The following is a 113,018-nucleotide window of genomic DNA, read 5'->3' as shown; positions in this document are numbered from 1 at the left end:
AGTTAAGCAGATCGGTTAGGGCTAGAAATGATTACCAGGAAACGAAAAAAGTGAAACTAGAAATACTATATACCGTATATAAATTATACTATATAAATATATATAATATATATATTTATACAATACGTCTAATGATTGGTAATAGCGACAATGAATAATCAGTAGAGGTGAAGGGCGTTAGTCAAATATATATATGTGTATATGTACATACACACATACATACATACATATATTTATATTGTAGTAATTATAGGAATAATAAAGATAATAAAAGTATATTAATAATATTAATAATAATTATATAATGATAATCGACAATCTTAGCAGATAAGACATGAGAGATTTTGCGTTCGACTTTCGCTTCCGTTATTTTTCTTCCGCTTAGTTTAGCTTAATTTTTGCAATTTAACGGGTGATTGATGGATTCTATTACAAATGAGGCGTTACTTCGTTTTTTAATTTACAGATGACGAGCGCGCGATTTACAAGGATGAAGGAACTATCGTCATTCCTTAAATATTACATGTTCACGACGTATTTATATAATTCGCGTTTACGGTGAAAAAGTGTTTCGTGTTGATCTATATCATGAGAAGGCGGTTGGAATGTCTGTCTGTTCGGCTAACATGTGCGGCTTGCTTTTTCGTAACTTTTATCATCTCTCTCTATTATTGATGATTTTTACATAGTTCACTTTAAAAGCTTCTTTTACTACTTGTTTTTGTTCTCTGTCCATGATGGAACTTGGACGGGCACATACCTCTCAGCAATTTTCGAAAGAATCGATGACTATGAACTACTTGAATATTAAAAAGACTTTAATATCACAACACGTCATCAAATCCATACAAAGGCCTAATATTTAAATCAATCGAACCAAGACAATAATATAATAAAATTAACCAATTACCAAAGTTTTGTTTGAGTATGCCGTATAACGCAAATTATTGAAAATCGCGTAAGTACTATGTTAAACAATTTTCCGCTACTCCTCGTTCGTATTACGAGCACGCCACTACAGATAGTATAAAAAGAAATAGAAAAGAAAGATTGACACAGAGCAAAAAAGATACTTAGGTAAAATGAATGTATGTTGTGTGTGTGTGTGTATGTGAAAGAGATAGGTAGATAGAAAGATAGAGAAAGAGTGAGAAGAGAAAGAGAGACGGTACTTAGGAATTTGTCAATTTTTGTTAATTAAACGTTATTTACAATATCTTACAAAGAAAGATGCAATTTTCATTCTCACCTTTCTTTTTATACAATATTGCGTAAGACCTTTCGAGTTGCTTGCTGTTCTTTTTTTTTTAGAAATCTACATATTTAATAACTACAATATAACAGAATATTATACATTTTACATAGACAAGATACAACTCGATTTATACATTTATAATACTGCTTCCCGATGATAAGCTGCAGTAAGTAAAAAATTGGTTTAGTCTGGCAATGTTACAGATATAAACGTAGGAACAACTTCCTTTGAAAAAGATGAATTTTATACATTTGGGTATAAATTTACAGTGAGATTGAGTAAAAGAAAACCCTGAGAAGAAATAAAAAATTTACAAGTGACCTCTCAATAGATTTGTTCTAAAGAAATTGAAGATTTAGCCAATGTTTATTCTGTACAGTGAAATATAAATCATTTTATTAATTTTTCAAATATTTAAGAATGGCTGTACCTTGTTCTTTAGTAATTTAATCTAAAATGATAAAAAAAAAAAGAAATAAAATAAAAGAAGAAAATGGTAAAGTATAAATTTTAGCGAGGAAGTACGAAAGATGAAAGTTGCACTAAGAGTCGCATAAAAATCATTTGCAAAAATTCCAATCCTCTTGAAAATAGCTGAGAGTTTATCTTTCCAACCGTCAAATGGTCGGTATTTTATAATACAATTGAAATGCTTCAGTTTTTTTTTTAGTATGCAAGTTGATGATGAATAGGAATGGCGCGACAAAATATAGATACATACGCGCATTGCGTAAGCTGATTTCCTGATTTTTAAAGAATATGTCGTCATTTATACAATGTACAATGGGTTTCAATTACGTTCCAGGAGTACCGCGAACGATGCTGCGTTTATATTTAAAAGGAGAGAGAAGGTCGTAGGAAAAAAATAAGACTTTTTGGGGATATAAACGATTTCTCTGCATTAGTGTTTTCTCCTTTGTGAAAATATCGATATCTTACAATTAGGAGTGGGACTTTAGAAGATTGATAGGATTAATGAGAGAGGAGTGTTCAAAAATTATACAGGGGATGAGGGGGAACAGTAACTTATCGTTTCGGGCAGCAGCGTTAGAACGTAAATCATATTTAAATTTAATATAATTAGTAATTAGTATAATACACAATATTCACAGAGTCCATTAAAAAGAAGGAAATTCCCGTAAGAAATAAAATATTCATTGAATTTATAGTTCCTCGCGATGGGGGTCACGTCGTACCTATACACATTTGTTATTTATATCACAATTTACAAAATTCGAGGTTCTCAGGGAAAGGGAGGATAGGGATGACATAGGGAGAGAAGGGAAGGAGATGAGTAGAAAAAATGCTCCTTGCTCGAAGGTGGCAAAACGTAAACGAACAATGGAGAACGGTGTCGGAAATTTTAATGTCTCCTTAGATTTCTTATTTCCTTTGTTTATATCGTTGATAAACAATTAATTCAAGCTACGAGAAAAGAATGTTTTCTCGTACATTATCCTTCGAAATAATTTTTCTGATAAAACGATTGACAAAATGGGTCTACCTTTCTTTCTTATGTTTGAAGCAGTCAAAGAGTAAATCAGCGGTCAGGTCAGGTTTGGGTGTTTCTCATTCCCATGTCAAACGCTCTATTCTAAGTTTTTTTGAAACAACATATCTCTGTAGATCCTAACCTATACCGTAACTGTTTTAATCGTTTGCATGTGTTTGTTTCGCAATTGTATCCTTACTCGTACCGCACTCAAACGTAATAATACTAAATTTAGCGTGCAAAAGCAGTACGGCACGAGTTATTATCAACGCGTCATTTTCTTTATGTTAGACTAAGCATCTTTCACATTGCATTCCTCTTATAATCCAGATATATCAATGCATGCATCTCTAAAAGATCTATCCTAGCCAGCTAAACTTGATTTCTCTTTCCATTTTTTTTTGTTATTCATTGAACTTGCGTTAATCTTGAAGAGTAGCCGCTGGGCTCTATCTACTATTATACTGATCGTTCTAATAAAATCATTTTGTATTCCTTTTTAAGTTTTCACCATTAAAGTCGAGAATTTACCGTGAGAGCCTCTATTCGACTCTATTTCAAAATCAATCACCACAATAAAAATTGTATGTTGAGTTTACACTATTTAACACGCTTCGCGATAATAAAAGCTGTTTTTTTTTGTTTTTTTTTTGTTTTTTTTTAAAGAAATTTTGGTTACCAAGAATGCTAGTGGTACTTTCAAGATCGCATAAAAGTATTCCTTGCACATACGATGTTACCGACACTATATATATATATATATATATATATATATATATATATAGTCAGTGGTATGCACAAGTGTGCATACCACATATGCTGTACACACTAGTAAATCTAGTAAACGATATCATGCCATGGTGTCCGAATTGCCGATATTTGAAATTCTGTGCAAACGTTTACTTTGATTATTGTAAAAATAACAAAAAGCATTCTATATTGTTCAACTCGTATTAAATTGAGGTTAAAAATGTACATCCTTGATTCATTGAATTCAAAAATCGGCAAAATGGAAGGGCCCTTAATATTTAATTCTGCTCTTGGTTAATAAACTGTTTATCAATTTGAAAGAATTTCCTGTTGTCAATGAATCGTGTGTCTCAGGTGTGCGAAGGCTTTTAAGTCATTCTACTTTTCGGTTTCGTGCGTTTAAAGAACCTGCGTTGACTGTTGGGTAGGCGTTGATACTGTTCCAGCAGTGGAAGAGGCAGGTGGGCCAATAGGTCCAAGATCACTAGAGCCAGTAGTTGCTCCAGAAGGTGTGGAGACTCCTATTGCTGATACAGTTTTTATGACAAATTTCTCAAGTTTAGCGATGATGTGCTTGCCATAGGTATATTTGCGCAAGCTGCCTAAGTGCGGACGTATCTTGTGCATCAATACTTTGCGCTGTGCAGGCTCTGCGACATCGATCATCTTCTGGACGACGTAATTGGCATACTGATCTTTCATCATTACGTTTAATGCGCTAATTGTAGAAAACAAATGGAAGTTAAAATTATTTACAGCAAACAATGTTAGGTTAGACAGTCACTAAAAAAGTTTGATCATCCCTTTGTTGCTTTTCACTCGTAACATCAAAGATCATGATATAAAAAGTAAAACTTACTTGTCGTTAAAGCCGCAGACCTCTTCGATGAGTACTGCACGCTCTTGCCTAGTAGCATGAGTGACGCATTTTTCAACTACGTTGCTTGCAAATTTATGTTGAGAAAGAGCAAGAACTTTTCCTCTGACGCTATTAATCAGCTGTGCTTTATCCTCCAATTTTCCATGTTCTGTGGAAAACACAATGAAGAAAATTATTGACAACAGTTTTGCACCCTGAGGAAAATACTATTTTGAATTAGCATGTAATGATAGCTAACCAAGTACGTGTTGGATGACGTAGTTTCCATATTGATCTTGAATAAGTTGGTCAGTGGTAGCATGCAACTCTTGTAAGATTCCATGAGTTTGCTCGGCTGTACAATGCTCCAGAATACGCTGAATTACTCTGCATCCATAAGGATGAGTACTCAAGTTATAAACTTGGCCAGCAAAAGCTCCAATAACAAATTGTAATGCTCGCGGCTCCACGCATTCAATACATTTTTGTACAACATGATTTCCATTTTGATCTTTCACGCACTTCAAAACATGCCCATCGAGTTCCCGAACGATTTCCTGCTGCTGTTCAGGTCCAATGGATTCTAATGCTTTTTGAATGACTCTGCAGCCGTACATCTGCAGTGCTAAAGGTAGCACGTGACCACGAACCTAATGAATCAACAATGACCATGTAATAGATCCAAGCACGCTTCGAAACAAATTGAAAACGTTTGACTTTTTTTGTTAGATATTCTATCAGATATAATACTTGTAATAATCAAACCCAAGAGTCAGCTGACACGCAATTTCAATCATCATTTTGAATATAAAAATATTTTAAATACGGTACAAACTTTACGTACTTTCTGGGCAAGTGTCGATTTCTGTTCTGGAGTTCCAAATTCGAAGAATTTCTGTATAACATAATTCCCAAAAACATCAGTCATAAGAGAGTATGCCGAAGCAAGAATTTCCTGGAAAACAATTTGTTTTTCAACGGCTGACGCGCGTTCCAGTTTTTGTTGGATGAAACGGGAACCATGTTGATCTTGACTGAATTCAACTATATGATTTGTCAAGTCCCGCAACTGAAGACTCGGGAATCTACAATAAAATCGACAATATTAAGTAGAGACGTGGACAATGGATAAATTATGTATCCTTGCGTGTAGAGACTGTTTTGGGTAACTGACCGATTATTTCTAAAATCCTCAAGAAGGCGAGATCTTCCTCCTGCATTTTTGTCCCCGATGCTGGTGGTGCCACCGCGGCCAGGTTTTCCAACTAGATTAGGGAACAGAGAGCTACTGGAACCAAAGCCTCCGTTGGCTGTCAAAGCTGGGACAGCACTCGCGCGGAACTTTGCCTCGGCGCCTGGAGCTGCGGATACGCGATTCGCTCCACCGACGAGCCCACCCAAAGATCCTCCTAATGTCGGGGGTGGCGTTAAAGATAATCCCAACGGACTAGGAGAAGCAGTCACTGTACCTACAAAATTATTTCTTTTTAATACAATGATGATAAATCAACATATCGTAGCTACTTAAACCCCGATGTTTCTTTTAGCATATGCGAAAAGTATGAAAGTACAAGCAAACTAGAAAGTGCAGGCTTGGTGCGTGTGTTTAACATTTAGATGTAGTGAACCTTTCTTAAACTAGTCGTCCTTACGTAAGCTTACTCATATATCAATTCAAGGACCTTGGAGCATCGAAAGAAGTATTCAAAGTATGTAGCGTATGTCCTAAATACTCAAAGATATCGAAGCAATTACTTTTCTGTCGCGCTAACTAATCTCTTTGATAAGCCTTTGTAATACTAATTTTACAAATGTATAAATTGTGTTACCTAGAGCACCATAGCTCTGTGGCCATTTAGCTCGACTATATTCTAAGCTTGGACTGAACGCAGATGTATTTCTATCAAACGAGTCCCTCCTTCCAGTTGAAGAAGCTCCTAGTCCAAGACCTAAAAACATAAAATGCATCTCTTTTGGAATCTTTTCTTTTTTTCACATCTTAACATTATAAATTCTACGCAATTTACGATAAGATTTATAAATCGATGACGGCAACGAAGGAAAGATACGTTGATGCGAATATAAAATAAAAGTATGAAGGGAGAAAGAAAGTAAGATAGTTAAAAAAACAAAAGAAAATATTGTATGTGTTCGTGTGTGTGTGTGTAAAAGAGAAAAAAAGAAACAGAGGGAGTGGGATGGATAAGGTCGAGTAAATTACGTTTAATACATGACCGAGATTAAAATTAAGTAGCTGAGAACATGCAAACACGTTTGACACTTATATGTACAATAAAATCAAACAGAGATTAACATGAGTTTAGTCAGTAGGGTCTCCCCCTGTCAGTAATATACAATCGTGGCAACAAGATTGTACCTGTGCTCTGCAGCTGGGCTGGTGAGCCCAGGGCTCCCAGTGGAGAACCTCCATATCCCAAAGCTGCCAAGCCCGCGGCTAGTCCTGATCCTTGTTGCTGCGCCTGCTGCACGGCAACCGCTTGAGCTTGTGCAACCACTGCAGCAGCACTGCACGCCGCCAGACCTGCACCAAAAGCCCGCAACCCACACGCGTTCTCTTAGTTATCAATTAATTAGTCAATCTTACCAACCTCACACCGATTTACAAGCCTAACACGCTATGCAACAGCGTTTCGCGTCTTTACTGACTCGACGACGACGACGACGCTTCTGTGCAATTCTTGCAGACCCCCTCCCCCCCCCCCCAACAACACGCACACAAACACATATCCACATATATACGCACGCACGAGGAATGTCCGAGGCACAAAAACGAATGTCCTGGAATACGAGAATGGTCGAGAGAACTATTCCAGCGCTTCTTTCGTCGACTCGGCGATTGCTCGTGCTCTACAGGCTATAGTGGTAAACTCGGCGCTAAAGCTTAATGTTTTTAGTCACAAGGTTAATATTCGGACTCGTCATACATTTATGTACAGAACAAGATGGATGAGATCCAACTATAGGCATATCGAATTGCATCCCGAAGAGGTTCTATCTCGCCGGTGAGGAATACACCCGCCATGCTGATTTACAAAATCTCAAGCATTTACAGACACACACACACACACACACACACACACACACACACACACACACACACAGACGTACACAGACAAGAAACGGACAGAGTTTTCTAGCGCTTCTAGTAGGCACAGCGATTAGCTTTCACAATCTGAAATGTATTAAGGGTAACCTGGATGGGAGAAGGGGGTGGTGAGCAGAGGCGTAATGGTCCTAGATGATTAATTCGATCGAAAGTGGATTCGCTTACCGAGACATTCGCCAGGCGTAGCGTTGCTGTGCGATGTCGGTGTTGCCTGGGAGTACAAACTTGGCGGGGGTGGAGCCTGTGGTCCTGGCGGCGGCTGAGACGGGGCTCTGTTGACGAGGACAGGTGCAGGACTTACTAGTCTCATGGGAGTAGCGGCTGAGCTTAATCCACGCACGCCTCCCATTACTATGGAGCCATTTTGGTCATAGTAAGCCGGTATCACTTGATACTGCCCTTGTACCTGGAAAATATTCCTAGTTAATTTATGAACGAACGAAGGATCGCAAGGCTCCTAGTCGAAGAGACGTTAAATACAACGCGTTACGGGCTTGCGTTATAAATTTAGTCGAGACAGCTAGCAGAAGAATTTGCAGTGAGTCAGCAGCCGCGCGGTACCGATCATCACATGGCCTCCTCCAAGGTATCTCAATATTCGGTGGCCACTCATTTAACTGTTCCCTCTACGCGTTGCCAGATGTTCCTATATCGGTGCAGCGGCCAAGAGTGTAGGTACCGTAAAAGTTCCTTTTAAAAGCATATAGAGCAAAGGGGTCGATCAAGAGTTTTCCTTCTTTAAAGCATAAATTCCACTTTGATCGAATTATTGCGTAGAAATAACTGAAAGGTAGGGCCGACCGGTGGTAAATTATTGCAACTTGTCGGCTGTACTTTATTGAGCGACTATTTACGGATGGTTTAACATGACGAAGTGATATAAAGCTGAGGTAGGATGAATTGCTTACGGTTTGTGCCAAATTTTGCGCAGTATCTTGGGCTGCAGCAGCTGCGGCTGCCGCTGACGAAGGGGTCAGCGGTCGTCTCGGAGGTGGGGGTGCAGCCGTTTGCGGGGGTGCTTGGGGCAATAGACCGGCAGGATAGACCCACGGACCGACTCCATAATACTGAGGTACTACTGGAGGTGCACCAGCGATCAAAGCTCCAACGTATGGTTCCTGTCCACTGATCACTGTGTAAGGTGCCGTCGGGAAATTCTGTTGTTGTTGTTGCTGTTGCTGCTGCTGTGCCTGCGATGCAGCCAGATACTGTTGTTGCTGTTGCTGCTGTTGTTGCTGCAAAAGTTGAAGCTGCTGAGGCGTAGCACCTTGAGGCTGACTGCGGAATAATTGCTGAAAGCACAATAGCACAGATTAACGTTACTAAATCGCATCCTTTGTACTTGCGCGGACGATCGAATGAAATTTTTCAACTTTCCCGAAGGAAGATTTATCGGCATTGAGACACCCGTTAAAGAAACTACTTGACCTTATCGGACGACTGTTAAAAAGTACGGATAATGGTAAAAGGGGGGAAGAAAGTGAACAAGCCGGTAAGAATGGTTGGAATATAGCAGAAGGAGCTATCGCGAAGGATCGAGCGTGAAAGTATTGTATAGGACTGTGTGGAGGAGAGAAAAGGATGGAGCGATGTGTGGCGGTGAGGTGCGGTGTACGGTGCGCGGCAGGCATCCCATCGGCGATCCCTCGGCTCACGTTCGCGTATCAAGGTCATCGTCGGAAGAGTCGAGGGAAGACAAAGTTGAGGTAGCGAGTGGCGGTACATAGTCTTGGCAAAACCGGCAACGCGACGGTTCGAATAGCCGTTGTTGGCCGGGGTCAACGACCCCCCGCGGACGTTCACCGGGAAACGTTTGCTGGCTATACGAGTTGTTGCTGTTGCTGATGTTGCCGATGCCGCAGCCTGGTCGCACCGGATTTTAATTGACCGACAAACGTACCACCATGCCACGCCACACCACACCGTCCGTCCGTTCCGTCTACCTTAACTCGTTCCCAAACTGGTTTTCCCCTACTTATCCTTTATTTTCGTTATATGCCGTAATGCGAAATTCATTCAATCGCGTCTTACAAAATTTCATGCGCAACACGCTTGTCACGCGAGTTTCTCGAGAGCTCGACGATCGACGTATTGACCTTTCGATCGTACGCCGCTACTACACACCTTCTTCTTCTTTCGCGGGACGACATTGTCCAAAGTCGAATGCCGAGCAGACGGTTACGCTTTGCAGGAATTTGTCAAGAGCGTCGTCTCGCGATTGGAAGGAGAGGAAGGAAAATCTCCCTCCTCCGTACAATGCTGGACAAGTCCTTGCTCGTTTTTTCTATGGGAAGTAGTTCAAACGTCTTCTGTGGGGAGAGAGGCCGGTTAATGACTCGTTACGCGCCCTCCGCCGCGAACAGCCTGTTTGAAAAAATCAAGCGAGCCATGCCGAGTGATTTTTTGTCATACTTTTTACAGCAGCTTCCGAAGAAATTAGAGGTCGGATAAAGACGGAGCAGTGCGAAGAGTGCGAGACGCGTGCAGTGAAGAGTAATACGATAAGAATCGTAGAGTGTGACAAATGACAGAGAGGATACTCGTTAAACAAGCTTTGACTCATTTATCAGCTCGATCTTGCTCCGCATTGGGTAGAATTTTTCCCCGTGCGAAGCACGCGGCTAGAGTACCTGTACGCATCTATAAAAACCTCTCGTTAGTGACAGAATCATGTGCGGCCTACATTTACTTTCCCACTTGAACATGGAAAATTCAAGCAGAAGGATTTTCTTCTTCTCCCTACTTGGACAACACGTGCGAGATAACAGCAACGAAAATCCTCCCCCCCCCCCCCTCTCTCTCACTCTCTTTCTAATGGTAAATTCTCCTATCAGCCGAATCGTCAGCTCCTCTAATTCATTCATAACCAAGTTGGTCGCACGATTCTGCAATATTCTTCATTCGCTTTTTCCTTCTTCAAGGATAGCGAGAGATTTACTTTCGACGAGAATTTCGTAAGAAAAGACCATTAACGTTGCTTTAAAGATCCTTTGGGAGCGTTATTTTCTCCTGTTACCAGTGAGAAGACAGTGAGAAACGATGAAATATGGAGAATGAGATTTCGCAACGTGGTCTTTTATACTCGGGAAGGTTTTAAGAAAGGACGTCTGTGTCTACGTGTGTGTGAATATTTCGACATTGCTAGACGCAGCGCGGCGGGGCGGGGCGGGACTAGGCAGTGACCTTGGCTGAGATCGAGAGGCGTAAAATAAATAGAATCGCGCGGCGCGCGTATGGAGTGGCTGCATGGTTTCTCGTGTGCGAAGCATGTAACGAGGACACGTAAGGGAACTTGAACGATTCGCGACACGCCAGCCAGAGCCCTCTCAAACGCAGCGATGCGTTTCGGGTATTAACCTCTTCCGGAAGCGGCTCGAGCTTCAGTCAAGGCCATGGCTACACTCGATGAATATTCAACTGAATCCAACAAATCTTTCCACCATCACTGGCATAGTAACAAATCATTTCTTCCCCTTTATTTCTCAATGCCGCTTCCTCCTCCTGCTACAACCTCTCTCTTCTAAACACCTGCGAAACCATTCTCGCCTAGTTTCCCCCCTGCAACAGCAACAACCCGCAGTAGCCACGTTCCCCCATCATTCCCTCCACCAGTAAATTTTAAGATACGCGCTTGCGAGTAATTTGATTTGCGAGTCCGCAATGGTGTAAGAGATAGGTTTAAAGTTTCTTTGGGGCCGGAAGCCTTTAAAGGGCTCGGAGTTGCAGTGGCGAGTAGCAGTGATATATACATCCGATTGTTTGTTTTGACTAGCGAGAGTTTTCTCTTATCGCACGAGAGGCCCTGCAAGTCAGTCGATTTCTTCGACGCTGATTCCTCCGCAGCGTTGGTCTCACCGATGACGGATGACATTATGGCCGACGTAATTCGATAGCGCTACATCCTGTCGAGTGGCTCTCGCAGCTAATACGAGGCAGTCAAAGCTAAATCAATTTTATGTCATCGCCTTTCTGCGAACCTACGTGACCTGTGTTTGTACACGCTACAGCGCCGCCAACTAAACTCGGCCGGATAAATAATTTTTTCAGCAACGACGTGGCACTCGGGTCGAATCGCCGTTGCTCCCACTTATCCGTAGTATACCCACGATCGTCTTGGCTTGCGTATACGAATCGCAATCTCCGCAGGTGAGCGTTCAACGTTGCAATAATAATCATAATAGGATAACACGACGTTTCCATGAAGAAGGCGCGATATCTCGTGGGATTCGTTGGCTAATTCAGCACTTTTATTAGGACGATTGGATTTGGTCGAACGATCGTTGCGCGAGAATTGACCAAGGGACGGAATAAATGCTCGCTCTCTCTCTCTCTCTCTCTCTCTCTCCCCCCAGTTGATTTCCTCCGACGAACGACGCGAGGCAATGTCATGATGAAACGTTATAGCGGCGCGTTTAGTATATAGCCAAGCGCGGGGGGGGGGGGGGAGGGGAGGGGCTACGGTTCCTCAAAGTGTGAGTGACTGCTCGAGTGCCTAAGGTTTCCGCTGGCGGCTTTACAAATCCAGTCGACACAATACGCCGGACTATTGATTCTCCTATTCTTCCGTCCGGAGTCTGTCAGAAATCAAGCGAGCTTGGCACACTGTACAAGCTTTCCCGGGGAGAGCTCCGGGCGAGATATCCCGGTTTTGAGAATCGAGATCTCCTTTTGTTCGATGCACTTGCCGAGGAATGCCGCGGTGGCGGCGGCGGCACACTATTGAGAATCACAAGATGAAGGGGGGGGGGGGAGGCTAGGAGAGAGAGAGAGAGAAAAAGAAAAACTCTCTGAATGGTTTCTTGGAAAATAGAGAAACCGGAATTAGCTGATTGCGGAGAAGAAGAGAGGAACGGGAGTTTAATGGATTCCGATGAAAAATCGATAAAATCATAGGGTTTCCTATTAGCGGAGGAGACTAAAATCGATTTAATCCTTGTTACGCGAAAATATAAGGTTAAAACTGAAAAGTAGAACGAGAGCTAGCGTTTGCGGGCAGCAGATGAGTATCGATTAGCGAAAATCGCGTTAAGGTTAATAGGATGCTAGGCATACCGCTCTGCTGCTGTCTACTGGCTATTTGGCTTTCAGATTTTTTTCCTCTCACCCTCTCTTTCACTTTTATCAGTCATGTAGAAAGACTTTCACCGATCAATGATAGCCTACTCTGCGCCGCGACGGCACATCGCTATTTCGTGCTCCCTTTCATGGTAACAATGAATGACGCGTCGCTATCGTCGCTAAATCCAGACAAATTGACCATCCGTAGAATAATCGTGTCGTGTAGCTCGCGCTCTACGCTTCCTATATATAGGTATATAATAGTATAGCGCCGAAATAGCGTTACACGTTCCGTTGCAGTGGACAAACAGTTATCGTCGTCGTTGGACCATCCTTGTGTACAGACACGCGCGCACACACACCAGCACGGAGTGCACCTGTGCGCGTGTCTTCTTGAAAGCAGATACGTGATCCGGGTAAGTGCCAGAGAATTACGTAGAGTCTTCCGATTGGCAAAAAGCCTTGCTGCTCTCTCTCTCTCTCTCTCTCACACTCGATTGGCTAGGACCAACAAAAATCTTAATGTAATCGATGATATAAAAGAGACTATTGGGTAACACAGTTATTTGTTACTAAATCCGACAAAGCCGCTGTTGTGAAAACGGGTTTCGTCTCTCGGAGGTTCAACGAACCTTCGATGCCACGGCTGTTGACTTTCCAAATGAGAGATCCAAGAAGACCATCGCCATCACCGGAGTCTTTTTAGCATTTCGTGTCCAGATTTTTGATGCTCGCTTGCGGCGAAAGGAGGGGGGGAGAGGGGGAACTAGCCTTGATCCTGCGTTACCTTCCTGTAGGATCCGCACAGTCGAGAGAGAGAGAGAGAGAGAGAGAGATATTCTAAAATTAATTTCAATCGACTCGTTACTTTACTGGAACAAACAAAGCGACGGAAAAAAAGGACTGCTCGTGATTAGAGATGAGCGTAAAGCGTGGTTTTACGACTCCTCTAACTCAATTAGAGCCATTAGATTTCTTGCCGAGATTTCCATTGTTTCGTCGTTGACGGCGCGCCGTCGGTGGAAAATGAAAAAAGAGCTTATGTAGCTTTCGCTTTTTATCACCCCGAGCAGTTAATGATTTCGCAGATGTGTACCGATTTTCTCGAAAATATCGTTTCGCGGAAAAAGATTTGCCAGTGCGGTTTGTAATCTTTTAGAAGCAGCAGGTTTCTTTGGGTAGGTAATTAGCACGGATGTCGAGCGACGACCATTTGCAGTCATTGCCAGGTGCAGGTGGTTTGTCAGCTCGACACGACGATTCTCAAAGAGGAAGAGAAAATAGCGAGGAAACGAGATAACTCGAGTAGAATAGACCGTGGACGAGATATCCCTGCAGCTGATCGGCTGTCAGCAGCGACACACAAACGTCATTATTTTTATAGTTCCGTGCTATAAAACTCTTGCGTGACTTTTGCCATAATCTTCTGCACCGCTAACAATGGAGCAGCAACAGCACTCTTTATATATATATATATATAACAACAGCACAATTGGAAGCTTTTTCCTCTCTCTCTCTCTCTCTCTCTCTCTCTCGGCAGAAGCACATTCTTACATTAGGTCGACGACTAATTTCAAAAGAGACAAAAAATAGCTCGTTTCTCGAGAGCGAAGCGTGAAATAAAATTACTCGATAATTTCAATAGAAACGCGCGCGCGTGAATCGAGACGCGATATAAAAGTTTGGTATGGAAACAGCATCGAGGTGGAAATGGGCCTGGCCCGTTGGATGATATTTTGAATTATTAAAGCAATAAGAGGAGTGCGCGAGATAAATTTGGATAAAATTGCACGGAGGGGGGGGGGGGGGGGGGGTGATCGTGGGTTTGGAGCAGTTGGCGTTGTTTCATTGAACGCGCGCACCGCCCGCCGTAATACGATTCCTTGCACATGCATGAAAGTTTTCAATACGATTACCGTGGAAATGTTCATGCATCCGTGAGTGGCAATGAGCAGCGAACCGGCAGCGGAAACTTTTTGGCGGATTCCAAATCGAAGGCGATTCTCTAATAGAATTGAAGGAGAAGCTTGCAGAGAAACAATTACCACGAATAGTGGGAACGAAGGCTAGGCCAGACCAGACCACGCTTGGCTCTCTTCAAGGTATAGTCCCTATCGCTTCGAAAGTTGGAATAACTTGCTCTACCTGTGGCGGGTTATTCACCAGCTTTATCACTCGATGACAACATCGTTGCTCGCTTCGCAGACGTTTCGCAGCCGCGTAATCGCCTTCGACTTGTTGCAAACCGACGCGACGCGAGTGAAAAAGTAAATGATAAAAAAGGTGAGAAATGAGGGAGCATTTTTAATGCAGCGCTTGGAGGGGGGGGGGGGTGGAAGAGGCGAACGTGCGCTTGCAATGTCGTCCGATCATGCACGAGAGATATTCATGGAAGCTGGTCTCGCGTGAAATAAAAGTACGACAAATCGTAGAGAAGCCCGTTACTTAACCGCTCCCGAGCACCGTTAGCTCACCTGGCTGCGCGTACGGAATATACAGGGTGTTCGTAAAGTAGCAACGCGCGAACCGCTCGCTCTTACGTATTATAACCGAGATTCTGCCAGTCTTTGCCACATTCAATCGCGCGCGCGCGTGTATTTCCACTCGAGAAACCATAAACCAATTAGAAAATTATTATTCGGACAAGCAAGGATCCGGTGGATAATAAACGAGCAACGATCGATGGAAAAAATGGAATATTCACTGAACAATGCGATGATCGATCGATGCTTTTGTCTGCTTAGCTGTTGAAACAAACGATGGTGGAATTTGGCGAGACTGTGTGTTGGTCAATTCTATCCCTTTCTCGCGTGTCCAGAACACCGTATAATACCTCTTATAAGTATCATCGATACCGTCCATCTCTGTCCAAATTGACTTTCGCTGATATTTAGGGATGGAAAGGGTTCCACGTAGCTCGACCCAATTCGGTAATAATTTATTTTAAAGATTAAGACTCGTTACGAGTGATACTTTAATTGTTATACGAAATTTCTACATTTTTAGTCACCGAACTCTCGCGTATATTCCTCGTGAGTTCCTTTTACCAGACAATAATTTTATTTTAGTCGCTGCTGCTTCGAGGAAACACACGAGTATCGATACACCCATATAGATTCTGTGTACACGTGTCTCGTTCTTAGGGGGCTAAGGCACCGTGCGAATGGAACGATTGATTTTGACTCGAGTTACAGGAAGGAATAATCGTGTGGCATCTTTTTAATTTAGGGGGCTATTGTTAGCGCCCGTAAGAAAGGAGAAGAGTGAATAATTGAGACAGTTTGGGGATTCGACGTGTTCGGTTCGATCAGTGATTTCCATCGGTTGGTTAATTAGCGAACGATTCTCTTGTAGGAACGCGAATAGGTTGTGGATTGAAATATCCGTGAGAAGGCGAGAACCCTGGACGTTGGTTCGAGTCACCAAGAACAACACGTCAGCTTCGTCAACGCGTAAACTCATCGATCGTCATTTACATTCGATCGACTTAGCCCTTATTTCGATTCTCCATTTATACCAATTCACCCGATTTTTCCTACACTCGTCGAGCGCGAGATATAAATAATGCATTTTTGTGCGAGCAGTAGCGGAGAGAAATGGAATTTTTTAGAGGAATATCGTGGTAGACTTATCATTACTTAGAGATCGAGCGTCATTATTGCTAAACGGGAGTTCCGACTCTTATATGTGAATTTTCTTGATACCGGGGAAGGACAGGTGGGAGGAAAACGCGATCGCTCGATTATATATATTGGACTAATGAGAATACGTTGTTCCTGTGTTGGTGCACGGTCCCCACGAACTTCCTCCGCCAAGATAACATCTGTTCAGGCCATAGAAGAATAATAGAGTTGCGCGTGGAAAATTAAACATCAAGCGTGGAGATCCTGCAGAAGCTCGTAAAACATTCTCCCCGACTTTTAAAATCGACTCAGGTAGATTTTAGATCTCTCACCAATAATAACAAGAATGTTCAACGTTTCACAGAATTTCCCTCGCTCCAATTTATTCCTCCGACACTTTGGATCTAGAAAATTATTAAAACTGCCGTATTTTTAATAGCTTGTGAGAAAGAAAAAAAATCGTTTATTTCGCTGGCGAGTGAATTGATAAAAAAAAAAAAAAAAAAAACGCTAGGTTTCCTATACGAGGAGATTTTTGAGAGAAATTGCGGTATTTTTAAAATGTATCGGCTGTTGGGAAGGTGCTATAAATCTTTTATGGATGAAAGGCTGGTGCAGTGGATAGATTCTCTGTCATTGAGATCAGAGCGGCGTGTTCGAGTTAAGTTTATGAAATAAGCAGAAGAGGGAATTGAGAGCGGAATAGCAGTTAGGATCGCGGAGGAGGGAGGGGGGGGGGGGGTTGCAGTAGCCAACGATTCACTCTGTAAATCACGCAATTGTCTGTTGTGTGGAGAATCATAGGCTCTTCCATCCATCGGCCCGTTAGATTCGCCAGACGGTTTATCTTTGCTCCGCGATGAACAATAAAGCCCTTTTTTCTCACGTTTATTCTCTCTCTCTCACACACACACAGATGCACACGTTTGCTCGCTCATTCACTCTAATACACATATATCCAACAATGTCTCGACCCTATCGAGAGTTTCAAAGTCTGAAGCAGAGGTGACTTAAGAGTTTCAACACACGTGCTATACGCAACGAACAACTTGTTTCTCGATTCTCTCTCGGTTGATCCCTCAACGAGAACTTTCAACCCTAGATTATCATGTTCCTAGCTTGATACTTTATGAAAGAGGAGAACTAGTTTTTCCGTCCTGCGTAATAGTGCATTTTTCTTGATCTTATCGCAAGAGAGGTGAATACGTAAGAGTGACGCGTAGTGTCGTCGTCGCGAGGAGGAAACCAACAAATTTCCTGGATACCTTGGTGGTGTCGTTAGAGGAGGAGGAGGAGGAGGGGGAGAAAGAAGGCGATCGATTTCAAGTTCTCTCCGTTCCTGCGGCTAATTTTCTATTGGCCTATCTTACAGAATTGTGCAGCGGGTGACTGGAAGAGCCTCCTGCCTCCTAGCTCCTCTCTCAGAGGGCACTGTCGATCTCGTTAACTCGTGGGAAGCTATGATAACTTGCTGTAATTTGCTCTCGGTCTCGTTATAATGTCGGTGAATGGTGAATTTTACGAGTAAACCGAGTTTGGAGAAATTACCTTGGTCGCGTGATATCCACTCATAAACGGACGACAAAGAGCGAGTGAAATTCTTTAAATTAGATTAGATATTAAAACGAAGCGAGCGATGTATTACTGTACTGCTATATATACATATATAAGGAGGGTGGATTTGTATGGCGGATGAATGGTTTGATTATTTAGACGAAATCGAATGTTGCGACGTGTGATACGGTACGCGTGGTTGTCGGCTCGACGCCGCCAAGGGAGGGTTCCATTGACATTGCGAGTTGGCAATGTATAATGGCAAGTAGGGGGGGGGGGGGGGAGGGCGAAGGGGGCACACGCACACCTCGCTGCAATAAAAAACCGACTGCGTAGAGATAATGGAGGCAGAATTGTCTAGGCAGTGTATGGATGCGCAGCGCGATTTCGAACAATGGCCCATTGTAAGTGGTTGGCATGGCTGATGCGTTTGTAGTGGTAGTGTTGCTGCTGAATATGTTTCGACCTGCGTCTCGCACGCAGCTTTTCCCGTTAGACACGTTAGCCTAGTTGGAAAATTCAATTAAAATAAACGTTGAGGTATGAGAGAGAGAGAGAGAGAGAATTAGGAGGTAGGGAGGGAGGGGGAGGGGGGAGAGACAGCACAACAGTTCGTCTCGGTTTTCACCATAGGTAAAAGGCCAGAAGAGGATAGAAAAAGGAGCCGTGTGCTGCGTGCTCTCTCGCGCAATCGACCAACTTCCCGAGAGGTATATAGATATAGGGGTTGATGGGTAGGGCAAAAAAAAGGTAAAAAAAGGAAAAAAAAGGAGGAGGTCGCGTGATAAGAACACTGGCGCACCTTGATACCAGATACCCTTCGTAGGCTGGGCAGCTTTTAGCCAAATGACGCGGATTTTATTATTGGATGGCCTTAGAGAGGGTGCGGTCCTCTTCTAATGGGACGCGTTAACCAACTCCTCCCCTTCTCTCTCTATCCACCCTTTCCCACCCACCTTGACACCACCCCAGCGTAGATCGCTAAATCCCACCTATTCACTCTCGACACGCCAACCTAGCTCCTATCACCTTTACGACCCTGTACGCACTTTCCTCCTTGGAAATTTTTTCTTTCAGCCATTCTCACCATTTCTTCGTTCGATTATAAACGTATACTATATAGTTATATTTACTTATCAATACTCTGTTTTCCCCTTTTTATTCCCCGACAAAAGTTTAATCGATAGGAATACAGCTCGTCCTTTAAAAATTTTCAATCAACGCTTTCTTCCCTTTATACCACTACAAACTCATTGGTAATGTTTCTATATCCGGATAACTATTGACGTGTATATGACAGAGCTATTGAGAATTTGAGGTAAAAGAAAGAGGGAGGAGAGACGGGGTTTGGGGAGTGATTGGTATATCGCGCACACACGCAAACAAAAGTTTAGAAAGAGACGTGGTAGAAAGCTTGGGAAAAGTGATAATGGGAATAAAAATCGATGACGGTCGAGGGAATGAAGAATCACTCGGTTTTTGTTCCTTCGCACAGGTCGATGAATCCTTCGAGTTGAGCTCGAGCACGCGAATCACTCGTGAAAAAATAGCGGGCTCTTAAATAAGGTGGAAGGCTAAGACGAAGGAAGAAAAAGGATCGAGGCAATGAACACGCACGCGCCTAGCGTTATTGTCTCCAGAATAGACCTCAACGAGTGCCCTGGAAAGGAGTAAAAAAGCCTTTTTTGACCTTTAGCTAGCCGAATGATCGGCAAGAACTGTGCGAGGTCACACACACACACCGCACCGGGAGGAAAGACAACGGCCTCCGATCGTTGAATGGAAGGCTGGGCACGACGGACGCAAACACTAGGGGAAAGTGAGCAATTATTGCGTAAATGAATCGAGCCCGAGTAGCCTTTGTGTCGTTCCTCCATTTCCATTTTCAGACGCTACGCGGTAATCGCGAAACGGCGAGACGACGACGATGACGGGGATCGGGAAAGCGTGTCCAGGAAAGCGAAGAAGGTGATTTTTCGCGACCGAGGAGTCCGTGGAAGAAATTGGAAAGTTCAATGGGATTGGTACGCGGGCCAGAACGAGTATCTACGCGGCCGAATATAAAGTCGCTAAGTAAATGCCGGGAGGAAAATCTTTCGAGAAGACGACGTAGTCTCGAGAAAGCGTGTCGCTGCCTTCCGGAACAAGCAAACAGCCACCCCCCGCCCCCCAACCATTGGCAAACCAACGAAATATTTGCAACTACTCGAGCAACGAACATCGTGCACCACGCGATAAATCGTAAAAATGAAGAGAGCGCGGCAGGTGTAGATCCGGTCCCGTCCAAACACAATGATTTCGATCATTAGCGTCTAATTGCACGCGAGCTCTTTCGAATTATAGCTCGGCCTTAGTCGTAATGCGCTTTTAACACTTTCGGCTTCTGGTCCGAACATGATAATTATTCGGCAATTAAACGCGAGGCTCGAGTCGTAGGGCGGGACGAAGGGTTGAGAGGAAGAAGCTACGCGTTGTGCATAAGTGTGTATAAGATCTGTGTGAAAAGATGAGGAATAAGGATCCGTATGGTGGTAGTGGGATGTATAATTGCGTTGAGAATATAAGAAGGAGCAGCAGACAGCACACAGGCATCAGGATAAGCAGAGTTCAATCTTATTCATTCGAGTAAGTCGACGTGGCTGACGAAAGCAGCGCGCAGCAGCAAAGTCTCGGCAAAAATTGTCCATCCGTCGTGTTAGGTGGCGTGGCGCGGGAGAAAAGGGGATGATGGGACACGGTGTCAATTAATTTTATTAGATATCAGGCGTTCACGCGTGACCGTACTGTAAGCTTATATTCAACGAACGCTTCGCTTTAGTAATGACAAAGGCGATTTTATTAAGGCTCTATCGCATACCGGACGGAATGTTTGTCTTCGCTTTTGCCGTTCTTCGTCATCGTAAACGTGACCTCGTCTGTTTAACCTCCGCTCACACGTGTCTAATGTTACTACGTGAAAAATCACAAACACCGATCTACCCTAGCTGCTGGTATGTACTCTGGTATACCATAGTGGTGCGATCTAATAATACGCGTTAATTCTAATTTATTTTACAGCGTATCGCTATCTCTTCTAAATTTCGTCCCCCTAATTGACTCGCGAGGGACGATACAGTTCTCTGTTATGTTAGTTTTAAAATAAAACAGGATATATCTTTCGATAAGAGATGGGCTGAAAAAATTCAATGCTATAGGTATATATATATATATAAACGTTTCGTGATTATTATCGCATAAAACTTTTAGTTTATATCAGGCGCGATAATATCGGTTTTATCGAGTGACAGGCAAGACTCGATAGCAAACGTTGCTTCTACGTAAGTAGATAAGGCCACAATGCGAATATAGATTCGCTATCGGCCAGGATACAGGACACTGTGGCTTTGGACGGTTGAACGTTAAACTTGTATACCGCGAGCTAGAGCGGTTTATTCTTCTCCTAATAAACATTCCTAACATGTGCTTGTGTGTACTCCACTTTACCTTTGGTCGATGCTTCTGGGGGGAGTTATTCGAACAATTGGAAAAATTGTGGTTTCCAAGGAGATAAAGAAAACGTAAATACGCAAGGTTAAAAGCTGGTGCTCCGATAAAGAGGGCAAATATGAGAGATTGGTATTTTATCGAGCAAATGCATGGATTCCATGAGCAATTTTCCAGCGAAATCATTGCGACCCGTAGAGGTCAGAGTGAATTTATTCAAGAAACTATCCTTTATTCCCTAAGACGAGATTTATCGTTCCCTAACGATTCTCGACCAAGTAGCCATAACCCCAGTAATCGTACACGTAATATACCAGGCTTTTTCTGCATAATTTACGTAATTAACTAGATTTACGCCAAGCACGTTAAGGCCATATATCTTAATGAAGAGAGTAAGCCTCGCTGCTGGTCGACTGCTAAGTTTTATGCGTTAACAAGTTTCTCGCAAAGCGCGTGTAGTTAATAACGAAGAAGAGAGGACGACGAGACGTATGGGTTGGAAAGTGTGATTTTCATCAGTGCTAACGACGAAGGAAGAGCGAACTGGAATTGAAAGAAAGAAGATATCGAGTCTGTCTGTGTAGTGTCGTTGGGGAAGAAATAGGAGAGGGGGGGGGGGAGGGGGGTGGTAGTACTCGTCTAGAGTGGATATATGCATCACTCGACGAGGGGAGGGGGTTGATTTTAATACGCCCGAGGGAGAAGAAAGAAATGTGACCTTTATGAAATGGTAGAACCTTTGCAGGCCTTGATTGCGTCCCTTCAGCAACGCCAGCGAGTGGGCAAGGTGCGCGCGGCGTGCATTTCGTCGAAAAGACGCGTGTGAGCCAGTATTTACGTCACACCATCCATTCCGGCAGCCAAACGGACGACAGCTTTGGCAGTCGTCTTAAGAGCATCTCCACGATATATGGGACAATCTTTCTGAAAATCCATAACGTCCTGACAGTTCTCGGAGGCATTCGCGAGCTTTCGCGATGGCTCGACGACGTGTTCGAGACCTCGCGAGCATGTATGAATTGTTTGGGGAAAGGCGTGTATAACAATAAGGCGCCCGAGAAGAAAAAGCTCGCTACCGAATCGTGCGCAAACTCGATAGATCTTGCGTCGTTAAATGGAAACGCGCCGCAGCAAACATCGATTGACGCGTAAACAGCATTTTCCCTCCGAACGTCGTCCTATATATATATATATATATATATATATATCGTTTATAATATTTTCGAAAGCTCCACACGGGAGAACTTTGCAGCTACGTATATAACGCAGCCACATCGGACCTTTTCCTATCCCATTTATTTTCCATTCGCAATTCTCTGGCCGTTGCAAAGCTCTCCTCCTTACCCACCGACCAAACTACGGAATCCGTTTAAAATCCATTCCGCGAAAGCTTCGAGCTTTATGCAAATCAAACCAATTCGCAACGACCAATTATCTGGCACGTTTCATTACCATGCTAATTCGTTCATTGAATTTGCTACGATTCTTCGCTGCTTGATTCCGCCAGACGTTCAGCGATCATATACAATCGTGCCGTGCGAATTTATTATATATACACACACACACACGCATGTACAGTTTCTAATCGATCCTTGGATGGTTCGGTGGCATCGATGAGTCGGCTCACCGAGTGTCATTTGTATTCTGCCGCACGTAAATATGGTACCGCGATAAAACTCTGTTTTCCTATCTGCTGGAACATTAACCCCCTCCCGTGCACAGCTCTATACTATCGAAGAAACTCCTAGCGTTACATAAGTGTATTACGCTGTGGAGAATTTCTAAGGAGGCCACGGGGTGCTTATATCAGCCAGTGGTCGAGAGAGATTTACACCTATTGGCACACATTGTCCGTTTAATTGATTCCGAATACTAATCACTGCTATTCCAAAGCTATCTTTCTTGATGAAATATTCAACAAGGGCACGCAGCACACTGTTCCCACTTACGATCCTCCGTTCAATCGTAAATATACGAGGGAGAGAGATAGGTGAACGCGAAACAACGATATATAAATGAAAGAGAAAAAAATAGTTTTGATGAAAAAATTGAATGGACATTTGAATAGTGGAGCGATGTGAAAAAAAATGGTCGGATCGATTGGATAAGCAAGATGAGCAGCATGAGAGCAACGGTACCACGTTGCTCGTAAACGTAGACTGACCGTTACATTCGAGTCTTTTCATTCCTCTCTATCCTACACTTTGCTTCCAGCTTGCTTCTTCCCACCTCCTCTCTCCCTCGACTCTACGCTCCTGCTCTTATTGCTGCCTCGACAAGATTGACTGGTCTTCCCCCCCCCCCCACCCCCTACCCTCTCACGCCACGACCATGCTGTACTCGTAACGAAAACTTCCACTTGCATGTTACTCTCCTCCATTTTTATTCCTCATTTTTCCCGGCAGAACGACTTTCCTGCTCCCTTCGACAATCCTTACAAGGGAAACTTTGCCTCCCCCCCCCCCCCTTCCATGTTTGCCATTATTATTTTTTTTCCTTTCGTATTTTTGCTGCTTCCCTCCATCAAAGATTAGCCGATATCTCACCGGGTCTCATTCTTATCGGAGATGCACCTTATTCTTCTCGTTGGTTCTCCCGATCCTCCTGGCTTAATCTCTTTCTTACTCGGACGCTACAAACCCGGATTCCTCATAATATAGTTTGGCCAGTTTTTCCCTCCAGACCCTCGATTATTTTCTTGCAACGAAAACTACGGGGCAGACGAGGTTCGTAGGGGGAAAAAAGAAAAGGAGGGGGGAGACGAGGAATACTGTGGCACGACGAACGGTAATTGATTCTGGGAGGCCAGGGCAGATTGGAATTCGTGGTTTATTTACCGATGTGCTCTTAGGGCCGATTACACAACGGAGCTGCGGGGCCACGGTGGAGCCTCTCATAAATATTCCAGGTGCATCAAATCGAATTTCAGCCCGATATCCTGTACACACCACCCTCGCTTACCCCCCCCCCCCCCACCTCCCCCTAACCATGCGTTTCCTTCACTTCGTACTTCACCCACTTCTCGACCAAAATTCGACCGAAAACGGCAACTTCAATTGGCCGCTGGGACCAACGATACGTTCCTCTCTCCCTTTAAAAAACAATTCAACGAAATTGTCGAATCCAATGAAACGACTGTTTTAAAGGTCAATCGCACAGTTGGGAATAACCGAGCAGAGTGGCAAGATTTTGATTTGGCTGTTAAATTAGCAGATATTTAGGGGTAGAGGAGGATTATTTCGTTGCCACGAGCGTCGTTGGGGCTGATCGACGCATACGAGGCGTGTTCTCGGTCGGTCGAATGTTATATGTATTAGTTGTCAAAACCATTAGTCCGGTAGAAACGCAAGGTATGGTATCTTTCCTTTGGAATTTATAGGCAACGGCGCTCGCAGGCGTGCTGGCTCAACGCGAACGCTGGTAGTGGTAAGTCGTAATATGCATAATGATGATCGTGCGAACGTCAGAGACCGGGAAAGACCGCAAGAACGATCGAATTTCACGTGCAAGCTGCCGTTCATGCAATTATAGCCTTCAAATCGCGGCTAACAATCGACGATGTAAACCTTCATGCGATTTCTCGTTAGCTCTGTCGAAACAGGGTCGCTCATTATATTCGGCCCGTTTAGCCGAATCCAAAGTAGATTCAGCCTGGAATCAAGAAATTCTCTTCTCCAATCCCTCGCCTCTCATAAATCACTATATATATATATATATATATTCGTTAGAATAATTTTACATGCACGCGAATAAAATATGCCAAAGACACGTACGTTGTAAAATGTCAGCGAATACATCGAGCTCTCGAGTAATTTGGCAATAATTAGTGTCAACCTTGCCAATATGGTAAGAAGCGAAGATAATTATGGTAATTTCGCGAATGGATGGAAGAACTCTGGAAAGCCAGATAAGCGGCAATTTATCCTTTCGGCAAGAAGCGAAAGTATAAAAGGTTTTTCAATCGAGCGTAACGGAAGCGTCAGTTTCCGGAGCAAAAACCGCAAGCGGATATTCGTCATGATAAGGACAACCGTGCAAAAGAGAGAGAGAGAGAGAGAGAGCGAGAGAGAGGCAGATTCGCGTCGGCCGAGCAAAAGCTACTCTCGAGCGCTCTGGTCACTTCGACACAATATACATATATATATATATATATATATATATATATATATTTGGCAGATTCCCTTTGATTCATCCAGAAATTGTCCCGCATGCTTCCATTATCATTATTGCGAAGGATCCAGCGGAAAAGGTTCATCTCCCCTTTCTCGCGCGAAATGATTGCAGTAAAAATCGGTTAATCGCTCTTGAAAGCTTTCGTGAATAAAATAGCAGGTCCATTAACAGAGGTCGATCGAGGCCCCTCGGGTAATCACGCAAAATAGCCGAAAATTCGTTTCATTCGCTCACCGGCAGTATTTGCAGGGGTGTTAATTAAGGCCCTATTGAGAAAAATGACAAAGCACGCGATGGTGGGGGGGCGCAGGAAGAGATCTTCAAAGTTGGACGGCCGTTGAAAGCGAGCGATAATAATTATGCCAGTCGACCGAAACTCGACACTTGCAAGCCGTGCGTAATTTTCATTCTTACAAATGCGCGCGATAAGCACTCGAATAAAACTCTGCCGCTGGCTCGGCCGAGCCAAGAAACGAGCTGCGTCAACCTCGGCGTTTTCTGAAGGTTCGATAAACTTTTGTATATTTAGCGAATTTTCAGTCTGGACGCTACAAAAGAATTTCTCGTGAAAATTTCAGTTTGCTAAATTGCGGAGTGGTCGATGTAGCGTAGCTTGGGGAGGGGGAGGGGGGGGGGGGTGGCAGTAGCGGCTTGTTTCTAGCAGCTCCGACGAATGATGATTAATAGCGTTGGCAATATCGGCGCAGGATGATCTTGCTGTTGCTGGAACGCGACTATTTGCTAATATAAACGAACGAGCGTTGTGTGGCGACTCGAGCGCGCGCGCGCGCGCGCTCTATGGAAGGAAGTCGAGAGAGGCGACAAAGAAACCAGCAACACGCTATCTCTCGACGCTGCTAGCCTCTGTTCAGCGGTAATGCGAGAGCTTCGGGTAATCAGACACCTTCTGGCAATTATTACACTCTTGCAGAAGCTATCAAATAGACCCCAAGTAGTTCTACCTTGAAATTTTGCACCAATAACTTCTTATTCGTTCCAATGAATATCCATCGTTTAAATTCCTTCAATGTCATATTCCAGTAAATGTTCCATCCTCTACACGTGCCGCACACACACACATATATATAGCATAAGGAGAGTAAAAGGTAAAAGTACCGAATAATAAAAAATAATCTGGATATGGAAGAGGAGAGCGCTCCATTCATCCGGAGATTCTGTCAAAGTTATTATTCAGCGAAGAATTCGTTAGTCTTTGACTCTTTGGCGATGCAGCCTCGGTCGTTCTATGCGTGGAACTATCTCGATATCCGTGTATCGCGCCATGACAGTTTCCTCCCTGAAAATCAAAGGACTCTCGGCGTTCAACAGGATTTATATAACGGCTGACTTTATATTTCATTCTCCGGATCTATATATATAAACTCGGTGCAATATTCCTTCTCCAAGCTCTCGCATGATCGCTTCAACTGTCAAGCGCACAGATCGAGATACGATGGACTCGAGTTTTCTACTTGGTTTTGCGGCTAATTTCAATAATCCGTATATAGAGATTGCGGTGGAGCGGTGTAAAAAGTCCGAGGCTCGCAAGGCACTTGAAATACGTCGAAATATCTAGGGATGAAATGACGTAATTTGCAAGTTTGCTCTTGCGGGTATCGGTGATATCGCTGATCGGCAAGTGTGGCGCAAGAAGTGGATGGTTCATATCTGCTTCTCGAGGCTCGAGGGAGAATTCCATTGTAGAATTTAGGACAATGACGCGATCAAAGCCATCAAGGTGGCATTGTACGGGCCAAGTAACGCGTGTTCCGTTGCATCATAGTAAAACAGAGGTGATCAAGCGCAAAAGGAGCCTAATTGTCGAGAACGGGGCAGAGCCTTCGTGCCTATATATATATATATATTTATATGCCTGTGCTGGGCCATTCCGTTGCGGCCATAACGCATGCATAACACCAATGGTGCATCTTCCCCGTGCATTCCATTATTATTTATCACGCTCGCCATAAACGAGTTATTATTCGTTCACGTGGAGCGTCGATCGTGCGCCCGGACGAATCAGCTTTTCTCTTGTTTCAAGGGGACCAAAAATATGTTTGCGAGGCGCCGCGCGGCGCGTGCGAGCTTTCGTCACTTTAGCGTAAAAAGGAGGAGGAGGAGGAGATTTTATACCGTGCGGCCTGAAAACTGGGTTGATTCCTATAGTCGGACTGATAATCGTAACTGTGTTATTCTCTCGCGCGAGCAAACTCGTGGAGAAGCGCTGCGCCGTGTTTTGTTCTATTTCCGAGATTTCGAGGCAACGCGTCGATACGGAGCGAAACAAAGAAGGAGCAGTAACGCAAATATTCCGAGTATATAAACGCCGCAGCATTTTCTCATTCTTTCGTCTTGCAAATTTAATGCAAATCCAATCGTTTTGTAAATTCTATGTTAAACCGAAGTTCGAATTGCAGATAGATTCACTTGGATCCACCGTGCACCCGGGAGAGCATAAAACCTACCACCGCGAATTTTGATATTTTCCATAAACTGTTTTCTTTGCCGTTCGATGCATTATGGAGAGAGAGAGAGAGAGAGAGAGAGAGAGAGAATCGGGATTTTATTTCGCGCTCGTCAATTACGTCGGGAGAGGAGAATCCCTCCAACGATGGAAAGCGGGAACACGGAGCTTACGTAAAAGTATGAAAAATGCGTTCGCGGTTACGAATGAATTAAAGTTGCTTAATTAGAATTTATCAATGGGGGGGGGGGGGGAGAGGTAGGAAAGCAAGGAAAATTTTATCGAGGATCGATGGTACCAATCGTGTCTCGTGCTTGCTGCTGCTGCTGATTTAATGGACTTTAAAGGAAGACCTTGCAGCAGCAGGTTTCTCCTGCCGCTGCGCACTGCGGATACCGAAAATTTAACGGACCATTTCACGAGAAACCTCGGCGTGTACGTTGTGTCGTCCCATGTATGCATAATGAAGCCGTGACCGCCCAGAAGCTTGTGTATTCTTTTTCCTCCACCCCCCTCTAGAGCTCCAACACCCGGCAAAGGCTGAAAAACGATCGCTCAACCGCTGTCTTGAGTTGTACTCGGCGCGCGTGGTGGTTTCGCTAGGTTTGCGACTCTCGAGAAATTCAATAGCTCACTTCGTGCGTAAAACCACTTTTTTCGCACGACTTTCATTTTAGTCAACAGCTCGAAATAAATTAGGCGATCGATCGCTGCCGCCTAATACTGCTTCCAGTTGTAATGGAGCTTGGTAGACTCGCGGATAGATACCGAAGTATATAGTTGGACATAGCGAAACGTTCGTTGGTTGGGACGCGACGTTACGTGCGTGTTCTCTCATTGGCACCATTCATACTTCTATATATATATATATATATAGATTACGTGGAGCAAGCGTTAAGAGTGTAGAGCGGTAATGGGGGCGAGAGATCTAGGCGAGACTTTATTTCACCCCTTAGCGTTTTATTTTCGCGTTCTCTGAAAATATACAGAGCGAGCTGCGACGTGTATTTCTGAGGAATAAAAACCGACCTAATGCACCGTTATTGATCGCTTGTGCTTGATTAAGAATCAGCGACTACGCGACAAAGCGGCAACCTTTTTGCCTCCCCCCCCCCCCTTTCCACTCATCTCGTCGCTCCACCGATATGACGAGAGTCTATCGACTTTCCCACATCTTTCCCGAGATAAAAAATCTCTGCGGCTCCTTATCAATCGCTCATTAGACATCTAACAAAAGTTTATCTTCGTCGCTGGAGAGTGAAGAGCTTGTGTGGGATATTTTATAAAAAAAAGTTGTTAGAGTAGTATTTATTGTTAATGGGTCAGGTTCTTTTGAAATATATCTCCATTTCGCGCTATATTACTCATTGGCAGCCAGCAGTGCTTAGCGAGGAAGCGCGGGATTCAATTATTTTCAGCAGTGGAAAATTCTTCCGGGTTTACGACTTGAAAAATTATCGAAGCGTCTTGAAGAAAATGACTTTTGAAATAGGCTTCTTTCTTTCAGTAGCGGTCGATGAACTTTAGAAATCTGGCGGCTGCAGTGTCCCGTGAGAGAGAGAGAGATGCAAATTGTAATATCGCAGGCTCGAGATCATTGGACGCGAGGCTCGAAATAATGCTGGAAAAATGGGGTAACGAGGCAATGGTGTGTATTATTGATCGGGCGTTGATTAGGAATCAGCGATGACGTGACGTCACGGGAAAAGGGTGGGGGGTGTCAACAGGCGCTCCGTCGGAAAATCAATTCCGTCCATGGATACTCGCGCGCTGCGTAACCTTAACTTAACCTTTTTTTCTTCTCTTTCATTAAAAGCCGCTAGATTGCAATCGCCGATGGCTACTCATTTAGTTAAATCAATATAATTACACGTACTTTCCTCGCACAAATAGCTTCGGCGCTTGGCGCAATATTAAAACTGTCGCTCCACACTCTTTTCAACGAGATCCTTGAAAATAATAATTTGCTCGCGGTATACAACTTACCCCTCTTCTCCGCGTGACTCTTCTCCTTTCATCCGGTTCTTCTCGACAATTACGAGGGGAAAGAGCAATGCCTAAAATTCTGAGCTATTGCAAACTTGAAAATTACGAGTTGCGTAAGGTTTGGCAAGCGCACGTATACATTCTTCTCCCTTTTTCGGGCTTAAATTCAATCTGGCGTCACGCGTACGAATTTATATATATGTTCAAAGCCACTCCCCCCCCCCCCGAAGAATAAGCTGGCAGTTTTAATGTTTAAATACATTTATTACTGCAGCAGGCACATGGAGAGAGTACAAGCGGAAGTTTTCGATTAAAATTCTGGCCAAAGAGCGGACGAGATCTGCAGGAAAGTGCGAAGAGAAAAAGGAAGTAATAATTCAAAACGTTTCAGTAGAATTTTTCCTTTCAATAGGAGAGCTAGTACAGGCAAATCTCCGAGTAGATTCTATAGACTTTTATGTATACAAAGTGGAAACTTTTGATAAAGTTATAGCGATACGAGTTATTTTTGCGTCTATATATCCGGCCGGCGATGAATGATGAATGGATGTTTCCGCATAATCTAGAAATCATAGAGAGATGAACTTGCAGAGGTGTTTCGCGTTGTTGTCCGAGAATAGAATGGGAGAGCGTTTTAGGGAAACAAGTGGGAGGTGCGCGCTCGATCGCGCGAGGATAGAACTGGCAAATCAGCAGGAAGAAAGGAAGGAGAGAGAGAGAGAGAGAGAGAGAGAGAGAGAGAGAGAGAGATAAGGAGAGAGAAACATGGCGCGCGGGTGCTCGTCAAAAGGAGACGCGCTGCCCGTTGTCGGCGGCCGACAACTAGTTTTCTGCCCGATCAATGATGCTACCAGACAATGCACTATAGAAATCAGTAGATACACGCGAACCGAGCGTGCGAGGCAAGGGGGGAGAGAGAAAGAGAGAGAGAGAGAGAGAGAGGTGACATTCTGAAGTAAAATGCGCTGGCATTGAAATGTGTCGGATGCAGCGCGTTTAAGTGACGCTGCAGACTAGAAGGACACCGGGACGCCACCGCAACCCCCCCCCCCCTCCATCTCTATCCTCATTTCTCCACCGTCGATAAATTTCTAAATGCCCCTCTCTCTCTCTGTCTCTCTCTCTCTCTCTCTACCACAGCAACAAACGAATTTTCAAAAGACCGCGCGCGTCCATACATAATAAACTCGCGGCAGCTCTCCCACAACCTTACCTGTATCGTTACGTACCTATACACGCTCGTGACTGACGTGACGCTCGGAAAATCCATTTACATCCAGCTGATCGAGACTAAAAGTGCCTCGCTTCCGCTACGAAGAAACGCGCGGGAAAATTTGATAAGAAAATCAGCGGGGACCAATTAAAATGTAATTTGGCCTTGGAAGGGGAAAAGAGGGGGGGGGGGGGGGTGCGATGGTTTAGCATCGTTCCGTTCATTCGTTATATATAGACACGCGAGTGAGGGATTTTCGGCCGAGGGTTATCGCGCGCATCGTTCCCGACGATAAATTCCAAAAAATGCTTCCTCTTCCACGGAGAATTTCTTTTATTTTCCAAACCAGAGCCGCATTGACGATGCGTACGCCGCTGCTGCGGCTCCGGCCACTTTTGCCGCTGAATAGACGCGGAGAGAGCGAAGCGTGGAAATTCAGATATTAACCCTGCGCAGAGGGATGGAAGGAGAGAATGGGAGAGAAGAGAGACTGTGCGGTACGCGACGAGTCCTTTTATATGCAAAGTGGAGTAATTAGTTATACACCGCTTAAAACCAACCGGTCTTGGAAGCTTTTGACGGAATCGCGGTAAAACCATACTTACGCCTATCGTCAAGTATTTCGTGCAGTTGTATCGCTACAATGAAATCGGATCTGCCTTGCATGCGAGATATCCCGTCCCGCGAACCAACCGACTCTCTCGAGAACCCGGCAGAAAGCTACTTGTTCGCCGACTAATGAGAAAAACAGATTATTATACTTCCTCTCTCTCTCTCTCTCTCTGTTTGTCGAGACCGAATATTCAGGAGCGCGCGCGTCGAATTATTTCACTGCAAGCCTCGACGATCTTACTTTTCATACACGCACGCGCACGCACGGGAAATTAGAAGCGCGTGCGACGATGAATTTTCCTCGTGCAAGACGCGAGAGGTCGAGAGCGCTGCATCTCGAGGACACCGCGCGAAGAAGATGAAAAATTTAGTGGCGTTGAAAGCAAGAATTACCGACTATATCTTATAAAGTTTCTTTTTTCTTTCAGTAAGCCGTTAGACGGAAGCGCCAATTAGTGGAATAATTGAAGCATTGTCGCTATATATATAGCGTATAGAGATGGTATGGGGGTAAGGTTTTCGGAATGGACAGTGCGTGTCGTTATCGAGTGGCGTGACGAGTATATGGTATATATATAACGGTAGGTGGTAGAGGAAGAAATTGCACGAGTCAGTCGGTCGCCACGAGAGGCGGCGGCGAGCTAACGTACATACGGGTTTACCGGTATATATATATATATATATAGGGGGGGGGGGGAGAGTTCGGTGGTGATTCTCACGCGTTCGACAAAAAAGACGCGATCGAGGAGAGAGAATGACGAACAATCGAACGCGTTGACATTGGCAAACGCGCTAGAGAAATAATGTCCGCCAATATGTTGCACGATAGGTGCATAAATAGAGGCACGCTGGTGCATTGTATAATGTATGTAGGACGAGGAGGAGTCGTGAGGTTGGTATAGGTGCGGAGAGGTGGGGAGGAGGTTCGTGCATGGAATTGCAGGAGCCGAGCTTCGGTCGGATCTCCTCGAGACTCGCGCGGCACCTTTGCGTATGCGTATACGTATATATATGTATGTATGTGCCGTGACGGCGGTAGCCACGGTAGGATCAATGGCACGCGTGCTATTTCATCGAAGATGAAATTGCCAGCCAGGAAAGAGAACGGTGATGATGATGATGATGATGATGATGAAGAAGAAGCTCGCGCGCGCTACTTTTCCTCCTTCAACGCCAAACTTTTCCACTCACTCGCACAGACCTAACTTTTTCTCCCCCCCCCCCCCCCTCCTGTCTATTCCCTCTTTACTCGCTACACAAACACACGGCTCTAAACTTAAACATTATAACAGTACATTGGACAAACATGAGAGTCCTCGTTGCTAAAACAAGAAAGAAGACCCTCTGACAAGCTTTTCCGGTTTTCACTTAAGAACCTTGAGAAATCATCTTATTACCCTCTTTAAATATTAAACGCTGGATCCTGCAAATATTAGTCTGCAGCGTGCTCCGTTCGTAAGGATCGATTTGGAATTGGCGTGGTAGTGTACAGTGTAGATCCAAGTGGATCTTGTTTCGTCGGCGAGTAAATATTGTACGAGGAAGCAGCGAGGTGAGCTAGAGAGAGAGAGAGAGAGAGAGAGAGAGAGGGACTGATTTAGGGGGGAACTCGCGCGAGATGTGACGAGTATTTTCCTTTATTCGAAAGATAGCTGTTAATTATTCTCCTGGGATTTCCAAGAGCAACAGTTTGCGCAAACTTTGTGTACTTTGAAATTTTCGCCTTGGAATATTCTTAGTGGATAAAATATCGCGCTAACGCGCGATAAAATGCATCAAGTTTTTCGGGGAAGCGCTTGTTTTCGTTACGTCACGGAGGCTTTTCGGTCCGTCAAAACAGATGTCTGCCGTGCGTGTGTGCGTGCGTTCGACGAGGTGGTCCGAGAGATGCTGCAACACAGCAAGGGAAAGAATTTTAACGATGAATTTCAGAGTCGTGGTTAGCAGCCCCAGCCCCACTTTCGTCCCGAAGGCGATCGCTCCTCGTTCTTCCTTCCGCGCAGACCAACTCTCTTGGCATTCTCCCTCGGCCATAGTATCTCTCGCCGTTCTTTAAAGCCCTCTAAACAAGTAGGTACTACCTCGTAATCGATCGATTAGTTTCCTCCGCGTTGAGCTTTTCGTAAAAACCGGCTGGTTTCCAAGAAACGATGCGAATCGTCGGGGAAAATTCGATCGATAATTGGAGTTTTTGTAAGATTGGTAAAAAGTACGGGTAGTCGTGGTTAATTTGGTGTATTGACAAGAAATAGGAGAGCAGCGGTGGTTCACGAACGGATGGTAAGGAGGTTTGCGGTTGTCGCGTGATTGTCCGTGTTCCTCGGGAGAGGGGTATCATCCTTGGAGAGTTCCGGGTATACGCGGAGAAGGTAGGTAGTGCAAGAGCATCGGTAAAGGAGGAAAAGGGATAAAGACAATCAAGACGACTACGACTACGAAGACGACGACGATGATGAGATGAAGAAGAGGGAGAGGGAAGAGTATACGAAGAAGGAGGAGGTCTTTGCGCAATAGATGATGGTACAACGGTACCCAAGTCCGTAAGCGAGGGTGGGGGAAGCCTTCCGGGCGCGTTGTATTCTTAGCATTCCATCGAGGATCATGACTCGCGCTTGGACTTACTGTGTCCAGTCCAAGCAAATGCAATGCTGGGATAAATACGACACAAGTAATTAGTACTTTCGTAAAGAAATGGTTCGTACTTCGATGATCAAAGCTCCTTGCTCCTGCGAAACATTTTTAAGGTTTATAATTAGCCGAGTTATGCTCTTAAGACGACCATGATTAGAACGCGAAAGGTTTATTCTCATTTGTCTCATAGCACCTCTCTTAATGCAAATTCAAACGAGTTTTCAAAATGCTCTATAAAAAAGTTTATATCTGTTATACACGGTTGTCCCAGAATTGATAGGCAAATCGCAAAAATCTATATACATATAGATAGAAGGTTGATTCTGAGAAAATAACTTTCATACAATTTTTTAATATTCTTCATATTTTTCGAAATGCACGATATTATGTTTAGGTCACGTGTCGACATAAACTGTTACGCAGCTTGTGATAATTATTAGTAACATTGAAAAGATTATAAGAGCTTTTTTTATAGATATTATAGTAAAGAGAATAAAAGTGTAGAATAATTTTTGCTAATATAATAAGCAATAAAAAACCAATTCATTTTTTCCGTATTAATAATATTTATCAAGCCGCCACACATAACAATTGTATAGGTTCTTCGCGCCCAACTTTAACACTAACTGTATGACTTTTCTTCTCCGAATCGGCCCTTCTTCCAGGCTCTCTGCGGTTTGACCGTCAATCCTGTGAGATACTGTAGTTGCGGAAGAGGCATCTAAACGTTTCCTTACGTACACATGCTCTGGGCTGTCCTAAATGCTTCGCAAGGTACATGTACAATATTTTATCTCTCGACCAATTTAGTGGACAGTGCAAATAATTTCACTGCGAACAAATCGCGCTATTGTGTTAATTAAAAAATTTGCCGCAGCTTGCAGAGAGATTCTTGTCTATCGGAAAGAACAGCAAGTTTACACTGTTGCATCGTGCAGAGCTAATGAGCTGGCAGCTCCTCGAGAACGAGCTTTTTTAAACAAATAATTGAGTCTTACAATGGCACAAAACTTGCAACGTCTGTTTTGAAAAGTGCATTAATATAAAAAAATAAACAGCGCGGTGCTCGTTAATTGCGTTTGAAGAAAAACCGAGACGGAGCAACGAGTTATATCGCAAAGTTTCCCACCAACATTTACCAAGTAAACTGTGAACAGTGTCGTCTATAATCCAACTAAAACGCAAAGCATTGTTTTAAAGGAATATTGTTCGGAATGCAACAAGTTTTGCAAATGCACACTTTAGCGAATTGCTGCGTGGAAGAAGCTAAGGTTCCATCGATTTTTTATTATGTATGAAATTACAGCTGAGTGCTTTGAGGAAATAGTCGTTGTTCTTTGAAAATAAATGGAAGGAGGAATATTTATGGAGAGAGGATCTTGATGGTGTCGGTTGTTAAATCACCCGGATGACCAATCAGACGAGACTTTTGACTTTTATTTGTAATTGGAAGGTTCATTGTGTTATGAAAAAGCTATTTGCAGAGCCGGCTCGTCGAGCATTATTATTATTATTATTTTCATGGTAGAGCTTCGATCCGTCCGATAGCTCGGTGTACAGTGCGACACATTTGCAAAACGGGACGGAGTACAGAGGGCTGCGTGTAATAATGGCAAAGAGCGCTCTACTGGAATTAAGCGAGTTCTTACAGCGTGAAAAAAAATGTCGCTAAAATTATTCCTTCGTTGTCGGTATCTTCCTTGCACACGAGACACACATCAGGCCTGTCAACGTGTTTGTACAGTCGCGTTGTTATTATCGCTACTCCCGCGGACATTACGTTAATGGACACACACCGAAACTATAATTTTAATTCAATTAGTTCGGCCTACTAATTATTATTAATTCATTATTAAACGCTGTGTGTTACGAATGTCGCGTTATTATAATAGACTTTATTTACATCTAATTAACTCTCTGGCCATCGCACAGCGTTGCGTTTTATCCCCAAGCGCCCCAGCGTTTTGCTTATTAACACTTTGATAAGAACTTATTTATAATAAGAGAGAGAGAGAGACTCTCTATATATATATTTCACGAGGGCTCTCTAATGGATCGATATAGCGTTTTTCGCGACGATTCCGACGGCAGGAATTATAGGGGGTTTTGGAAATGGAGCAGAGTGGAGTCATTGGCAGAAAGAATGGGAGTAGCGCAGAATTTCGGCACACGTGTTCCAACGTGTAGCTATTCAATTAAGCTCGTCGCCAATGTTGCCAAGGGTAGAGCAGGAGAAGCAGAAGCAGAAGAAGAAGAAGAGGCAATGCAGTGCGACGTATTGCATTCTATTACACATCGGTTCGTGATGTATAGCGACACGATGTTCGACGAAATTATTGCGAACCAACTTGGATGGCGTATCTGGTACCTGGCAGTGGAATTAGAAAAAAGAGAGGAAGGGGAAGAAGAAGAACAGGTAAACTAGAGACTGTCTCAGGAGGGGGAGGTAGAGCGTGTGGAAGGAAGCGAGAAAGCGAGCAGTCAGAGGTAACGCGATAATTAAATTTTCAGTGGCAAAGAAAGGTGAAAAGAGGAGGAGGAGGAGGAGGAGGAGGAGCGAAAGGCTGGCAATTCCGGGCAGAGCAGACTGAGTGGTTCCGGGTGACGATCAAATTAGACGGAATTATACGTGTGCCGGTGGTGGTTCTGGCGCGAGCGCGCGCGTATGCTGCTCTCTCGCTCGACACAAAGAGAAATAAATTTAACCCTCTCGGCATAAATAATCGCGCGCGCGCACGCGCGCTTGGTGCGCCGCGCCGTTGAGACGGAATAAATTATGATCGTCGGAGAATCGCGCGATACACCGATTAAAAGACGAATCGCTCGACGCGGTAGCGAGCAGCAGCGGGATTAGCGCGATTCAGCGCGCTACTCGACCGAGCAGTACGTTTCCTTTCCACGGATTAAGAGCCGCGAGAAATGTGCTGCTGCTTGCGCCGTATTATTTTGCCCTTTATTCCACGGTAATATATCTGCGAGCGGTTAAGCGCGATCCGAGCAACGATCCAGCGCGTGGAGAACCTATATATGCACTTGGCGCGACCAACATCTTCGCCAATGATGACTCTCTCTTGGAATTCTCATGAATAATTGCCGCGGAGTTCTCCCTTGGTGCTGAGAAGAAGGAAACGATGGTGCTCGGGACGCGGCAAACCTGAGGAACGATCGGGGACTCTATTTGCGACAAGTTCTCCGAGGCAATATACCGAAGCAATATTTGTCAATGCTGTCGCGAGCCGACTCGAAATACGATCGGCAAATATTTCTTTCTTCGAGATTGGACGGAGGTTACCGGGGGACACGCCTCCAATGTTAAATCCGATGATGCGGCGCGCGGTGCTCTTGACGATTATTCTTATTATACGTGGATTGATGAAGAGAGAGAGAGAGAGAGAGAGAGGGTGAGACATAGCATTTAAGAAAGTACCGCGAGTGTCGTGCGGTCTAATGGAAAATATGGCAATTCGTGGAGCGTTTTCAGGGATAAATTCCTCGAGGAAAATATTTCGAAGAAAGGACGCGACGCTGAATTATCTTGGAGAACGTCTCGGACGAGGAAGCGAACTGGCGGGATAATTAAATTTTGCAGATAAAAAAAGCGGTAATGGAAATAGTGGCGAGAAATTGTTGGAGATGAAAGAGAGAAAATTGCAGCGGAATTACAACAAATCATCTTCCCGTCGACTTTCCTCCTCTCTCTCTCTCTCTCTCTCTCTCTCTCTCTCTCTCTCTCTCTCCCGAGAGAGAGAGAGAGATTAACATGGAGCGCGCCATCGCTTACTACCATCTTGCTTTTTCGGCATTAATCCATTTAGGATGCCAGCTAGCGGAGTCTCCGTTTCACCCTTGAGTCGGGGTCTCAAAGAAATTACAGCTCGATGCTCTCCGACCTTTCGGAAAGCCTTCGACGGAAAGAAATAACGACGGGTGTAACCGGGAGGAGGTTGCTTTTATTGTCGCGCGAAGCTTGTGATACGCGTATGACACGGCCCGGAGTTTATGATTGCAGATACAAGAGGAGGGGGGGGGAGTTGAAGGAAACGACCACGCTGATGATAAATTTCCGGTAGATTTGGCGTGGCTGTATCTGATCGAATAACGAGAATCTTTTGGTCTCTGTCATTTTTATTGGAGAAAAGGACCGCGTGTCGAAGAACGGATGGGAAATGGAATAATTATATAGATATAAGAGGCTGTGTCCACACGAGTTGATATATAATGTTTCGGGATGGTTGTGCGAGAAGCCTCCGGAGCATCGTCAAGCTGCACCAGCCAGTATTATTATACCGCGAGGAAGCAGCCGCGGTACCGCGTGGCGGAACGTGTACTCGCCAGTGCGGCGATCCCGATAGATCCCATGCTAGCGCCGCAGCCCTCCCCCCCCCCCCTTCCTACTCTCCCACCGTTCGTAAAATGCTAATGCGCCACGATTCGCTTCCACCAAAGTACCCAGTAAAAAATCTTGTGCCGGCTATATTAATCGAATGGCTCGGAAAATAGGTAGATTTTAAGCAGCTTGCAATTTTGCACAAACTACGAGAAAATTATTGGAGCGTGAGGAAAGAATCTACGTTTGAGGAGAGAACGGGTAGTCGGAATAGTGTAGAGATTTCGCGCGTAAAGTTGAAAAAAATAATGTCGAGCGCATCTCCTAGAGAAAGATAATAATTGCTGTGCGAGAGTTGAGAAGGGAGGGATGGGGGGGGGGGTAGTAAGGATGGTTGCGGTTTTCTGCGATTAATTATCCTTAATTGGACTATTAGTTGCGCCAACTAGGTAACTCTGTTCTAGGCAACAAGAAGCATTTTTTTCACCAAGGGTCAGGGTTGTGTTTGTCCTATGTACACATGTATATATATATATATATATACGCGTGCGATTTGAAGGTTTATTACAGTCTTAGCGCGTGTTTCGCAGCAGCGTTTTGCATACGAGTATTCGGCGAGGTGTCATGTCCAGACTGATTTCAATCTCTTTGTAGAGAGTGCGCCGAATGAAAAAAGGTCTGGTAAAATCGAGTGTCTGAAACGCGTTTTAAAGAGGAGAGTAGTATTTTCCATCTCCCCCCCCCCCCCTCCCTGGTTTCGACTATACACAAAACAGGCCGCTGCTTGACAACCGCCACGAGTATTATTCCGCCACTCGGTACATTTGATCGCATCCGTATGCTGAATATTGGAAATATTAGCATATCGCGTGTGTTTTCAGCGAGGCTATCATAGGGCTTTCGGGACACGCTCATCTAGAGAAAAACTCGGTCGATTTGAGATTGCTCGTGACACGACGATAAAGCGAATCTGCCAGGGAAAACAGGATGTCAAATCAGGAATGAGACAGACTTGGCGCGCGCCTAGATGCAATTTCTTTTCCCGCGTAGAAGAGTCCGTTGGTCTTATCAAGAAACGCCTTCTATTGATTTCTAACGGTGAGCGAGTGGTGGGGGGAGTAAATAAATTTCAGTGCTTTAATAGAGGGCAGAGGCGTTATCTTCGAAGAAAGGGAGAGAGTGAGAAAAAAAGTGGAGTAGTGCATGGGAAATCCGGGCAGTTGCCAACAGAGAGATTAGGAAGGAGCGCGTTCTCTCGCTTAGAAATTAGTGGAGAAAACTCTCCAACTCTGTCCTCTCTGTATCGTAAATAGGGATTCGTGCTCTTTTTCTCTTGTACACCTACATTCTTTTTTTTTAATAATCAACGGAGGTCCTTGTAGGATCCTTCTTGGCATACACCATTATACCTCGGTAGGTTTTTTCGCGCAGCGATTTAAGAAGCACGAGTTATTCTAAAAATAGCAGAATCACGCAATTCCATTAAGGTGAAATGTTTAAGAGAATTAGCAGGAGTCATACGGAGGCTCGTGATTTGCGCAAAAAGAAAATCAAACGGCGTCTCTCCGTACGATACTGATAGTTTGCGAGTATTTTCATATAGGGTAGGATTGATTATTGATTGAAAGCTTTGGCCGGATGGTATTCGGAGTATCGTCGAGCGAAACTGCGGTTTATTAACGATATAAAAGGACGGTGGCAGGTTGGTTGAGAGGAGTTTTATCGGGGGGAAGGAAAAATTGTCCTATTGGATATGCGAGCAGAGGTTGGATGCATCGTGGAGGATATAACCGAGTCATCCAGAGAGGCGGCTAGTTTATCATGTGAGGGAGGAAAAAGTTTGGGGGGAGTATATAATGACGGTAGCAGTTAATTTCCTTGCAACCTGCTAGCCAGAAATACCACGGCTAAATCAGGCCACGTGTTGAGGGTAAAGCAGGTTACTCGATTATATCAGCGAAATCCAGGAGCGGGTGGTTGGTCGGATCGGAGAGGAGGGTTGCGTATATGCCCTCTCTCCCCCCTCCCCATCCAACCCACAACGCAGCCAGTAAATGCGGTAATTTGAAGAGAAACCAACAAAGCGCAAAGCTTATGTTCCAATAAGCGACACGGTTATTCGCTAAAAACTTGTTGTTTTTGCGAATGCCGTAAATATCAGCGTGGCGTAGTATTGCGCCACGAAGCGCGCAATGAGCTGCATTCGAATGTATAACTGTACAATAACCACAAACATGAATTAGGGGAAAATTTGTTAGCAAGTTCGTTTGCCAATAACCTATAGACTCGCGTGGACTTGGAACGCTAAATGATCGATGCATCAACATTTTGTTGGCAAATTACCGAGCTATTCATCCAACGAACCATTTTGATTAAATCGACGTGTGCCACTGCTTTTTGGCAATGACCACTCTGCACGCTCCTCCCGATAATACGACTCGCGAGATCCCTGCGCGATACGTTTTAATTGTCCGACGAAAAGTGTACCGCGCAATTCTTTCGAAAGGTACGAAATTGTAAAATTAGTTTTTAGCGTCGGTATACATATACGCACTATTTTCAGAAGACTTCGGGCGCTGTTGCACAAGTAACCTGACCGTTCTGCATACATTACGGGGTTTTCATAAAAATTAAATTAGCGATCTCATTAATGCGGTATCTCTGGGATATATTCCACGCGAAACACGGACCACCGATCAAACGCGTGCTACTATAATTCGACAATATTATACGTCCGTTATTTTATTTACCGGGGTCGCTGTTAATTATTAACGTTACATATCTCTCCGTGGAAATAACGCCATATAAGTTTATATATAATAGATGTAGCAATAGAATAGTGGGGGGGTGATCGCGCGAGGCCTTTCGCCAATAAACGATGCGTGTATAACGGTCCGAATCCGCAGGGTTCGCCAACGGTGAAAAACATTTGATTTTGATCGCGCAACTTTGGAGCCGGTGTTTTTTCATCGTAGGAGAGAAGGAGGAAGCGGAGCGTGTGGACTCGGAGAGAGAGAGAGAGAGAGAGAGGGAGGATAGTGGATAAGGTCCGTACCTTGTCAGCCGCGAGCCTCGCCACGAGGGCTTCCTTGAGCGGCCCTAGCCAATGATGGGCCCCGACGAAACGCTTGTTCAGCAATTTCGTGTGCGGGGCAGCCTGTGCATAGACAGCCTCCAGCTCGAGTACCACCATATTTTCTCTTGCACCGACCGTTAACTCTTCCTCTTTGGCGCGAGACGACACATCCACGGACACATGTACACACGCATACAGAGCCTCTCTCTGGCACTTTTATCTCTGTCAATTAGTCGACGTACGACACTGGCATTTGTTGCACTGGATTTTCTCGAAGAGGGTCAAGCACGAACACACTTGCACACCACGCGAGCTTGCACACCTGACCGGCGGCGGAGAATTCGCTGGAAAAAGGGGAGGGGGGGGTGGGAGGGGAGGGGGGAGGTAAGCGTAAAAGGACACAACAAGGCGAAGGGAATAAATCCTCCAGGCACCTTGTCTCGTGTCGGCCGGGCACTGCTTTACAAGGAACGAGGCCCGGCAATCACTAAATTGGTCCCATCGTGTTTGCGAGGTAATGCGCGCGCGATATAATCCTCTCTCGACTATATATCTTCTCTCTACAATACCTACTAGATAGAAATATATGAATTATATACGAGAACACACTCACTCGCACATATACACGCGCGAGCGTACGCACAGTCCAGAGTTTATTATAATATATATATATATATATATATCACTGGAGTGAGAGAAAGCGGTTTTGCCGGATCAGTGGAAAAAGAGGAGCATCGCGTAAAATCCAAGAAAAAGAGATTCGAGGTGAGTCGAGGCGTCTCTGTCCGGTACTCGCGTGAAGCGCTTCCGACGAGCGCACGAATCGTACTATCCAGCACACGTGGTGTGCTGGCTCGGAGAACGGCGACTGCCGATGTAGGAGGTGGTAGTGGTGGTGGTGGTGGTGGTGGTGGTGGTCGTCGTGGCGGTGGTGGTGGCGGTTGCTCCCCCCGCGCGCGTTACACACACGTACGGACGAATTTGCATAGGTCGCGCACACACTCTTAATTCTTCTCTCCTCTCGTCCAGGTCCTCGGGCACTCGGAGGACATGGCGGCGATTTTTACAAAAGATTTCAAAGCGAGAGAGCGCACCATGCGAGATACTCGGAAGGCACAAACGGAGTAAATGCGGAAGACGCGAATAATTTCCACTCGAAGGAAGGCAAGCACGCGCGAAATTTCTCTCCCTCTTCCTTCTCGATCAAAGATTCTTCGGCTTTCCTTGCTTACGGGGAGCGAAAGCTACGCTCGTTCGATTGATCGATGGCTGGGAAGGAGCACGTATATGCATGTATAATCCTAGGAATAAAGAGGAGGATTCGAGAGGGGGGAGGGAGAGATGGAGGAAGAAGTACAAGTAGAAGATGAAGAAGATGAGGCGAGGATGTAATAATAGAGTGGTGCTTCGAGTACGTGTACGACTATGAGGAAGGAGCGAATAATCGAGTGGATAGTGGAGAGATCGACGGCCTTCCTCGATCGGTTGGCGGGTGTTCTTCAGAGAGAGAGAGATAGAGAGAGAATTCGATCCGATCCGATGTGGGAGAAGGTGGAAAAGGCCGGTTCTCCGGAGCGAGCGTTAAGTCCAGCGTGATCCGGGCTTAAGCCGCGCTCGCATCGGTTGCCGCATAGAAAGCCAGTTGAGAACTGACTGCCGCTGCCGTCACTGTCGTCGTCGTCGTCGTCTCTCTCTCGAGCCCGAGCTTTGAGTGACGCGACGCGACGCAACGCGCCCGGTGTGACGCGTACACTCCCCCCCCCCCCCTCTCTCTCGCTCCGATGCCTATCCATCCTCCTACCACTCTGTACCCTTACCTCCTCCTTCTCCTTCCTACCCCCACCACCCCACTCGTTTCTCTCTCTCTCTCTCTGCGCCTCCCTCGTCACCCTCTTGTACTACTCCAACGCGCGCCTCCCCTCTCGCTCGTTCCAATCTTCTTTTAATTCCACCTTTCTCTCCACCGCATGCACCATCGTATTTCCCGTCCCACCTTTTTCATCCCCCCCCCCCCCCCACCACCCGTCACTCTCCGTCTCTATCCTTCCACTCGAGACACACAAGCCCTTACGCGTACACGGTTTCCTCACACGTACTCGCCAATAGCAATAGAACTCGAGCCGAGTGCGTCCCTGTCGCCCTTAGAGACTTCTTCACCTTCTCATCCAACGCGCTCTTCACGCACACACATATATATATATATAGGATCCCCAAAGCAAAAGGGCTTCAACGATCAATCTCTCTCTCTTTCTCGGTCTATACCCTCGGCTACGTCTCTACCATTCTCACCTCATAATTTCCCAAAGCTTTTCATATTTCGCGTATTACCGCTCTCTAAATGTCTGAGAATTAATTACGGGCTTCGGGGACGTGGCATTTTTTCCTCCACGCTTTTGATTGTTGCCATGCATTTTCAATCAGCCACTAATTACGCGATTTCTGCGCCAATGTCGAGTCGAGCTATAAAAGGGCTAAACGTATCTCGTGCGGTGCGATATTTTTTTTTTTTACAAAAGCAAACGTGAATTTTTTCACAATTTGGGAAACTGATTGCTCTTAACGCTAAAGAGTTCGGGTTTATTATTTCAAGATAAAAATTAAATTTGACCGACTATTTTCGGAGCGGAGAGGATAGAAATATCGACGATTTTCGGCAAATAAGAATGCTTGCCAAGCCATTATCTGTACTCTGCAATTTTGCAACATCCCCGAATAACTGTACACGCTGGCAGTGTGTGTTGCTAGGTGAAGTCTAACCTTATGTGGAAAAAAAACTCCTACCTCTGTGCTACTATTTAACTTTTAATTGGTAGCCGTACAAAGAACTTTAACAAAGTTTTTGTCAATTATCAAAGAGCAAAATTCAGCACTGATAATTTGTTACATTTAAACCTCTTGGTCGGTATTGCGATCTGTACTTACCTTACACACTGGTTATAGAAAAGTTGATGAAAAAAATCTAAATAACTTTTCCATCGTACGGAATTTTTCAATAATTTTAATCCACCCTGCTGAATGTTTAATTTTGCGATATAATGGGAACGAAAGTAATTAGCGGATGAGCGTTTAAAAGTTTAATAAAGATACTCTCGATGCGGAGTATTCGGAAGAAATTATTGGAAGATTTCGCGTCGAATAATTTCGTGGAACAAGTGTAAATGGTAAATGGTAAGAGGAAAGGCTAATGTAATTTCCAATATTGACACAAGTTCCAGTTAGTCGCGTTCTGCTTCTTTCACGACTGGGGTCCTTCTCTCTCTCTCTCTCTCTCTCTCTCTCTCTCTCTCTCTCTCTCTCTCTCTCTCGAGTAGTATAAGTACCTCGAAGAGAGACGGCCCTGTAGCCCCAACCACCTGCACCTCGAGCCCGAGAATGAGACAAAGGAGCGCGAGTTTCGTGAGACTCAAAAGAGGTTGACTACCCCTTCTGGCGAAAGCACCACTCTCCTATACGGCCCTGGTTCCCTTCCTACTTCTTTTCTCCATACTGTACTCTTGCTCCCCCCCCCCCCCTCTCCCTGCCTTTCTCACTGTTTCTGCCCGCTGCTCCCCCCCCCCCCTCTCCCTCCTGCCCAACACGAACGCCACTCCACTGCAGAGTCCACCACGTATCGCGAGACCGCACACTATACACGCTATTTCACAGACGCATTTCTATGCAAAATCTGGTTCCTTCGTGCGAAACCCCAGCATCCGTGTCACTGATACCCCACTAAACCCTACTCTACGGAATCTATTTCCCATTTAAAGCGTTTCTTATCGAGCACGAATTCGGTTCACCCTTCCTTTTATTTTATTTAAAGGGTCCTTCTCTCCCCCTCCCCCCCCCCCCCTCTCTCCTCTTATCAAGGATACAATGGACTTGGAATAACAATATCATTGCGTACAAAGGTGCGGATTATGAATCGCAGGAAACGCGATACGGTAGGCTACTTGCTACTGGCCGCTCTTGCTAGGTCAGCAGCCACTAGGTGAATCGAATGCTGGTAGCGTGTGCGAAACGCTTGCAGAATGGGACCTCGTCGCCGTTGAAGAAGGCCAACCAACAGCGCCAAGTTGGAGCGGTTGAGAGGGAGGGAGAGGGTGTTTGGCGCTTTAATTGGCCGTGCCTTAATTTTGATGCGCGCTGTACCGCTTTGAGGGCTCTCGTCTAACTCGTAGAGAGTCGAGGGAAAAAGTAGAGCCGCTCGCTGTTAAACGTGAAAATGAGAAAGCGAGTGTGAGAGAGAGAGAGAAGCAAATCGAGCGTAAAGGAGTAAAGAAAAACTCGCGAGTAAGGAGAAAAAAATAAGAAAAGCTCCGTGGAAGATATGAAGAAAGAAGCAAACACGGAGAAGGTCAAAGGTAAGAAAGAAAAAAAAAAAGAGTAAAAGAGCGTTGGCGAAGGTAAGTCGAACGGGAAGGGGTCGAGTGGTGAGGGAAGGGGGGGGGGGGTGAAAAACGAGGATAGGAATAGGGAGCGAAGTTTGTCTCTGTTCCGCCTAGCTGGCACATTGTCGCCGGCCGTAGCCAACATTCTATTGTCTAGAGGCAAAAAACGAGAGAGGCAGAAATGAGGGACGAGGGGCTGTGAGGAGTTATGGGGGGAGAGGGGGAGGGGTGGGAAGAGAGAGAGAGAGAGAGAGAGAGAAGAATAGCCACAATGAGCTCGTGCGCGCGTGTACGCCGCTCCATCGATGTATGAGAAAGGAGCATATATGGGGGAGGATGAGAGCTTGACGAGTATGAAAAGTAAATATAGGGAAGAAGGAGAGAGAAAGGGGGGAGGGTGAGAGACAGTTCTCTCTCTGTAGAGGCCGTGCGCGTATTATTTACATGCCGGCAACTTCCTGCGTCGAAGCACGTAAACTCATAAATAGAGTTAGATAGGGGAATACCTTTGCTGACTACGTGAGTGCACGTATATGCAATAAGTACGCTGCCAACTAGCGGACGACCCATTAAGCTAGCCTGATTCCTGAAAGGAGTCCATCTGTGCAGTCATTGATTCCACTCGCTAGACGATTGAAGCCTTCCTGCCATCTCCCCCCCCCCCCCCCTCGTACCACCACAACTCAACCCACCATCACACTCTTCTCCACACTCTTCTAGCACCTACCACCTATATACGAGAGAGCACAAAGTTGCTCGATATGTTCTCGACAATGCTAGGCTTCAACTCGGTCGCAAATATTCCTCTAACACGATAAACGTTTTAAAAACTTTTATTATACCTCCTGAATTTTGCGCTTACACGAATAAAAATGGATGGTGAAAATGCATGTTTTATGAAAGCACGTGGACTATGCAACTGCATATTTAGTGGTATATCAATAGCATAGCGAAGACTGGAAGCCACAGTGGTCGCGTCAGTTTAGCGAGGTTTGAATAGAAAACTAGTGGAAGAGATCAACATATTGGAAATGGCGGTGAAGCGTACAGTTATGTGTAATAAAATATTATCACTAAAGAAAATTGTATTTTGAAGGAAACCATTACGAGTCGTGTAATAAAAAACGTGCCGCTGATAAACTTTTTGCGAAAAGAACGCTTTTACCTCCAAAGGTGTAAACATCGACGTAATTCACGTATCGACCCAAGTCTTGCATCTTGACTCGTAAAGCAGGAATTCATTTAGGTCCCTGAAAATATTAACCTTGGGAATAATTAGCATGATAATGTTCTCAAATCTTTTCATCTATAAACGAGGGAGAGAGAGAGAGAGAGAGAGAGAGTAAAAGAAAATAAATTTAACAGGAATTAGAATCTGGATCTACAAGTTGTAGAATTTAAAAATAAAAAAAAGGGAGCATTTGCTCGTTCCAGAAAACGTATAACTATATTTTAGCTAATGTAATTGATTCGTACGTGCTTGAAACCATTTCAATCCACTTAACTTTTTATAAAACGTGTAAGAGTTTTGATCCATCAGACTTCCTGAATTTTTACTTAATGCCAATGGAATATGGATCGTAGTAATTATCACATTAGAAAAAGCGTGGGACTTTTCCTAATGGATCAATAAAAATGAAAAGATGCTTTGTCAAGACACGAAGGAAATTGTTTTCGTGATGAACTGACGTGAGAATACAACTCTTGTGTGTGTACTAGAATATTCTGATCGATCGATACTTCGGTTAATGTAGCGTATAATTTTTTTCTTCCAGATATTATTTTGCTATCTATTTTGCAGCAAAAAAAAATGCCTTAATCAGCCAGCATTATAAATTAATATAGAATGAATAAAGTATGCGGTCGAGAATGATTCTTCTAAAGTATATGAAATAATTGGTTTTATCTGCAAAAATGTCTAGAGGAGGATTTGCCAACAACTGTGAGAATTTGAAAATTTGAATAATCAAATGTTTGCAGGCTTTCGATAATCGCTCAAGCATGTGTCGTACCTTTCACGAAGAGTTTAGGTTGAGAACCTTCAAAATTCAAGGGATGGTCGAACACGCGAGTTTGCGTGTTAAGCAGTAGTTTTCTCTCTCCCCTTCTTTAATATTTTTTATAGGTCTGATTCTTTGGTTTGCGGATCTCTTGGAGGAACATAACACCCACCGCACAAATCTCTTTAGCACACCCTTGCTAAATACGTCGAGTTAATTCGAAAGGAGGAATGTTTTATTGGAATAAAAAAACTCGCATGAGAGAGCATGACCGATGCATAAAACTATTTTAGACGAGCGGGTTTCTCTGTAGTTTACCGACCAGTGGAAATACATGCATAATGTAGGTACGATATACTGGAACGATACAGTGTTGGAGGTAAGCCCGAGGCTGGCTTCCGGTGAATTTTGATAAGAGCTCGAGAAATAGCATTAAACATTCGACATTCGCTAATCCGATCTTCGATCTAATTCGAGAACGAATTCCTCGCCACTGGAATTATTTAAAATGAACTATACATTGGAGGAGAAACGGCGCGGTGGCGACGGCGACCACGACGGCGGCATTGACGAAGAGAGTCCGAGTTAAAGAGATTTTTGCCGAGTCACCCACGCAAAGCCCTCTATACAACAGAGAAATTCAAATAATGCAGATTTTAATACCTTTGGTATTTCGATCCTTCGACTTTCCTATCTTTTGCCACGTAAATATAATGAGTTTTAAATTGCTGCCGCATTAAGTATATTTCGAGAGTATTTGCAATTCAGATCGGCTCTTTTTTATCAAATGAGAGTAGCTTTCGAGGAAGAAAATGTGAGAGGAATGAGGGAGGGACGCTAGAAAAGGGGGGGGGGGGAGAGAAGGGCAAGTGAGAAAGGAAGAAATTAAAGGGAGAGAAAAAGGGTGTCACGAATGCTCGTTGAGAAATGAAAGAGAGAAGAGAATACGGAGGAATCGTCAACGTTTTAAAAGATGATCGGGAACCAGAGGAGGGGGGGTGGGGGAGGGGTGTACGGTACGCGGCCAAGTTAGGGGAGTCGAGGGCCAAGAGTCAAAGGCGGGGGTGGAGGGGGGTAGCACGGAGCGAGAGGGGAGTAGCAGAGACTGATGAGTTTCGGTTTTGAGTAGCGCCGATTCCGAGCCTCGCACTTGGTCACGATTTCAGAACATTTGCTTTGTGCGCCGAGGCTCGAGATGAACTGAATCTTCCAGCGGCAGGGGGTACAGCGAGTCGAGTGTCTCAAGGGCTAGAGGTGAAGGTAGAGTGGCCTCTAGTTGGTTTCTAGCCTAGATTCGACTCCGCCACACACACACACACACACATACAAACACGGCTGATACGAGATTTTAATTAACGCCCACTCTACCTGGCTTTCGCGCACCAAAATTTCCCTTCCAGACTAATGATCCCGCCTTTCATTAATGACCAGCCAAAAATTTCCACTCCTTTCTACTCTCCGACCCGTTCCTTTCGTCTTCTTCCACCCCCACTCTTGCGCAACGCATCGCCTATGAGTTTTATAACGTGTTTTGTCATATATTACAATTTTAGCGCCATAAATCATTCTCTTATGTGGTATCGCGCACACAAACCTAGTCGTTTGAATAATTTCGCTACTTCACATGCATCGTTCCCTCTCTTTGCGTCACAGCCTTGCGCTACTCGACATTCGCACACAAAAATTTCATTAACCCAATTATCGACGAAGGAGTTTTACGGGGATAAAGAAGGGGAGGGGGAGATTAATAATTTGTTACATCGTAACCGAAGAAAAAAAAAAGGCACGTAGAGGCCCGCTCTGGCACCGATGAGTCATCGAACGATTTTTTCCACGTGAAAACACTATACGGGGAAGTAATAAATTTCCGCGTGCGCGAGACCCTGACCTTTTTTGACCTATCGCGTCCATCATGAGCCACTAAAGACGGTGAGCAATTGCGGTGTGCATTGGATGCCTCTTGGGAAATCGCCCGACGACCAACAGTACAGCACCAACACGAAGCCAGGGAAATTATGGGAGGCGAAAAACACATGTTATCGAAGTGAAAAAAAACCTAAGGACAAATGTGTAAGTGTGGTGAAGAGGAGTGGGGGGGGGGGAGGGAGAGGGGGACATTGCTCGTTCAAAGGAATCTCGGGAGGTTCCGGGAAAATATTTCGAGTGGAGGAGCATGTGCGTGTGTTCGACGAGAGAGAGAGAGAGAGAGAGAGAGAGAGAGCACGAGCAAGGCCACCCCCTATATTCTATTAAAATTTATTCTCCCTTCCGATTTAGTCGCGACTCGCGTGCAATCTCTTCAATTATTCCAACCCTCCCCGTCCAGATCGACAGTCCAGCCGCATTCCTTCGGTGACGCGTTGGTCGACCATTAATTTCAAGGAAAAACCAAATTTGTTCGATCGCTTCGGCGAATCGTGAGATGATCTTGCACCGACGAGAGAACCAATCATCGGTCGAGAGACACGCTTGGCAAAGTAAACTCGTTAGAAAGATTAGTGGAATATAACGCAAGTTTGATGAAATTACCTTTCCCCATTGAGGCAAAACAAATTGTTGCCCGGCTGACCAAGTCGGAGATTCAGCGGTAATTATCATAGCTTGGATTACGTTTTCATTGGAAGTTCGAGTGACCAAAATAGTCAGAGGATTCGTCGCGACTCCCGCAGGTCGCAAGCTCGAAATCTGGTTGGATTCCACGCGGGACGTGCAGAAATTTGAGAGAGAAAAAAGGGGGAAGCCGTGCCATCGCTCTGCGTAGCAAAAGAAAAAGTTCGAGTCCAACGTTGAAAGAATGGAAGAATCGCTCGTTCGGCGTCTTCCGTCTGCTTCTCCTATTCGGCATCCACCGCATAGTATCGCGAGTCTGTAAAGGCGGCAGCTGCGACGCAGCTCCATCACAGCTGCAAAATCGTTTCATCGCGGTAAATTTAATACAGGAGGAGAAAGAGAATTCGCACAACGATCTTGCGAATTTCGACGAAACGAGTCTTCTGCCAATAAACCCCACGCCGCTTAATCAGACAGGACACTGATTAATTTTATTGCAGCAGGAATTGTTTCTTCCAGTCGAGTCGAACGGCGATCACCTATTGAAACGACGACGACACTTTGCTGCTAGATTGTACGCATTGAAACCCGCGAAGGAGCTATGAATGGCAGCGCTGATGATAAACGTTTACGCGGGAGATGCAATCTTGGAGATGAATAAACTAAAAGGAGAAAGACGGGAAAGGGAAAGAAATATTCATGAGTGGAACTCTCGACGGGTGGCGCGATATAAATGAGGCAGTTGAGTTAATCAAACATACTTTGCGTTGAATGGTGTGAATTTTCCGAAGAAAATCAAATCAGCTAATAAGCTAAAGATTGTAAAGCGTGTTATTAGCGTAGGAGTAGGTCGGAGCGAGCGAGCCTAGGAAGGAGGGTGGAGGAGGAAGGGGAGGGGAGGGGCGGGGGGGTGCACGCAGAGGTATCTACATCGGAGCCGAAGATTTCCACGGAGCACGGCGAGCCTGTGCGCGGTAATTAGAGTGTAACCTTCCGATGAAAGCACTCTATAATTGACCGAGGTTAGAAAATAGTACACGCGTTCTCCGAGCGCCGCTAATTACTAGAATTCCTACGATATTCCACTTGGCTCTGGAATCCAACGACGATCGCGAGCTTGCCAATTTTTCTTGCTCACAGGGACAAGGTGAGAATTGATCGGTGCCTCGCAACGTTGTTCTCGGGGACCAATGGCGCGAGAGGTTCCGCGAAACGACCAACGATACGCGAGTCGTGGTGCCGGACGACCGCGACGAGGCTGCGACGGACGATCCATCGGAGAAACGAGGGGCCTTCTTCTTGAACGAGTAATTTTGGAACGAGGCGCGCGAAGGAGCGAATATTTAATGGCGGCTGAAGAAAAGCAGATATTCCAGCTGGTAGCTCCTATGCTATTTACTGCGACCAGCGATTCTTGGCTTGCGTGAAAAAGCGAGAAACGACCAAGGCGGTGGCAACGTAAATCAAGAGCGTTTACCACATTTAGGCGGTGTTATGTAAGGCCACCGAAAATATCACGGAATGAGTGACAAGCGCCCGGCCCCTTCGCCCATATCGCCAGACAATTCAAGACGCGCCTTGATTGTTTTTCGACCGGATTTAAAACCGTGAAAACGAGTCGTTCGGTCGATGTAACGAGCGAGCGAGCGTCCAAAGTGTACGCGAGACGTCGAGCGGCGGCAGGAGCGTTGGGAAACTGGCCTACACAGCTATAGTTGCGAGTTTTTTGGCGGAAAATCACAGCTTCTGCCTCGGGAAGATGGTTGTTTTTCCGTATTCGCGGATCCAATTAAGGGGGAATGTACGCGTTCGTCGATAATTCGGTATAATTAATTAATTTTAATTACGCGACGGGAGCCTCGACGGAAGCTGTACGGCAGCCGGGGCTCCGAGCGAGACGTCGGAAAATTGCCGAGAGATCGGAGAGAGGCGGGAGTATCGCTCGCGGTCGATGACGAGACTCGCCGTGATATTTCATATGGATCGACGGGGGGAAGACGAGGAGAGATCCGCTTGCGAGTAATACAATCCTTCGTTAGCAGTGCGCGCGGAGAGAGAGAGAGAGAGAGAGAGAGAGAGAGAGAGAGAGAGAGAGAGAGAGAGAGAGAGAATCAAAGTCCATGCGTGACTGCAGAGGCTGAGAGCGAGCCATCTGATTGGAGGACTAAATCGTCTTCGGAAACGGAGCGACGGATGGATCTTGGGAGGAGGAGGAGGAGGAGGAGGAGGAGGGGGGGGGGGGAGTAAGCTGCATGGGATTCTCTATAGCATGCCTGACCGGAACTGCGCCACTGGGAACGAACGTTCTCCGACCTACCCCGACAGAACGAGCGAACCAACGCTCTTGCTTCGCTTTGCCTTGCCTTGCTGCACCGAGAGCCGCCGACCGATCATACAGATTTTCATCGGACCAAGTCATTGCACTTTATGCTGAATGGGCAGCGAGTCAACAACCCACTCTGCGCATAAATCTCTCTCTATATATAGAGTATATATATTGTATATGTATATATATACGTGTATCTACAGGAGGGAAGAGCGTACTTTGTTCTCTCTCCTTCGTCCTAATACACTTGCTACGCGATGGTGCACGCGAGAAGAAGGAGGAACCTGCGAGCGTCGCGAGAAGACCGAGAATCGTGATACCCTTTCATCCCATTAGATATGCTTACGCCATTCATTTCGAAAGCTCTTAACTAGAAATCTTAAAAATCCTCCGCACAAATTACACTCGCTGGCGAGTTTTAGTAATTAAGTTGGTTATAAAGAGTTATGCGACCAGGCTGGCAAATATTTATGAGCGACGGTGTTCCGAGATTAAAAGGAGGGGGAGGTGTGGGGGAGATTGATGAGAGTAAGAGGAGAAGATGAAAGAAGAGAAGAGAGTAGAAAAAGAGGTGGCGGGGGTGGGAGAAACCAGGGGGAAAGATAAGAGAGTCGGTCTGGGAATCGGTTCATGCACTGGCGAGCACGAGCCTTCGCGTAATAACACGATCAGGGAGCACCGAGCACCCAGCACCCTCTCTCATGCATGCACGCACTTTTCCTACGTAAACCAGTCGCTGCATATAGGCGCACATGGGTAAAAAGAAGGAGGAACGTGGCCTATGCAACGCGTGCTCGCTCGCGTTAAATACCGACCGTAATGCGCGGACGTTCTATTTTTCTATTTATATTACACCCAACCGCCTATAACCGAGTTATGCTTCTAACGAAAATCCTCGCGCAACCCGATTGGCATCTATCTTGCGCTCATTAACGCCCCCAACCGCGCGATTCCGCTTGAAATTAGTCAAACTCTCTTTGCGCCTGGACACTGCTCTTCGAGAGAGAGAGAGAGAGAGAGAGAGAGAGAGAGACGATAATAGGAAAAGACACCGATGATGCAAGATTCCAACCAAGCTCGATATAATGCAGGCGGCTGTGCGATAGGTAAGTAAGTATATATATATAGTAGCCGTGAGTAAACAAGCTGGAAAATCTCTTATTCGCCAGACCGCTGTCGAGGATCTTGCATTTCCATCGAGGTGTACAATCAGGCTAGACCGCGAGAGAGAGAGAGAGAGAGAGAGAGAGAGAGAGAGAGAGAGAGAGAGAGAGAGCTACGCATGTTTGTTTGGCAAAAAAAGCTTGCTTAAACTTGCGGCGGAGCAGCGGGAGAAGAGAGAAAAATAAGAAGAGGAAAAATTGTTAAGAGAGAACACGGCGTAGAGAGCGTAGGTGGGCGCAGCTACTCCTACGCCTACGTCCGTCTTCCGTTCACCAGCTGGAAAATGGAGCTGCGAGCTTCCTCGAGGACCCTCCTACAATGCCACTGACGATGGATATCATTTCAGCATTTTACAACGGAAAACAACACCGTACAGCCAGGGAAATTATTTAAGACTCCCTATGGGAAACCATGTCGAGGAGTAGAGCGCTCTAACAATTTCTGCCTCGACCCTTTTGCGCGTAAATTTCTTGCAGTCGCCACTCCGAAAGAACTTCGCAAGACTTTTATCGTGAGAAAAGTCTGTCGAGCGAGGATTAATATCTGTAAGTGGTAAAAAAAAAAAGAGTTTATTGTCTCGACATCTTGAAATAGGGTCACTTTTACTCTCAAGGTTAAATGGAAAGAGGAGGATGAGGTGGGGGGCAGCGGCAAGCAGCGGCCGGAAGCGTCGTGCGAGACGCATTGGATGTTAGGAGAGACAGCTCGAGACTAAGATTGAATCGCGAGGAGAGACGAGCCAGAAACTGAATGAAAATCCCTGACACGTTGATCCGTCAAGCGAGCTATATCACCCTGCCACAATGAAAAATCGCGCCAACATTGATTTTTCCACTCTTGCCAAAAACGCTCGACGCACGACTGTCCCGAGCGTTGAATTTCGACCGATCCTGTATAATCTTCTTCGGGCGCTTCGTCGTTTAATCGAATGTTTGACATTTTTGCAAAATTACTTGGAGAAGGAGAGAGGAACGTTTGGAAAAATGGGATATCTCTGTGTTGGGTAAGAGGGTCTCTGGCAATTATTTGTACTTGGAGGCCGAGGAATTTGACCGAAATCACTCTCTACGCGAAGGTACGTGTAAACGTCAAAAGCTGAATGTGTTGATGCCCCGCATAAATGGCGAGGTGTATATTGGTCGTTCTATTTTTCGAATAGTGTGTAAAGTACACACGTTGAGTTTCTGTCACCTTGTGTGATTTATACATTTGTCTGCTGTTGGAGGATGAGGTGGCAGTTCATTTTCTGGCTATACACCATTTTATTATTCCTTAATAATAGTAGGCCAACGCCGCGCAACAAAGCGAGAATACTGGTGATTATCGGATATTGCAAGTTTTCGTACGAAAGCAATGAAATGAAGCATTAAGAAAACAAATAGAAAGTTCCATGGGCAAATGAACTAATCTAGGAAGTTTGAATAATGAAAGGCTTCTTAAGAAAGTGTTTTAGCCGAAATCAAAAGTTTCGTAGAAAGTTGGACTAAAATTGCTTTTGGAGCTGCTGCTGCTGCACTATTCGCTCGGTGATATATTCTCATGACGAAAACGCATATTTAACTTACCTATTTTCCTCTCCCCCCTCTTCCTTTGTACAGTCTCCTCTTCTAATAAAACCAGCTTCAAATAGGCAAATAATAGTACGAAGCGATTTATTTTATGAAGTGGGAGACTAAATGCCGAAAGACAGTTTGAGATCCGACAGAAATAGTAGTCGTAAACGTCGAAAATTTGGCAAGGTAGCCACTCGCAAAATAAGTCTGTCAAGTTTGACAGCTGATCTTCGATTGGATCGAGTCGAGTGTGCAACTATCAACCGTGAAATTCTTTCAATAGCATCGCTCCCTTTGAAAATCACACAACAAATTACGCTTCTAATTATAAACAAGAAACTGGTGCTCTCTTTCATGGCTTTCCAGTGAAAATAATACAAAGATTCGTAAGATTTCAAGAACAAGGCAAAAAGAAAGTTTGTCTTGTTCAAACAGACACCTCGATTAAATTGGAAAAAGACTGTGATGCGAAACGTGTTTACTGGAGTGTTGGTTGCCCCGTAGCAAAAACACGTACCAGACTTGGCGTTTATTTTTAATAATTTTGCATAATTTCATGTTCATAAGCTTGTTTGACGGCTAATAGCATCCAAGAGTGCTGTAGCACAGTATTTCGAGGAAATTTTACTGTTTCGCGGAGGCTCGGCTTCGGGAAGATACATGGAAAACAATAATGGCATTATGCGAATCTCCAGGGAGATTGGCGTTACCGCGGATGACCAGGCGAATAAAGTGGATAATTCGCGGTAGCAGAGGCACATGCTGGATATGCAGGCCACACCCTCGAGGTACGCCAGCTGGGAGGAGGTGTATAATGAAGGTGATGGAAGTCTCTGGAAAATTTGTTGATGGAAAAAATGCAAGAAAAAGAGCTTGTTTTCAAAGTTGAGATAAGAAGAGAGAAATGGAGATGAGAGGATGGAGGGGCTGGGGTTACAATTTGGACACATAACTGTGTTTTTCGTTGCGGTACGTAGAGACGGAGAATGAGAGAATATAAAAAGGGGTTGCTGTACTGCTGCAAGTGGTTGGACTCGTTAGCAATGCAGCATGGTCTACTTAAAAATAAGCTACGCGACAGTAGGACCATCACACAGCAGAGCGGTAGTTGAGGTGTAACAGTGAAACCGCCAGAGCCAAATTAACGCCCGCGGAACATTCTTCGACGACCTTTCACGTGTAAAGCATCTTCTTTGCCTGAAATACCCTTCGGTTGCTGTTAAGCGTGGAAGGATTCCAGCGGTCAGAGGCTTTAGTACTTGGTATATTATGGGACGTGGAGAACGCATTTCCTCAAGAGCGAAGGAGATGCAGCGATAAATTGAGGAACGATGCTCTGGAATAACGTTGATGCACGTTTCCTGTGCAATGGGATTAATTGCATCGTAGCGACGTACTTATGCAACCGTAATGAACGGTCGAGTTGTACGATGCTATCGCACGAACACAAGTGACCGTATAAAAGCCGTTGTTCTTCAGCGTTTCATTTGTACATCTCTTCGCAGTATCGATTCTTCCTGGTAATAAACGTCTTTTAACGTACGATAATTCTCTCGATGAGCTACGATGAAAGAATGTTACGAGCAAGTTAGAACATTTATTCTTTAACGGGTGTCTCTGCAATTTTCCCATAGTGGAGTATCGAGCGGAAGAGACGAGACTTACCTGTACGTCGAAATGAGTGGTTGTGTCCTGTGGCTGGGGTGGGCCTTGTTGTTGCTGCTGCTGTTGCGAAGGAGGAGGACCCGGTGGTGGTGGCGGTCCTTGCGCTCCGAACAACTGGGCTGCGTGCGAGTGTGGATGTTGAAGATGATGCGTTGGTGGAGCCTGATGATGCTGAAGATGGTGGGGTGGTGCGAATGCAGCCATGAAGTGCTCTTCGCCTCCTACCACGTCAACGCCAGGTTTCAGTAAGACGACACCACCCGCTCCACCGGTAACAGCCAAGGTAGCTGCTGCATTCTTCTGAAACTCTTCTTCTCCTGGCGAAGGCTGACGACTGCCAGGAGTACGGCTAAAATCACAATAACTGTGTAAAGACATATTTATTAATCATTGATAAAGGATGCTCAAACATTTAAATTGATACTTTACACTATTGGATTTCCCGCCTAACAATTTCAAATAACATTAATCGCGTATGTTTACTCGCGTAACGTAATCAATGCAATTGCTTTTTTTTTTGCCTCATTTCAAAGTAACCGATAAAGTCAATTCCAATATTAAACAGTTAACTGTAACGCAAATGTATGTATCGTGCTCCGTCGTCTAGCCGACACCGAGACACACGTAACTAATGACATATTCAGACAGTGACGAAATTCTCATTAATATAATCTAACATCTAATTTATTAACCATGGTAAGAATAATCAGTTGCACGTAGAAGCGGTCAACTGCTTTTCTAGCTTATAAGATTTACACTGTAATCGATAGATGAATTATGAGAAAGCTAAACGTGTTGGACAACCTGGCATTAGTGATTTAATACTAGTGATTAAAATATAAAGCTCGACAATGTGTGTAAAAATTAATTGTTCAAACTTTTGACAAATTTATAATTATTATTTATCGCTAGTAATAGATAATGGCGATCATTGTTTTCACAAAATGATTACTCATTTCGAGGCTATCTAGACTGTACAAACAACGAGACTGTTATAATCGTCGTCGGTAAAGTAGATTCCCGTAATTATGGTAGGCAGTAGATGGAGCCACGGATCATTGCAGCTGAACACAGGATTGTTTCTTTTTTTCGAAAGAATAGTTGAAAATGCTGCAGAACCGTGCTGCACTGAACTGATGCAAAGCAACTGTGATAAAATTATAAAATAAAGGGAATAGTCTGCTGCGCATATAGTGCAGCTCGCCCTGCGCTATGTAAAAATTACTAGCTTCTTCGGATAAAAATGACACAAAAGCAATATCACTTTCGAATGAAAAAACGTACAATTGACCATAGGACACTTTCACATCAATTTACATCGTCGTCAAAAAGATCGAAGCAATTAAGTTGAATGATTCATGTCTGTTTCAACATATAGCTACTTGATCAATGAATATAAAAGTAAAATACGAAATTGCAGAAGTAATCAAGAGATTAAAGAACGAAATGTAATTATGATTGATTGGTAGCTCTTTAAATTTTATTTACTTTAAAAATCAGTCTATTCACTCAGATTTCCAACTCAGCTAACTTCAAACTTGACTCTAATTTTTTATCGAATTGTACTGAAGTATCTATACCATGTTTAAGACGTCACTGTCGCAGGGAGAACGTGCCAACTCCAACTGATTAAAGCAACTTAAGTAATCGTATAAAGATAGATTTTTAAAAAATTAAATTAAGAAAAAGAAACAATCCTGCATATAAAACATGTTCGGCTAAAAATTATACGTCTTTATCTTAAGAGTTTAACGTTTTTAAGGAAGACTGTGTTTTCTTTTGTAGATACTATCTCACGTTCTTGTATTTTTAGTTGGTTAGAAATTTAGATCTTTCTCGATATTTCCAACTTACTTAAAACCTTTATCATCATCAAGACCATTTTGCGACGCTAATCCATTTCCTTGTGGACCAGTATCGTCTTTCGCATTATCAAATGGACTCGCTGAGCCTTTGTCTTTGTCTTTCTTATCTGCATCAGTATTCTGCATAAAAAAGTAATTGAGTAAACTACCATTTATCCAGACAATAAATTTTGATAGAAATGCGTATAGTAGCAGATGAGCTTACCAATCTTAAAGAAACCATTCGCGGTTCCAAATCTTTTGGCGTTGTAGGACTTGATCCCAGAACGTACTCGACCATTTTAACACCCAACCCTCCTGTTTCACTAAAAACAAAAAGTTCCAACAGTGTTGTAGAAACAAGAGCAAATTATAAACTTAAATGTGTTTAAGCAAGTAATTCTATATTAACCTGCTTCTGGGGCTAAGAACTGCTCCTCCGACATCTGAAGTTTGGTGATGGTACCCAGTACCAACACCCACTCGTCTTCCTGTTCCCATTGAAATTGGTTGCGACACTGCATGATCTGTAAAATAATATTTAATAAGAAACGTTTATTTATATCTTTATTCAACTTCCTAATCATTATTTGCTAAATTAACCTTTCCCTCAACATACAATCTAACATGTTTATTCATGATACAGTCCAAAGTAATTTACTAATTTGCTTAATGGCCCACTTGCATTTTATACGATTAAATTTACATGCTCAATGAATTTAGAGTGAGAAAAAATAACCCCATTTTTTACAATTGATCATTATAAAGAAAAAAAAAAGAGAAACCGAGGGGGGGGGGGGAGGATACCTTTCATATCAGTAACTAGATATAGCTTGTGTTATATGAACTGCAAAACACAAATTGCAATTTAATTAGTTTCAAAAAGCAAAGAAACGTAGCGAGGTATATTTTTGCAAATAACTTATAAGGAATGATTGTTTTAAAGGCGTAAGGACGCAAAAGAAAATTGTTAAAGCAAGTACTTTAAAATATAAATGTATGTATCATCGATTAGTTTCGGTACATTATATAGATTTTTGCAATGACTCCGAGTGGTAGATGAGTAGGTATGACGTAAATTCGGTGTCCAGGTGGACAGAGGGTTGGTATAGTTCAGGGTGGATCAGTAGGTACGACCCTGGTCGTTGGGACGTTGCCCCCACCGCTACCGGTGCCGGGCGTCTGTCGCCATGGCAACAGCCGCGTTGCACCCAACGTCGTGACGCACACATGCAAACCAGCCGCGTGTACACAAGCGCCGGTATACACATCCACAGCAATCAGGTGTTTGGTACGTACACCTACATATCGACACGTGCATAAACTTACACGCACACTCTCACTCTCACCGATACAACGCCATATTTTTTTCAGGGTCGAAGAAAGCTCATCGTTCACTCAAAGATTTTCATCAAGTCCGACATGTTTGCATCAATGTACCAGATACACGATTATTTGATATATCTATTTACGAATGGAGGAATAAAATTGCAAAAATAATGGATTTTTGAGTGGTTGCTATTTTTGTCAAAAGAGATTAGCCGTTGGTGGATAACTGCTGGGTATCGTTAATGGATTTATTCTAGAGAATTTCAAAGCTGGCCAGAGAGAAGCAGATTGTGAAAAAGTTGTTACTGGATATCGGTTATATGAATTTTCTAGTGTAAAGTCGATATTTAGCTTGCAAATAAATATGCAAAAACACACCGGAGTGATTCATATATTTGTCTTCTGGTGTTGTGCCACACACACATACAATCAATAAGAGTGCGATACGTGTGTATAGAAAATACATCCCCGCCGCGAGATGTTATTATCTTTTTTTTTTTCGAAAATTCCTCCAATTTCTCGAAAATACCAACTGTTTTTGTATGTTTGGTGTTTCTTTTCCAAGTATGCGATCTTCTTTAAAAATATTTTGTCTCTATTAGTCGAACCAATCCTTTTCGTCATTGTATCAAATGTACACATTGACGAGGTTATTTACTTTCGAATGAAAAAACTATTTTCGCCGTATTCAACGTAAACATTGGAATTTTATCTTTTGTTATTCGAAAATCAGTTGAAAGTGGAGACTTGCCTAGAATGAAGAGAGCAAATAGGTTGGAGGATTGTTTTTCTGATCTTTTATGTGACAGTTTTGACCTAAACAGGCCAGAAGTGAATAATTCATTGTATCGAAGATACGCGCGAACCCAAGCTTTAATTCACTTTCTTTATGTCTCAATCTTATACAGAGAAGACAAGGAAAAAAAAGAAGCAATTAATGTTTGGAAGACACTCGAGTTGGACACTGACGTAAAATCTAAACAGAAATATGCAAGAAATGATATTTCTTGAGATAACGTGAATACAAATCTTATTTACATAACAGAAGATATCAGACGTTCCAACTCATTGATATCGAAAAGGTATAAATGAATGTACAGGGTGTGAGAGGTACTTTAAAATGGCCTATAGAGCACAAACGCGGAGATGTAAGAAAACTTTGATCTCGTTAACCATAAGAGATGTCAATTTTTTGCACAAGACTTTTCTTTTTAAACTTTTTTATTTACATTCAAACTGGCCGTACGCAAAAACTTGATATCTCTTGAATGAGTCAATTTTTAGGTTTTAGCTTTGGGGCGTTTTCAATACCTCACCATACAGAAAAAGTTGCCTCCATTTTCTTCCCATAATTTCTCGTGCCATGTGAGAAGTATCCAATTAATTGTTAAACGTTTTATGCATATTACGCTGTGTAATAAGTTAATTCGCTAATATTACATGGAAGTAATTTTAATTAATTTGGAAGAAAATGTATGAATTGCGTGGTGCTATCTTATTAGAGCATAAAGGAGTAGCGCAAAGCCTCTAGTTTTCAATCCTTTAGAAGCGAACACCGTTGAATAATAATAATAATCAATGATGGTATATTGCGTTATAGACTGGTTTTGTTATGGATTTTTGCGTCTAGCAAAAATCGCACTGATCGGAAAAACAGTACAACATATTCGGTGTATTTATCATCGAAGAATCGAAAGTTGGCATGAAAACCGAAAGTATGGAGAACAGGATAGAGAATGTTTTCGAAAGACCTTCCGAGGAGTTTTAAAGAGATCGTGTGGATCCATATACACACACACATGCACGCACGTACACACGAAGCTTCTTGCTGGTTCCATTAAAGGCTTCCCCCACCTTCTCACTCTTTTGTCGCGGCTACCAGGCTCAACTGGATAAGTCAATTCAGCCTTTCGGCATAAAATCCGTTATATGCAAACCGGAAAAGAAATTGTTCAATGGTAATTAATGAACGAGCGAGAAATAGCAGAGGCTGCCGAGTTTTCGTTTTCATTAAACGTTACGGAAAACCGGTTTTTAATCAATATTATACACGATGAACGGCAATGTTTGACCAGGAATAACAACACGTTTCCCGTAATTAGCAAAAAGTCGCTTTGGCTTCATTCGAGCTTCGGCAAATTAATAATTAGTGTAAAAAACGTCCCATTTCCAAGTTTCAAATTAAATTATATTGTTCGTGATAAAGTGTTCGGCTTTGAAGCGGTGATTGGCGAATGTTGAAGAAGAGGAGGAAGGAGTGGAAGTTAAGAGAGGTTGAAGGGCTCTCGTAGAAAATTGAGAGATTGCGTTAGAGTTTGTAAAGAGAATTAGCGCAATAGAAAAGTTTGTATTATGCAAGACATACTTTGCGTGATATTGCTGTTATAGGCCAGTGAGTAAGTATCATACCTGAAGTGCTCCAAGTAGAATCTCGCCACATCTGGTGGTCGCCCAGGTGAAGTATCCCACCACCTTTTACACCCCCTTCGTCCTTGGAGCCACCTTCGTCCACGCCCCAGAGCTTTTTTGCCGAGGGAGCGATCTGAAACAATGCAGGAAAACAGGTCGTAAGTCCATGAGGTCACTGAACACCTTTTTGATTCGCCACTATTAACACCATCTTTTGCACCTCCCGAGGGTTCAACCACACACACACACACACAGAAGAGGTTCCTCTGACACCTTTTACTACTTGCATTAGTTAATGAGAACGAAACAAACTCATTTTACTCTTACGTACATCATTCTATTTGCTTTCCCAGAGTCATTCGCGTTGAACGAACCGTGGAATACCGTACATATATAGACTCTACGGACTGTACATCTATATCGCTGAGAACATAGCATTAGGCATTTACACGGCTTTCTATCTCTATATGTATAATTTACATTTGTTTACACAGTTCAATCTCATTATTAGAAGCTTTCTATAGATTGACCGCTGCACTTTGTTCGAAATATTTCTTATACATATATATATGTATATTACTCCGGGCAATGTAAACATTTCCATTGTACAGGCTCTGCCAACGGAATTTTTCTCACGTTATGGGGAAAATCGTGTCTATACATAATACAGCTGTATGACTTAATTACACTTGACCTCTTCTTTTATTTTTATTTTGATAATTCTACCAGACAGCATATCGCACGTTGATTCGCACAACAATAATATATATACTATTTCCAGAGATCAGAGTTATCATCTCTTATCGCACAGCGTGGATCTCTGTAAAACTTTTGGGATCGATGCGTTTGACGAGTTGGTACAAAAATAAAGGAAAATCAAAAATGAAAGCTCGATAAGAGCAAGTGCATTAATGGCTTGTGATGAGTTTAATGCCTGCGGCACACTGATTCCCGACCTCTCCTAACTGGAGGTCAGTGACGTAATTGAGAGAGAGAGAGAGAGAGAGAGAAGAGTAAAAGTGGGGGTCGCTGTGTGGTAGAGAATAAGCTAACTACACAGATTGCGGGATTTTAGATGCACAGGTATACTATACATGTGCGTGTTGTGTGTGACAATACAAGTTGAGTAAAGCACAAGCGTCGTTGTCGATGGTTGCTCGTGTAATAGCATTCTCAGAATCACCTATCATCATCCTATATACTCTATACATATATATGCTACAACTACCAAGCAATTATTAGTTTAGAGCAAAATTATCGAGTAGAAAGTCAAGAATTATTATTCCGTCGATCGATCAATTAACGATGAAATTAACGTTACAATTAGGATAGATTCAACGAAATACAGGGGGCATTGTGCGCATGTTTATACCAACTGGAGCGTAATAAATGTCAGAGTCCAGAATTAGCAGCTCCTATCGTTCTCCTTCTTCTCGTCTTGACTTTTCTCTTGGTATTTAAATTTCTTACGAATATCACCATAAAAGCAAAAATTCGTCGAATGATCATTTATTTATTTAGCTCTAAAGCAGCAAAAGAGTAGAGCACGACGCAGTGATTTGTTTTTCTTCTCCAAGAGCGATATAGCAAGAAATTTTCGTGGCGATAAATTTGTGTGGGAAAGCTCGTAAGATATGTGTAATGGTTGTCAAAAGCCCGAGGCGACGCTCCTCGGAATGGAGCATGCTGCTATCAGGGACAAAGTATACCAAACAAACGCTTCCATTCAACCATGTAATATCCGTTGATTCTTATAGCGCAGCCTACGAATAATAGAATGATACTGGAAGAAGAAGCCTAATATCGAACCGAGGCATCGGTAGATCATTTCTTATATTTAGGTTCATTCGTTTATTAAATAAGGAAACGCGCGGTATATTCTCTACTTTTTCGGGGGAAACCCGGATGAAATTTAATGGAAAAGATTTGGAGTAAATCATGTACGATGAGCCATGATAGAAAATGGAAAACTTGGAGGTTTGCCGAGGGGATTTGACTTTAATCTTTTAGATAGAATGCGATAGAAAAATGAAGGCGTTATGCATGACCTTAGGAACCGGTTAGAAATCCCACAGGAGGCAAGACCAGGTGGTAGGCAAGCAGGCAGCAGCACACGGTACACCTCGAGCCAATTGGGAAAGTTACTAGTCCCTTTTTCGATTGTCCTCTCCATTCAACACTATCTCTGCCTACCTATTACTATTTTTATCTATCGGCTTTTCTCGTAAAACAATCGTTTCTATCGCCAGAAGAACATCTCTCATTCATAGGCTACTAATTTTAAACAAAAGTACTTGAGATCCATTGGTTATCGATAGGAAAATTAACAAAGGTTTACAAGTGAAGATAGAATAATTTTATCATAGATCGGGTTCCTCTCTGCATCCTCTATTCCGTGTGTTCGGTGAATTCTGTCTCAACGGACGGAGAAATATTAATTCAAAAATATCATTAATAAAATCTAAAGTAATACCGACTCTTGTATAACTTTTATCAAGTAACTCATCTGTCAAAAGCAAACTATACGGTGAAAGTGTCTCGCTTTCCTCCAGACAAATACGATTCCACTAACACTAAAACAATTGTCAACTTGCGTGGCTAAACAATGGTTAAAAACAAATACCGGGGAATCTCGATCGAATCGATCAATCCTACTAACATTATTACCAATTTATTTAATCGCTTATCCAAATAATTTCAAAAAATATTTCTCGAAAACTCCAATTCTACAGTATTTAAAGCTAGCCTAATGGATGTTCCGGATCAGTCTGGCTTCATAACAGTTTACGCTAAACTATAATAGGATTTTTAAGCAACGAGAATGCACAACAATTCTATTTAATTGCATCCAGGTAAACTTTTGGTAAAACGTTGGAAACTTCAAAGCTAACCACACCGTTTTATGTTCCTCTCGACAAACGCAATAACACAAGCTCGCGATAAAGCGCATATTTTAATTGTATCACTATTACAAATTGTCATTAAAAAAAAAACAAACAAACATAAAAATTGTAATAACTACGAAGAATAGGATATTGGAAGAAAATCCAACGTCGATCGGAACGAGAGAGAGTCTATATATACATGTACCATCGTGCAGTGGTACAGCAGAGACAGTTTTACGTTTCTTTCGGGAAACGAGGACGTATGTGTGCGACGACGCTGGATACGTGTGGTGGTCGTTCTCCGTCAACGTGGGCTCTCTCCCTCCCACCTTTGGAGCTTTCGGCACGTTACACCGCATATCGGGATGGAAAGGGAAAATTGAGTTTAGCGCTGTCTTGCTCGCGTTGGCGCGCGGCTCGACTCGTTGAACGGTAAGCACGGAGCACGCACACACACGCGCGCCATTCTATCCCTCGTTCCCCCCACCATACCGTGATATACAATCTACCTTCCGCTAGCCAGTCAGCCAGCCACCGGTGCTCGCTTCAAGCTCGCGCGCGCATGAGCTTCTCTCTCGCACACACACTTTTCTCCCTCTCTTTCCTGCTCGCAGTGGTTCGCAGAGCGGCCGTCGAGCGAGAGCGAGAGCCTCAACGTCGGCATACATAGTAAGAAATAGTGCGATGCGAGTATCTGTGTTAGAGAGAGAGAGAGAGAGAGAGAATGCACGGGCAATGTGGACGGACGCTAAACTGCCACGGGGCCACCGACCCCTCCCCAGGTCCCTCGGCCTGCACGGGTCACGGCCACTGTCCTCGCGCGCGCCGAGCCGCGCCGGAGGATCACGAGGGAGTCGAGCGAACCCTGTGCAGAGTGCGTGCCCGTTCCTTCCTCCTCCTCGTCCCTGACCCCGTCCGTCGTCGCTCACCACCGCCACAACCTTTCTCCGCACGCGCAAACACAACAACAAACTCTAGCGCGTCCACCACCAAATCTTTGGTCCATGCGTCCAACCTGATCGGACCATCAATTATATTCACGGCGCTTCCTTACATTATTACAACTTTACCCCCAACAGACATAACAGCACGTAACACTCTAATTATCTTCCCAACTTCTCACTGCACTTCTTTTTTCTTTCTCTTTCCCTCTTTTCCTCCTTTAATTACTCGCTCAATTTTCTATCTCTTCAGGCCTGGACGCAGTTGGAAAGAATAAAGCATTGGAGGTCGAAGCGAGCGATTTATGGATTCTTATTAATGCGGTCAACCAAACGTTTTTCTTTGAGAAATTTTCATCAGTGGCGAGTCGTAAAATGCTCGCTTTGATGTCTAATATTTGTTTTTGTTGCTTTTTTATTTCCGAGTTCAGGTCTTATATATATATATATATATATATATATAATAAGCATATTTTTGCGTTATTAAGGAAATCTGGTCTGCAATTCATTGGATTTTAGGAATTTTTTTTAATCGATACTAGTTTGTGGAGTAGCGATAAAGATGGGTATCTCCAATAGAAAGCTCGTATCGAATATCTGTACAATTATCGAGCAATCTTACTAGAAACTCCCGATGAGATTGGATATGGGCGCAGGATCGATAGTGCACGGACGATTTTCAATTAATCATTAATCGGGCATCAGATGTAGAAAGCTGAAATTTTATTGCAAAAGCTGCAAGTCATTGGAAGAATTGCGACCAGTGGAAGCAGTGCAGGCCCGAGCACACGCGGACGCGCGCCCATGCCTCCCATCGCGTTCTTTCAAACGAGTTCACCCACAAAGAGTCTCGCTCGCGCCTACAGCGATATCTCCAATGAAAGCTGCCCACTATAACAATAAGAATATCATCGATTCCTGGAAACCCTACGCATCCCTCCATCGAGTTTTGCATTTTCAACGATACACCACTCTCTCTCTCTCTCTCTCTCTCTCTCTCTCTTGCGAATTTATGCCGAGCGACGCGATCCAAGAATTACAATAATGCCACTGATAACATTTATCCGAATTTCGCGAGAAATGTTTGTATCAAAGTGAAAGAGAGCGAGAGTGGTTATAATGAAATTGTTGATATACGTTCATTCATTGCGAGAGAGAGAGAGAGAGAGAGAGAGAGAGAGAATGACTCGAAGCAGAGTTGCGTAATCGCGAGAGCGTGAAAGAGGAAGCGAGAAATGCAGCAACGGCTAAAGTGGAACTGGAGTAAGCCAAGCCAAGCCATGCCAAGCCGTGCATCGCAATGGTAGAGAGTAAGCTTCGAGTCGTCGTTCGTTGAATTTCCTACTTCTGTTCACAGCCCAGTGTGTCCTTTATACAAATGAGACACGCGCCTTGGAACGACGAGTTACGAGCACACGGGACGCGGCGGAGGAGCCGGCGCGCGCGACGACTCGCACCGATCGCGTTGGTAGAAAGGGGGGGGGGGGGGAGGGATAGAGACGGAGAAAGAGATCGACCCGCGTGCACTGCGATATAACGCGTTGGTTCGCGACAACCACGCGCTACTAAAAAGAACGTAAAAAAAAAAATAGGATTCTATTATACCGACTGACATTAACCTCGCGTGTCACACTCTCGCAGCTCAGGTTGAAGACGAGCGCGCGCGAAAAGGCCTTCCTCTTTATTATCATAATAAACTTCACGATGGTGTTTAAAGAAAAGAAAGAGGAGGAGCTTTCCATCGGAAAATATATAAGCTAAGAAAATGCAACTCTATCCACTGTTATATCACCTGGCTCTCTGTATCGTAAGACCGCAGCTCAGCCGTCCGATCTGTGGCAAATTTACGATAACCACGTTTTATTTCAAAGCCATCTCTGCAACTCTTTTTCTTCCCGCGAAACGAAGGAGGCAAAGATGAATAAATTGAATTCCATAGGCTATTGCCAATTTGTTTCCGTCGACTGTCATATCGCAGTTTAAGTGACAATTTATTCCGATAGATTTTCCACTGTTACAAAGGGATAAATAACGAAAAAGGTTCGAGCGGAGCAGCAGGGATTTCACGGAGAGAAACGAAAATCATTTCTCTTTATCGTTCCCCCTCTGAAAGGCTCTGCGCTCCGTACTCTGCTGCGTCCTCTGTATCTCGTTCATTGGCAACGTTGTTTTTAGTTTGGATTGCTATTGTACTAATTCCATGTATATATATATATATATATATGTATACATGGTAATAATATAGACCCGTGAGACTATTAAAAAGCGTCGAGTTTTGACTAGTCGCGGATACTCGTCTTCCTCTCCTCGAGCAGAGCAGAGTTTCAGCTTCCAACAACGTGCGGGAAATATCGATTATCGATGGCGTTGCGCGCAAGTTCACCGACACGCGTTATTATAAACGATAAACAAACGCACATTTGACAGAGTTTATCGAGAGACGCCGGAAATTTGCTAGTTTGGAATAAAAAAGTTTGGTGGTTCCGAGTAGCGAGCGCGATAGTGAATTATTGGAATGGCGCACTACTGGTACCACCGGAGGTGAGATAAGCTTTTGAGAAAAAATATCGGGCAGAGTTTGCAAAAGACACCTACACTCCGGTAACGCAACATACATAGCTCGGCTGGCATTGCTACCTTTAGACACGAAGATCAAGTACGGTTATCGGTACACCACTCGACTGGTTGCTTCATGGGACGGCCAAACACTCGTTTGCCGGCACTGTTCGAGGTACGAGCGAGACAATTTCAAAACAAACTCTGCTTTTTGGAAAGAGATGCTTAAAGTGAGAGAGAAAAAAAATGTGTTTACATTTTCAGAAGGGACAAAAACAATGCAGAAATTTCTGTGGCTCGCTGGTAAACAAAGCTTGCTCGAGCTCGGCAAAAACAGCTCGAAGATTGAGTGTGACTCATAGAGAATCGATATTTCTCTACAGGCATCAGTCGCGCACAGTTCGCAGTGTGTATTTCAATATCGAGATCATGGCCCGCGCAGTTAAGCGAGCTTACCCTAATTATTCTAAATTATTACCGAGCCGCATATTTTCATGATTCTTGCATGGGATTCGGGAGAAATTTTCGTAAGCACATGCGCGCCTTGCAAAATACACGAATGCATCTTTTAACGCTTTCTAATGGTTTGATAAAAATAGTTTTATCGATTTCAGCGAAGCCAGCGGTGACTAGAGGAATCGGACCAATCATTTTCCGAAGAGTCGTCGTAGTCGTGGTCGTCAATGCTACTCGGTAAAACACCTTCGTTCCTTTCCGTTTGTTGCATGCATATACACGTACACACGCTCAGGGTTGTAAGACGCTTTCGAAAAATCCTTAGTCTCGTGTTATATCCCTACGAGACGTGTATATTGATAGTTACATAGAGCGCTCTCTGACAGTGGTTGAATCGATTGCATCTACTAAAAGGGGGAATGTAACGAGTGAGGGGAAAACATATGCAAAATACGAAGCCCTGTGAAATAAATGAAGGCAGCTCGGTGGCCTCTAGGCTGCTTACAGCTCATCGAATATACAGGCCGAACGTCAAATGTTTTAGAGAATCTTGATGCTCTCTTTTATTAAAAATAAATCGACATTTATCGATTTTAGCTGAACAATTTTTTTCATATCAATTTCCTGCCAAAGTCGAGCTGCTTCTTATACAAGAATGAAAAAAGCAAGAGTGTTTACATTACGTCGGACGAAGACGCAGACGAAGATAGAAATACAAAATATTCCAGGCGTTTCACCTTCTTCGAATTGGAGAATATAGAAGAGTAACAAATAAATATAAGAGAGTCACTCATTTTATACTCTTGAAATTCTAACGTTGCTTTAATAGCTCGTGCACTAAAAACTTTTCTTCAAATGTAATATTCAAAATGTTTCTAAAGAAATAGGCAAGTAATTGTTTATTAGGGAAGTATTGATATATATGAAAGTACCAAATTGGAGAAATATTCAGATTTAGTTAGGAAATTCATCCTCTTTCTTTCTTTTTTTTTTTTTTTAAAGAATAACAAACTTAGTAAAGGAAAAAGACTAAATTAAGACGGCCTTCTTCTCATGGCAATGCCACCGATAGCTTCCAGGGTATGTTACAAGGTTATGCAAGTTCGTCGATCTAATTCGTTCAATGATCCAATTTCCATTTTTCTAATTCCAAAAATCTTTCAACGACAAAAAAATCATTATTATTCGTATATTATTGTGTAACACACTCTGCACGGATTTTATGTGTTGTCTGAAAAAAGGGGAATAAGATAAGCTCCTATTAAAACTTTTACGAAATCTCACACGATTTAAAATTAAATCAAAGATTTATTTTGGAGCACGAAGAGGCGTAGGGTTCAACAACACTCGAGGATCGGTCAAAACGAATTTACGTTTAGAAAAACATTCTATACGACAAATTTCTATTTATCTTTTATAAGTATAAAATACTTTTTATGCCTCATTTGCCATAACCATTACTCAATTCCATCATGGCATCCATAAAGCAGGCAATAGCTTCCGTCGTTATTCGGCGTAAAAAAAAATAGACACACGCCATATACTATATATATATATATATATATATATATATTATCGTTATCGTTTTATAGAAATTGCCAATCTCGTAAAATGCTCAACGAAGTGCATTACCACGCGTTTTGAGATTAATAAACCGCAATGATGTCATATAGCGCGCGCGATATCTCGAGCGTACGCCATATAGGCATTGATGACAGCGACCGCCACCGCAAAGTGAACATAACCTATGCGCGTTTGTGGAGGAGCGATGCAATTACCGAGAAATACAGAAGAGTGTGTGAGAGAAAGAGGGTGGAGAGGAAGGAGGGAGTTGGGGAGCTGCTTCTCAATTAGAGCAAAACGAATAAATAATTATATACTCGTTTATTGTTTGAAGATTGGCGGGGATAAGCGGAGGGAAACTGCGAAATAAATACCATGTCGGCTCCCAGATCTTTCATGTCGCAGTAGAGAAAAAGGTCCCCCGGTGGTTTCATCCAGTCGTTTGTGCTCGTGCTTGCTCCTTGGCCGTACCCCACGCCGAAACTCTCCACCGTTTCCAAGGAACCCTCGGCACGGCGCGTCACCTCCGAGAGATTCACCGTTAACCCCGTGGTACACCGACAACGCGAACAACAAATGTGACACACACTTTTTCACAGACACTGCTGATCGATCAAACTGCTCCGCTCTGTTTTGTCAGTGCGCTGCGTCGACGACGATGCTTTTCAATTTGCTCGCAAATAGGATTGGGTATTAACTTGCGTCGTCCAAGTCGTGATGGCGCGGATACCAAATTAACCGGCACTGGAAACAGAAGACGGACCACCACCACCTCTTTTTTACACGTTTCTCTTATTTCTCTCCTTCACTTTCTCAGTCAGAGAGATTTCAGTGCTCGACCGTGATCCTCATGCAAGAGCCGAATTGGGCTTTCCTCTCTTACAGGTAGTATTGAAGCAATAGGAAGGAGAGTATGTGTATGTTAGCGCAGGCACGCGCGCGCTCCCATACAAAATGTGTGTGTGTGTGTGTCTCGTGTGTGAGAGCGAGAGAGATGGCAAGAAAAGCGTCCGACCGACCGACCGTCTGTCAAACTCAAACTCGGTTCCTCCACCGAGCTGAGCGCTACGGTGTAGTATGTTGTGGTATATCTGTCGATGTTGCTCTCCGCCACTTCTACCTCCTTTCCACCTATATACACTCTACGCTCTTCTTCTTCTTTCTCCTTCTACTCCACCAGCGACTCTCCTCCTCCTTCTCTTCTTCTTATGAGCGCCGTCTTTCTCCAACACTTTGCACACTCACTCCGCGAAAACGCTACTTTATTTACAAGAGCAGCAGCAGCAGCAGCAGCGGCGGCGGTGGTGGCGGCGACCCGAGCGAGCGAAATCCGGATTGATCGGCGTGGACGCTCGTCTACTTTCTTGACGTCTAGTTCCACGTCCGAACTAGCACATCGCGAAACTAACAGGCGACATCGGGCGCTAAAACAACGCTCGGCGTCACGGTTACTGCTGTTTCTCTCTCCCGAATTTTCGTTAACCGGCCTCTTGCGTTGGATGGAGACTGGGCTCGGAACCGAAACAAAGAACGACGCTCGGATGTCGTGCCCTCTACTGGACGCACTGCCAGTTTCTACTCGCTGCTCTCTTGCTTGCGGATTCTGGAAAACCAATCGGCGCTTCTACCCCCCACCCTTTCTTCTTCGCTCACGCTCACAACACACCACTCGAGGTCTCCCGCTATGCTCAATCATCTGCTTGCTTGCTCGTTCCTTTGCTTTCTCCATTTTTTCTCTCTTTCTCTCTCCCTCTCCCTCTCCTCTTCTCTCTCTCTCTCTCTCTCTCTCCCCTCTTTTACCCACTAGACCGATACACCTTACACAAATCGCGACCTCTCACGGTAATCTCGCGAAAATTTCACCACTCTCTCGAAAACCGCGTCTTTATTCGGTAATTCAGGGATTCCTATGATTTCATCTCTCTTCACAAAAGATGACCAAACTTTTTTTTAAAAGGACATTACAGTCGATGCTTTAAGACACTGTTAATAAACAAGTAATTATTGTTCTATTCTTATTAATAATGGAAAACTGATCTAGCAAATGCAATTTCGGTACGCGTGAATGGAGCAATATTAAATATATTTGTAGGAAGAAATATTAAGCTCTTTGTAAAAGAATATATTTAAATAAACTATATCCTACTGTTCAATGGTACAGTAATTTAGGATTATTAATCTTTTAACTTGTAATACCGTTTTACAACAGGATTAACTAACAAAAAAAGGCTTTGTTTTGAGCCAGTATTACTCAATTTTTTTTTTTTTTGTAAGAGTTCAAACTTAATGAAATATGAACGAAACATAAGCACTTGGACAATACTACTTCCATTTTAGAAGTAAAATAAAAGCTCTGAACAGTTTTATTTCAGCTAACATTTTTCCGATAATAAACATACGAAACAGTATATTAACGCTTTTCGATGTTAACGTATAATAATTTAAACCAAATTTGTTTAAAGCCGACAGTGATAGTCGTTGATGGGTTTAACCACCTTTTTACGCGTACTATCGCCTTGACTACATTTGGTAAGAATGAAGGTCACCGCTTGATGTAAAGTAGAAACTCGTACTTTACCAAATGGCTGAATTCTGACCCTGACATAATTTTCGCAAAGGCCCACGCACTGATTGGGCCTTGCCAATACTGTATTGTAAACGTTAGAACGATTTAACAAATCTTACATTTTTACGCATTTGCCTCAAATGAAATATATCTGAATTACCTAAAAATATAAATCATTGTTTGATAAATTATGTACTTACATGACTTAACACTAGAAAGGTAATCTTTTTTTGTTTTGGTTAATTTAAAAATAAACATCAAGAGGCATGAAATTAGAGAGGGAACAAAAATTAATGTACAATGGAACATTGCTTGATGTTAGATGTTTGAAACTTGCAAATTTTCCTAATTTCAAACATAAACCTCAACTTCTATTCTTTCTTCAACACGTGCATTAAACTTTCAATTATACAAAAGCATAAAGAAATCTATGTAACCCAAAACTATATCCATAAATAATGATTCTAAATCTAGTTTAATTTAATTAAATTAACTTTTACTCTGTAAGATGAAACAAAGTTTTGTTAAAAAGTATTAATAATAAGATTAAATAATTAAATAAAATTAAAAGTTTATATTAATAAACTAACAAAAATGATAGCAGAAAAAAAAAATTGTTTAAAGTAGCAAACTATTCCTTTATGACTGCTGTAAATTGTTTTAAACCTTTTCACTAAAGATAATATTATTTCTAGTAAATAAAAGTGTACATGAGATTGATTAAAAAAAAAATACAATACAACTTACTTGTCCATTTCTGAATTGTTGTTGCTGCTGCTGTTGTTGTTGTTGCTGTTGCTGCTGTTGTTGATGATGAAAAAGAGCAACTTGCTGCTGAGCCGTCATTTGGTTATTTAGATAAACTAAATGTTCGGCTCCAGGTCCTCCGCTCTATTATATAAAATTAATATAAATTAATTCCCCAATCCTAAGATCATCTGCTTAAAAGTAAGCCTACCAAACCAACCTATTTATGAATCACTTTATTTCTGATACTTATAATGTAGTGATTGGTGTGAAAGTTGGAACTATACTAACGTGTTTCATCAATTAGATTTTGCATCTACCTTTATACTAAATAGCTGTATAGTATAATTAAAATTGAGGAAAAGACAGATTTATATATGTTCCAAATATTCTTGACTAGTTAGACTGCTTAATCATATTTTTTATCAGAAACAATAGTAGCCATTAACCGTATTTGAATCATCAAACATAAACTTGCATATAAATTAATTACAAAGCAAATATTCATAAATATTTATACGCTCACTCACTTTAAGTTGCATTGGATGTATTTCATAAGGTAAATGAACATTATTCATAGTTTGTAATCCGAGTTGCTGTGGTTGACTTTGTTGTGGTATTCCAAGCTTTGTCATTGGATATTTCCATTTTTCTTGATTCTAAAAGCAATATAAAGTATTAAAACATTTATACACAAACATCTTTACTATAATAAAACAGTCGCACTACTATGTACAGTTCTTTGAATAGTTGCAAGTCACTTACGTTATCAATAATAGCATCATCCGCTAGGGCCCAGGCCCTCGGAGTTTGTTTTGTTTGAAACGCTGAGGTCTGTGCGTTATACTCTGCCTCTGTGGGTCTTTGAAAAACATAACCAACCATTGCATCATCTTGAGCTCTACTGATGCCCATTTGATGCGTCTGCCCTGGTTGTATTCTCATACCGTCGCCACCAGCCATTACCTGACCACACTGCTCTGCATCCTATTGGAAAATGCCAATAAAATATTCATAAATGGAAACAAAAGTAAGAGTAAAATATAAATTTCTTATATCTATATAAAATATTAACTTTGCTATAAACTCAATGCTTGACAGTTTGGACACATTTTAATAAAAATGCATTTTATCATAGATCTGTTCTTTCTATATTTAATAGTTAAATACATGGAGATAGAAACTCGAATATTTCTAAGCTAACTAAGATGTAGCATTAAAACATCAAAACAAGGCTGCTTTTTATTTCTATTCATTGTCAATGTAGAAAAAGACAAACATTTATAGGTTAGCATTTAAATTGATATGTGATGCAGCAGATTCATATTAAACATTTAAACGTTAATACACAATAGGTTAGGATTCAATTGTTTTGTATAAGGCTAGAGAATAGATACGCAAATTCCAACGAATTTGGTAGGATAATATGTTTGGCTAGTAGAAAAGAAAGGAAAAGTTAAGGGTATAATACGTACCGTAGGTATGTGACCGTTGGCAGAAGGATGGTGTAACTGCATGGATGGTGCCGGTTCTCCTCCGGCACCCGCGTTACCCGCACCTAACCACTTCATGGTTCTGCCAACATATACCACTGCTACAGACTCACGAAATAACGCTCAAGTGGAGCAAACTGCAATTCCCTCAATTTTCGACTTCAGATTAGCCCTGTTGGGTCGGGGCAGAGCCGGCGTTCAGAGGACCAAAAAGCAAATTGCCAATGCCAAAAGCAAGCAAGAGTGCTCGCTGAGTCGCTACATCAGTTACGTAGGAACATGATCTATCCGTTAGGGCTGGGGGGCTAGCAATGTGACACCTTCTCCATCGTTTCCACGACGACCACGACGACGTCGACGACAGCGATGAAAACGGATGCGTTGTTAGTATTTCACTACTTTGCTCAGGGACAGCAACAGCGCTATTTGTCACAACGTATAAATCAAAGAAGCTCAGTAATGGCAGCTGTATCACACACTACAGCCGGATTTTTGACAACACACTAGAAACACGAATATTAAGAACACAAAGAGGAGGAGGACGGTTCGGACGAGTAATGTGTGTAATGTATATATACCGTACTCGACTCTGGTCGGTATCGTCGATATTACCGATTACCGCGCACCTCGCTCTGACTGAGAGCGGAATCGAAAGATGGTGTCCCTGTGTGTGTGTGCGTGTGTGTGCTGTTGTGTAAAAGTAGCAGCGCGGTATGTCTGTATGTATGAACCTATCGTTGGTCGTCCCTCTCTGCCTTCCCTCACAAAACGACACGACCGCTCCAATGAGACGAGTGGGCGAAGGTGAAACTGCGGGGATGATGAAAAAAAAAATAGACGAAACGGGCGACGACCACAAACGACAATGACCAACATTGTTTAATCTTCGAGAGAAAGCTGTGTATTTGCTCGCTTTTTATAAAAGAGAGTAGGGAAGAAAGATCTAAAAACAATACAATATGACTCGCTAAATTTTGAATCAAATTTTTTACACGTGGGAGTTAGAAATATCGGCGCTGAGATTTTCATTCTTGCCAAACTGACTCAACAGCGAGTCGGATATACCGCATGTTCCAATTTAACAATTGAGTAGTTTCATTTGATGATATAATAAGTTCATCTTCTTATATACTTTTAAATTATGATAGATTCTATAAACAAGAATCTATATTTCACAAATAGTATTATTAACCATTTTTGTTATAATAACCTAGACTATACCATTTTCAAAATAAGCGACTCATTTGTTAGGTTAGTACTGAACTGTGACTACTGTGACATACGCACTCTCACTGAGCTTTTACTCTGTCTAACTCGTATACAATGAACTTTTAATCCTAGTTTGATATTTACAAAATCGTTTACACAAGACTCTACAGCGATAAATTTTGAACTGGTTAATAGACACGATTTAATGTAAATCTTAGGTCCTTGTGACCGCTAATTTCATAGAAACTATTCATTATTATTTATATACAGTAATATATCTAATATAGCAAATAACAGAAAATAGATATGCGCCATGCACTCGCTTACCCACCGGCATACGTGTTTCGCGCGCAAGGATGCTGCACTTTATGATTTTCAAGATAGCTAACGGAAACAGGATCAAAAGGGATTAAAACCATAATGGACCGTGACTCATTAGTCTTGTTTAATTCAAAAGCAACCAGAAAAGATTTCTTTCACTATTAACAATTTTCGATTTGACAAATAGCAGACAATGTTCATTTTTTGTCCATTTAATGCGCATGCGCTTTGCTATAAAAAGTATACTTTTGATACAGATGTTTACAGCTTTACCGGAGCGCGCGCGCACAACGTACCAACTCTTGATCACTGTGGTATCATTTATTTTGAACATAATTTAAGTTTTGGCGGGAGCCATTCGCCTATTATAAAAAATGCGATCTAGCTAAGAGTTTGCAAAATATTAAGGCGATCGCTCGACAAAACAAATTATCTTGAATATTATTTACTAAAAATCTTTCTTTTTTATGTTGCAGAGTAGACAAATTCATATATTATTTTGCACTTTGTTACAAAAGTAATAAAAAATATTAGACATTGTAACGGCGAAATATTCTAAAATATGGGCCTTGCAAAAAATTTAAACAACTTTTTTTCTGACGTTACACAAGATTATATTTTATATTTTTCTTCTTTCACTGATCCTTCTGAATAGATGAAACCATGTAATGACGAAAATTATGTTCGTCATATTGGTCATTACTTAGAATTTGACAATAGTTAAACTGAACTAATACCAGTTAACGCTGTTTATCTGAGCAGTCTCAAATATATTTATCGAAAAGTGCACGTACCCCAGCGATACGCGTATAAGATGACATCGTATTAATATACAAGCTTCATGTCCATGTATATGAAAAATTGTAAAAAACACTGTCGCTTTCCGAATAATTTCATGTACCTTCCTGCCGCATAATAATAATGTAAAATATCTCTTTTTAATTAAAATCAAGCTCGATTTTCATTCGACAAGATATAAGAGTATTGCTCGAAAGCTACTATAAGTTTATAACTATCAGGATAAAAATTTACATAACACTTTTACTTACATTTGACGAAACGGATTAAAATGATTAAGAGTTTTACAGAGTATAATATATCGCAGAGAATTCTATTGGTCTTTATATCATCTCATATAGATTTGTTGCGTGGTTTCGCTATTTCGTTTCGACAATAGCTTACAAAATATATGTGCAGTTAGAAATGAGAGTTTTACAATCAGAAGCCGTTACATACAAGCATAACTTTTTCAGCAATATTTATTCATCGTATAGTACGAAGTATGATAAATTTCTGTTGAAAGTCTGAAAACATAGATTTTACAAGCTCCTATAAACATTCGAGTAGAAAATATTATGTGACCTCTCGTTACTCAAAACTGACCGTCTCGACCGCACACATGCCGCTTCATTTTTACAAGTCGTTGCACGCTACATGTGATAAAACGTAATCTTATTATTTTAATTAATGTTGAAAACATATCTAATGCAACACTCTGCTATATCGCCATTGTAAAAAATATTAAAACTTTTGCCTGGTATATCAGGACTAACAGCTTTGACTACATCCATATATCATACAACATACAGCATTCATAATCTTTTCATTTATACCCACACATTCATGCACACGGCGTTTCTCTTTCTCTCTGTCTTTCTTCGTTGCAGGTTGCAGACGAAAAAAATTTGATACTTTAACTCAAACTGAAATTGAAAATTATTCAATTAATGACCTATAGCCGTACCGATTACTATGTAGAATAATTTATGAATGAAAAAAATTGTATTAAAAACATGAAATTTTAAAATCGGAATTTTTAAATACGAGAGTAAATAATGGTTTAAATAATTTGTCTTATAAAAATACAGTAAAAGCCCAAGCTAAGGATTACGCCTCGCTAAAACGCTTTTAAGTAATACAGTTTGACCATAAAATCGTGAAACGATGTAGTATTACTTCTCGCATTATTCTACACAACATTCGTTGACTAAAATGTGCATATTCACATTAAGAAAATGTTCGAACTAAGACTCTATTTAATTATTTAATAATTTTAATAAGGTTTAAAATAACTAGTCGATATTTTGCAAAAATCGTGAAACGATTTTATAGCGTTTATCTTGTCTATCGGGGGCCGTTACGTTCTTATAGGTACATTATATATAATATACATAAATATATATATACATATATATTATACACTATACATATGTATATACATATCTATAATGTAAAGTATTTACATTGCAGAAGGGAGTGATCATTATTTTATAGGCACTATGGCTTTGGACGTACACTAAAGTGTACATTAGAGTACATCCTCAAGGGATTTCCAGAAAAGACGATTCAGTGATTTTATGGATTCCTTAGGGACTCCCATAATAATATTTTCAAAAATCTTTACATTCTTAGCACCTTCTTTAGCAAACCATACATCGACACTGGCACAAACTCATTTGGAAACCCCTTTAATCTGATTCAGAATAGATATAGTGTTCTGAAAGTATCTTAGACATTTCCCGCAATATTTTTCAATGAATTTAGATATGACCAATATAGTCTATTCAATTTTTTTCTGTTCAAGTTCATCTTGGTTTTGTTTTTCGTGGAAGAAATTTTAAAAATGATCGTTGTTACAGCGAAGAAAAAATAATTTACAATGACATACCGCCTATAATATTTTCTATTTAGACATCTCCCAACTAGAGAAGCTTAACAAATACATACAAAACAGAATATAGGACCAGTTTTTCGAAAATAAGACAGATCCAATTCATGGCATAGATATATTCTCCATAAAAACTATGCTTTACTCAATACGGTTTTTCTATATAAATTATTATTCAACGATCCGTTCTCCATCAGTCCGTGTAACGACAAATATATTGTACACGGTTTGGCTTAGACGGCAGTCATTTTTAAGCAGTATTAATATTTAGAGAACCAATTCATGTTACGAGGTGAAGCTATACCGTTTAAGCCAAGCTAAGGACAATTTAGAAAATTAATATCATAATGAAAATATTACACTGGGAGATACTAGCAACAAATAATTTCATATTTAACACATTATTTCAAGCATTAATGAATTCGATTTCAAGGAAAAAGCTTTATTATTGCTATTTAAAATGAATTTCCCTTTCCTTTGCTGTTCTTTCGAGTTTAATTACCCTCGTTTCCACTTATTTCATTTACAATATTTAATACAAATTGCACGCTAAGCATCTATGCTTTATCGCCCAAACTTCTGCAATTTATTTCGCAAATTTGTGATCCTATCAAGCCGGAAATGCTCAGGCTCAATAATAACAGTTGCCTGATATGTTTTTTTTTAATTTGCGCGGTTCAGCTTATTCGTAGAAACCGAATCTCATGAGCAAAATAATTTTTTTTTTCGGATATGATCATGTCGAATAAAATTGATGAAAGAAAATGACTTCATGTATTTAGTTAATGTTACTGATGAAATAAATAAATCGTTTAAAAATTGTACATTTCTAAGAAATTATTATATATTCCTAATCCGCAATTCATCATTAAAAAAAATATAAATGATGCATTGATTGAACTGACAAATTTTGTAACGGATTTTTTTTTCAATTTGAATAAGCCTCTAAACTTGCCGACGTTTAAATACGATAACTTTCGTAATATTTTATTATATAAAATGCCGATTCAAAGAATGATACCATCAACTTTAAGTACGAAACCACGTTAGAAAATATTTCATAAAACAGCTCTGCCTCTTTAAATAACCGAGGCGAATTTAAAGTGATGGTCTTAGAAAAGACAAGAGCGCACTTGCAGTGGTTGGCGGTGATGGCGATGATGACGACGTCGACATCGACGACCATAATTTAAAGTTACACCTAATCGGTCTAAGTAAAATTGAAATCGAAGAGATCGGATAAACCTTCTTCAGTGCCTAATGAGAATAAATAATCGCTTTCTGACAATGGTGGCTCCAAAGGTAAAATGAAATCTCCAATGTTAAAAACACTCAGATCTGTAACAAAAGTAAAAAAATGAAATTACATAATGCTTTCCCACCGATACTTGTATGTTTTTATAATAATTAGATTAGCTCTTATTTTATTGAAGATAAAATCAGTCAGACAATACTACCAATTGTTATTTCAATCGGTATGTTACTTTCGTTGTTTTAAATCTTTCCTTATTGTACACAACTTACCGTTTATATTTACTTTGTTGCTTGAAACCGCAACCTAACTAGAACTCTGTCTGTGATGTGATTTTTATTAAGAAACACACAAGTCACAGCCAGAGCTCCACCAGGGCATGGTTATTGTAATATCTTATAATGTATTTTCAAGAGCATTATTATAATATATTAGTAAATAATCTATTACTAACATATATAAAAGTTTGCTCTGTATAAAATGAAAATAAAAATTTAGATATTTTCAAAGAAGGTGCTCTTACCAGAGGAATTTTGGTCTTCAGTTTGGAACTGGAAGTTTCCACCACCCATTGGTCCATCGTCGTCAGATTCGCACAAAAGTTTGTCCCTCATACCCGTTCGTATACCACTGGTAGAAGGTCTATTGATGTCGTTGTCCAAATTGACTTCAACAGAAGGTACTGGCTCAACTTTAACATCGCTACCTCCATTGACCAGCAATTCTGGAGGTAAACAGGATATTTCGGACGTTTTTGACGACGGTATTATGTAAGACGAGGGTCGTGGAGGAGGCCTGACTGGTGGATCATCCGGACACAGGAATACTTCTATTTCACCATGGGATGACCTTATATGCATTTGAAGCTGTAATCAATTGAATAATTCGTCGTTACGGCAAGTGCGCTAAAAGCAATTTACGAATAGAAAAAAAAAGCAAGTTTCTTAAATCACCTTAGGTTGACCTATATTATTAACAGGTTGTGGTACATGCAGTGTAGCTTCTGGTGGGGCTTTTACTGCCATAATGGCTTGATCTTTGTACATTACAACAGAACGTAAATCGTGGTACGTAACGTAAGCGTATTGTCTTTCAGCACACAATTCCCTAAGATTTTTATCAGCACCATGGATTAACCGATCCAACATATTTTCCTTAGCTTCTAAATCCGTTACATCTCTCCTAAGTTCAGTAATGTCATGTCTATCACTTGGGAGTTGGCCACCTCTGAAATGTAATAAAATATATTACTATAGCTCCTTTGATAATTATAGAAAAATTTAATGTATTATAAGACTGTACTCATAATTATACTTACTTCCATTGGATATTGTTTTTACTCTTTTTCTCTACGATGCCAATACCCTCTAAGACATTAGTGATATCATATATACGACGTTTTTGTACCTCCAACTTTTCAGATGCTACATTCAGGTCAACTACACCATCTTGACTGTTTTCAACTAAACTGATGAATTTTTTTGTGAGTAAACTTAATGAAGTGTCATAACGCGTTCTCTCTACAGGTTTACCTAAAAAAAGACAAAGAAATGATTTATTTTTCATTAAAATCTATATTTCTTGTAAAACATGAAATGATTTAATGAAATACTTACTTTTGGTAGGTGTGTGGCAAGTTAAAGAATTTGAACCTGATCTTCTACGTTTCCCCCTGGGAGTTTTAAAAGCAGGTCGGCTACTACCTGTGGTACCTACTTCTAAATTTAATCTTCTTTTAACAGCTTGTACGGAGATTTGCTAAAAAAACCATCAAACGTGTATGAATTTGCATTACGAATTTATTGAAATAAGTATAAAATACCCATTAAGAATTACCTCAGCTCGAGGAACTGGCTGTGCAGGTTTTCTTGTTATTTGATAGCAAGGTGTTTGTCCATATTGATGATCCTGCAAATGGGGACTAGGTGTTTCTTCAGCTACTTTTTGAGTTTGAACTTCGTCCAATGACGCCTCATCTAAAAACTCTGTTTTAACTAAATTCAAAATGATTAAATAGGAAGCTAGGTATTTTGTGATTATAAAATTAATAAAGTATATATTTTAATGTGCATACTTAATTTTGTTTCTACTAAATCAGGTGTGACTGGCCTTATAGGGTCGTCAAGAATAACTTGTCTCCTTACTCTAGGCATTTTGGAATGCGCTAGTATCTGAAATACAAAAATAAAATATGTAAAATTATGAATTATTATTATCATATTTGTACTGAGAAGAGAGGAAAGGAATGTAGTCTACTATGTACTATCGACTATAGCCACTTAGAAAGAAAATTAATTAAAACTACTTTACTGTTCTAAAAGTAAACTATTTCTTAAAAGCTCTTAAAAAATGTTATACTTTAATAAAAAGAATAATAAATAACTCTATAGCAATTGGGGCTTAGATGAGAGAGTGCCAGGAAATATTAAGATGTTTATTATATACTGATAACTGAAAATATTATGAGTCAAACTTCTTTGTTTTTCATGAAATCTGATCTGTATTAATAGAATTTGATATAATTTTACTTTTTCTTAGAATATGCAAAGTTTAGAGGATGGAATATGGTAAAATTTAACCCAATAATATATTGAGTAAAAATGATATATTTTTAAATAAATTCGTTATTTACAGAAAAAATCAGTTATTGTAGTAATCACTATCTATTACTGGCTTAAAATAATTTTTGAATTATAATGTACCGAATTATTATAATACATATCCTGCAGCTCACACATATCATAACTCGTCAAGCCACGAGGAGAGACGAAACTCGACGATATGAAGGAGGGTTATTATGAAAGACCAAAAAGCTTTAATCTACTGAAAAGCGACGTTTATTATTCAAATATAATTTAATAAACGTTTCAACGTTCTTAAATTGTTAACCGTCAGTAGAAATATTCACTTTAGATTTATTTTCAGCAAAAACTGATCAAAGTTGAACAAACCTATTGCTGCTAGTTGAGAGGTTTCATGAACATCACTCGACACTATGATGCAGATTTAAATCGCATTATTTTTTAGTCGAACTCAAAATAAAATATAGATACTTTAGTACAACGGCTTTTTTTCGAGTAGTAAAGTGTCCACGCGTTTAATGCTAGACAAGAGATCGCGATGCCAATAACACGACATGGCGCATTCGAAGGCTGACAGAGCAATGCACGAAGCCGAGCATTGATTAGCACACTGTTATCCTATACAGACAAAAAAAGTGAAGAATAATATTATCAACAATCCTAATCGTAAGGATTGAAAAATGTTTTTAAATATCTAATAATTCAGTAATGTATTAAAAGTACCTCTTTAACTTCTTAATTATATAAAGAAAATTTTTATAGTACACTTTTGAATTATAATAATATTCAGTGGGGCGAAATTACATAAAATTAAGGAACTTTTGAAGATTGGAAGAAGGCTTGAAAAATATTCGCTATAGGTAGGTCGTGTGCTGGCCGGTCGAAGAGAAAAGGAAAGTAGAGAAGGAAAGAGAATAAGAGAACAGGTAGAAGCGACAGGAGATCATGTGTACGAGGCTTCACCTCCCTAAAGTTAATAAAGCAAGCTAAACTAAACAGCTGGCTGAACCAAGTCCGTTCCCTTTTTTCTGCTCTGCTATATTGGAGGAGAAATTGAGTTTCGCGACGCCCACAATTCGATGTGAGAACAATGTAGCCCCTCTTTTATCGACGCGAAAACGCAAAGTGAAAAGCAGCAAAGCGGTCTCTATCGGCATTCTCTCTCGGTTCTTGCTAACACGTCGCATGCGATCAGCTGTTATAGCTTTCAGCGAGAGGAAAGAAATCCCTTGGAGGAACAGATTTTTCCACCAATTATTATGGATCATCTCGGAATGTTTTCTGCATCGCCAACTACAAATCGACTGTAGTGTGGAGCGACCTCGCAGCAAAATCCATTCGCGTAGACAACGAGAAGCGCGCATACATATTTCAATGCGTGTATACACACATACACAACATACATAATATATTCACAAATACCCACAAGCGTGTTCCATGAGCGAGCGAGCAGGCGACCGACCAATACGAGCGAACGCATACATTCTAGAGTAGAGATACGCACACGCGGGACAGGGATTCACATGCGAAACATTGGATATGCGGAGTCGCGGAGAGAGATGTTTAAAGAGCCAAGCGAGTCCGGCCGGCCAGGGATTAGCGAGTACTGAGTAGTGATGTTGTTCCCCAGTCCCTACAGTTTGGCGTGTTACCGACCTTAGGAGGAAATGCTTTATGAATCTCTTAATCAATTTCACCATTCGTCTCTTTAAAACAAACCAGAGAATTTTTTTATTAATCCTCGTTTCCCTCTCTCTCTTACCCATCGCTCCTCCCCATACATTTGGTAAAACGATAGCCGACCACTGAAAACCTAGCAAAGATTTCCTTGATTCTCGATACAAACACGACTAAATAAGCCGAACGGAAGTACCGGCACAAGGACTCTTATCGAATAACCCAGGAAGTACGGCCGTGCTTCATTTTACACTTACTTGATCTTAGATGCGCCTTTTAGCACAAGTTTCAGGAGTAGATTCACGCTATCTTCTAGAAGTATTCTTCTGACACACGACAAAGCGCGTGTCACAGATTCGATTTGCCAGCCATTTCCCAATTTCCCCGATTTTCCCGGTGACGCGTTTATTCTTTCCCTCCTAGCCTTCGTCGGGTAAGGATAGGTTGACGTACCCTGGGTTGCCGGATCTACCGAAGTTGATGTGCAATAAAAGCACACTTTTGCTAGTCGTTCTTGTCTTTAGCAGGAATTCCTGCGATCGTTATGCCCCGCAAATTCTACTCCCTCAATCTTTTCGTTTTTTCCACCTTTTTTTCACCTGGTTGCGTGGCTCGTCTTTCCTTGTTTCTTATACGCGCTCTGTCTCCCTCTTAGTATCGGTCTGTCTTTTACAAATATCTCTCTCTCTCTCTCTCTCTCTCTCTCTCTCTCTCTATCTTTCTCTCTTTCTCTGTGTATCTGCCTACCGCATTGGTGCGGTGTCCATTTTCTGAGCGGCCAATTCCCAGCAGTGTTTCTGGCTGGCGATGGACGCACGGCCTGGCGATATTCGAGGCTTCGTGGTAAATTGCTTCGGGCGTTCCTGGTGAGAACAGATTGCTTGGATGCAGCGGGAAACAGTAACAAGGAGAGACGAGTTGGGTAGATTTAGGCAGCCGGCTTGGAGGAAAACGAGGAGAGAGAACTAAGTAGGAACGAACCTTTTGTAGCAGAGTGCGCGCACACGACACGAGGCCGGCTCGTGAGACGTGAGCTGAGCGAGTGGATGTGGATATGGAATTGGACGGGACGAGACGGGACGGGCCGGGCTGAGGGCGGGCTGCCAACTGGGCTCGGGCTATAAGGCAGATAGAAACGCCGTCACCGCGTCCATGCACCAGCACACCACGCTCTCCTAGTTTACTTTTGCCTGATCCACCAATGCCTATAGATACTTCCCTGCCTGCCTTCCCGAACACAACACTTTTTTTCTTCTTCCTACTCTCTCACCCTACTTCTCTTCCTTCTCTGCTTGCCTGTCACTACCACCAATTTCTCTATCCTTCTCTCCCTGTCCTGTATTCCCGTGCGTTCGTCGACTCGTGTGCTTAACGAATCCAATCGGCTTACTGGCCATCTGTCGGTCGTACAGCGTAGTTGAATACGCGCGCCAAAACTCTCGTTCCGCTGGCCTCCGCAACCATCGTAACGCCAGATGTGGACAATTTCACAAAAGTTCCTAGCTCTTTCCTCGTTAACCACCGTTACACGATCGCCGATTGCTCGATTTAATCTGTTAATAACCGTTTTTGCCAGTTCGCTCGATCGTTCTACAATACTACCACAAATTTTCTTTATCTTACATTAACAATTTTGGGCCTTTAATCAGATAGGTTACGCAGACGTTTGTATATTTCTTAATTTATTCATCGATGCAAGTTGAAGATTGGGGGCAGTTATACCGTTTTCTTTATGTCATATGTCAAAAAGAAAAATACGCGCCAAACCGTTTTCTCTCTCACTTCTGTGGAGAGAGCTGTAGCTTCAGTAGTCTGGAACAACGCCGAAAAGTCCCTATTGTTTTTCACTCATTCCTTTTTTCAACCTGACAAAATGAGCTGTAATAATGCCCTTTACGCACTTGGAAGCACTTGTTGACTGTTTTTTTGAGTATATATCACAGCCATAACAACTGGATTCGTGCGAGATAAGTTCACTTTCTGAAGCACACGTTCTCGTACAAAGTTGGCAGCTAATTGGGCCTTACGGGCAAAGAAGGGAAGAAACAAAACAAACGACGCTTGCACTTCAAGATTATGTAACTTCTTTTGGGCAGTTGTTGCAGCTTTAGCAGTATGCACTTTCTCAGCTTTGGTAAGATCCCGATGCCCATCGACTCTTGCCCGAAACTAAGCGGGCGGTCCGCGGTCGTCGCTTCCTTCGAGTGGAGGGGTGTTCCAGTCCACCACAGGGCCGTAACACCAGGCGCCTATTTCGACATCTCTTGGGAGCTGGGAGTGTAACTGTTCATGCCCCAAAGCTCAAAACATCGTACCTTTCACTATATGTTTTTGCTACAAGATCTTTTATTAACAAGCACTGTTCGTTAGTCCATACAACTGAAGAAACGCCGAAATTGTGCAACAGGCCAAAAGTTTTTCCTTTTAACCCTTTATGCCTTACCATTATGAAATATCTTATTTAGCATAGATTGTCAATACAAATTTATGAGTTCGTTGGGACGTGGGAAAATAATAATAGCGAAATAGCGGAGACATCAGTGCTGTAATCATGTCTGTTGATATACGATCAACATATTTCCTCTTAATTAAAAAAATATTTTATTACTTATATATATAAAAATATAAGTATAAAGACGATTATTTTCAAAGGTTAACAAAGTTAGCAATTTTTGTATAAAAACAATACAATAAGTAAGTCATTGGTTTTGGTAGTTCAAGATACATGCCTGAGTCAGCCCGCCAAGAAGGGGGCCCGGTGTTTTCTTCGTAACGTATTTATTTGAACCCTACGCAACTACAAAAGGATCGTATCCTACGTAGGACGTAGGGGAAGCGTACCCTCCCTTCTTACATTTCTTAAGCCATACGGCTACCCCCTCCCCCTTTCCCTCCTTTCCCTTTTTGCATTCAAGGTATTAACCCAACTATCTTAAGCGACGATATTTAGGTGCTTGATGTGACTGGAAGATATCAAACGGTATATCGTATTTCTATAAATTTTTCATATATCCACTATTACAAAAACTTCTGGTGTTTCAGTCTCTGGATGATCATAGATCTGCATGGCTGAATATGTGATAGCCTTTATTTCTGCTCCTTGGGTGTGTTTTCCGATTTTAAATTCCTCGCCAGATGCTCTTGCCTTGATCTTAAAATTTTGCCGATCAAATTCGGTGATTTTTACTTTCTAGCATTGAAACAGAAAAACGATCATTGTGAAAATTATTATAAATGATTAAAAATTCATAAGATGTAGAAACATTAATATAATATTAAATATTCAATGCAAAAATGAAGTAATTAGTACTGAATTTGTGGTAAATAAGTGCCTTTGATTTGCACATGTTTTTTTGTTGTATAAATAACTGTACCTTTGCAACTAGGAATGGTTCAGCGCTAAACATGAATAATAATTCATCAAGAAAGTGAAAAAGGAGACTCGGCATATCGTGTCCCTCAGCCTCTATCACATAAGCGTTCTTTATTTCAACACGCTCCAAATCAGTCATGTATCCGAACATGGCTACTGCACATTGCTCAAATGCCTCCTCCAAAGTATCTCCCCATCCGTGCAATCTGTAATATTTAGGCCTCGTGAGGAAAAAACGTCTTTCAAAAAGTACAAAGATATTGTTAGCCGAACAGTTTTTCTAGGTTATAGTCGCGTGCATAACCTATGAAATGGATGGAAATACGCGCTCCATCTTAATTTTTACTTACTGTACATCCGCAGGGTGATCGAGATCTGAAAGAAGTTAACAATTTATAAAGAGTCTCAATGGTAATAAATACTTTTTCCTATCTTTACCAATTTTGGCATTTCCCGCCAATTTTAATTAGTCGGTATTATACTATACAAATCTTATGTCCTTTGACATGGTTTAAAAATGTTGCATTCAGTGATTGACCAAAAGGTTTATACTGTCCGAACATATAACTTACATTCATATTTGATTTGGGGTAATATAAAATCTTCTTCCGTCAGCTCTTCCATGATGATGATGCACAGCTGATCTTCTCCCACGTGAGCAGCGGACCAGCTGATTACTGACAAGTCTATCTAGTGGTGCCACCACGCTCTCGTGCAACGATTTCTTCTCCAGATGGCGATACCTGTCGGACTGTTCGCATCATCTATCTGTCTTAAATACTGCTCCTATTGACCGATTGAGTTAAAATAATAATAATATTTTTATGAAACAAAAACGCTACAAATAAAATTGACGATTCTCCTTACCACAAATCCTACCAGACAATAATCCAAATATTCTAAACCATCAAAAGAACTACCGAGTAATACAAAACTTGCACTAAGTATACATACATTTACAGTGGAATATATTTTTATGGATTATATCGTTTCATTGTATTTCATTGTTTCGCAGACTAGTTGGTTTAAATAAATTATTGCAAAATTAATAAATCTTATTTTGATATTAAGAGATTTTTCAACAAAAAATAAATGCAGTTTTCGTACTTATCGACTGATAACTCAAAGGTTCACATTGATCTCAGCAGGGAACATGTTTCTAATAAATTTGGCTTCGTTTACACCCCACGTAAACAAGAAATAGAATTAGTGGTTTGCGTACTTATGCAAATGAAATAGTATTTGACAATTGGGCAATATACAATGAGCAGAAGGGGCTTTTGTGATCGACGCATACATACTATATTTTAATCACCGATAGTGCATTGTTCGTGCAAAAAATTAGTATGTTTACAAATTATTATGCAACCGCAATGTACAAGGGAACAGTTTTCTACGTGGTTGTACATGTTGTATGGCACGTGCCTTTATTTATTAATCGCTTTTCTTCGATCTAGAAGCATTAATTTCTATCATTGATATTAGTAAATGGTGGTCGGTACAGGCGAATTTACTAATAATGTTATAGCAGAGCGAGGCCTACATATTTGTCTTATGAACAAACTAGAAATATCGCGCAAGTTTATACTTTGTTTTTTGAGCAGAGCGAGAAGAAAGAAAATTATTCGCGTTTTCATGCTACATCAACGACATTGGTAGTTGCAGCATCGTCCACTTTTTACCTGACATCTGTCGCAAGTTACCGCGTGCGCGCAAACCACGAACACTTTCAGGTCCTAATGCATTTTATACCAATCGGTAAAAACTCGCTCAAGATTTTTAATATCTTCTTTTTCTCAGCGAATTCCTTTGTGTCGAAAATGCCGCGTAGTCAACTGCAATTAACGAAAATTTCCGTATCAATCGCGTAGCTTCTGAGCCGCGTTGCGTGATAAAAGAATAAACTATATACTATATACATTGTGCAATTAAAAATTGGTTATTAATTCCAAAGTGATATTAGTCACTGTTGTACGAGCTGGAATTATTCGTTATTAAACTAATGAGATACGATTAAGAAATAATATTGCAATTAGGGCAACGGTCTGTGTTTCAGGAAGATTGAGGTCTAGTATAATGCATAGTTGAAATTCAACTGGGCCGTAGCTTTGGTAAATAAAGTTTCGTTGATTTCTTATTCTTATTTGCGTCCTTAGAGAAACTTGTTTGTCGTACCAACGCCATCTTATCCAAGGGCACCCAGTTAATTTATTTGCAATCTTCATCACATATAATCTGCACATTGGCAGCAATCACTGCGTTAAAGTTTCCTCGATGCAGAATGCCTAGCACCGTCTCGCTCCAACACGCCCAGCAAATCTGACCAATCTCACTGACCAGCAATCTGGCTCTACGCTTTATCAAGATCCTTAAGGTCATGATCAACCATCTCCAAAACCTTCAAACGGATCTCATTCTAGCCTTACTCTTTTATTCTCCTTTGGAACGCTTCTTTTCCTCGAGCATCTCAAACTCACGTATTTTACTTACAACTTTTACTCGTATTTCTTTCCTTAACTCTGCATAAACGTACAAATTAAACGTTGCATTGAAATCTAAAAGAAAAACAAAGGAAATGGACAATAATTGCGTAAAACAACACATCTTCACGCATTAGGGTTACAGTTCAATCGCGCTAAGCAAATGACATAAATCAATATGCTAATGAACTGATTTTTTGCGATCGCATGAATGCGATCTATTCATGCTAATCGCTTAATAAATTATAGTTTACGATTCGTACAATCGATAGGTTTCGTAGGGAATGTTAATGAAATTAAGAAACGAGAGAAAAAAAAAATCTAATCCTAAGTTATATATCGATACAATATATGGTATCCTGTTTCGGCTGTATAGCAGAGAACAAATCGTACAACAACAGTGGAAACTACCTTTGAAAATCTGCAAAACAATGGTTTTTAATTACTCGTCGAGGACTATTAAGCGAAGTAATAACAAATAGGCTATGTGCATCGCATGTTGAACAATCTTTACGCCAACTGCTATTTCAAAAATGCATCTCACCTTAGGAAGATGTACTCGTCAATTAGGAAATTCAGATTTCCTGCTTGTTTTTTTCATTAGGATAATCAGTTTTTATGATGCTCGTAAAAAGAACCTGAAGAAGCGATTTAAAGAAATCTGGCTGGGTCTTAGAAAGAAGGAAAGAAAAACTTTTCTATTTACGTAGCAGTATTTAAAAAAAATTATATTACCTAGGTATATTTATAATAAAGCTAATTACATTTACATATACACGTATTCCTGCTTTAATTTATTATGTTTCTCGTCGATATCATAAAGACTGTTCGAATTACATCATTCAGCAATGTTTTTATATCGAACAAATCGTAAAGCCGCGTGGGTTTACCGTTCGCGAAGGTATTTAGCAGAATATTATATTCTTTGAGTAGCTGCACTTGGAGCATTGGCGGTTATGAAAAATTTGGTTGTGAAAGGCTGCTTTGAAAATTATCAGCGATTTACCGCTCGTGAAAGAGGAATATATATATAGAAGGGCAAGTTTTTTGGATGAGAGCGACGCTGGTAAAGTTCTCTCATCTCGATACAAGGCATATAGGTGTATGTGTATATCGTACTGGGGAACACTTACCTGTAAAACTGTACGATCCTTATACCCACCAATTAGAATCATTGATCACCATTGCGTGGAGGGTTTGAAGATTTTTTATTAACTCGTGCCTCAGCGTCGAATGAAGAAAATGCATTGGCGTGTATCAATTATTGCTCAGTCGTTCAGCATTATTCTTTTTTTTTTAGCGCCAATGCAGTCGTTTAGAATTTGAATATGAAAGGCAGTCCCGACGCAGTCACCGTAATAATATGTCAATGCATCTAACTCGATCCATCTCGGTCCTTGGAAGGCTCGACTTTTATGCACATTTGTAACAAAGGATCGTGTTTATTATTGCAGCTTCGATATCATCCTTCATTTAAATCGCAGATGGAGAGAGGAGTATGCAAATGCAGTTCCAGTTTTAATCGCGCATCTCTTTACTCTACATGGATCTTCATGGTTTTTTCACGATGGCCAACCTTTGCTCGCTTGACGATACTCTTATCATTAATTCTGTTGCTTTATATGAATTTAGATACTAGTCCCTTGCTCTACCTTGTATATAATTCTGGTCATCCAATCGAACTCTTGTTTCAAATTGGAAAATAATGATTTTCCACCAATTGGTCATCTTAATAATCGTCATAAAATTTTACAAGGAAGTAGACGTAGTTTCTCAACTTTTGGGCAATTTATGCAAGGGAGTGACTACACTGATTGATCACAGTTGGTCAGTGTTTGTACCGTTGTCCACTATTTAGAGTCTCGTGCCCGCGTTTAGATTCTTTTCCAGTGCAGAATTTCCTCGCCTCTCACGTGTCGCGGCGCTTTAATGACATGCGATTTTGCAACGTAGCTTTGCCGAGTCCTTGGCGTGGAAAAGTATATAAAGCCAGCGCTTATAATTGGCCGAGCCAGCTGCAGGATTTTTAAACAAGCTACGATGTCGTTCCTCAAGCTTGCTGTGATATGCGCGTTCATTGTCGCCGTTTTCGGCGATCCAGAAGTCGATTTTCGTAAGTGTTACGGTTTGTTAAATCAGCCAAGAGTGTTACCTTCGACGTACGAGTTACGAACCATTTTATTTCTTGATCGACGAATTGAGACAAATAAACCTGCAAGTGTTATCGATCGAAAACTCGTGTTCTCGATTATCATACCCACATTCTTTTATATGTTAATTATACAGCTTCGTAAATTGAACAAGTGTTGAGATAGAAATCGAGATTTCGCTCTTTTATCCAATTCCTTTCATTCATTATTCCATAGTTTGGTAAACGAACCAAGTGTTATTTTGGAAAAACTCATGTTCGCGCGGCTGTATTCATCCCTAGCCTCTTTTATTCGTTAATCAACAGTTCCATAAATGAAATATGTGTTGCCATCGAGAACTTGTACTGTTGCTTCATCTAACTTTATTTATACAATAGTTCATGGTTTGGTAAATGAATCAAGTGCACCCTTCAAAATTCGTGTTACCGGAGATGTTCACCCATTTTATCTATCAATTAAAAGTTTCAGGATTGAAACAAGTGTTATCGATAAAATAAACTTGTATTTATTGCTTCATTTATCAATTTTCGTTCGTTATTCAACAATATTTCATAAATGAAATTAGTGTTTTCACCGAAAATTCGGGCTCTCTATTTTACCCAGTCAATTGTATTTGTTATTCGTCGCGAGTGGTCAATCGTACCTGTGACGAACCTTATAAAGTTAAACAAATATGACATTTTAGTGCATTAATGTTCTACGCAAGTGATTTCAATTCCATTCCCTTACGCCTTTTAAATTCTTTCTCTCACTTTTCTTCAGCGTCTTTACTGTACATTTTTCACCAGTTTTTCACTTATTGACTCCTCGATTTAAACATGATTTATACGAGGAATCAAAATAATTAACAAACTGATTTTTTTAGCTATGAAAGCGTGTCACAGAGGTAGCGACGATTATTCATCCTGTTTACGGCTTGCCATCCAAGAGTCTTGGCCAACCTTTGTAAAAGGTAAATTTTCATGAAAGAAGAATATGTGTTTTACTGATTTTGTCAAGTATATTAATATTTTGAAATGTTACTTCAACAGGTGTTCCCGAATTGGATGTGCCAGTACTGGACCCATTCTTCGTAAAAGAGGAGGAGACCAGATACAATAGCGAAAGTCTACAAGGCAAAATCGTAGCTAAAAATGTACGAACATATGGTTTAGCCAAAGCTAAATTTTTATCCGTACGTCCAGAATTCACCGATGACTTTTACCGTTTGCAAGTCGATGTGGATTTGCCCAAGCTGTTAGTCGAGGGTGATTATAAAGCTGAAGGGCAGCTGGGAGACTTTAAGATGGGTGGCAAAGGTAAAATATACTCTTTACCTTTAACCAGTTATTCCATTTAATACCTTTTTATTCGCAAAGGACGATGGAAGTTGAATTATAGAAATTAATTTTTATAAAGATCATGGTTTGCTTCAATAAGAATTCTTTAGTATGAGCAAAAATAATATAAAAAAAATCTGGTAAATTTCGGTTAAAACCATAATTTAGCATAAGGCAATTACAGTGCCAATGTTATAATAAATCAGCCTACATTTTTATTAACCTACGTAAAATGATAAATTTATAAGAATTTCTTTTGCTAAACAGGGTCTTTCAATATTAGTATGGAAGATATCCATTCCACCTGGGATATTAGCGGACACGTAAAGAATGATAGATGGGTCATAGAACACTTTAGAGCAGTTCCTGAAATTACTACCATGAAAGTATGGTTCAACGGTCTCTTTGATGGAAATGATGAACTAAGTAAGTGTTTTATTTATACCTTTTCCACAATCATAAATTTAAATAGTTATATTGAAATCTATTGTGCAATGTTATTGGTAGAATTATTATACTGATTATACAAGCAGCATTTCCTTGCTTCGCTTGATAAGCTGGCAGGAAATTAGTGGTTTCCTTAATTAACAGCATATAGTATACATGCTTATCATGTCAAAGCCGAATTACTTCGTAACAATGTTGTATTTTCTCAATTAACTTGCTTCTTTTACCCAAAGTCGATACTAGGCTCTTAATCATTGCATAATATACGTATACGTGCAGGATGGATTCGACCTTGTTGTTACGATTACGTTAGATCTCAACGAATTACCATTAACTTTATGTATATATATATTCCGAGTATTGCAATCAAACAGTTCATTGCAAGTACACTGATATATACAGTTACTGCATATTCTGACACTTCGTCATTAAGTATTTCACGCGAATTTTTAGTAACAGACCAGCTGAAAAAAATAATAGTGTAACGATTACTCAATACAAGTTTAAATATTCAATGAATTTTTTATAAAATGCACTAGGCTCTAAGAAGTACGTACCTAAGTAACGGTAAATCTGTACTGTAATTTTGAGTTATGACTTATATATGTATTATTTATTATCAGGATTATGCTCTCCTTTAATCTAAATCAATTTTTGTTCCAAACCATAAATATAAATAACGTTCACTTTTTCAGATGCTGCTGCTATGGCATTCGTAAATGAATACTGGCCGGTAGTTTACCGACAAATGCTTCCACACATTCAAGATACATGGGACAAGGAACTGACAGAATTTGCCAATCGTATCTTCTCTAAAATATCTTTCTCCAAGACTTTCCCATAAGATTTTTCAATCAATTGGAAAATAATATCACCGTCTTGATGATCAGTGGAGAAGAAAAAACTTAATTTGCGAAATGGCGAAAAAAACAAGAAAAAACAGTGAATTTTTTATATCTCGGAGAATCAGAATATATTCTCCCCTATTGTACATTATAAGTTTGCTGTCGTTATTACATGGAATGCAAAGCGTAAAAAGTTTTTATTGAAATTGTTGATTGTTCGGTGCAAGTATTAATCTGTTGAAATTGAATAAAGAATCGTTGTTAAATTTATATTTATTTAATCTGAGTCGATCAATTTATACAATTTGTAAAATATTATTGCTTTTATTGCACCTTAAAATTCATTGGAATAACATCAATCTTTAACAGTGTTATATCTATACTAAAAACTCAGAAATGGATATAGCAGGCCATGCAGGACAACTTTGGATATCTTTGCTTTATAAAAATAGTAACCTACTCCCTTATCGATATAGTTTGAATATTATATCTATCGGACCAATCGCTCGATCCGCTAATTTGATTCTCATATGCCATATTTTACATTTGTACTAAATAACGTCAGAAAGCACCAAGATTCGTAGCACCATAAACAAAAGGGTATAGTTACTTAAGGTAGCAAGAATACCTCGACCGGTACGTGACGTAATAATTGATTTACGATACCAGCGAAGAGTACCGATAGCTTCCTCTTAAGTTGTGGCTCCATTGCTTTTAGGACTTCTTGTCCATTTTCACGTAGAAAGAGATTGGTGGCTTCCGCTGAAAATTTTAAGTAACTTTTAGGAACAAAACGCTTAACGATAAATAATAATAAAAACAGAGCAATTTTACGACAATCGTGTTTGAATAAAAATTGAAAGAACGGAGAAACTTACTCAATATTCGATTGTTGTTAAAAATCTTTCGAACTCGCATTTGGACGTCCTTCACTCGCAGCTCAACGTCCAATTTTTCGACATTTAGGAAGGTTTTATTATCCTTTTTCTGCGTTGATACCGATCCTTTCACGAGCGCTTTGACATCCCCAAAACGTGCGTGGAATGTCCCGTTACCACTAGCAGGAAGTATGATCAGGATTCCTGAGCTGTATATAAATCACAAGCTGATAATTCTTGGCTAGTTGGTAGGTCTGGTTTTAAGTGGTCGTTTAACAAGAGAAATCTCGTCTAAGCCAAATAGTCGTTTCGAAGCAGCGATGCATTAAGGAAAAACATGGAAAATTTTCGTTAATACTAAATAATAATGTTTTAGCGAATAACCTAGAGTAGTGTGCGTCGAGAATAAGGGCTGGCATTCGCACGATGGCATCGAAGCTTGATCCGAGCGTAATATCGTCCACCGTATAGTTGCTGGCACCCTTTATGAGCAAGTCGCGTAGTCGAACCCTATAACCGTTGCTACCACCTGTTAGAGCCAGGGACAGCTCGTCCATCTGTCGAAATAAGTGCAACGCTCTTCAAACGTATTGCATAAACAATGCTTTTTGGAAAGAATCGATCCAAGGACTAAAAATGTTATATTTTCAATACCTGCAGCTTCCTCATATTTTTTAACATTTCTAGCTAATTATTATATATATATATATATATACTTACGCGAAATGGCTCCACGGAAGGCAATTCGATCTCTGGTATTCCTACGCTCAAATATGGCCTTAAGTGATGAAGGGCATCGATAAGGCAGGCCTTTAGCTTCGGATCACTCCTCGAGCATTGTTTTACGTATTCGGCTAAGAAAATAAAAGAAGAGAAAGATAAGGTGGAAAATCTTGTGCGAATGTCAATCCACTCTACGCTGAGCAATCTTACGTGAGATTGTATAATAGCGTTACTTAATTCCGTCAATAAAGTTTAAATGCTTCGGCAATCCACTTATATATATATATATATATATATATATATATATATATATATAGCACTAGGTATATACTACGAGCAGATATATGTATATATTAGTGAAACGCTTTATATTCATGTAATTTGTCGTGCACAATTGGTACAAAGAATTTCGTCAGAAGATTCGAGGAGACTCTATAATGCTCGTCGTGTACAAATAGAACGGAAATAGGAAAATATTTTTTCTATGATGGGTATCGAGATATTACCAGCATTGCTGTCAATCCATCCATCGTTTGTACTGCTCGCACGAATAAGGGATAAGTTTTACGTTGGATAAGACTGAAACAGTCGATCCGAAAAGGCCAAAGGTAAATGTTCGAGTTAATATTCTCAATAATAATACGCATCTCTGGGCGAAAGATAAGAATCAGAAATTGATCGCTAGTGAATATTAATGAATGATTGATTTAAAATGTTGCAGGAAGAACTTTTTTAAATCTATATATATAATAGCTGGTGGACCCGTCGAACTTTCACCCGACGACCACGATGAGAGAATCTAGCCGCAAGAGTGAATTACAGAGATGTTCCATCACCCGGAAGCGACGAGATTTCGCTAACTGCAAAGTCCTCTAGCCGCGTGATATCAACGAAGAGGAGCAGACCAGTATATATATATATATATAATAGTGAGTATATATAGGTTATATTATACAGCCAGAGAGAAGTAGAAGAAGCAGTGCGAAGGAGATGAATCAGTAGTGTTCGCATGGCAGATTTTCAAGTTTACTCACGAGGCGATTCAGGCGACAGAGAGGAGGCTATGGCCACGAGAAAACTGACACCTGTCAATAGGTTGAAAATCATTTTGCGTGTGTCGCGCTCGGATCGATCGGATATATTTGCGGAGACAAGTAGCAGAGTAGCACCGTGCGCGAGACTGATGCGGATGGAAGTTTGGCCAGGCTAGTACACCTGAAATCGCGGTTCCCGGCTAAATAACCGTGCTAGAGCAAGACTGGCAGACTGGCAGCGTGCAAGGGGGCATTGACAGATGCCAGTTGTAACTAAGCTATACGCTAGCCGGAATACTTTCACTGCTGCAACTGCAACATGCACCTGCTGCTCCTCCTCCGTCTACCACGCCAGACAGTTACTTTGACTCTATTATATCCTAACACTATACTACTATTTCTATACTTATATATATGTATCCCAACGAACCCAACTTCCCACTTGTCACTTAATGCCACTTGGCATCGATACCTCAAACGCACTAAATGCTCACTCTCAACTTTTTCCGCTCGCTATTTACCATCCTTATACTCGTCAGTCGATCCCCACACTCTCCCTCTCTTCGGCCAATTCTTACAGAGAATTCCCTGCCTTTTTAGATTTCTTCTCATATTTACACCGCAATCCTCGCTCATTAACCTCTCGTCTTATCCGTGACATCATTAACCCGCTACCATCATGCATATAACGTTTACTCCACATCGTGGACGCTTTTTGCGCCATGACCATTTATATCTCATTATTCCTCAGTTTTCGCCCCCTTCGCCAATCATCCTTCGCATCTTACGATATAAAAGTATACATAATTTGCTAGGTTGCATCAACCCAACGCGTTCGCAGCTCTATGGAATCTGCGATTATTTTTACACGCGGATTCCTGGCCTTGGGCACATTTAGCATATTCAATTTGTCCTTTTTTTTTTCGATGTGATAGGAAGTTGAGCAATTTCCACGCAATTTTCCTCCCCATCTGCAATACCTTCGCGTGTCTCTGCTTGACATTGAATAAGCCGAAGAATATATATTGTCGATGAGAATGGTTTTCTCACCGAGATTCTTCGGGTGTTACCAAATCTTTGGAGATTACAGATGAGAAGGGGATAGTTACAAGATGTAATGGTAGTACTATTTGCGTTGGAACGGCGAATGTTTGTAAAACAATGATACTAGGGTAGTTGGAGTAATAGTTGTACGTATAGAGAATGAATGCACAGCCATTGACTTAATGCTACCGCACAAGCACACGCTATACTCGGCTTACCACAATTAATACCATATTATGCAAGCAAATTTTCAGCACGGTGAACATGTGCATAACCTGTAAAAAAAAAGTCTAGAGTTACGCGATATTGCATATTAGTCTCCTGCGTGTGCTGCGCCGAGACTTTAGGGGAACGACTAGGTTGGAGAAAAAACACTATAGAGAATTATAGTTGTCGCGATATTTTCTTTGCACTGGAAAAGAAAAACGCTAAAAGTAAAAATAATAGCTTTGACAACTGTTTATTAAACTTATGCTCGCGCTTTTCACTGCAGAAATCCAAGGAAAAACGCAGCAACGTGGAAGAATGAAAAGGCTCGCTCGAAGAAAAAAGTCTCGAGATTGTGTTTGATCGGTAAGAATGCAACCCACTCTATTCCGACCAAAGTGCTTCGAATCGCTGTTGCACGCTGACACGTGGTTTTTGAACTTTACCTTGAATCTAATGTACTTTTACTGGAGAAAAACCACTTTCTCCTCACATCCTTTCACATGCAAGCCTGGAATGATCCGTATGTTCGGTGTTCGATTAAGAAGAGGGGGGTAGTGGATCTATTGGATAAACGGGTTAATTGCATTTCCTGTGTAGATAACGCAATATTATGGGATAATAGTAAAGAAGTGACATAAGCAATCCGGTTAATATTGCGTTTATATTACTACATACGCGTGTGTACAGAAATGATCAGAGACGGAGCTGTGTGTAACAGAGAGTCGAGCTTTGTGTGTATAGGTGTGTATATAAAAGATTGATATGGCGTAAGGCATTTGGAGCCTGTACGCTAAAAGGGGATCACAAAGAGAATGTGCACTGTACACTGTACCTACAGTATATATATATATATGTCATATATATGTATATGCACGGTTGGGCAAATAAGCTGCGTGCAATGGACAAGAGTGTTTGAGATTTGCCTCGTATAAGAAAACGGTCAGGAGCGTGATTTTAGGGGGACACGTTGCCAAGTCCCGGATTGTCCGCTGCGTCCGCGGTTTCGTTCACCATGCAACCAAGAGAGAAATTTGATTCGCGACCTGTTGTACACGTATATAATAGGATTGCGTCCTCTTCGTTCCCTTCTCCGATGAACCGGCTATGTTGATTATTGCGGAACGCTTTCTGCACTGTTCCCTCGATACCTGCGACGGGGATCAAAAATTATATAAGATCGGCCGAAAATGCTGGCGCTCAAATAAACCGGTAACCTGGCTCGCAGATGCATTGCTGAGAGTGAAAGCGCTAGTAACGTTCGCGATCGCGCTTCAAGTTGGATCACACGTTGTCCTTCCAAGTCCGGAGAGGTCCAGTCTCCTGCACAGTTGAACCACCATTGTTCTCCAAGTGTTAAAACTGGATCATGGCTTTCCTCGCCAGCCTCGTCATCCTCGTCTCGCTCATCTGTGCATCGACCATCGCGGAATTTGGTATGAATCCCATGTATTTAGTCGAATCTCCTGCATGGCTTATACCATCGTAGCTTCCACTCCACTCCCGACTCGCTACTTTTCCAATCGTGTTTCGCGCGAGGCCACTGCACCGTCCTGTACCGCGTACTCCTGCTGCTCGCATTTCACACGCAATTCCACCTATGCCAATTACACATGTGCTTCTTGTTATTTGCTCCATTTTTATCCAAGTCTTTTAACCTCCCATTCAATTTTCCTGCCTGACCATTCCTTGTTTTGGTTGAACACTTATGTTTTTCTCTCTTTGTGCAGGTTAATTACTGTTTGTCCATCTGCATTATATTGTATATGTATTTAATATCTATTACAGGCCACTGTGTGACAAGTATCGATTGCATAAATTACGATCGTCAGGTTTTTAATTTCATGCGTGCGTTGGTCGAAGAATGGCACGAAACTTTCGTGCTCCCATGCAAACAAACGCTCCTCGAGCACTCGATCATTATTCGGTCAAAACGAAACCTTCGGTTTTCTTCCTTTTCTCTTCTCCCTTGCGTTCCTTCCATCCCGACTAACCTTCCATTAACGATTAAACGCTTTGTTATTATTTGCTTTTCCCTATTTTATTTCTACTTTGAAAGTATGGAATTATGCGGAGCTTACATAATTTCATAATTTTTATGAAGAATTCTCGCTTTCGAAACGAAGCAACCATCGCGCTAGGTATAATAATACTTTCACTGTAAGGTCAAAATCTACATACGTGTAAATTTCGAATTAGTCCACAAGTTTCCAATTATCAGTGCTTAGTTATTATAAATTTTCTAAATTTCAACGCGGTTGTTCAGTGTCAAAATTTGAAGGATATTTTGTATGCTCCAAGGGGTGTAAAAGGCAGAATCCATCAGCACCTTGTAAAAATGCCATTAAACCATTAAAAATTACCGGTTGCGTAAATGATGTGTGTACCTTGCGAGTATATATATGTGTATTCTGTTGTTAAAACTCGGTCAAATATTGCGAAAGTAGAGCTACAAGTTAGTTACACTTAATATCTAATTTTCCTGTAAATATATAACTTTACCTCCTTCAATAGCTCATTCACGTTTTTATTATTATTTCTCACCCTCTTTATGCTTACTTTGCAGAGGACAATTTTAAAAACTGTCATCCAAACGTGTCAGGGTTCGACGTGTGCGTGCGAGAGGGATTGAATGCAATCAGGCCCTATTTCAAAACGGGACTTTCAAAATATAATGTTTTACCTTTCGATCCGTTCTTTGCAAAGGAAATAACAGTTAGAAGAGGCTTATCGAGTTTTGGATTCACTCTTACCCTTCGAAATGTTACCGAAAGTGGCTGGTCTCTCAGTAAAGTCACCAAATTCGTTAGTGACCTACCTAACTATAAGGTAAAACAATGGAAATATTTATTTTTCTTATTGACTTATCGTTGAGCAAAATAAAGCAGTGAATTATAATTTTCAGGTTGTGTACACGCAGAGTTTTCCAGATAAGTCATTGGCGGGAGATTATGAATTTTCAGCTGGTATACTTGGATCTACCATGACTAATAGAGGAAAATTTACTTTGGATCTGTGTAAGTTTTTGCAATGTGAATAAATCATTCGATTCTACTAAAAAATGGCTTATTCATAAGCTGCGATGATTAATTTGTTCTTTTTTCAGACGACCTGATACAAACGACTACGATTACCAAGGCACCACAACAGAAAGTAAAGGTTAATGTGGACGTGCAGAGTATCAAGGATCTAAAACTTCATATAACCAATCTACTCCACGGACGTGAATTTTTAGAGGGAGTTCTCGACAGATTGATCAACGGATTTTGGCAGCCAGGATTTACAGTAACCAGGCGACTTATCAATGAAATTGTATCTATTGCTTTTACGGATATCTTTGGTAAAGCTTTTCAAAATTTCCCATTTGAAAAAGTTATAAAATCGAAACCTAGTCAAAATTACTAATTATCAAAAGGGGAAGTGGTGAGCAGATTGAAAGATCAGCCAAACTAACGCGCGTTGCACGAGATTATTTCAGTATAAGCAACACAAAAACTTACTTTCCTAAATAAATCTCAAGAGAGTTTTGTAGCTCTTTGCTACCTTTTGTATTATATTTCTCTTCGTATTATTTTTAATTTATTATTACTTCAAACTTTAATACGCATTACCTGCAATATTACTCAGTTTAAATAAGATATTATACAATACAAATGTATCCCATCGTTTAAGAACGATTAGGACAAACGTATTAGAAAGTATAACACACAAAAGGGTATATTCAAATGTGTATATTTAATTTATACTTTCTAATGTGTTTATGTATGCTGTTTCATTGAGAATTGTCTCGATACAGTTTTTAAATTTTATATGTTGCATTAGTGTACCATATAAAACATATTGTAAATATATTTGTAATTTTATATAGAAAAATGCTTTAGATTGCACATTTTCTTTCTTTTCGTGCCTGCACACTATAACTTTCTTAAGGAATGTTTTGAATTTATGCAAGAGTCGATGCACAATTGCCTTATAGTTTTAAAATTATTCCGAAGAAATAATTGCTGGTATTTTTCTAAAAATTATTTAGGCTAAAGAGGAATCAATGGATGCTGCGTCTGTTGATCGTCATATCACAGTTAATTGTTAACAGAATTGAGCTGCACGTTTGTAATAAGGGCTACAGTATTTAAGCACATACTTTTCATCCTTCAAGAAGACAGGATGCATATATGACTGAAGGACGTACGGAGAGAGCATGCAGGGTCTATTCTTTTATCTGTATAGCTGCTTACCTTGAGAACTTCTCAAGTCACTCGGTCTTCGACCCCACATTCTTTATACTTAAGAGCACACCCAGGCTAGTCAAAAGCAAACAACAAAAAAATGTTCCTTACTCATTTGTACGTCCGACTTTTAAATCATTATACCGAATAGTCCAGCAACTGCTTATCGCTGCCACGTTTCAAAGTGTCAACCTGTAACAAGAGTCGATGGCTTAATTTCAATAGCAAACTGTCAAATTATCTTGTTTAATTATTTTCAGTGAACAGACGCAGAGCGTTCATTATTGTGTAAACTTAATCATTCACCATTGAGATTAACGGTACTTGAAATCAGTAAATCAGTCAGGTACGAATACCCGTGACGATTGTTGCGACGTTTATAATAATAATACACTTTCTTTCATTTCACGCTTTTCAACACTGTTTTTCTCTTGCCAAGTACCATTTGTCTTGCTGCAAGAGCTCACTGCCAATGTCTGGATCACTCTTAGAGCACTTACCTCGATTGAATTTTCAAAATTTCAAATAAGTATTCTTAGCTACCATAGACATTTCTTTCTTTCGCTTCTGCTTTGTTCGGCCGAGAAATTTCTTCGGCACTCTGTCGTGTCCCACTTAGTTTTTCGTGAGAAGAAGAAAGTCATAAACAAACGTGGTCGAGCTGTGGGAAAAATTATACCTCGGTATTATATTAACTATCGTTGCCACGGCTCTTCCCAATAAACCCGTGGAAAGACAATAAATTGTACGCGTTTAAAATATCAAATCACGGATCAAGAAAGTATGAGAAACTCAATGGAACGTTTCGCATTAGGACGAATGAATGTCGTGACGACGCGCGGCGACCAAGGATGATTTCCTGATCAAGGAATTTTAAGTCAAGGTATTACTAATTAAAGCACACGCGAGAATTACTACGATAAACTAGACGAATGTCAAAAAACATCTCTAATGAATCAACTGTTCGATTTTTGGCAAATATTACTCGAAAATATACGAAAAATGACGTTTAAACAAAGAGGCGCGTAAAAAATTTTTTTTGTCGAGTCTCCAAATTTACCATTCAGAGATTTTTCAAGGTAGGCAAATACAATTTAGAATTATGTGTGTTTAAAAATACTTAAATCTTTGCGGACCGGGAAACGATGGTTAAAATAAAAACCGTGGAACTTTATGTTATAAAGTCACAGAATCAAAGGGACATATCTTGATTATTCACAATATTTCGATAAAATGCGAGGATTCAATGATAAAGCGTCTATAGTAAAAAGTATAATTTACAGGGTTTAATAGTGTTTTGCAGCAAAAATTTAAATATGAATGTGAAATATCATTTTGAACATTATTTTTTGTTAACAAATGTTTGGCTTCCTACTTGATCTCAGTATTTTAGAAGTTAATTTTTTTAAAAACTCAAAACATGATTCTACTCTTTTAAATTGTAGGTGAAAACGACTGTAACGAAGTTTGTTTATATTTTAAATAAGTCGAGCAAATCAGAGTTTCACATTTCTCTTTGCTTTCAAGATCCACGCAGAGCTTTATGAATTAAAGTATTTTTAGTAATTAAAAAAAAAATGAAAGCTTCGACTTATGAAAATCCTACGAGATTTTTAGAAGAGATGAAAACACGAAGCTACTTGTTTTACTTATTTGAAATAGAAACATACATCCACATTGCATACAGAGGTTTACGTCATCTTCGAAATTATGTCAAAAATTAGCTTCCAGGAAGCTAGAATCAAGCTAGAGACCATAAAACATATATTAACAAAAAATGCTTACAATCATGTTCTCCATAAATAATTTAAAAACGTTTGTCGCTGATAACTGCTACAATCTGTGTGTTTATATATTTTATTTATTACTGTTTTGCCATAATTGTGCACTATACTACTAAAATGCTGAAATAATGGAGAAACGAAATTTGAAGAAAGCAATTGCATCTGCGAATGGAAGAAAGTCAGAGTGATGCTGAGTTAGGATGGCGGTGTCGTTAGGAAGATACTCTCGCGCGGAGGATTCGGTCCTTTTCTTTTTCACAGTTGGTCCTCTTCGTCTTGCGCGAGTTCGACCTCGGATGGCGCGCGCGCGCTCGACTAGCGGGGGGTACCAATGTCAAGGTGCTATAAGTCTGAGCGCATCCCTACTGAGTAGCCATTCCACGCGGAGAAATTCGATCGGTACTCGCCAACGTCGAGTTCAACGTCTACACACGACAACATGATGATCGAGGGTGTCCTTTTACTCTCCTGTTTCGTCGCATCGTCCTTCCTCGTCGACTCGACCCACGCCATCGGCAGGTACAGGGGTCTCGAATTCATCGAACCGTGCACAAGGAGCGATCCGAATCTCGAAGGGTGTCTCGCCAGATCGGCCAATGTACTCTCGCAACACTTTCGTCACGGTAAGGCCTTTCGATATACATCATCGCCGCTTTCTCGCACCTAAAATCGGATCAAACTGCTGTGGATTTTAATTTTACGACGAATATCCTCACAATTTTTCCATGGCTTCTCGATGCTTCTATGAACAATACGGCTCTGCTAATTGAACGAAACTTTCACTCGATGCGCGTCAGCGTCTTTCACTTTAATAAACGAACGAAAAAAGAGATTGATTTTGCGAGCACGTGGCGACGCTTGTCAGAGCAAAACTGTAAAGGCAAAGGAAGCAGGTTATAACGGTGTATTCGAGTGTTCACCCAGTGTCCTACATTCCGGTAGCAACGTACGATAACTGTAGGGCAGGAAGAATAGTTCGTTCGAACTCTCACGGTCATATAATACCTATTCATATTTTCTATTAGTTTACGCAAAGTTTTCTTATATATATACACGGTTCAAGGGTACAATTAAAATAGACGAATCCTTTTTTTATTTTCCTCATTTTCATTAATATAAGTGGTTTTTTGGTTGTCAGAGATATAATTATTAATTCTTTGGAAAAATACCAATTTAGGTCTACCGCAGTTAGGCTATCCCGAAGTGGAGCCGATAATTCTCGATGAAGTGCATATATCCCTTGGTGGTGGACCCGATGGCTACAAGGCTCAATTTAAAAATGTTACTGCCAGAGGAGTGTCCGCTTTGAGAGTTACTGGGCTCAGAACGAGAATCACCGAAGACGAAGTTCAGCTGCAGCTAGCTTTGAGTATTCCCAAAATCAGAGCACAAGCTAAATACCGATCGAGTGGAACTTTGATCTTGGTCCAAGCCAGTGGTGCTGGTGATTATTGGGGAGAATACGGTAGGTGTTTAGGAAAAAATATATACAAATTCTCTTTAATAATATATCAGTAAATGAAACATATGGGATAATTTTAATTCGAAGGAACGTGTAAACATATATTTTGATTTATACACCATACGTATCTTTGTATAATCAATTTCGTGATAGAAATGTTGATAGTAATGGATATATTACCATGTTTATTTCTCGATAAACAAATATAGAAAGAGTAAAAAGACTGTTGCAGTAAAAGTTCGAAATGACCGGACTTTCACCGGGAGATGTATTTGCATACTTAGTACACAAATTAAATTCAACCAAGTTAACTATTTTCTTTCTTTTATCTTCATCAAAATTATTTAGCCTCTCAATTAACTGATTGGATATTATTCTAATTTAATAATATTTTGAAAATAGTAAAGAGTATAAAGGTTGATAGTTTTCTATGTTATTGACCTGATAGAAACTACACTTTACCTAATACTTAGACTTTCCCATTTTTATAATTCAATAGCTAGTCCCTTCTTCCACAATATAATTCTTACCCTATTAACATTGATTTATAACTATTACAAATATTACTGAAAGTAGCTTGCTTTTAAACAATTGTTGATAAGACACTTTTCTATGTAAATATAGCAAATGTTATCTTAATCTTATTCATTTATTAGAGACTTTCACAATCAAGTTACTTGTTCCTGCATCTAAGTGCGTGTATATACCTATACGAATAATTTTCATCAGTCTTTGTTTTCGCATTTACAGAGGGTGTTAAGGCCAAAGTGTTTATCAGGGCAAAACCTTTTATGCTGGAAGGTCGTCGATATCTGAGATTGCAGCAGCTCAAAATGGATTTTAGCGTTCAAGGAATTAAAATGGGCGTTGAAAATGTTCATGATGGCAACACCATTCTTCGTTAGTATTTTTCTCCTATCTATTGTACCCATAACTAAACATTAAGTTTGTTTGTTCAATCAATGTTTGTTAAATGACGTTTAAATTTTACAGAGGCAGCTTTAAATCTGTTCATCAATAGCAATAGCCAGGAACTATTGAAAGAAATGAAGCCAGACCTTAGAAGAAAACTGGTGCAAGTGATGACGGTGTTTGTGGAGAACTTGTTTGGACAAGTGCCATACGACGCATGGCTCATCGAGTAAATTTACCTGAATCAACGACGCTATTAGTTCTAGTGTGATAATAACTTTGGTGATCTTTCGAATTATAAACTAACAGGGCGAAACTTAAAACACAATCATTCCCGCTCGAAGCTAAATTATTTATTAAATCGGTGTAAATAACGTATATTACGCTATTGTTAAATTGGCACTTGTTCACCGAAAATATTTATAATTGTATTGTTTGTACGTAGCTTCATTTCATCTGTTTATTTCTTTTCATCTATTTTCTTTCATCTTCTTACATTTATAGCTTTAAGCCGTTGTTCTTTTTGTCACTTTTGAATCTAATTTTATTATTACGTGTTATATTTGATGTTAAGATACATTTTTCAGAAAGGTCAAGTTAATAGTATATCCGTAATAGATTCTGCATTGTAAGATACACAGGCTATATTCGCAAAGATTTTGTCAATTTCGTCTCTCGTTCCTTCCAATTACTTTTCATTGTGCATTTCTTATTGTTTGTTTTTTGTTTTTTTTTTTTGAGTCTTTCATCCTAAATACTCGAGTCCTTTTCAGAGAGCAACAGTAACGAAAAATACTATATTCAATTATTCTGTGCAATCGTATTTTACATACACGGAGAAACAATTTTATTTAATTCAAATAAATCTTCATTTGAATATACTGACGAATAATTAATTTACTTAATTTTAATAAACATTATTTGAATTAAGTGAAATTCAATTTCAATGAAGAAAATTTTGCATCAAATTAAATAATATTTATTAAAATAAAATAAATTATTTATTAGTGTATATTGAAAACCAGATTTATTTAAATGAAATGTTTTTTTCACTGTATAGTATAAAGCTAGTGGTATTCGTTTAAATCAATCGAAATTATTGTCAATCGATGTTCGATCATCCATAAATTTTAGCAGATATATGTAAATCTTTTCAAATGGAAATACCTAGTTATGGTAAATTGATGATTTAAATTTTCGATAAGATCCCGCGAGCTTCGAGTGCAAAGAGTTACAAATGAATCTTGATATTGACTTTATTGCAACAACATATGTTACTCTGTTAGCTTTTCTGTTTCTCAATATTACTCATCATTTAATTTTTATGCTTGTAACATCACTGCCACTCTAAATCTATTGATCTATTGTTCATGTTTCTACGATTTTGTACTTAATAAATCAAGTGAAGCACTTGAAAGAAACTATTTAAACGGCTAATTTATTTATACGCTAATGTAAGCGCTATTGTAAGCATACAGCTATTGACTACAGTGGATGATGCTTCAACGATAAAATCTTTTTATACCGTTCATTCATAAAATTTCCCATCTGCATTATATTTTTCACGCTGAATCTCATTCAATTATAATATCAACAATCTGCCTTAAATAAATGAAACTGAATCCTATTATCATTATAAATCAAAAAAATGTACACGCTAATGTTCTTCTTGGTAGGTACGTATAATTAGATGGAATAAAAAAATTAAAAGATTCAACAAATTAAGAAAATCCTAATTTAATTGTAAATTTTGTAAAAAATCTTTGGGACTTATCGTCTGATTTAGAATGGGAGCGTTTTCGGATGTATAAACTTGTAAACAAGTCGCAGTCACGAGTTTGCGTTGCAGTTTGCGCGTTTGATTGTGAGGTAGAGGTTGGATGTGTGGGGGTATTTTGAAGAAATATGACGAATCCATCCGACGACAGACGCCAGAATACCTACATGAGTCGTAAAATAATGCAGAGGCTCACCTGTATTGTAGAATTATGCAGGTGCATATGTAACAGCCTGGCAATTTTTATGAATTGCAGCTTTGTGCTGGGGATTTTGCGCGATTGTGCAGGGAAGCTCTCCTCGATTGAAATCATTAGCTTCTATCCTAATATTCGTTAGGATATCTTGTCAGCATTATGCAATGGAAATTATGTCACAAAACGCTAATAACTCTAGTGGCTCTGACCTAATGAACGACTTTTACCGTCGGTCGCTTGCTTGACCGCCCGATTAATCACAGTTACGCTCAAATTCTGCCGGTTAATATACCAAACGATTATACCACTTTTTCCCGGAAATATTATTTTTACTTAACCTACACACAAACACACTATAGATATTACATTCAATTTATACGACAATACTGTGCGTGAAATGGCTGCTTGTCTTTAAGTATACTCAAACAACAATGCTTGTTTGTTATATATTTTTGTTTACTTAAGAATTATCCAACTTGAGTTTATTTCTCCATAGCTATATACACTGATTAACCGCAGTAATAAAAATGTATAATTTACAAAAAAAGGTGTCAAAGTTGTAGCTTTAATTATTATTATAAACGAGATAATTGTATCCATATGGGGTGTATGAACTTAGAATAGTGTCAAGGTAGTATCGATAAATGACTGAAACGCATGGGAAAATTAAAATATGTTTAATGGCACAACGATAGCGTAGTGTTAATTCGCTCGTAATTATCAAGATACTTGCATTGCTTGAATATACATAGCATGCACGTGCCTAATATCTTTTTATCTAATCGAAAGATTTCCCGCGTGCGGGACTTTTGCGATTGGATGCTAATAATAGGAGTATTGACCTCTTTCGAAGTATTTTTTTTCATGCATCGTACCATGCTATAATTATACATGGTTTTTCAAACCTTTGTCATACAAGACGGTGCTTGGAATCGGAACTTGTCAATTAGAGGCTATATTCACGGAATAATAATTATTTTATTTATTCAATGTCACGATCACTCGGGAAGAAATTAAAGGAAATTTCATATAAATCTCAAGAGAAACTCGTTCGAGGAAAGATTCGAGGGAATCCAAATAAGCTAATAAAACGTGATTGCTCTAATCCGTGATTCCTGTGAGAGGACCAGCTCGCATTTCAATCCTTCCGAGCCACGTATACGTAGATTTTTCCTAGAATTCTCAGCCTAAGCAGGTTCCTCTTTGCACGTGGTCGAAATCTGCACAACATATTTCAGCCTTTTCTCAGAGTTAGCGTGACACGAACCACGGAACGTTTTCTACACGTGCTTGGAAAAAAAATGGTTACCCACCAATTTTCTCTGACGTACTAAACCAAACGAAGCTGAGAATCGCGGTACAACTATTCCGTCTGTGAAAATTAATTGTGGCCAGGTGTTACAACAGAGTTTTATGACCATTCGGTTGAAAGCGCAACGTTGTTCGGTACCGGAAATTAATGACATTGTATAAATTTAAGTAATATTTTCGATGGTATAAAAGCCTATAAAGATTTATAGTAAATTTCTACAATTGAGCAAAATACTTTATTACTTTTGATTCATTTTATCTACACTGCCACCTCTAGGCGAAATTTTGCCGAATCGCGTACATACTTTGATTTTCTTTTGATTTATACGAACTTTTAAAAAAACTTGTAAATTTCAATTTTATTCGCCCATAACCTCCGCCAGTGTAGCTAGGTTCTGTAACACAAAAAGATGCTGCATTTCCATATTTATGAATATAGCAATACGGTGTAAAAAAATCTAATTGATTTGCGTATTGAAAATCGGGAGCGAGAGGCCATCCACTCGCGTCGGTCCGGCCGGTCCGGACGGACTTCTTATAGTTCTGGTTTTTTGCTGAAAAGAGAAGATACTGAAAAAGGCAAATGGACAGGTTGAAGTAAGGCAGCTGTGCGGGAGGCTTCGAAAACAGGAAGGTCAGGTCAATCTTGAATTCCGACAGCGTGTCACCGTGTCTTCGTGCGACACGTAGCCATTTTTCCGAGAAACGGACGAGACGAGTGACAGAAAGGGCGTGCGCGTGATCATATAAGAGGAAAGAAAGGCAGCGAAAACGCGAAAGAGGGGAAAAAATAAGGGCGCGAGGAGCGAGGGAGACAGCGAGATATCGACGATCGCGGATTACGAAGGTCCAGTGACTGAACTTGAAGCTCCACGACGCTGCCCGGACTTTATCGTATTATTTAGGTAGCAACGCTCGCGCGCACTCCAAACGCGCCTCTTGCGCTGTATTACGCGTATCTCCAAAGTGCACACTCTTCACACAAGAGCATCGCCGCATTCAAAGAAAATGCGCCAATCACCATTAAAGCACTCGCAGAAT

General features: G+C 41.3%; 7 protein-coding genes across 11 annotated transcripts; 3 read left to right on the top strand and 4 right to left on the bottom strand.

Moving 5' to 3' along the window:
- Positions 1-3,514: 3,514 nt before the first annotated feature.
- Positions 3,515-76,747, bottom strand: pum (pumilio). 3 transcript variants are annotated; one of them, XM_066742650.1, is made up of 18 exons: positions 76,083-76,747; positions 75,373-75,594; positions 75,138-75,266; positions 74,608-74,751; positions 62,894-63,026; positions 59,568-59,682; positions 59,382-59,481; positions 59,166-59,296; positions 57,312-57,660; positions 8,392-8,775; positions 7,649-7,889; positions 6,734-6,898; positions 6,186-6,305; positions 5,531-5,825; positions 5,201-5,441; positions 4,616-5,006; positions 4,357-4,525; positions 3,515-4,215 (listed from the first exon to the last, which is right to left on the bottom strand). In XM_066742650.1, exons 1-18 carry the CDS (start codon positions 76,176-76,178, stop codon positions 3,897-3,899), a joined length of 3,744 nt encoding a protein of 1,247 aa, XP_066598747.1. In that variant the 5' UTR covers positions 76,179-76,747; the 3' UTR covers positions 3,515-3,896. The 3 variants fall into 3 exon arrangements, with proteins under 3 accessions (XP_066598747.1, XP_066598748.1, XP_066598749.1); XM_066742651.1 differs by lacking the exon at positions 6,734-6,898 and having other exon boundaries at positions 3,519-4,215; XM_066742652.1 differs by lacking the exons at positions 74,608-74,751; positions 75,138-75,266; positions 75,373-75,594; positions 76,083-76,747 and adding an exon at positions 71,669-72,817 and having other exon boundaries at positions 3,544-4,215.
- Positions 76,748-78,863: 2,116 nt separating this feature from the next.
- E2f1 (E2F transcription factor 1) lies at positions 78,864-87,955 on the bottom strand. 2 transcript variants are annotated; one of them, XM_066742515.1, is made up of 9 exons: positions 84,856-85,118; positions 84,502-84,750; positions 83,625-83,721; positions 83,387-83,544; positions 83,167-83,308; positions 82,869-83,082; positions 82,504-82,777; positions 82,074-82,416; positions 78,864-81,636 (listed from the first exon to the last, which is right to left on the bottom strand). In XM_066742515.1, exons 3-9 carry the CDS (start codon positions 83,701-83,703, stop codon positions 81,509-81,511), a joined length of 1,338 nt encoding a protein of 445 aa, XP_066598612.1. In that variant the 5' UTR covers positions 83,704-83,721; positions 84,502-84,750; positions 84,856-85,118; the 3' UTR covers positions 78,864-81,508. The 2 variants fall into 2 exon arrangements, with proteins under 2 accessions (XP_066598612.1, XP_066598611.1); XM_066742514.1 differs by lacking the exons at positions 84,502-84,750; positions 84,856-85,118 and adding an exon at positions 86,067-87,955.
- Positions 87,956-88,335: 380 nt separating this feature from the next.
- Archease (protein archease) lies at positions 88,336-89,843 on the bottom strand. The gene is made up of 4 exons (XM_066742438.1): positions 89,755-89,843; positions 89,533-89,557; positions 89,184-89,388; positions 88,336-88,999 (listed from the first exon to the last, which is right to left on the bottom strand). The coding sequence occupies exons 1-4, from the start codon at positions 89,804-89,806 to the stop codon at positions 88,814-88,816; spliced, it is 468 nt and encodes a 155-aa protein (XP_066598535.1). The 5' UTR covers positions 89,807-89,843; the 3' UTR covers positions 88,336-88,813.
- Positions 89,844-93,638: 3,795 nt separating this feature from the next.
- LOC136782705 (circadian clock-controlled protein daywake-like) lies at positions 93,639-96,693 on the top strand. The gene is made up of 5 exons (XM_066742316.1): positions 93,639-93,775; positions 94,678-94,764; positions 94,844-95,110; positions 95,399-95,557; positions 96,274-96,693. Exons 1-5 carry the CDS (start codon positions 93,703-93,705, stop codon positions 96,420-96,422), a joined length of 735 nt encoding a protein of 244 aa, XP_066598413.1. The 5' UTR covers positions 93,639-93,702; the 3' UTR covers positions 96,423-96,693.
- Jhbp1 (Juvenile hormone binding protein 1) lies at positions 96,681-104,665 on the bottom strand. Of its 2 annotated transcripts, none has more exons than XM_066742315.1 (5): positions 104,647-104,665; positions 98,022-98,155; positions 97,686-97,858; positions 97,302-97,510; positions 96,681-97,185 (listed from the first exon to the last, which is right to left on the bottom strand). In XM_066742315.1, the coding sequence occupies exons 1-5, from the start codon at positions 104,648-104,650 to the stop codon at positions 97,034-97,036; spliced, it is 672 nt and encodes a 223-aa protein (XP_066598412.1). In that variant the 5' UTR covers positions 104,651-104,665; the 3' UTR covers positions 96,681-97,033. The 2 variants fall into 2 exon arrangements, with proteins under 2 accessions (XP_066598412.1, XP_066598411.1); XM_066742314.1 differs by lacking the exon at positions 104,647-104,665 and adding an exon at positions 99,059-99,535.
- On the top strand, positions 101,616-104,065 carry Jhbp16 (Juvenile hormone binding protein 16). Its single transcript, XM_066742472.1, has 4 exons — positions 101,616-101,745; positions 102,876-103,138; positions 103,215-103,326; positions 103,416-104,065. Exons 1-4 carry the CDS (start codon positions 101,679-101,681, stop codon positions 103,712-103,714), a joined length of 741 nt encoding a protein of 246 aa, XP_066598569.1. The 5' UTR covers positions 101,616-101,678; the 3' UTR covers positions 103,715-104,065.
- A 1,774-nt stretch (positions 104,666-106,439) lies between the features above and the next one.
- On the top strand, positions 106,440-110,209 carry LOC136782748 (protein takeout-like). Its single transcript, XM_066742394.1, has 4 exons — positions 106,440-106,942; positions 107,497-107,784; positions 108,532-108,681; positions 108,775-110,209. The coding sequence occupies exons 1-4, from the start codon at positions 106,759-106,761 to the stop codon at positions 108,924-108,926; spliced, it is 774 nt and encodes a 257-aa protein (XP_066598491.1). The 5' UTR covers positions 106,440-106,758; the 3' UTR covers positions 108,927-110,209.
- The last annotated feature ends 2,809 nt before the right edge of the window (positions 110,210-113,018 follow it).

The sequence above is a fragment of the Prorops nasuta genome, unplaced genomic scaffold, assembly GCF_024137725.1.
Source record: "Prorops nasuta isolate Cenicafe-Biocafe unplaced genomic scaffold, Cenicafe_Pnas_1.2 PNAS00030, whole genome shotgun sequence".
Classification (NCBI taxonomy): Eukaryota; Metazoa; Arthropoda; class Insecta; order Hymenoptera; family Bethylidae; genus Prorops; species Prorops nasuta.
The sequence above is the reverse complement of the archived record's forward strand: the minus strand, read 5'-3'. Positions and strand labels throughout refer to the sequence as shown.

Excerpts from the sequence above, each read along its gene's own strand:
- pum (XM_066742650.1), bottom strand. The coding sequence starts at position 76,178 with ATGAAGTGGTTAGGTGCGGGTAACGCGGGTGCCGGAGGAGAACCGGCA. Across the intron at positions 75,595-76,082 it reads CCAACGGTCACATACCTACG|GATGCAGAGCAGTGTGGTCA; the intron begins GTACGTATTATA and ends ATTTTCCAATAG. Across the intron at positions 57,661-59,165 it reads GATGATGATAAAGGTTTTAA|CCGTACTCCTGGCAGTCGTC; the intron begins GTAAGTTGGAAA and ends TTGTGATTTTAG.
- E2f1 (XM_066742514.1), bottom strand. The coding sequence starts at position 83,703 with ATGCCTAGAGTAAGGAGACAAGTTATTCTTGACGACCCTATAAGGCCA. Across the intron at positions 83,309-83,386 it reads AGCCAGTTCCTCGAGCTGAG|CAAATCTCCGTACAAGCTGT; the intron begins GTAATTCTTAAT and ends TGGTTTTTTTAG. Across the intron at positions 83,083-83,166 it reads TTGCCACACACCTACCAAAA|GTAAACCTGTAGAGAGAACG; the intron begins GTAAGTATTTCA and ends GTCTTTTTTTAG.
- Archease (XM_066742438.1), bottom strand. The coding sequence starts at position 89,806 with ATGGAAGAGCTGACGGAAGAAGATTTTATATTACCCCAAATCAAATAT. Across the intron at positions 89,558-89,754 it reads ACCCCAAATCAAATATGAAT|ATCTCGATCACCCTGCGGAT; the intron begins GTAAGTTATATG and ends AACTTCTTTCAG. Across the intron at positions 89,000-89,183 it reads AACCATTCCTAGTTGCAAAG|AAAGTAAAAATCACCGAATT; the intron begins GTACAGTTATTT and ends TTTCAATGCTAG.
- LOC136782705 (XM_066742316.1), top strand. The coding sequence starts at position 93,703 with ATGTCGTTCCTCAAGCTTGCTGTGATATGCGCGTTCATTGTCGCCGTT. Across the intron at positions 93,776-94,677 it reads CGATCCAGAAGTCGATTTTC|CTATGAAAGCGTGTCACAGA; the intron begins GTAAGTGTTACG and ends TGATTTTTTTAG. Across the intron at positions 94,765-94,843 it reads TTGGCCAACCTTTGTAAAAG|GTGTTCCCGAATTGGATGTG; the intron begins GTAAATTTTCAT and ends TTACTTCAACAG.
- Jhbp1 (XM_066742314.1), bottom strand. The coding sequence starts at position 99,131 with ATGATTTTCAACCTATTGACAGGTGTCAGTTTTCTCGTGGCCATAGCC. Across the intron at positions 98,156-99,058 it reads TCTGTCGCCTGAATCGCCTC|CCGAATACGTAAAACAATGC; the intron begins GTGAGTAAACTT and ends TTATTTTCTTAG. Across the intron at positions 97,859-98,021 it reads CTTCCGTGGAGCCATTTCGC|ATGGACGAGCTGTCCCTGGC; the intron begins GTAAGTATATAT and ends TTATTTCGACAG.
- Jhbp16 (XM_066742472.1), top strand. The coding sequence starts at position 101,679 with ATGGCTTTCCTCGCCAGCCTCGTCATCCTCGTCTCGCTCATCTGTGCA. Across the intron at positions 101,746-102,875 it reads ATCGACCATCGCGGAATTTG|AGGACAATTTTAAAAACTGT; the intron begins GTATGAATCCCA and ends CTTACTTTGCAG. Across the intron at positions 103,327-103,415 it reads AAAATTTACTTTGGATCTGT|ACGACCTGATACAAACGACT; the intron begins GTAAGTTTTTGC and ends TTCTTTTTTCAG.
- LOC136782748 (XM_066742394.1), top strand. The coding sequence starts at position 106,759 with ATGATGATCGAGGGTGTCCTTTTACTCTCCTGTTTCGTCGCATCGTCC. Across the intron at positions 107,785-108,531 it reads TGATTATTGGGGAGAATACG|AGGGTGTTAAGGCCAAAGTG; the intron begins GTAGGTGTTTAG and ends TCGCATTTACAG. Across the intron at positions 108,682-108,774 it reads TGATGGCAACACCATTCTTC|AGGCAGCTTTAAATCTGTTC; the intron begins GTTAGTATTTTT and ends TAAATTTTACAG.